Source organism: Castor canadensis, chromosome 8, assembly GCF_047511655.1.
Source record: "Castor canadensis chromosome 8, mCasCan1.hap1v2, whole genome shotgun sequence".
NCBI classification, from domain to species: domain Eukaryota; kingdom Metazoa; phylum Chordata; class Mammalia; order Rodentia; family Castoridae; genus Castor; species Castor canadensis.
In genome coordinates this window covers 116,520,404-116,664,582 of record NC_133393.1, presented here as the reverse complement: position 1 = coordinate 116,664,582, position 144,179 = coordinate 116,520,404, and the positions used below count along the sequence as shown (strand labels likewise).

At 37.5% G+C, this 144,179-nt stretch overlaps 1 protein-coding gene and 1 long non-coding RNA gene across 2 annotated transcripts; one reads left to right on the top strand and one right to left on the bottom strand.

Annotated features, from left to right (window-relative positions):
* Positions 1-58,245: 58,245 nt before the first annotated feature.
* On the bottom strand, positions 58,246-77,422 carry LOC141425803 (uncharacterized). The gene is made up of 3 exons (XR_012450909.1): positions 77,322-77,422; positions 59,695-59,794; positions 58,246-58,503 (listed from the first exon to the last, which is right to left on the bottom strand). It is a non-coding gene; the product is annotated as an uncharacterized lncRNA (long non-coding RNA).
* Positions 77,423-77,570: 148 nt separating this feature from the next.
* Positions 77,571-121,898, top strand: E2f7 (E2F transcription factor 7). The gene is made up of 13 exons (XM_074083982.1): positions 77,571-77,812; positions 78,509-78,601; positions 83,352-83,627; positions 91,570-91,738; positions 95,813-96,103; positions 97,251-97,409; positions 98,765-98,899; positions 110,855-111,040; positions 111,512-111,584; positions 113,999-114,497; positions 116,124-116,355; positions 117,868-118,289; positions 119,586-121,898. Exons 2-13 carry the CDS (start codon positions 78,509-78,511, stop codon positions 119,754-119,756), a joined length of 2,706 nt encoding a protein of 901 aa, XP_073940083.1. The 5' UTR covers positions 77,571-77,812; the 3' UTR covers positions 119,757-121,898.
* Positions 121,899-144,179: the final 22,281 nt, after the last annotated feature.

The window sequence follows — 144,179 nt, the reverse complement described above, 5'->3', positions numbered from 1 at the left end:
TGAATCTGTTCATAAATTTAAAGAAACCAAAAATTCACTTAATCCACAAAACCTACCAGACATGATAACTTAGCCTAACCTTCAGAATACTTATATTAACATATTTGTGGAGGAAATAATCTAACACAAAGCCTATTTTACAATAAATGTGAAATATCTCATGTAATTTGTTAAATACTGAACTTTTGATGAAACAGAATGATTATAAGGGTACAGGAGACAGACAGCTCTTTGTGGACATGATGGGATGCAAAACACAAAACACAATATCCCAAAGCCCTGGACACATGGTGCTCCGTGGAGAATTGAGTGCTTATCCTCAGAACAGGTGGATGATGAGGACCTGCAGCTCACTACTACTGACCAACATCACAAGAGAATCCAAGAGAGTGTTGTACTGCATATGCCCACCCAGGAAAAAAGTCAAAATTCAAACTACATCTTCTTCTGAATTCATATTGTTTTCTCACACCATCATAAAGTTGAAATAGTGTAAATCAAACCATCCAAAATTAGGGACAGGCCACATATTGTTTTATAGAAACTACACGCTCACCTTTTTCTTTATGTATTCACGCTGAAACAGCTGACATCATTTCAGTTTAGAGTGCTAATGTTTTCTAACATTCTGTAGTCCACATTGGTCTTGAATTTGAATAATCCTGCTCCATAGTGCTGGGATTACACGTATTTATGACAAACCTGATAGTTGTCTTTCCTCTTTCTTTCTTTCTTTTCTTTTTTAGAGTATTTTGACTATTAGTAGTTTCGGAGCTTATACCAAATCAATCAATTGATCCATAAAAATTCTGTAAAGTTAATACCTATGCTTCCACCTTATCTTCTTGCAATAAAAATGGAGCTGGTTTTGGCTCTGTCTTCAATCCATAATTAGGAAATCTGCCCTACCCACTCTTGTTAGATTAAAGTCTTTTTATTTTATTTACTTATTTATTTGGTGGTACTGGGTTTTGAACACAGGGCCTCATGCTTGCCAGGCAGGCACTTTACCACTTGAGCCACTCCACTAGCCCTAGATTAAAGTCTTAAACAAGGTATAATGTTAGCTGAGACATCCATTTTGGGAGAATAGAGAGCAATAATTCACATACCACATAATTCAACCATTCAAGGTGTAATGCTCTAATCAGAGAAGAGGAGGGGAATCAGGACAAAGGGGAAGGGAGGGTAAAGGTGGACAATGGAGGAGTAGGCATGATCAAAATATGCTATGTAATGTGTGATATTGTCACAATGAAATCCATTATTCTGTTTAATTAATATATCCTAATAATAAAAATAGCTTTTAGTATATTCACAGAGCTGTGTATTCATCATCACAATTAATTTTAAACAATTTTCATCACTCCCAAAAGAAGCCACATATCCTTTAGCTATCAGTTTAATTTCAGGTTAAACTTAAATATTTCCAAGCCAAAATAATTTTAACACTAGTAACTTTCAGGAGAAGAAAACGATGGCCCCCCTCAGAGATATTCTTAGACCAATTTATTTTTATTTAAGTCCATTTAGTGAACTTCCTAAGTCTAAACTAGGAAGTTAGATATCACATTCTTTCAGTGTTTGCTACTTCTGGTTTGAAGATTTATCTCTGTTTCCATTACAATTCAGTAGTTTGTACATGTGTATGTACTGTTTAACATTCAGAGTTTTCTGCAATGTTTCTTCCAAGTAGAAAAAATGAATCTACTATCTGATTTCTTAAATGTTAGGAAATCCAAACAAAAGCAACAATCAGATATCACTATACACCTATTAGTATAGCCAAAACTTCAAACAAACACTGACAACACCAAATGTTGGCAAGGATGTGGCAAATTAGGAACTTTCTCCATTAGTGGGAACGCAAAATGGTGTAGTCACTTTGGATGACAACTTGGTGGTTTCTTACAAGCTGAACATATTATCAGGTTGCACTCCTTATTATTTACCCAATGCACTTGGAAACTATGTCCACACAAAAACCTGCACACAGATGTTTATAGCTGTTTTACTTCTGATTGCCAAAACTTGGAAGCAACCAAGGTGTCTTTAAATAGGTGATTTAATAAACTATGGTACGTCCATAAAATGGGAAGTTATTAAGTGGGGAAAAATGAGCTATTAAGTCAAGAAAAGACAAGCACCAAACTTAAATATATATTACTAAGTGAGATAAGCCAATCTAAAGAGTGTAAAGGCTGTATGATTCCAACCAAATGACATTCTGGAACATACAAAACTAAAGAGATGATTAAAAAAAAAAGATCAGTGATTGACAGGGTTAGCATGGAGGAGGTGAACAAGCAGAGCACAGAAGATTTAGGGCAGTAAAACTGCTCTGTATGACAGTGTAACAGTGAATTTCTCTGACCAAAATACACGTGTTCATTTATTTTGGTGGAAACAACCAAGAGTGAACCCAGTATAAACTATCAACTCTAGGTGAAATGATGCATCTTGCAGTTTCATTAGTTATAACAAAGGTACTGCTGTTGTGGGGAATATTAATATGGGAAAGACTATGCATTGTGGGTACAAGGGATACATGGAAAATCTCTTCACCTTCCATTCAGTTTTGCTGCGAACCAAATACTGCTCTAAAAATAAAGTCTAATAAAGATGTTATTATCTTTATAAGTACTGGTAACAATGTGCTTGATATAAATTGTATCATGCCAAACTAGAATATAATTTCTATAAATATGTTCTATTTATGTGACAACCAATCCCAGGAAATGTATAGCCCTTTCCAGATACAGTTTCAAGGCAGCACAGCAGAGTGAGAATTACCGTTGCTTTCAGACTTTCCCAAGTCAATAACAGTACCTCAGTTCACCAGTTACTCAAATCAGCAACCTAGGAGCCACCCTAATACCGCCTTCTCTTTCATCCTCATCTTTTATTTATTAATGAATTCTTTTCATTCTGCCCCCATAATGCATTCTGGATCTTTTCCATTCTATCCATTTGCACTGCATTCCTATAGAAAAAAATCCACTACCATCGTCTACCTCCTAGGCAATGAATTAAGTCTTTTTCTCTTAGTTATTCTCCCTGCTTCCTTTTGACTCCCTTCAATCCACTTTTGACACAACAACCTTAAGGCTCAAGCTGCTTTTCAGCTAGCACTTAATGGTTTCCTGTGTGCTTAAAATCAGAAATTTAATCCCCTGAATGTAATTAAGGTTTGGGAAGTTCTGCACTGACCTAGCTTTCCAAATCTCATCCCAACCAATGACTATTTTGTTTTTTTTAACAATATGGACTTTGAATTCAGGGCCTTGCACTTGCTAGGCAGGTGCTATACTACTTGGGTATTACATTAATAATATCAATTATTATATTAGTTATTTTTCAAATAGGGTCTCGTGTGTATGCTTAGAATGGCTGGTACACCATTCTCCTATTTTTGCTTTCCATGTAGATGGGATGACAGGCACACACCACCATTCACAGTCTTTTATTGGTCTCCTTAATGAGCTGACCTCAAACTGCAGTCTTCCCAATCTCTGCCTCTTAAGTAGCCAGGGTTACAGGACTAAGCAACCATGTCTGGTTGCTCTTTGTTTATTAAGCCCAACCACATCTCCTCTTAGCTTTCTCAAAAATGCCACATCTTTTCTCAGTAGGGTTCTCTATCTGTGTTGCTTCCTAGACCTAACACAGCCTTCCTTTTTCTTCTCTTAAAGTTGCCAGCTTTTGCAATTAGCCACCTCAAGCCTCTGCTCAAATATCATTTCCTCACAGAGACCTTCCTAACTAGCCAAACTATAAGTGGTTCAACATCCAATCCCTGGTTTTCTCTCATAACATCATGTTATTTTCCCGCAAAATATTTCACAATCTAGGGCTGGTGAAGTGGCTCAAGTGGTAGAGTGCCTGTATAGCAAGCATGAGGCCCTGAGTTCAAATTCTAGTATTTCCAAAAAAAAAATCTTTCAAAATCTGAATTTTCATTCTTATTTATGTTTACTTTTTCCCCATTATATAAATTCTAATAATACAAGAACTATTTCTTCTTTGATCACCTAGCACCTTACATCATTCATAAAAAATTGTTGAATGAACGAAAGTACAAATTAAAAAAAAATCAACACTCAAAGATATATATTTGTTCACAGTAAGAGCTAATAATTTTCTAAGCTGGAAATAGAACCATATTTCCTCCTGTTTTCATCTACCACTTGAGTTATTATACCATACTTTTCCTCAGCATCAAATATTGCTTTTCCATTCATATGTGGAGTGGAACCATAAAAATGAAATACTTTTGGAATTCATCATTCCTATTCCAAAGCTGCTATATTTCATGACTTTCATATACCACCACTATTATAGATTCAGCTATTTTGAATGTGACTATTAATTCTTAATTAGTACTTATTCACAGCTACACTCAAAATTGGAAAAGATCCAGAGAATAGCTGCTTCAATGTATTTGCCACTGAAGCCCAGCATCAGTACAATGCTTGATTTTACTGTTAAATTAAAAATGAATGTTCTGAGGAATTCATATGAGCAACTTTTATCATAATCTCATAAATATTTGTTCCAATTACTTTGTGCACCATTTCATATTCCTTTAGTTGCCTTCAAGTTATCACTTTCTATTTGAGTAACTCTGGAAAAGAATGAAGTTTATAAGCATTATGAAAATGTCAATGATTGCATGCTAAATTGGTTTAAATTGAAGCTTTTCTATTTTATATCACTTATTTATTATGGATTATACAACTTGGGAAAAAACAAAAGTCACAAGGCTTATAAGAAACCATAAAAACATCTAATAAGCATTTGAACTCTATGACCTTCTTTGATCTCCCAATTTTATAGTTTCCTTAAAACCTTTCTTAGAATTGACTATGTTACCAAATTCAATCTATGAATAACACTCCTACTTAATTCTGGCCATTCTTATAATCTCTAGCAAGGCTCTATCACTGTTAGGGAGTCATCATTATCTTATAATAATGCATACATTATCTCATGTCATAGAGTTTTAGTTATATATGTGCTAATGTTCTCTATTTTCATATATTTTCCCATCTCCTTCATTAGATCATACCTCTCTTGGGATGGAAATCATGTCTACAACCAGTCCTTTGAAACTTTCCACAGAGGCTCAAAAAGCACTCTGCTCATGGTAGCTATTTAACAAATCAACTGGCTCATTGCCTTAAGGAAGCAATGGACAATTCAGTCATAAATAACACACAGTGGTACATAAATTTATGAATTTAACTTTTTATGTTCTTGTGAGAGGTGATGCACCAAAATATTTCTTAATCTTAGATAAGATCAACTTCTGTTAAAATGACACTGTTAAAAAACAGTGTCATTTATATTCATGGTTGCCTAATTTCATGATAGCAGTCTTGTTGGCGTGTAAAAGTTATACTTGCATGACCAAAATTAGGAAAAGGTATGAGTTTTGTTGGTGTATATTTCTTTACTTTGCTCCTTTTGTTACAGCCCAGATTTGGGATATATGATATCCAACTTGAGAGATCTATATCAATAATTACATTTCATAAGAACATTTTCCAAAATAATACAAAAATGTAAAGCAATATGATGGATTTGTTGGAGGGAGAATGGCCATTGAACCTGGCTGTTCCTGGGTTCAGGTCTTGCCACTTACCCATTATTTAACCTTGCAAGAGTTACGTATCCTCCAAAAGTTCTGTTATTTCATCTGTAAAAAAGGAACAAAATTCTACTACCTAGTGTCATTATGAAGATAGAATGAGTTATAATTTGTAAAACTGTTAAATACAGTAAGGATGAACATATGCCCAGTTCATATTTTCTTCTGAAATACCTACCCCATAGTTTCAGGTTTTGGTTTCCAGAATGGGAGGTGGGCAAAGGGAAGAAATTATGCAAATCTTTTGGATAATCTGATAGATGTTGCAACCGGTAGTAATATGCCTTGATTATTACTGTTCTTTACCCAAGATGCCACATTTCCATTTATAACTATTAAAGCTCTATCCTTCCTTTGAAATACAATTAATATATCTTACTTTCTTTGGCTTAATCTACCTGCAACTCACTCCTATCCTTTATTCATTACCTGATCGCTTACCATTTAAATTCCAAGTATTTGAGAGCTATTTCCTCTGTGAAGTCTCCGAAAACTGAGTAATCCCCCAAATCCCTAGCTTCAGGTAAAATTGATAACTGAACTAAATTATCTGGTACATATGTTTTTAAAGCTTTTTTTGTGGCAGTTCTAGGGTTTGAACTCAGGGCCTCACTCTTACTAGGCAAGCGCTCTACCACTTGAGTCACTCCACCAGCCCAAGTATATATTTTCCTTATACTCCTTCTCTATCACATTTTCCTGGTCTCATTTCTCCCCTTACATAACCCACGTCCTTAAAGGGAAGGTTTTGTGTGCCTAGCACACGCTACCAATTTCCCTAGTTAGTGTCCATAAACGTATTCATTGAATGAATGAACCCCTTCATGAAGCCTGCACTGCCATCTCTCAGATCCCATCTGTATAAATCCCTTTTCTCTACTACCCCAAAGCCTCTGTATCTCTATTGCTGGACTAACAAATTACATCATTCCCAAATGCATGACTACATATGTATTCATCTTTCCTTCTTACAGGACAGTGTGCTCCCTGAAAGCAAGAACAGGGTCTTTTCCAAAGGGTGCTCATTCCTACCACAGATTCTCAGATAGTAAGGTTTTAGTGAGTAGTAGCTGCTTTTTATAACTCTTTAAATGATATCAGAAAGGCCATCCAAAGAGTGTAATTCATGTTAGTTATTTGAAGAGACACTCTAAAAATAGTGTAATCGCAATACAGTCTTTAAATTCCAAAACAAAAGGATGGTTCCACCAATTCCCCCTAGACCAGGTGGCAAAAACCAACTAGTAGTGAAGACTTAATATATCTTTGAAGCAATATATAGTAGTAACTAGGAAAGTTTGAATGAGGTTTTGACCACTGTTATGTATTATCACCACATTTTCCAATCTTAAAAAATAAACCTGAAGCAAGTATTTTATATAATATCTTTCAAATTTTTAAATATTGGGAAATTTATATAAAAAAGATGAAAATGCAAACCAAACTTAATTCATCTCCGAGTCAAGTAAGGCCTATAACCTATCAGGTTTCTAAAGTATATTCAGAGGAGAATCCAAGATTGCAGTTATGGTAGGGAATCAGAAATGCTAAGCTCTGTGACTCCAGAAACCATCTTGAGACATTGGAGTTACAATTGGGTAATTCTGGTTGCTTCTAGCCAAAATAACAACCACCATCACATTAGGTGCAGATAAATTCAAAGACTGACCCTTAATTGCACCTAACAGCCATGAAAATCTCACACTGCAAGGCATGTCTGGCCCACGGGAAAAAAAAGCCCCATGATCATTTCTCTTTTTTTTTTTTTCTTTCTCCCAATAAGCAAAATACAGAGCATCAATCAGAATCAAACTCTGCGACACCCTGGACCTTTACCCAGTGGAAAGCCTCCTATGCCACACTGCACTGAGAAAAGCAGCACCATTTCTTCCTACTGGCTGGCTCCAAGGCTGCTTGACTGAATCTGCAGAACAGGTGAGCATCACACACCATGCGTGACTCCCCTACCCATCCCTCCAGAACATAACCCAGCACAGACCCTGGACAAACTGAACCCCCCCCAAACAAAACTGAACAACATAAATGGAAAATGGTAATCTAACACCAACAGAGGAGGTAAGGATGGAATGCTGAACCTGCCCTGGAGAATGGGGGTGGGGCAAGGAGCCAAACTCTCAGCACTGAATTCTTAGTGAATGAACGTGGGTAAAGCAACAAAGGCTGAGAGCAGGAGTGGGATAACAAGCCAACCTCCCAGAGGAGGCGAACTAACACCCAGTAGAGGTTGGGAGAGGCACAAAGACTGAGAGTGGAGGTGGGGAAACAGGCCAACCTCCCAAAGCAGAGCAAGCGGTAGATCCTGGAGCTGATCTCCTGGGACAGAGGGCAGCATTCAAAACTGAATTGCCCCACCTTGCTGGGGGAGGACCTGACCAAACAGAATTGCAGCTGAAGGGCAACACAGTTGTCACCTAGTGAAAACAATTCTGACCACTCTGCACAAACTGGCAGACTCATGTCACTTCCCAATTGAACTAAATACTACTCACAAGCCAGTCACCTGATGAGACCACATCAGAGTTCCTACATGTACACCAATACCAGAATTGGACACCTAAGGAATAACTCCAGAAATTTTACTGAAAAATTGAACTTTTTCTTGTTCCTGTACCTGGTGTTTTTTGCTATGTTTCTTGTGTGTGTGTGTAGATTTCTTTTTCTGTATTATTAACTTCACCAGCACTATTTTCTTATCCCTATTCTTACCCCCTTATTTTTTTTCCTTTTCCAGTGCTACAATCCATTGTTCTCCCACCCAACTACTCTTCCTGCCCCTTCTCATCCACTCTCTCTCCTTGTCTTCACCTCCCCCTCCTATCCACCACAACCTGTCACCACACTACCCCTCCCTCCTACACATTCACCACCCGCTGACTAGCCTACTGTACCAACTATACACACACCAGTCCCCTGAAATCCCTGACACAAGCACCTTCCACTACAACAACAGAAATATACCCAAATACCCACAAGGGCCACAAACCCCAGCAGTCCCCATATCAATTCCCCCACCCACTCACCCCTTTTCCCACCCCTCCTTTTAGTTCCAGCTTTACCAATTTCCTAAATTTCTGTATCTAGCCTAATAACCATTACCTTCCCCCACTCCCACTGTTTATAGATAGTACCACCAAAGGGTTCTGTATATAATATGCAAACAACTGTTCTGGCATTGAACTTGTGAATTTGTTATTGCTAAATTATACCTCCAGGCCAGGGACAGAAAGAGCACATCAACCTAGCTAACAACCAAGTCAGTCACACACAAAAATGAAATCAAGGGAAAGAAAACAGGCAATTAAAACCACCAATTAGCCTATCAAGAACAAGTTGCACAGCACCAAGTGGAGTGATGGGAAGAAGAAGGAGAAGGGATGGAAACCACTCTCCTCAAAAATATAATTCAATAGATAATTCAGTGGCAAATGAAGAAAATGGATACCCAGTCCCTGACTCCAACAAAACAGTGATAAATGTCACTAAGGAGCTCAGTGATGCCCACAAAAAGAATCCTTAAAGAAGAAATCTTGTGAAAAATTCGTGGAGAAGATACTGGACATGGTTAACAAGAATGTGCAAGATGCACTCAAAAAATTTCAAGACACCAAAAATAAAGAACATGAGAAGACACGAGAAGAAATAAATGAACTCAGAGAGGATTTTAACATACACCAAAGTGAAACAATGGACACTATAAAAAGAGAGATATAGGACTTAAAAATGACAACACAAAATATAAAAGAGGAGTTGAACAAAGATATGGAAAACCTCAGAAAAAAGAATCAAACAAAATCCTGGAAATAAAAAGTCCTTTTAGTCAAACAAAAAAACACAGTAGAAGCCACTCCAGCAGACTAGAACAAGTGGAAGACAGAATCTTAGAGCTCAAAGATAAAATAGAAATTAAAGAAAAAACAGAAGAAATCTTAGTCAAACAACTCAAGAGCCATGAAAGGCATATCCAAAAATTCAGAGATGCCATCAAAAGACCAAACTTGAGAATCATGGGCATTGAAGAAGAGGTTCAAGCCAAAGGGATATATAATATATTCAATAAAATAATAACACAAAATTTCCCAAATATCAAGAAAGTTTTGTCCATTTATGTACAGGAAGCCTCCAGGACACCAAACAGACTTGACCAAAGTAGAACTTCCCCATAGCATATTATCATTAAAACAACAAGCACAGAGAACAAAGAAAGAATACTGAAGACTGTAAGAGAGAAAAAACAAATAACATATAAAGGTAAACCCATCAAAATAACAGCAGATTTCTAACAGAAACTTTAAAAGCAAGAAGGGCATGGAGTAAGGTATTTGGGGGCACTGAATGAAAATAATTTCCCTACCCAACAAAATTATCACTAAAACTTGATAGAGCAATAAAAATGTCATGATAAATAGAAATTAAAACAATATATGACCACCAAGCCAACACTACAGAAGATTCTACAAGGAATTCTGCACACTGAAGATGAAAGCAAACAAAATCAAGAGAGGACATGAAATATCAAACCACAGGAGAAGAAAAGACAAGTAATCAGAGAATAGCATTGATTTGGATGCACACAATCAAATCCTTAAACAACAAAAACAACTAAATGTCAGGAATCACCACAAACTTGTCAATATTAACACTGAATGTCAATGGACTCAACTCCTACATCAAAAGACACCATTTGGCAAACTGGATTAAAAGGAAGATCTGACAATCTATTGTTTACAAGAGACCCATCTTATTGACAGAAATAAACACTGGCTTAGGGTGAAAGTCTGGAAGAAGATTTACCAAGCCAATGGCTCCTGAAAACAGGCAGGAGTAACAATACTTATATCAGACAAAGTAGACTTCAAACTTACATTAGTCAAACAAGATAAAGAAGGACACTTCACACTAATAAAAGTGGCAATACATCAAAGGGAAATAATAATTATCAATTTATATGCACCCAATGTCAGTGCACTCAATTTTATCAAACATACACTAAAGGGCTTAAAAGCACATATAGACTCCAACACAGTGGTAGTGGGAGGCTTTAATACCACTCTATCACCAATAGATAGGTCATCCAAACAAAAAGTCAACAAAGAAATCCTAGAATTAAATTACACCATAGATCAATTGGAACTAACTGACGTCTACCGAATATTTCATCCAAAAACAACACAATATGCATTCTTCTCAGCAGCCCATGGAACTTTCTCCAAAATAAATCATATCTTAGGGCACTAAGCAAGCCTCAGCAAATATAAGAAAATAGAAATAAACCCCTACATTCTATCTGATCATAATGCATTGAAACTAGACCTCAAAAACAACAGCAGAAAATACATAAATAATTGGAGGCTGAATAACACATTGCTCAATGATCAGTGGGTCATAGAAGAAATAATAGAGGAAATCAAGTTTCCTGAAAGTTAATGAAAATGAAAATACCACCTACCAGAACTTATGGGACATAGCAAAGGCAGTCCTAAGAGGAAAGTTTATAGCCATGAGTGCATATATTAAAAAGACAGAAAGATCTCAAATAAATGACCTAAGCCTGCATCTCAAACTCCTAGAAAAACAAGAACAAGCAAAACCCAAAACAAGCAGGAGAGAAATAATAAAAATATGGGCCAACAATACTCAGTCAAAAGAACAATGCAGGAGGTATCACAATACCTGACTTCAAACTATATTACAAAGCAATAACAATAAAAACAGCATGGTACTGGCACAAAAACAGACATGAAGACCAGTGGAACAGAATAGAGGATCCAGATATGAAGCCACACAACTATAAGCAACTTATCTTTGACAAAGGAGCTAAAAATATACGATGGAGAAATAGTAGCCTCTTCAACAAAAACTGCTGGGAAAACTGGTTAGCAGTCTGCAAAAAACTGAAACTAGGTCCATGTATATCACCCTATACCAAGATTAACTCAAAATGGATCAAGGATCTTAATATCAGACCACAAACTCTTAAGTTGATACAAGAAAGAGTAGGAAATACTCTGAGTTAGTAGGTATAGGTAAGAACTTTCTCAATGAAATCCCAGCAGCACAGCAACTAAGAGATAGCATAGATAAATAGGACCTCATAAAACTAAAAAGCTTCTGTTCATCAAAAGAAATGGTCTCTAAACTGAAGAGAACACTGACAGAGTGGGAGAAAATATTTGCCAACTATACATCAGACAAAGGACTGATAACCAGAATATACAGGGAACTTAAAAAACTAAATTCTCCCAAAACTAATGAACCAATAAAGAAATGGGCAAGTGAACTAAACAGAACTTTCTCAAAAGAAGAAATACAAATGGCCAGAAAACACATGAAAAAGTGCTCAGCATCTCTAGCAATAAAGGAAATGCAAATTAAAACCACACTGAGATTCCACCTCACTCCTGTTAGAATAGCCATCATCAGCAACACCACCAACAACAGGTGTTGGCGAGGATGTGAGGAAAAAGGAGCCCTCTTACACTGTTGGTGGGAATGTAGACTAGTACAACCACTCTGGAAAAAAATTTGGAGGCTACTTAAAAAGCTGGACATCGATCTACCATTTGATCCAGCAATACCACTCTTGGGGATATACCCAAAAGACTGTTACTCCAGAGGCACCTGCACATCCATGTTTATTGTGGCACTATTCACAATAGCCAAGTTATGGAAACAGCCAAGATGCCCCAGCACTGACGAATGGATTAAGAAAATGTGGTATCTATACACAATGGAATTTTATGCAGCCATGAAGAAGAACGAAATGTTATCATTCGCTGGTAAATGGATGAAATTGGAGATCATCATTCTGAGTGAGGTTAGCCTGACTCAAAAAACCAAAAATCGTATGTTCTCCCTCATATGTGGACATTAGATCAAGGGCAAACACAACAAGGGGATTGGACTATGAGCACATGATGAAAGCGAGAGCACACAAGGGAGGGGTGAGGATAGATAAGACACCTAAAAAACTAGCTAGCATTTGTTGCCCTTAACGCAGAGAAACTAAAGCAGATACCTTAAAGCAACTGAGGCCAATAGGAAAAGGGGAACAGGTACTAGAGAAAAGGTTAGATCAAAAAGAATTAACCTAGAAGGTAACACACACGCACAGGAAATCAATGTGAGTCAATGCCCTGTATAGCTATCCTTATCTCAACCAGCAAAAAACCCTTGTTCCTTCCTATTATTGCTTATACTCTCTCTACAACAAAATTAGAAATAAGGGCAAAATAGTTTCTGCTGGGTATTGGGGGGGGAGAGTGAGGGGACGGAGTGGGTGGTAAGAGAGGGGGTGGGGGCAGGGGGGAGAAATGAACCAAGCCTTGTATGCACATATGAATAATAAAAGAAAAATGGAAAAAAAAAAAAGAAAAAAAATGGGCCAAAATTAATGAAATAGAGACCAAATAAACCCAAAAAACAAAAACAAACAAACAAAAAAACCAAAGACTCAATGAAAAAAAAGTTGGCTCTTTGAAAAAATAAGATTGACAAGCTCCTAGTAAATCTGACTAAAATGAGGAGGGAAAAGTCACAAGTTAGTCAAATAAGAAATGAAAAAGGGGCAATAACAACAAAAACCAAGGAAATCCAGGGAATCATCAGAGACTACTTTGAGAATCTATATTCCAATAAGTTGGAAAATCTTGAAGAAATGGACTAATTTCTAGATTCTTATGACCATCCAAAACTGAGCCAAGAGGATATTAACCACATAAACAGATTGAAGCACAATAAAGAGTCTCCCAAGAAAGAAAAATTGAGGACCTGACAGATTCTCTGCTGAATTCTAACAGACCTTTAAAGAAGAACCAATACCAACACTCCTTAAACTTTTCCACAAAATATAAAGGGAAGGAGCACTGCCTAACTCATTCTATGAAGCCAGCACTATACTCATCCCAAAACCAGACAAGGACACATCCAAAAAAAGAAAACTACAGTCTAATCTCCTTAATGAACATCAATGCAAATATCCTCAATAAAATAATGGCAAGCCAAATCCAACAACATCAAAAAGATAATTCACCATGACCAAGCCAGCTTCATCTCAGGGATGCAGAGATGGTTCAACATACACAAATCAATAAATGTAATACAGAACATTAATAGAAGTGGGTGGTAAGGGAGGGGGTGGGGGCAGGGGGGAGAAATGAACCAAGCCTTGTATGCACATATGAATAATAAAAAAAAAAAGAAAGTAGTTAACTCTACTTTACTTTTAAGACAAAAAAAACAAAACAAAACAAATATTGCTGGGAAAAGTGGTTATCCGTCTGCAAGAAACTGAAACTAGATCCATGTCTATCACTCTGTACTAGTATCAACTCAAAATGGATCAAGGACCTAAATATCAGACCTGAATCTCTGAAGTTACTAAAGGAAGGAGCAGAAAACACTCTGGAACTAATAGGTATAGGCAAGAACTTCCTCAATAGAACCCCAGCAGGCTAGCAACTAAGAGAAAGGATAAATAAATGGGACTTCATAAAATTAAAAAGTTTCTGCACAACAAAAGAAATGGTCTCTAAACTGAAGAGACCACCCACAGAGTGGGAGAAAATATTCTCCAGCTATACATCAGACAAGGGACTGATAACCAAATTATACAGGGAACTTAAGAAACTAAACTCTCCTAGAATCAATGAACCAATTAAAAAATGGGCAACTGAACTTAACAGAACTTTCTCAAAAGAAGAAATTCAAATGGTAAAAAAGCACATGAAAAAATGCTCACCATCTCTAGCCATAAATTTGATTGGCATAAATGCAAATCAAAACCACACTAAGATTCCACCTCACCCCTGTTAGAATAGCCATCATCAAAAACACCACCAACAACAAATGTTGGCAAGGATGGGGGGAAAAAGGAACCCTAATCCACTGCTGGTGAGAATGCAAACTGGTACAACCACTCTGGAAAAAAATTTGGAGAATTCTTAAAAATCTAAACATAGACCTGCCATATGATCCAGCAATCCCACTCCTGGGGATATACCCAAAGGAATGTGACACAGGTTACTCCAGAGGCACCTGTACACCCATGTTTATTGCAGCACTATTCACAATAGCCAAGTTATGGAAACAACCAAGATGCCCCACTATTGATGAATGGATCAAGAAAATTTGGTAGAAATGACCCAAATATTGTATGCACATATGAATAAAATAAATTTTAAAAAAGGAAAACAGAAAATGACTTAAAAAAAAAAAGAAAGAAAAAGAAAATGTGGTACTTGTACACAATGGAATTTTACTCAGCCTTGAAGAAGAATGAAATCTTATCATTTGCAGGTAAATGGATGGAACTAGAGAACATCATTCTGAGCCAAGCTCAGAGGATCAAAAATCATATGCTCTCCCTCATATGTGGACTTTAGATCTAGGGCAAATGCAGCAATGTGGTTGGTCTGGGATCACATGACAATGGGAGAGCACATATGGGTGATTTAGAAATAGGAAGAAAACCCAAAACATGAAAGTGTTTGATGTCCCCACTCCAGAGGAGCTAATACAGAAACCTTAAAGCAACAGAGGTTATCATGAGAAGGGGATCAGTAACCAGGGTAAAGATCAGTTAGAGATGAATCAACATGGGTCATAACACTTGTACATGAAAGCAATGCTAGAAATATTTCTGGATAGCTATCCTTAACTCAACTAGCAAAAACACTTTGTCTTCCTTATTATGCTTGTGTCTTTTCTTCAACAAAACTAGTGATAAAGGCAGAACAGGACCTGCCTGGAACTGAGGGGGACAGGGGGGAGAAATGACCCAAACAATGTATGCACATGTGAATAAATGAATAAGAAATAAAATAAAATAAAATTTAATTATAAGACAAGCTAAAAAAACCCAAAAAACTATGTACAGAGCCATAACAGTAAAAACAGCATGGTACTGGCACAAAAACAGATATGAAGACCAGTGGAATATAATAGAGGACCTGGATATGAATTCACACAGCTATGCCCACCTTATTTTTAACAAAGGCACCAAATATATACCATGGTGAAAAAACAGTCTCTTCAACAAATGTTGCTGGCAAAACTGGTTATCTGCTTTCAGAAAACTGAAACTAGATCTGTGCCTATCACCTGGTACTAGTATCAGATCAAAGTGGATGAGGAACTTTACTATCAGACCTGAAACTTGCAGTTAGTACAGGAAAGAGCAGGGAATATTCTGGAAGCAATAGGTATAGGCAAGGAATTCCTCAGTAGAACTCAAGAGGCCCAGCAACTAAGAGAAAGGATGGACAAATGAGACTACATGAAATTAAAAAGCTTCTGCACAACAAAAGAAATTGAAGAGATCACACACAGATTGGGAGAAAATACTTGCTATCTATACCTCAGACAAAGGACTGATAACCAGAATATACAAGGAGCTCAAAAAACTAAAATCCCCCAAACTCAATGAACTAATAAAGAAGTGTGCAACTAACTAAACAGAAACTTTTCAAAGGAAGAAGCCCAAATGGCCACAAAAAAAAAACCACATGAAAAAATGCTCACCATCCCTGACCATAAAGGAAATGCCAATCAAAACCATACTAAGATTCCACCTCACTCCTGTTAGAATAGCTATCATCAAGAACACCAACAAAAAATGCTGGCAAGGATGGGGGGAAAAAGGAACACTCATACACTGCTGGTGGGAATATAAGCTAATACAATCACTTTGGAAAACAATATGGACACTTCTTAAAAAAAATAAATAAAGATCTGCCATATGATCCAGCAATACCACTCCTAGGGATATACTTGAAGGAATACGACTCAGGTTATTCCAAAGGCAACTGCACACCCATGTTTATTGCAGCACTATTCACAACAGACAAGCTATAAAAAGAGCCAAGATGCCCCATTACTGAAGAATGGATTAAGAAAATGTGGTATTTTATGGAGTAAAATGGAATTTTATCCAGCCACAAAAAAGAATGAAATTTTGTCATTCACGAGTAAATGAGTCAAAATGGAGAACATCATCTTAAATGAAGTTAGCCAGGCTTAGAAGGACAAAACTCCCTCATATGTGGATTATAGACCTAAAACAAATGCAGTAATATTATTGTACATGGGTCATACACTAAGGGGAGAATGCAAATGGGAGGAATAGGGAAAGGGAAGGAAATCTAAAACTTGAATGTGTTTGATGTGCTCACTGTAGAGGAGCAAATAAAGTAATCTTAAACTGGCAGAGGCCACTATGGGAAGGAAAGAGGAAGTGGTGAAGAGGTCAGATAGAGATGAACCAATGTGGGTTGCAATACAGAAGCACATGGAAGCAAAGCTAGGAATCTCTCTGTATAGCTGTCTTTACCTCAAACTAGCAAAAGTGATATGCCTTTCTTATTATCTCTTAAGTTTTCTCTTCAACAAAATCAGAGAACAGATTCTTCCTGGTAGTGGTGGGGGGAGGTGGCCCAAACAATGTTTACACATGTGAAAATGTAAAAACAATAAAATAAAATGTCTTCTCTGGTTTGCTAATAACTCTCCCTAGTTTTTAAAGTTTTATCATATTTTTGAATTAGCGTACATCACCAATATGGGGGAGTTTCATTTTGATAAGTCCATACATGTATACAGTGTACTTTAAACAAACTTCCTAGTTCTTAAGGGCTTACTTGTGGCAACATCCTGTGCTAGGAATTTTGCATTAATTATGGCTCTATTTGCATTACCATGATCTGGGTACCATTGATCTGAGTAACATTAAGACACACACTTTACAGATTAGAAAACTGAGACACTTGGCAGCCAGGTTGTGCACATCAGATGACATGTTTGCTCCCATGTAGAAACCTAGATTTTTTTACTTAGGACAGTATAAAAATGGCTTTCTTGAGTGATTCACAATTCCTAGTTAATGTTATTTCAATTCTTTCTCTCCTACTGATCTCTGAAATACCTGATCAAAACAAAATCAAGGTTGAGAGTGGCTTCTCTTTAAAACAACATTGAAAAAAATGAGTTAAATTGCTAAAGTTTTCTATTTACTATATGAAAACCCTACCTTAAGTTTACAACTATTATTCTTTCAAAACACATCTCACCATAAATATTATATACAAAACATTTAAATATCTTCATCCAAATACCAGATTAAAATCTGAAAGCATATAAAATGGTGGAGGGGAGGCAATAAAGATTGCACAGACATTTGGAAAAGATTAGAACTAATATGTACTGCATTCAGCAAACTTTTTGAGTATAGTCTATATTTGCTATATTCAATCTTTGTGCAAGAGGTCAGTAGCCTAGAAGAGAAGATGCTGCCACATTTGAGAAGCATTTTAGACTTAGAATCACTAAAAATTGGTGAGTAATTTGAAGTAGAGTGTACATGAGCTAGAGTAATGGAGATGATGACTTAGAGAACAAAGGGAGGATAGTGGTGTCATTAACCAAGATAAAGGAACATAGGAGAGAGAGCAGATCTGGGGGAGATTATATAATGGATAATATTGGCAGTAAAAGAGGGGCACAGTGAAGTAGCTATGTGGGTATTTGGGAAGAAAAGAGTCAGGTAGGTGAGGCTGTGTGGGGTAGAGAGGGCTGTGAGTATTTAGGAGTGAACAACAAGTTCAACATTGTCTTCTGGGCTGTGATAATGAATAACAAAGAGAAGAGTAAGAAAATTACCAAATAGCCTGGATGGACTTGGTAATAATGAACCAGGGCAGTGCATAAAAGTCCAGACCAACATCCCAAATTGTATATGCTACCATAGTCGTTGGTTTCAAATACATGCAATCATTGTTTGCAGTTAAAGATATGATCAAGAGATTCCAAGATGGCAACTAGAGGGAGGAAGCAGAAAGCATGCTTCCTAAAGTAAAATCTTGGAGAGACACTGGAGACACACCTTACAGGAAAAACCACCAAGAAGAGGCAAAACTCCAACTCCTCCACACCTCCAGCCCACACATAGCATCCCCACTCCATGTTAAACAGAGAAACCAGGAGGGCTCCCGTGCCACCAGATGCCAGCTCCTACCAGCTCAAGAGACATAGACCACCAGGTGAGCTAAGTGGCACACAGTACTCCCACAAACAACCCTGGGCCAGATCAGCATACCCCCCTGTACAGACTGATCCCCACCCAGGGAGAAAAGAGAAAAAAAACTGAATAATAAACAATAAAAATAAAAAAAGACACATAGCAAAGAGGGTGGGGTGCCCTGAGTGCCGAAGAGGTGGGGAGGGGCAATCCCTCATGGAACTGTAAATAAACAAGCTGGCCAGAGAAGGCAGGAGCAGCAGCACACGCCCAGCAACCTTGGAGCAGGAAAGCTTGTAACAGTGACCATTCTGAGGAAAGCTCTGCTGGAGAAGGGGGAAGGGGCACTTCCCAATTGAACTGTAAATAAACACGCCAGCTGGAGAAGGCGGGTGCAGCGCCACCTTCCCCAGTGTGCTTGAAAAAGGGAAAGCTTGAAATGGTTGCGGTTGTGCCCAGAAGAACTCTAAGTAAATAAAGCCTGCAGGGCTAGGTGAGTGTTAAGCTCATTCCTGAAATCTGCAATCAATAAAGCCTCCAGCAAAGGCTGGCTGACAGTAGCAGGCAGGTGAGCCGTAGCCTCTGATAGACATTCACAGATCTGTCTCCAGACCCTTTTTTTTTTTCTTTTTTCTTTTTCTCTTCCTTTGATGAGACAATGATGGAACTACAACTGCATGCTGAAAGACTTACTGCAACTGTACTGCATTTGAACTTGGGATATTTTGTTGTGTTTTGTTTTGGTTGTTTGGGTTTTTTTCTTTTGATTTTTTTCCCCTTTGATGAGTCAACGACAGAACTACTTCTGAGACACCATCTCCAGGATTGGAGGCTGAGGGACTAACACCAAAATTATTAAGACTGAAACTTTACTGCATTTGAACTTGGGGAAATTTTTTCATCCTCACTCTGTCTCTCTAATGCCTGTTTAGCTTACTGTTGATTGCGACACTATCTCTCCCTATTTATTTCTTTGACACTGGTTTTATTTTGTTGTTGTTGTTTTTTCTTGTTTGTTTGTTTTTCCCTTTTTCTTTACCTTCTTTGCTTTCCCTCTCCTCTCACCCTTCCATTCTAGATATCACCATTGTTATTACTCAAGCTAGAAAATACTTAATTGCACACAGTATAGGGACAGTAACAATAGCAAGAAGAATAATGGGAAGATGGAAAAAAGAGGGAAACCAGTTTCCCCCCAGCAATAAATTAGTACAGGAATGAGAGGGAAATGAAGAAAACAGATATTCAGATCCAGACTCCAACAAAATGAAGATAAACTATGCCAAGAACCCAATGAAGCCCACAAGAACAATCTAAAAGAAGAAATTCTGCAAATAATCAATGAAAATTTTATAGAGATGATACTGGATATGGTCAACCAACATGTGTAGGAGACACTCAAGAAATTCCAAGACAACAAAACTAGAGAATCTGAGAAAGCACAAGAACAAATAAAAGAAACCATAGAAGCACTGTATAAACACCAAAGAGAAACAAAGAACACAATAAAGAGATAAATGAACTCAGGATGAAAATAGACAATATTAAAGAGAAGAATGAAGTGTTATCATTTGCAGGTAAATGGATGGAACTGGAGAACATCATTCTGAGTGAGGTTAGCCTGGCCCAAAAGACCAAAAATCATATGTTCTCCCTCGTATGCGGACATTAGATCAAGGGCAAACACAACAAGGGGATTGGACTTTGATTACATGATAAATAAAGCAAGAACACACAAGGAAGGTATGAGGATAGGTAAGACACCCAAAAAACTAGGTAGCATTTGTTGCCCTCAACGCAGAGAAACTAAAACAGATACTTTAAAGCAACTGAGGCCAATAGGAGAAGGGGACCAGGAACTAGAGAAAAGGTTAGGTCGAGAAGAATTAACTTAGAAGGTAACACACATGTACAGGAAAGCAATGCGAGTCAACTCCCTGTATAGCTATCCTTATCTCAACTATCAAAAACCTTGGTCCTTCCTATTACTGCTTATACTCTCTTCAACATAATTAGAGATAAGGGAAAAATAGTTTCTGCCTGGTAGCTAGGGGGTGGGGGGTAAGGGAGGGAGTGAGGGGGGCGGGTAAGGGAAGGGGCGGGATGAAGGGGGGAGAAATGACCCAAACATTGTATGTTTATATGAATAAACAAAAAAAGATACAATCAAGATCACTGAGCTTTCAATTTGTGCTATGCAGAGCCCTGTGGATTGTATGGCAATGCTTTAAGGTCTAAAAACCACTAAAGGGATTGGTTTTGGGGCCTCTAATCTAATCCAGTCAGTGAAATTCCCTTTAATTTTTCTTGGTTTTTTTTGTTTTTTTGTACTTTTTTTGGTTGTTTTATTTATTTTTTTAATTATTTTATTATTCATATGTGCATACAAAGCTTGGGTCATTTCTCCCCCCTGCCCCCACCCCCTCCCTTACCACCCACTCTGCCCCCTCCCTCTCCCCCCACCCCCTTAATACCCAGCAGAAACTATTTTGCCCTTATTTCTAATTTTGTTGTAGAGAGAGAGAGTATAAGCCATAATAGGAAGGAACAAGGGTTTTTGCTGGTTGAGATAAGGATAGCTATACAGGGCATTGACTCACATTAATTTTCTGTGCGTGTGTGTTACCTTCTAGGTTAATTCTTTTTGATCTCACCTTTTCTCTAGTTCCTGGTCCCCTTTTCCTATTGGCCTCAGTTGCTTTAAGGTATCTGCTTTAGTTTCTCTGCGTTAAGGGCAACAAATGCTAGCTAACTTTTTAGGTGTCTTACCTATCCTCACCCCTCCCTTGTGTGTTCTTGCTTTTATCAGGTGCTCAAAGTCCAATCCCATTGTGTGTTTGCCCTTGATCTAATGTCCACATATGAGGGAGAACATACGATTTTTGGTCTTTTGGGCCAGGCTAACCTCACTCAGAATGATGTTCTCCAATTCCATCCACTTGCCAGTGAATGATAACATTTTGTTCTTCTTCATGGCTGCATAAAATTCCATTGTGTATAGATACCACATTTTCTTAATCCATTCGTCAGTGGTGGGGCATTTTGTCTGTTTCCATAACTTGGCTATTGTGAATAGTACCACAATAAACATGGGTGTGCAGGTGCCTCTGGAGTAACCTGTGTCACAGTCTTTTGGGTATATCCCCAAGAGTGGTATTGCTGGATCAAATGGTAGATCAATGTCTAGCTTTTTAAGTAGGCTCCAAATTTTTTTCCAGAGTGGTTGTACTAGTTTACATTCCCACAACAGTGTAAGAGGGTTCTTTATTCCCTGAATCCTCGCCAACACCTATTGTTGGTGGTGTTGCTAATGATGGCTATTCTAACAGGGGTGAGGTGGAATCTTAGTGTGGTTTTAATTTGCATTTTCTTTATTGCTAGAGATGGTGAGCATTTTTTCATGTGTTTTTTGGCCATTTGAATTTCTTCTTTTGAGAAAGTTCTGTTTAGTTCACTTGCCCATTTCTTTATTGGTTCATTAGTTTTGGGAGAATTTAGTTTTTTAAGTTCCCTGTATATTCTGGTTATCAGTCCTTTGTCTGATGTGTAGCTGGCAAATATTTTCTCCCACTCTGTGGGTGTTCTCTTCAGTTTAGAGACCATTTCTTTTGATGAACAGAAGCTTTTTAAAAGTTTTATGAAATCCCATTTATCTATGCTATCTCTTAGTTGCTGTGCTGCTGGGGTTTCATTGAGAAAGTTCTTACCTATACCTACTAACTCCAGAGTGTTTCCTACTCTTTCCTGTATCAACTTTAGAGTTTGTGGTCTGATATTAAGATCCTTGATCCATTTTGAGTTAATCTTGGTATAGGGTGATATACATGGATCTAGTTTCAGTTTTTTGCAGACTGCTAACCAGTTTTCCCAGCAGTTTTTGTTGAAGAGGCTGCTATTTCTCCATCATATGTTTTTAGCTCCTTTGTCAAAGACAAGTTGGTTATAGTTGTGTGGCTTCATATCTGGGTCCTCTATTCTGTTCCACTGGTCTTCATATCTGTTTTTGTGCCAGTACCATGCTGTTTTTATTGTTATTGCTTTGTAATATAGTTTGAAGTCAGGTATTGTGATACCTCCAGCATTGTTCTTTTCACTGAGTATTACCTTGGCTGTTCGTGGCCTCTTGTGTTTCCATATAAATTTCACAGTAGATTTACCAATCGCTTTAATGAATGTTATTGAAATTTTGATGGGAATTGCATTAAACATGTAGATTACTTTTGGGAGTATCAACATTTTTACTATGTTGATTCTACCAATCCATGAGCATGGGAGATCTCTCCACTTTCTATAGTATTCCTCAATCTCTTTCTTCAGAAGTTTATAGTTTTCCTTGTAGAGGTCATTCACATCCTTTGTTAGGTTTACACCTAGGTATTTGATTTTTTTGGAGGCTATTGTAAATGGAATTGTTTTCATACATTCTTCTTCAGTTTGCTCATTGTTAGTGTATAGAAATGCTAATGATTTTTCTATGTTGATTTTATATCCTGCTACCTTGCTTATAGCTATTGATGATGTCTAGAAGCTTCTAAGTAGAGTTTTTAGGGTCTTTAAGGTATAGCATCATGTCATGTGCAAATAGGGATATTTTGACAGTTTCTTTACCTATTTGTATTCCTTTTATTCCTTCTTCTTGCCTAATTGCTCTGGTTTTTTTGGTTTCTATTTCATTGATTTCAGCTCTTATTTTTATTATTTCTCTCCTTCTCTTTTGGGATTTGCTTGTTCTCATTTTTCTAGCAGTTTGAGATGTATCATTATGTCATTGATTTGGGATCTTTCAGTCTTTTTAATATATGCACTCATGGCTTATAGCAGTCCTCTCAGGACTGCCTTAGCTGTGTCCCATAGGTTCTGGTAGGATGTGTTTTCATTTTCATTGACTTCCAGGAACTTTTTAATTTCCTCTTTTATTTCATCGATGATCCATTCTTCATTAAGTAATGAGTTATTTAGTTTCCAGCTGTTTGCATGGTTTTTGTCTTTACTTTTGTTGTTGAGTTCTACTTTTACTGCATTGTGATCAGATAGTGTGCATGATATAATTTCTACTTTCTTATATTTGCTGAGGCTTGCTTTGTGCCCTAGGATATGATCTATTTTGGAGAAGGTTCCATGGGCTGCTGAGAAGAATGTATATTGTGTAGAAGTTAGATGAAATGTTCTGTAGACATCAAGTAGGTCCATTTGATCCATTGTATATTTTAGATCTTGGATTTCTTTATTGATTTTTTGTTTGGATGGCCAATCTATTGATGATAATGGGGTGTTAAAGTCTCCCACAACCACTGTGTTGGCGTTTATATATGCTTTTAGGTCTTTCTTGGTATGTTTGATGAAATTGGGTGCGTTGACATTGGGTGCATACAGGTTGATAATTATTATTTCCTTTTGGTCTATTTCCCCTTTTATTAGTATGGAATGTCCTTCTTTATCTCATTTGATCAATGTAGGTTTGAAGTCTATTTTGTCAGAGATAAGTATTGTTACTCCTGCCTGTTTTGGGGGGCCATTGGCTTGGTAAATCTTCTTCCAGCCTTTCATCCTAAGCCTATGCTTATTTCTGTCGGTGAGATGGGTCTCCTGTAAGCAACAGATTGTTGGATCTTCCCTTTTGATCCATTTCATCAAGCAGTGCCTTTTGATGGGTGAATTAAGTCTGTTAACATTAAGTGTTAGTACTGATAGGTATGTGGTGATTCCTGTCATTTAGTTGTCTTAGTTGTTTGAAGGTTTGTTTGTGTGTACCTAAGTTGAGGTTACTCTCTACTTTCTTGCTTTTTCTTTTCCTGTGGTTTGGTGCTGCCTGCCTTTTCATGGTTAAGTTGGGTTTCACTTTCTGTGTGCAGAATCCCTTGAAGAATCTTTTGTAGTGGTGGCTTTGTGGTCACATATTGTTTTAGTTTCTGCTTGTCATGGAAGACTTTTATTGCTCCATCTATTTTTAATGATAGTTTTGCTGGGTAGAGTATCCTGGGGTTGAAGTTATTTTCATTCAGTGCCCAGAAGATCTCACCCCACGCTCTTCTTGCTTTTAATGTTTCTGTTGAGAAGTCTGCTGTGATTTTGGGTTTACCTTTGTATGTTACTTGTTTTTTTCTCTCTTATAGCCTTCAATAGTCTTTCCCTAGTTTCTGAACTTGTTGTTTTAATGATTATATGTTGTGGGGTAGTTCTATTTTGATCTGGTCTGTTTGGTGTCCTGGAGGCCTCTTGCATCTGAATAGGAATATCTTTCTCTAGATTTGGGAAATTTTCCGTTATTATTTTGTTGAATATATTACACATTCCCTTTGCTTGCATCTCTTCTCCTTCTTCAATGCCCATGATTCTCAAGTTTGGTCTTTTGATTGAGTCATTGAGTTCTTGCATTTTCTTTTCACAGGTCTTGAGTTGTTTAATTAATAGTTCTTTGATTTTTCCTTTAATTACCATTTCATCTTCAAGTTCTGAGATTCTGCCTTCTGTTTGTTCTATTCTGCTGGATTGGCCTTCTGTTTTGTTTTGCAGTTCTGTTTCATTCTTTTTTCTGAGGTTTTCCATATCCTGGGTGGTTTCCTCTTTAATGTTGTCTATTCTCTTCTTGTCCTGAGTTCATTTATCTGTTTATTAATCATGTTCTCTGTTTCACTTTGGTGTTTATACAGTGCTTCTATGGTTTCCTTTATTTCTTCTTTTGCTTTTTCAAATTCTCTATTTTTGTTGTCTTGGAATTTCTTGAGTGTCTCCTGTACATTTTGGTTGACCCTATCCAGTATCATCTCTATAAAATTCTCACTGAGTACCTGTAGTATGTCTTCTTTTAAATTATTCTTGTGGGCTTCATTGGGTCCTTTGGCATAGTTAATCTAATCTTCATTTTTTTGGCATCTGGATCTGAGTATCTGTTTTCTTCATTCCCCTCTGATTCCTGTACTACTTTTTTGCTGTGGGGAAACTGGTTTCCCTGTTTTTTCTGTCTTCCCATCATTGTCTTTGGTGTTGTTACTGTCCCTGTACTGTGTGCAATTAAGTATTTTCTAGCTTGTAATAATAATAATGGTAATATTTAGAATGGAAGGGTGAGTGGAGATGGCAAGCAAGAAGTTAAAGAAAAGGGAAAAACAAATAAACAGACAAGAAGGAGAAAACAGAACAAGGTATCAGACAAGAAAGTTTCAAAGGTATAAACAGGGAGTGTTAGTGTACCAATCGATAGTAAGCTGAACAGGCATTAGAGAGACAGAGAGAGGATTGAAAATAATAAATAAAAAAAATATAAGAATAAAAATAAAAAATAAGTAAATGAAAGAAATATCTATATATAAAAATAAAATAAAATAAAATGAAAAATAGAAAATTTAAAAAAAAAAACCAAAAAACCTCCAAGTTCAAATGCAATGAAGTTTCAGTCTTAATAATTTGTTAATAATTTGGGTGTCCGTCTCAGTCTCCAATCCTGGAGATGGTGCCTCAGATGTTGTTCTGTAGTTGTCTCATCAAAGGGGACACATAAAGTAGAACTAAACTACACACACACACAAAAAAAAAAACCCACCATGTGTCCCAAGTTCAAGTGCAATACAGTTTCAGTAAGTTTTTCAGCATGTGTAATTTGGTTGTTCTTTCATCAAAGGTAGAGAGAAAAAGAGAAAAAAAAAAAGAGTCTGGAGACAGTTCTGAGAATGGTATCTGTGGCTGTGTCTTGCCTGCCCACTGCTGTCAGCCTGCTGTTGCTGGAGGCATTATTTATGCAGATCTCTGGGGTGAGCTTAGCACTCACCTGGCCCTGCAGGCTTTATTTACTCAGAGTTATCCTGTGCGTGAGCCTCTGCCACAAGCTTTCCCCTTTCCAAGCACACTGGGGAAGGTGAAACTGCACCCACATTCTCAGGCCTGCATGTTTATTTACAGTTCATGTGGGAGGTGGGTCTTCCCCCCTCTCCTGTGCAGTTTTCCTCCCACCGCCACTTTTACAAGCTTTCCTGCTCCTGATTACTGGGCGGTGCTGCTGCTCCTGCCAGCCACCATGTTTGTTTACAGCTCACGTGGGAAGTGGGCCTTCCCTCCTCTCCTGTGCAGTTTTCCTCCCACCGCCACTTTTACAAGCTTTCCTGCTCCTGATTACTGGGCGGTGCTGCTGCTCCTGCCAGCCACCATGTTTGTTTACAGCTCACGTGGGAAGTGGGCCTTCCCTCCTCTCCTGTGGAGTTGTCCTCCCTCCGCCACTCTCACAAGCTTTCCCACTCCTGGTTGCTGGGCGTGCGCCCCCCGCTCCCACCGGAGCCTCTCCTGCCCTCCCAGTTTGTTTATTTACAGTTCCAGGAAGGATTCCCTTCTCCCAATCTTCGGCACTTAGTGCGCCCCACCCTCTTTCCTGCGTGTCTTTATTGTTCTTATTGCTTATTACTCAGTTTCTCTTTTTTCTTCATGTGGAGGTCAGTCTGTCCAGGGGCTATGCTGCTCTGGCCCAGGGTTGTCTGTGGGAGTATCGCGGTACCGCGAAGCTCACCTTTTCCGCATCTTCCCAAGCCATCTGTGTGCTGGCATCTGGTGGCCCGGGGGCCCTCCTTGTTTCTCCATTTAACATGAAGTGGACATTCTCTGCGCCGGCTGGAGGTGTGGAGGGGTCAAAGTTTTGCCTTTTCTCAGTGATTTTGCCTGCAAAGTGTGTCTCCAACGTCTCTCCAAGATTTCACTATAGGAGGCTCACTTTCTGCTTCCTCTCTCTAGCTGCCATCTTGGAATCCCCCTAACTTTTCTTATATGCTGGGCTTCTCAGTTATAATCCCCCAATAAGAAAGAATTCTATTGCTTTTTGTTAAAAGGCCTTAAAAATTCAGTGAAGTGTTTTAGTCAATTTCATTGACTGGATTTAAAGATATCACACTAATTATCTCATTTTCAGTAAAGTTTCTATTGCATTCTTGAAAATAATAAGGGCATTTCTAGTATGGTAAGAATTTCACATAAACTGGTCACATCCATGGGATTGTGTTGTTTATGTGAAAGTTATCTTTCATAAGTGTTGATAAAAGCAAATGTTGAGAGTTGGTGAGCTCCATGATAGCCAAAATCTTTAATATTTGGAAAACATCAAGTTTCCAACGCAGGACCAGGACAGGATGGAAGGCTTACTGAAGGGCCAAAAGGGAAGTCCTGTCTAACCTGTAGACACACTTGTACGAAGGAGTAATCTGTCAGGCCTTCATGGAGATAGAAGGACAAACCTATTCAGAAAATCCACACCAAAGCAATACCAAATTTAGCAAAAAAAAAAAAGTCAGGAACTAAATGGAAGTAAGGGTAGTGAGCAAAGCAATTACTGAAAGCAAATCTAGGCCTGCAAGGATGTGCATGTGAGTGTGAAGCTATTTTAAATAGCTGGAGAAGGCATTAGATGCCACAGTTCTGTCCTAATGAGCACTCATTCTTTAAGCCTCAGCCACAGTGGTTTTTAAAACTATATCTCAACCTACATGATAATTCATGAGAAGTTTTTAGTGAGCAATAATAAGAACAATATGTTTTTGTGAGATTTTATTAATAATACAATTTCATGACACCTTCAGCCACAGATGGTTGTGAAGAAAATAGTAAACTGTCTAATGTTGTGACCACATTCAGAGCTGACTCCATGTGTATCTCAGCCCCATCATGTAGACGTCATCCTATATGATGTCTTGGCCCCATCATATAGGCATAATGAGATTTGCAAAGCAAATAAAAACTTGATGCAGGACACAGGGTAAAAATACGATGCTTAGCGGCTGGGAATTGAAAGTGAACTTTGCTGACAGGATGAAATTGTATAAGTCACCAGAAACATCTTTGAGGAGTAATACAAAGATCATCCCCTAGAAATGCAATTGTAAGAGAACTTCACACAGTAATCGAGCAAGACCCAGTGAGCAGACAGCTTCAGCCACAGGCAATAACTACAGAACAGAAGTTCTCTAGAAAACTGAAGAGATAGGATTTGCTACCACAAACAGACCAACACTCAGTCACAGGTTTGTAGTAGAGGTTTATTAAGTGTGTGAGTAAGAACCAAAATAGAGACACTAGGACCTGCTTCTCTCTAGCATTTCCAGAAATTCTTTCTCCTTCCTGTTCTATCTTATTCATCTGCTGACAATAAAAATATTAGGATAACTTAATATAATCATTAATAAAATACAGAATACTTATATAAAATACAGATTACTAAGCATTATGTTAAAATTCTCACATACATTGTTTAATTTAGTCCTCAAAGAAACCAATACTATTATTGTGATGTCTTTAACACACATATATCCACACAAATAATCACCATCACCCATTTCCGCTCCTTTGATAGGGACAATTGACTTAATGAAAAGTGCTGTGGAAAGTCAGTGTAAAGCTCTTCTTCTAACTGGATTTTAAGCAAGAGCCTCTTCTAAATAGAAATTCTGGAACTACAGTTGATTATTGTCTTTGAAAATGAGGAAATAAAGCTCAAAGTTTAGTAAAAACCCAAGGTCAGACAACCAAGATTCAAATCCAGGTACTGCAACCACAGAATACATACTCCTAGTGTCTACATGCCTTCCTGGCACTCAAAGAGAAAGATTTTGTGAAACTGTAGTCTGAAATGCAGATTTTGTACTTTATGCTAATTATGTCTGCAAATTAACTCTTCTGTTATGTGTGTAGGCTGTGGCCTATGAGGCTACAACATGTAAGCACTGTAGTTCAGCTATGAGAATAGGGATTGGCCGTATGGATGGATGCACAGAAAGTGGGAGACACAGAAAATGGTTTCAGTAGTCACTCAGTTTGAGTTTATGAGCTTAATAAGTCATTTATCCTCAGTCAGAAAACAACTGATATCAACATTCCCATAAACCCAGTAGCAGTCCTGTTTGTAATCCCCTGAGATATAGTCATAGTCGTTGACTCATTCCTGTGGTTCAGCATCCCTTTCTCTCAGCACCTCTTCAATTTTTTCCCCTCTTCCTCTGTTGCTAATTGTCCCCTTGCTGTGCGTGTTAGCTTTCTGAAACTAAAAACTTTAAAAGTCTGAGATAATTAACATTTAAGGAGGAAAGGCTTATTCTGCCTCAAAATTTTAGAGGTTTCAGTCCATGGTCAGTTGGCTCTGTTGCCTTTGGGACTGTTGCAAGGAAGAACATCATGGTGGGAACACAGTGGAGGAAGCTGCTCACTTCATGGTAGCTGAGAAGCAAAAGAAAGAAAGAAGAAGGGCCAAGGACTCGATATCCCCTTCAAGGTAATGTTCCCAATGATCTACCTTTCTTCCACTAGGCCCAACTTCCTAAAAATTCCACTATTTCCAACAGAGCCAGGGCTGCAGTCTGAACCTTTAACACAAGCACCGTATGTCACCTTATAAATTCACAAAGAAAGATGGTCCAATTAGGTTGGTAAGTCAGTATCCAAACTAGAAACCGTCTATAGAATGTCATGAAACATTTGAGTTTCCTTTCAAACACATATTTAAAAATTGAATAAAAACTCCATACAGAGCATGTCAAAGAGATATCTGCATTCCCATGTTCATTGCCAACATTTTTCACAGTAGCCAAAATGTGGAATCCACTTAAATGAAAGCAAATGAATACAGAAAATGTGTACATATACACAATGGAATGTTATTCTGGCTTTAAAAAGAAGAAATCCTGTTATGTGCAACAACATGAACCTGGAGAACCTTGTATTAAATGAAATGACCCAGAACAGAAAGACAAATGCCGCATAATCTCACTTATATGTGGAATTTTAAAGTCTTGAAAAATTAAAAGATGATAGCAGAATTATAGCAAATAAGCTAAGAGTGAAAATAAAATGGAATGCTAAAAATATTCAATTAATCCAAAAAGACAGAAAAATATGAAAAATGAACAAATAAATGGAACAAATAGAAAACTTTCCAGCACAAGTGGTAGATTTAAACTCAACCAGTTAGATATCTACATTCAACAGAATATCCAAACCCTCTAATTAAAAGGTAAAAATTGTCAGTCTATATGGAAAAAAGAAAAAGAAAAGACACAACTATATGCTATGCACAAGAAGCCACTTCAAATGCAAAAGTAGGCATATTAAGAGAAAAATAATGAGATGGGCACTAATGACTCATGTCTGTAGTCCGAGCTCTTAGGAGGCTGATATCAGGAAGATTATGGTTCAAGGTGAGCCCAGGCAAATAGTTCACAAGACCCTCTCTCCACAATAATCAGAGAAAAATAGACTGGAGATGGGGTGGTTTAAGCAGTAGAGCCCCTGTGTTCAAACCGTAGTCCCATCAAGAAAAAAAAATAAAACAAAACAATGAAATCCTCAAAGAAGCACAAAGAAACATTTTGTTATACTTGAAATGGTTCAGAAATTAACTGACTATCCATTATCAAATGTACCAAATTGTTCTGTGTGTTGGGGCTGAAGTATGTTTTACTACTCAGAGGTGGATAACAGAAGGATCACACTTCAAGATCAGCCCAGGCAAAAAGTTCACAAGACCCCATGAACATGGGGAAACATGAATAGGAGGATTGTGATCCATTCTGGCCTGGGCATGAAAGGAGACCCTATCTTAAAAATAACCAAAGCAAAAAGAACTGGTAGAGTAGCTCAAGTGCTAGAATGAATGCCTAGAAAGAACATGAACTGAGTTCAAACTCCAGTACCACCAACTACAACAAAAAGTACCAAACTCTACCTTTAAGCGTATTTTGTTGTATGCCAGGTGTACCTCCACAAAGAAAATGTTTAAAAACTGAAAAGGCAATTGTTGAAAATAAAAATAACATCATATCAGAAAGTAGAGAAATAGCAGAGATAGTAAATAGTGGACTAAAATTGAGAAAATTAGAGGATTAATTCAAGGGATTAAATTGTGGTATTATAGGGATGTTCCAAGATAGAACATGGAGGGGAAAAATCAAAATCAAGTTCAAAAAATGTTAGCAGAGCTAAGGAGACAGGTTTCTAGAGTGAATGACCAGAACAATGGACAAAAACAGATTTGCAATGTATTATGGAATGCTAAGGAAATAAAAACAGACACACACACACACACACACAAATCTTCCATAGACAATGGGTTTTATACACAATTAAAAATAATGACAGTAGTTTGGCTTCTCATTAACAATAGAAGCTATTAAACAACAAAACAATGACTAAAATTGTGAGGGTAGATGGTCTGCTCCCTAGAAATCTATATTCAATGAAATTATTAATCAAGTATGAAGGTGAGATAAATATATTTTAGAATATGCAAATCACAAAAAAATGTACCTCCCATCCTTTTATTCTCCAGAAGCTACTGAAGGATGTGATCTGTTAAAATGGAGAGTAAATGTAGAAAAGTATTCAGAACTGAAGAGACAGAAACCTCAACACAGTAGGGAAGGGAAAGAACTCACAGGATGAGATCCCGGAGGGCATCTGTGCATCTGGTCTTGAAAGCCACCATCAGAGTCTGAGTGAGTAAGAAGTTCCTGGGAAAGGTATTTCCTCAAGATGACAAATTATCTGTTGTGTTTATTAAAGATTTTGACAACTAGTGAAAAACACAGGAATAAATTTGTAATAAATACATTAACAATTATTAGCAACTAGGTATATAGCATCTCACAATTGTAATCTCAGCAATTCGGGAGTCTGATGCTAGAGGACCACAAGTGTGAGCCAGCATGGTCAGCATCATAAGACTCCAACACCAAATAATAATTATCAGCAAAGAAGATAAACTCAATGACAAAAGAAACTGCAAAAAATATTCAAACATATTGAACAATATATTGTTTAATGAACAATATATTGTTGAATGGATCAGGGGGTCACTGAAGAAATAAAGGAGGAAATAAAAAAGTTCCTAGAATCTAATGAAAATGAAAATACAGTTTACCAGAATCTTTGGGATCTAGCCAGCAAAGACAGTGCAGAGAGGCATTTGTAATTTTGAGCATATATATATAAAACAAAGAAATGGCAAATAAAAAACCTATTGCTACACCTTAAACTCTTAGAAAAACAAAACAAGCCAAACCCAAAACTAGCAGATGGAAAGAAATAATAAAATTAGGGCCAAAATTAATGAAATAGAGTCCAAAAAGCCTACACAAAAAATCAATGAAACAAAAAGTTGGTTCTTCAAAAAGATAAATAAGATTAATAAATGGTTAGGCAATCTGACTAGGAGGAGAAAAAAGACCAAAATTAATAAAATTAGAGATGAAAAATGGAATATCACAACAAATACCAATGAAATCCAGAGGGACGTGAGGAATTCTTTGAAAACCCATATTCAAATAAACTGGAAAATTTAGAAGAAATAGATAATTTCTAGATGCCTTTGACATACCTAAATTAAATGAAGAGGGTATAAACCACCTGAATAAATCGATATCAAACAATGAGATTGAAACAGTAATAAACAGTCCCCAACAAAAACATGCCAAGACCTGATGGATCCATTGCTGAATTATACCACACCTTTAAAGAAGAACTAATACCAATACTCCTCAAAGATGTTTATGAAATAGAAAAGGAAGGAACTTACCAAACTCATTATATGAATTCAATATTAACCTAAGACAAAAATCAGGTAAGGACACATCAAAAAAGACAGTTATAGGCCAATTTCCCTGATAAACATACATGCAAAAATCCTCAATAAAATACTTGCTAACAGATTCCAACAGGACATTAAAGATTATACACCATGATCAGGGAGGTTTCATTTCATGGTCACAAGGATGTTTTAACATATGCAAATCAATAAATGTAATATAACACATAAGCAGAAACAAGGACAAAAAACATACAATCATCTCAATAGATGCAGAAGAAGCCTTTAATAAAATTCACCATTCTGTCATGATAAAGCTCTGAAGAAACTAGGAATAGGAGGAACATTTCTCAATGTTATAAATGCTACATGTGACAAACTTACAGTCAACATCATGCTAAATGGAGAAAAACTGAGACCATTTCCTCTAAAGTCAGGAACAAGATAAAGGTGTCTATTCTCCCCACTTTTATTTGATATAGTACTGGAGTTCCTAGCCAGAGCAATAAGATACCCTTGAGAAAGAAGTAAAAGGGATCCAAATAGGGAAGGAAGAAGTCAAATTATCTCTATTTGCAGGTGAAATGATCTTATACCTAAAAGATCCTAAAAATTCCACCAAAACACTCTTAGATCTTATAAACATATTCAGAAAAATAGCAGGATACAAAATCAACATGTAAAAATAAGTAGCTTTTCTATACACCAACAATGAACAGACTAAGACTATCAAGAAAACAAAGCCATTCACAATAGCCTCAAAACAATAAAATACTTAGGAATAAATTTAACAAAGGAAGTGAAAAACTTCCACAACAAAAATTGTAAATCACTGAAAAAAGAAATCAGACAGAATATCAGAAGATGGAAGGAGCTCCCATGTTCATGAATCAGCAGAATCAATATTATAAAAATGACTCTATTACCTAAAGCAGTCTATATGAGCAATGCAATCCCCATCAAAATTCCAATGATATTCCCCAGAGATAAAAAAAAAAAAAAAAAAGAATCCTAAATATGGAAGCATAAAAGCCAAAGCAACCCTCAGCAAAAAAGAGCAATACTGGAAATATCACAATACTTGCCTTCAAAATACATAGTAATAAAAACAGCATGGTACTGGCACAAAACAGACACTAAGACTAATGGAACTGAATAGAAGACACAGAGATAAATCCTTGCAGTTACAGTTATCTGATATTTGAAAAAGAAGCTCCAAACATATGTTGGGGAAATGATAGCCTCTTCAACAAATGGTGCTGGGAAAACTGGATATCCACATGTAGAAAACTGAAACTAGATTCCAGTCTCTCACCCTGTAGTAGTATCAATCAAAGATCTTCAAACCGTGAAACTATTACAGGAGTAAATAGGGAAAACACTAGAACATGTAGGAATAGGCAATGTCTTCCTGAATAGAACTCCAATAACTCAGTATTTAAAAGAAATAAATGAGAAATGGGATTGCATCAAACTGAAAAGCTTCTATACAGCAAGGAAACAGTCACTAGACTAAAGAGAGCCTACAAAATGGGAGGAAATCTTTTCCAGCTATACATCTGATAAAGGATTAATAATCAGAATATATAGGTAGCTCAAAAAGCTAATCTCCCAAAGAATCATCAAGCCCAATGAATAAATGGGCAAATGAACTGGCCAATAAATACGTGAAGAAATGTTCAACATCCCTGACCATAAAAGAAATGGCAGATCAAAATGACATTGAAATTTTATCTCACTCAAGTCAGAATGGCTATCATTAAGAACAGAAACAACAACAACAACAACAACAAAAGAACAGAAACAACACCAAATGGTGAGGATTTGGGGGGAAAGGAGCCTTTAATGTTGGTGGGATATAAATTAGTGCAACCACTATGGAAAGCAATATGAAGGTTCCTCGAAAAACTAAAAACAGAAATACCATATGGTCCAGTTATACCACTCCAAAAGAATGTAAGCCAGGATTCTATAGAGACACTTGCACATCCATGCTTATTACAGCACAAGCTATGGAAACAGCCCAGATGCCTTACAAGTAATGAATGGATTGAGAAAATGTGATACCTATACACTGTAGAGTATTATTCAGGCAAAAAGATGAATGAAATTATGTTGCTGGTAAATGGATGGAACTGGAGATCACATGTTAAATGAAGTAAACCAGGTTTAGAAGGACAAAGGTTGCATGTTTACTCTTATATGTGGAAGCTAGACCTAAAAGATAAATGTATACATAAATACATATGTGACCTTATATACATATATACATGTATATATATATATATATATATATATATATAGAGAGAGAGAGAGAGAGAGAGAGAGAGAGAATGAACATATTTGTAATAGGGGGACTGTTTGAAGGGACTAAGAGGGGGCCAGAGAGGAAAGGAGAATGTTAGTGAGTAATGTTGAAATACATTGAATTGCGTATGAAGATAACATAATGAAATTCTCAGAAAGCACTTGAATAATAGGGGAGAGGGTAATTAAAGATAGAGTAATAGAGGGGATTAATTTAAAGTACAATATATGCGTGTGTGAAATACCATGGCAAAATCCCTTTGAACAACTAATATGTACTTTAAAAATGAAGAACAAGAATGTAAAGCAGCCTTGATGAACAGACAGGTGAAGGTGGGTGAATATAATTGTTGCACTCTATACTTTTATGAAAATAAAATAATGAGACTTGTTGAAATTGTTTTAAGAAGAGGGAGAAGGAATGGTAGAGAATGATGGAAGGGTGAATCTAACCAAGATACATTGTAAGCACATATAGAAATGGCACAAGGACCCTCCACCTTGTACAAATAACACATTAATTAAAATCATTACACAACAAAGAAGATAATTGTTAATCCCAGGAAAAAACTGGTGCACCTGTGAAGAAAAAAATCATATAATGCTGTATTACTCCATGCAACAGCATTTATATAGTGGCAGTTATTTAAATGTTGAGTATGGATCTGACCATGTATTAAAGCATTGTAAAAATATATTGAGAGGATGAAACAACAATACATTCAAGTTATTTAGAGATATCCTGTTATAAGCAAAAATATTTTAAAATAGGTTAAAGTTGATGAGAAATAAGGAGGTGAAGGAGCGTCACTGGCAGGGACCAGTGTTTTCATAAGAAGCCTTATATAACTACTGAACTTAAACAATGAGAACATGGCATTTTGATAAAAGGAAAGATTTAATATTAAAATAACTTAAAAGCCTAAAAAGACATCGGTAACAAAGCATAAACAAGTTAAGGGAGCAGTAGTAGGGTAGTTAGAGAAGTGAATACCATATTGCTCCTCTCCGTGCCCCTTTGTCATTCTTTTCAATGAGGACAGGCAGCACATAAAAATGCCAGCAGCAAATACCAGGTCCCTCATAACTCATTATATTACTTGTGTGATTAGCTTCGTACTTCCTTTGAAGAGCTCAGCTGCTGAGCTGAGAATATTAAGCCTGGAACATTTTAACACTATGAAATTAAAAAATAAGGCAAGTGTATGGAAAAACTAAGAATGAGAAAAAAACAACAAGCAAATTAAATCAAATCTTCATTAGAAGATAATTAAGACCAAGCCCCTGAATAATTCTGTAGCTTCCCCAGTATGCTAATGATATAAATTGGTGATGTTATTAGTTTTCCATGAGCATTTCCACCATATGTTACTGTTCACCACTTCTGCCTTTGTTTTCCTAAAAGCACTCAAATACATCTTGACCATGTGAAGTTATTACAAACCAACCTACACTTCATTCAGTAAAGATCACCTGAGTCTACTATTGTACACATAAAATTAGGACTGCCTGTGGCTTGATCTCTCATCGATGTGTGCTTTTCCCTGGTCTTTGGAAGGTCAAATATTAACTTAATCTGGCCTGTTTAGTCCTGGATTCCTGGAACTTATCTTCTTGATTCTGTCTCTACTGAAAATGCAGGTATGGGGCTTGTGGAAAACTAGGAATCTGTTTTTAATATTAACTCTTTGTGCTCAAAACTTGGTAATTGTTTCAACGGAAATGTCTAAAAATCATTAGCTAGAGCAAAGAACATCTCTCATTTTCATTAAGACTTGGTCTATAGATCTTTTGCTTCAATTCCCTCTTCTATAGACATTTTTTAAAAGCAAGTGTGGAGGAGGATGGTTAATAGTGAGAATTAGTTTTATTTTGACTTTAAAATATGGGAGCAGAAAAGAGCTTAATGACAGGTGCCTGACATTATTATGCATTTTCTCTGCATTAGCTACTGTGCTAGACCTTTTTTATACAATATTATCTCTAATCCTCCAGATGAATCTTCAAGGTAGCTATAATAACTGCAGTTTAACTGTACACCAACACCCTAAGTACTGTAGTCCTCTCTAGATCACCCAACAAGTCACATAAACTGTGTAACACAGTTAAGTCTCATCATTCCGGAGCTAATATGAATGATCTTCCACTACCTTGAAAGGAAAAATGTCCTGGCAATGGTAAATTATACCTACTTCATGGGGTTGTTGCAAGGATTAAATAAATAAGATAATGCAACTAAAGCACTGAGACAAGCGTCCAAATATACCGAGTATTTGATACTTGTTAGCTCTTAACGTGATTATTACCGTTATTAAATATTCAATAAGATAGCTATGTTCTTCCTCTTCATTGGCCAAAGGAAAAGGAATGTGATGTGCTTTGAAGTAGATATGGGCAGCTCTGTGACTTGGGAGAATTACTTAAGTAAATGCCATCACTCACCTCTTCTCTGCTAATTGGAGTATAGTGCATACAGTAAAGATCCTGTTCTGTAATTTGCAGCCTAGGTATTTAACAGGAATTAATACCCAAACCTATTTTTCTGGCTAGTTTAGTTCTCTGGCAAGTTGTGGTGCTGAAAGGCTTGCACTGAAACTGCTTCTTTGAGTTGCCAGGACCAGTGTCATAAACAAGGGCTGCTTATGAAAATAATTGATTCTTGTTCATTCCTTTCTCTCAGATTGGGCTGAAAAATATAAATCCTTGATGCAGTTTGCTTGGATTTCTAAAACTCTTCCATTAGCTTACAAAAAGCACTGTTCTATTTGAATGTACCACACAATGATTCTACTTCTATCCAACGATGGGTTTTAGCTATTAGCTATTTTAACATTATTATTCCCATCAAGAGCCTCCACAATATACTTTATACCCTCAACCAATCATCACTTCATGTGCTTATCTTATCATTTTCCCCATGGCTTCCCTCACATATTCCCACATGATATTCTTAAGTTTCCTTTAAATTCCCTCCCTTCATCCTCTCCTAACAAATATCACCAATTTATAGGTGAGTTTTCATCTCTTTTTCTTCTCACCTTAGCATCTCCATGCCTGGGTCTTAATCCTGACTACTTTTCTGATTCCCTTCCTTATCTCCTGGCCCTGGGCTATTGGTTGCTACACAGATGCTGTAAGGCTGCTTGCTCATCTCCTACTCCTCCTTCTCCTCCTCATTAACCCTCTCTTGGAGTTTCCTCTAACAATAACATGAAAAAGAAGTTCTTTAGTCTCCTTCTCCTCAATTGTTTCATCTTTCACCCATGAAAGATAAAGGATTAACTCTGGGAAAGAATACTTTGTTACCACTCAGTGCAACTCTTTTCTATAATGCTGACTGACACCAGAGGAATGAGTATAATTCTTCAGATATTACAAAGCAGGATTACAATAGTATTCCTCATAAGACGCACATGTGTATACAGTCATTCATCCATATATGAATACATCCAATAAAAACAACTTTCTTGCCTGCTGTGTGCTAATCACTATTATAAATACAAAAACATATAAAGGTGAAGTAGATGGAACCTATGTAAGAGGAAGAAGGCCCAGACAAGGAGCAAGGAAGCCAACTGAGACAATGGGGCAGTTCCAGTAAGAAATAAAGCCCTGGAACTCAAACAGTAGAAGTCAAGCTAGGAAGAAGGGTCAGCCCCCGCCCCCGCCCCCCAGGATGAAAGAAGACTATAGTGGAAGGATTTATATATTTATTGTGTGTGAGAAATGAAGGAAACAAATAACTGATGTCCAGGATGACACCAAGTTTTGATGAGACTTAATACATGGTAAGTCATTTCCTGTCAGAGGGGTAGATGAAACAGGTTTGCAGGGAAGAAAATAGGTCCAGTTTTAGAAACTGAGATACCTGTGGGAGATCAAGATATAAACACTACTAGGTTTTTTAGACTAATCTTAGAAATACAAGTGTGTGGAGTTGAATACTGGCCACAGACTAGAATTCTGTACTGTGTCATCAGTCAGCATCAAAGGATATTTTAAGAGAATATTTAGGGACAATTGCTTACAAGACAATAAACTATCTACACTTCAAGATATTCTAAAACATTTCCATAGGATCATAAACCATATTTTATTGACCTGTAACAGAATTGCTTTAACTAAATTGGGTCTTGCTCTTAGCCATTGCATAAATGATATTGTTTATAAGATAACAATCCTGGAGCCTCATGAGTGCATCTTCTGAAAAGATGGCATTGAGGAGTTGATTTACATATTTGGAGGTAATCCTGAGGAAAGCTTTTTCATCCCAGTAGCAGGAATGGCCATCTTTCTAAACAATTGAATGATGTATGTCATAGACAATTTGGATTGTGTAATGGTAATGACATTTCACTCTCTTCTCTCTGGATTCTCAAAAGCTTAGAACCAAATTTCACTTTGATTTTTCTTTATTATAGGGTGGTACTAAAGAAAATACCTATTAACAGTTATAGTCACTTTGGTGTTCTTTTTTTTTGGTGGTACTGGAGGTTAAACTCAGGGCCTTGCACTTGGTAGGCAGATGCTCTACACTTGAACCACTCCATGTTGGTTATTTTTGAGATAAGATATTACTTTATGTTCAGAACAGCCTGGACCCAAGGTCCCTCTATCTGTGCTTCCTGGCATAGCTGGGATAACAGATACACACCATTCACCCAGTGATTGATTGAGATGGCGGCTTGTGAACTTTTTTGGTTTTGTCCATAGCTGGCCTTGAATCATGATCCTCCAGATCTCTGCCTCCCCAGTAGCTAGGATTATAGGCTTTATCCATCATGCCTGGTGGGCTTTAATGTTCTGATAATTCTCAGAGAACATTTTAAGTGAAGTATAAAAGTCCATTGATGTTATACCTAGGACTCAAATTCTTGGGCTTTTGGGAAGCAAAGAAAATCCAAGTAATCTGATTTTTCAATAATGATCACTTTGTGTTGTCTGTTACCACGCTTGCATCTTACAGAGTTTGAACTCAGAGTTTTGAATATTGCACAATCTGGATAGTAGCCAGCTTGACAATAAATCTTAATGTGTCTAAATTTAAAAGTTAGTAGCTATTTGCTAAATAAATTTCTGAACTGCTACATCGATTTTTGTATAAAAGCCATATCCCCTAGTCTCTACATTTTACAGTTCTCATTCTCATAGTGAGTACATAGGCAGTGCAATATCAAACTCTGTCTTTGTGCCATCATTTTTATATTTATCTAATTTCCTAAGTATATAATTGTCTATAAAGCTGAAAAAGAAAGATTTGCAATGCCCTTCTCCATCAGATTAAATGAGCACTACAAAAACAACTATGAGACCCTGTACAATGGCTCATGTCTATTACTCCAGCTACTTGAAAGGTGGAGGTTCAGAGGACTGCAGTTCAAACCAGCCTCAGCAAGGAGTTAGTGAGATCCCATCTCAACCCCTAAGCTGGGTGTTGTGGCACACTCCTGTTATCCCAGCTTAATAGGTGGCATAAATAGGAAGATCACAGTCTGAAGCCAAAACAGGCAAAAATGTGAGACCCTATTCAAAACATAAGAGAAAAAAAGGCTGAAGGTGTGGCTCAAGTGGAAAACACCTGACTAGTAAGCTTGAGGCCCTGAGTTCAATGTCCAATACTGCCCCCCCACCAAAAGCTATCTTCCTTTCACCAAACAGCCTACTTCTTATTTAGAAGCTGGAACAGTCAAGTTTCTGTAATACTGTTGCTTATACATTTGGCTTAAAATAGTTACATTTTCCCCACGGTTATCATTCTAACTTTAAAGTTATAAGCATCTGTTAAAACACATTGCTCAGAGTAGAAGCAATATTTTTAAACTGATTTGGTTAGCGTAAATATTCCTAAAAATTAAAACACAAGCTATTATCTTTATTAACATTTTATGCTGCCAAAAAGCAGTATTTTAGAATAGAAACCTCAGCCATATGTATGGTACATCATAAAAAGAAATTAGACATAAAATGTTTATTGTGTTTAAATAAACTTTCCCTGATCCCCTATCTCTCACATGCCTGACTGGTCTTACACCACCACTACCACACCCTTAGTTACTTTTAATTCTTCACCTCCTTTTTTATTGTTTATTCATTTATTCATATGTACATACATTGTTTGGGCCACCTCTCCCCCTGTCCCCCTCCTCCCTCCACCCCCATCACTTCCAGACAGAACCTGTTCTGCCCTCTTCTCCAATTTTGTTGAAGAGCAAACATAAGAGATAATATGAAAGACACAGCATTTTTGCTAGCTTGAGATAAAGAGACCTATGCAGAGAGATTCCTAGCATTGCTTCTGCACATGTGTATTACAACCCAAATTGGTTCATCTCTACCGGACGTCTTCACTACTTCCTGGTCACCTTCCCAAAATGGCCTCTATCAGTTTAAAATTACTTTATTATCTCCTCTATGGTGGACACATCAAACACTTTTAAGTTTTGGGTTTCCTTCCCTTTCCCTATTCCTCCTGTATGCATTCTCCCCTTAGTGTGTAACCCATATCCCATAATATTACTACAATTATTAAACAATATAATTATTTTAGGTCTAAAGTCTTCATATGAGGGAGAACATACGATTTTTGGCCTTCTAAGTCTGGTTAACTTCACTTAAGTTGATGTTCTCCAGTTCCATCCATTTACTTGCAAATGACAAAATTTCATTCTTCTCTGTAGCTGAGTAAAATTCCATTGCATATAAATACCACATTTTCTTAATCCATTTGTCAGTAGTGGGGCATCTTGGCTGTTTCCATAACTTGGCTGTTGTGAATAGCGCTGCAATAAACATGGGTGTGCAGGTGCCTGTGGAGTAACCCGTGTCGCATTCCTTTGGGAATATCCCCAAGAGTGGGATTACTGGATCATATGGCAGATCTATGTTTAAATTTTTAAGTAGCCTCCAAATTTTTTTCCAGAGTGGTTGTATTAGCTTGCATTCCCACCAGCAGCATATGAGGGTTCCTTTTTCCCCCTGTATCCTTGCCAACATTTGTTGTTGGTGGTGTTTTTGATGGTAGCTATTCTAACAGGGGTGATCCACATCCTTTTTTATTGAAAGTAAAACCTGATGATGTTTTCTTTTATGACCTGTCATGTTGGTATTATGATAAAAATAAGAATAATATATTAAAAGACCTTCCACATACCAAGAATACTTTTTAAATTATTCTTCATTTTTATACTACTTTAGGAACATTTTCATGGTTAAATATTTAATGTATACATTTAATTTATAATGAATGTGACTAGAATGCTAATATTTCCTTCCTTTCTTCTTTTTGTCCTCCTCTCCTTATCTCCTTTTTTCTTTCGTCTTTCCTTCCTTTCTTCCTCCTACCTTTCCTCTTCCTTTCTTCTTTTCTTCCTTCCTTCCCTTTTTTGTTCTTTCAAAAGATAAGACAGTTGCTCCAACACCATGTATCAATTTCTTCTTTGCCCACTGACTTTATTGGCATCTTTTCAATATATTAAGTTCTAGCATCAATAATAGTTTTCATAGTGTTTACCAAAGGACAGCTATTGTTCTAAATTTTAGCCTTCATAAAAATATACATTGCCTTTATAGAAATATATTGCCTTCACAGAAATTCTATACAGTACTGACAACTTTATCCCCATTTAATAAATAAGAACTTTGAGATACAGAGGGCTTAATAGTTTGCCCAAAGCCACAAGCTGTAAGAGGCAAGGCTATGATTTGTATCTTGGCAGTGTGGTTCCAGAATCTATGCATTTTTATCACACACTACTCTGCTCTCATATACCTCATATATCTCTCCTGTCTCATTATCAATATCTCAAACTAGTATCACACTTTTAATTACTATAGCTTTATAGTTCACTTTGACATTTGCTAGAAAACATACCCTTCAATATTCTCTTTCATTTTCTTGCTAGTTTAAGACAGTCAATCATTAACATAAATTTTTTCATTAACTTATCAAGTGAAATATATACATTTTAAAGATTATATTAAATTTGAAGGTTTGGGGTGAAATTGATGCCTTTGTAAGACTGAATCACCCCATCTAGGAACATGCTAGGAGTCTTCATTTACGTGAATCTTCTTGGTATGCCCTTGAATATAAAGTTAAGATTTTCATCATGTAAGTTGCATACATTTTCTGCTAAATTTATCCATAAGCATTATATTTTTATTTCCATATATTTTAATTATATTTCCCATATCTTATAAACTAAAACATCAATTGAAAAGCTCTTGATTTTTCTATCTTATTTTCCACATATTACTGAATTCTCTTACACATTTCTAATGAGCTTTCAGTTGATTCGATTGCATTTGAGGGCATTTAATTATATCTCCTGAAGGAAAAAATGACTGTGTTCATTACTTTTCAGTGTTTGGGCTTCTTTGTATTCCCATTTTATTGTTCTGATTAAACCTCCAGAACACTATTAAGTAAGATGACAGGGCAGAAAATATCAGAAGTCCCCAGCATCCATTCCTTTTTTCACTCACAGAAAATCCTAGTTTTAGAAGAGCACATGGCTACTCAGAATAAAGGCTATAATTTCCAGCATTCCTTGAACAAAATGTGCCCATGTGACCAATTACTGTCTAATGTCTGCAGAAGTATCATGTGGCAACTTCCAGAAGCAATCTTTTTAGAACAGTAGACACCACACTGGCTTCCTTTCTTCTTTGCCCATGGTGTTTTCTTCCACCCTTGTGTCTTAACTATGGACATCTTAAAATATGAGAACAGACCTTAGGTCACTGAGGAATGATAGAATAAACCTAGGTCCCTAAAGATGCCATGGATTAGATCTACTTTACTAACTGAACTGGCCTTTCTCTACCTTTCTTTTTATTTAATTTTACAGAGGGAGGAGTTTCATACATGTATATAATATGCTTTGATCAAATTTGAGAGAGGAACTTGTTTTAAACTAAAGCCAAAACTAATCTTAATGAAAAAAAATGATAGTAATGTTTACCCTTTTTCCTGAATATAATGGAAATGCCACTTGTTTTTCATTATTTATTCAATGTATTGTTGGTTTCTTATATATACTGTTTCTCAAATTAAGAAAGTTTTCTTCTAATTTGCTAAAAATTTTTAATCCAGAATGACTATTACTTTTGTTCATAAATATTTATTCATTGATCCTTCTATTCACTATAAATAAAAGACATTCCAGCACTTATTTACATCAAATCTGTCCAATAGAATTTTTTTTCAATGACAGGAATGTTGACTATTTGTATACTATAGCCACTAGCCGTATGTGGCTACTGAACACTTGAAATGTGGCTGATAAAAATGAGGCGTCAAATGTTTTAAATAACTTATTTAAACTATTTAAATTTTATATGAAATAGCCACATGTGGTTAGTGCCTTCCATGTTGAACAGAGCAGATCAGATGATCATACAAGTATTCCTTTTGAAGATATTATTATATGATATTGAAATAATACATTATGCCAAACCACCTTTCATTTCTGGAACAAAACCTACTTGCTAATGCTAGATTTGACTTGCTAATATATTATTAATGGAATAGGATGAAGAAAATTGCATTCACTAGAATTCTTATTAGAGAAAGCACTATATTTATTCAGAAGAAATGCTTCATAAATCTCTTGGGGGGGTATATAAGACTTTGAGGGAATGTGCAAATAGCAAGGATATGAAATTTGCTCCCCATAATAAAGGAGTATGGAATTTTAAGCCCCAAATAGAAACCTGAGAGGAATGAAGTAGAGCCAATGATGCTAAGTGCTACATGAGAGAAGAAGACAGAACTGAAGCATGTGCAACACCATTGGAAAGGAAATTGTGGGGAGAGGGCAGGTTGTGCTGCAGGCATGGTTAAAGTGCAGAGCACTTGCTTAGTAAGCCTGTACCTGTGAGCCAGAGTTCAAAGACCAGCTCCACCAAAGGAAAAAAAAATGTTGAGAAAATGAAATTGGGAGAAAAGAATTTTCAGATGAGGGTCTTTCTAACAAAATTCTAAGCATCATGTAATATAATTTTTCCTTTGATTCCCCACAGATTTTCAGTAAAATCCACAAAGATCATTAATGTTGGTGTGTTTTTGTATTAACAGATATTCTTTTAACTTGTCCTTCCAGACATGTGGCAGAATTTGTTTTTCTTATCGTCTTAAAATTGTGCCTTGCATTGACAAACAAATGTAGACATGGTACATCCCTAGACAGAGCTTTAAGCACCCACACATTGTTTCCTACTCTCCCCTTTCCCTGTCGTGGCTATTGGTCATGTTAATGACCACAGAATCTCTGACAGCCAATGTCCCTCAGTGAGGACAATATAGAACAGAGCCAGTATCACCCTGTGGGGGACCTAGTGTGAGTGGAAAATGATTCTTTGCTGTTTTAAGCCATCAAAATTTGTATATTGTTACTACAGCATAACCAAACTATACTAACTGATATGGAAATTGATAACTTGTAGTAGAGTGCTGCTGTATTTGAAACAACTATTTGACATTGAATTAAGAAACAGAGGGTGACTGGTGAAGAAAATATTGCCAGATCATGAGAAGATGAAAATCCATTGCTTTTAGTACATTTTATGTTTCTGAACAGAATAACCCAAGTTGGGTAATTTATAAACATTACAAAATCATTTGGCTCACAGTTCTGAAGGTTGGGAAGTCAAAGAACATGGTGCCAGAATCTATGAGAGATTCTGTTTCATCCTGTCATGGCAGAAGGTGGAAAGGCAAGAGAGCAAGCAAGCAAGAGGAAACCAAACTCACTTTTTTTCCTCCCATAACTAACCTACTGCCCCATAACAACATTAACCCATTGGTGTGGGCAGAGCCCTCATGACCTAATCACCTCTCATTAGATCCAACCTCCCAACAGTGTTGTCCTGGGAATTACGTTTCTAACAGATAAACTTTGAGAGACATGTTCAAACAACAGGGCTTATGATACACAATGAAAAATTCAGCACAAGTTCAAGAAAACAAAGTCTTACAGCTATTGTGAGAAAAGAACTGTGGTTATACCTATTAGCACATGGAGCTGACTGAAATATAATTATAGAAAGAAGCCATCAATGTTGTTTTGTGTTTTTATTTTGTTTTGTTTTATTCTTTATGTACCCCGGCTTGCCTCAGACTCTCAATTCTCCTTCCTCAGCCTCCCAAGTGCTGGGATTACAGCAGATGTGTGCCACCATGCTGGACTGACATCAATGTTTTTGACAGATTTGTTCTTCATCAACACCACCATCCTGGATTGAAAATGCCTATGACTGTGCTGTATTTAAGATAATAATAGACCTCAATCATCTACTGACAGGAAGTGGCTAACAAAAACTTACCTCAATAAAGGATGTGGTCCCTGATGCCCATTTTAAATGTGGTCGAAGAGAAAAATAGAAAGGGAAGAGTTTCTTAGAGGTAAATACTAGGAACGATGAAGAATAAAGGTCAAGAGAGCCAAATCAAGACTTGATCAAGAAAAACTCCCCACATTAGTAAGAGACTCTTTTCCTGTCCATATGAAATTGTTTATTAAAGGGCTAGAGATGCAGCCCAGTGGTAAAGTGGGTTCAAGTCTTAGCACCAATATTCATCAATAAATAAGAAATTGTTATGGCTATGCCCCATCCCTTTGTATAGTGAGTATGTGAAAGGTAAATAGCCTTGTAAATCACAAATCCCTAGATTAAAAGAAGCCACACCCAGGTCTGATAGAGACAATTAAGCAATACAATTTCCTTGATAAAAAAACTTTGGCACTGGTCTTGCTGTATGAGAGAAATTTTGATTAGTCTCCCATAGAAAGGAGATAGCATATTTTGAATGTAGAAAGGAGAGTGAAGCAAATAATTCATGACCAGAGAATAGTTTTCTTTTTTTTTTATTTTATTTTATTTATTTTTTTCTTTTATTATTCATATGTGCATACAAGGCTTGGTTCATTTCTCCCCCCTGCCCCCACCCCCTCCCTTACCACCCACTCCACCCCCTCCCTCTCCCCCGCCCCTCAATACCCAGCAGAAACTATTTTGCCCTTATCTCTAATTTTGTTGTAGAGAGAGTATAAGCAATAATAGGAAGGAACAAGGGGTTTTGCTGGTTGAGATAAGGATAGCTATACAGGGCATTGACTCACATTGATTTCCTGTGCGTGGGTGTTACCTTCTAGGTTAATTCTTTTTGATCTAACCTTTTCTCTAGTTCCTGGTCCCCTTTTCCTATTGGCCTCAGTTGCTTTAAGGTATCTGCTTTAGTTTCTCTGCATTAAGGGCAACAAATGCTAGCTAGTTTTTTAAGTGTCTTACCTATCCTCACCCCTCCCTTGTGTGCTCTCGCTTTTATCATGTGCTCATAGTCCAATCCCCTTGTTGTGTTTGCCTTTGATCTAATGTCCACATATGAGGGAGAACATACGATTTTTGGTCTTTTGGGCCAGGCTAACCTCACTCAGAATGATGTTCTCCAATTCCATCCATTTACCAGCGAATGATAACATTTCGTTCTTCTTCATGGCTGCATAAAATTCCATTGTGTATAGATACCACATTTTCTTAATCCATTCGTCAGTGCTGGGGCATCTTGGCTGTTTCCATAACTTGGCTATTGTGAATAGTGCCGCAATAAACATGGATGTGCAGGTGCCTCTGGAGTAACAGTCTTTTGGGTATATCCCCAAGAGTGGTATTGCTGGATCAAATGGTAGATCGATGTCCAGCTTTTTAAGTAGCCTCCAAATTTTTTTCCAGAGTGGTTGTAGTCTACATTCCCACCAACAGTGTAAGAGGGTTCCTTTTTCCCCGCATCCTCGCCAACACCTGTTGTTGGTGGTGTTGCTGATGATGGCTATTCTAACAGGGGTGAGGTGGAATCTTAGTGTGGTTTTAATTTGCATTTCCTTTATTGCTAGAGATGGTGAGCATTTTTTCATGTGTTTTCTGGCCATTTGAATTTCTTCTTTTCAGAAAGTTCTGTTTAGTTCACATGCCCATTTCTTTATTGGTTCATTAGTTTTGGGAGAATTTAGTTTTTTAAGTTCCCTGTATATTCTGGTTATCAGTCCTTTGTCTGATGTGTAGCTGGCAAATATTTTCTCCCACTCTGTGGGTGTTCTCTTCAGTTTAGAGACCATTTCTTTTGATGAACAGAAGCTTTTTAGTTTTATGAGGTCCCATTTATCTATGCTATCTCTTAGTTGCTGTGCTGCTGGGGTTTCATTGAGAAAGTTCTTACCTATACCTACTAACTCCAGAGTATTTCCTACTCTTTCTTGTATCAACTTTAGAGTTTCTGGTCTGATATTAAGATTCTTGATCCATTTTGAGTTAATCTTGGTATAGGGTGATATACATGGATCTAGTTTCAGTTTTTTGCAGACTGCTAACCAGTTTTCCCAGCAGTTTTTGTTGAAGAGGCTACTATTTCTCCATCGTATATTTTTAGCTCCTTTGTCAAAGATAAGTTGCTCATAGTTGTGTGGCTTCATATCTGGATCCTCTATTCTGTTCCACTGGTCTTCATGTCTGTTTTTCTGCCAGTACCATGCTGTTTTTATTGTTATTGCTTTGTAATATAGTTTGAAGTCAGGTATTGTGATACCTCCTGCATTGTTCTTTTGACTGAGTATTGCCTTGGCTATTTGTGGCCTCTTGTGTTTCCATATAAATTTAATGGTAGATTTTTCAATCTCTTTAATGAATGTCATTGGAATTTTGATGGGAATTGCATTAAACATGTAGATTACTTTTGGAACTATAGACATTTTTACTATGTTGATTCTACCAATCCATGAGCATGGGAGATCTCTCCACTTTCTATAGTCTTCCTCAATCTCTTTCTTCAGAAGTGTATAGTTTTCCTCGTAGAGGTCTTTCACATCTTTTGTTAGGTTTACACCTAGGTATTTGATTTTTTTTGAGGCTATTGTAAATGGAATCGTTTTCATACATTCTTTTTCAGTTTGTTCATTATTAGTGTATAGAAATGCTAATGATTTTTTTATGTTGATTTTATATCCTGCTACCTTGCTATAGCTATTGATGGTTTCTAGGAGCTTTTGAGTAGAGTTTTTTGGGTCTTTAAGGTATAGGATCATGTCGTCTGCAAATAGGGATATTTTGACAGTTTCTTTACCTATTTGTATTCCTTTTATTCCTTCTTCTTGCCTAATTGCTCTGGCTAGGAATTCCAGTACTATGTTGAATAGGAGTGGAGATAGTGGGCATCCTTGTCTGGTTCCTGATTTTAGAGGGAATGGTTTTAATTTTTCTCTGTTAAGTATAATGCTGGCTGTAGGTTTGTCATACATAGCTTTTATAATGTTGAGGAACTTTCCTTCTATTCCTAGTTTTCTTAGAGCTTTTATCATGAAATGATGTTGGATCTTATCAAAGGCTTTTTCTGCATCTATTGAGATGATCAAGTGGTTTTTGTCTTTGCTTCTGTTAATGTGGTTTATTACGTTTATTGATTTTCATATGTTGAACCACCCCTGCATCCCTGGGATGAAGCCTACCTGGTCGTGGTGAATAATCTTTTTGATGTGTTGTTGAATTCGATTTGCCATTATTTTGTTGAGGATTTTTGCATCAATGTTCATTAAGGAGATTGGCCTATAGTTCTCCTTTTTGGAGGTGTCTTTGCCTGGTTTTGGGATAAGTGTAATAGTGGCTTCGTAAAATGTGTTTGGCAGTTTTCCTTCCCTTTCTATTTCATGGAACAGTTTAAGGAGGGTTGGTATCAGTTCTTCTTTAAAGGTCTGATAGAATTCAGCAGAGAATCCATCAGGTCCTGGACTTTTCTTTTTGGGGAGACTCTTGATTGCTGCTTCAATTTCATTTTGTGTTATAGGTCTATTCAGGTGATTAATTTCCTCTTGGTTCAGTTTTGGATGATCATATGTATCTAGAAATCTGTCCATTTCTTTTAGATTTTCAAATTTATTTGAATATAGGTTCTCAAAGTAGTCTCTGATGATTTCCTGGACTTCCATGGTGTTTGTTGTTATCTCCCCTTTTGCATTCCTGATTCTACTAATTTGGGTTTTTTCTCTCCTCATTTTAGTCAGGTTTGCCAGGGGTCTATCGATCTTGTTTATTTTTTCAAAGAACCAACTTTTTGTTTCATTAATTCTTTGTATGGTTTTTTTGATTTCTATTTCGTTGATTTCAGCTCTTATTTTTATTATTTCTCTCCTTCTATTTGTTTTGGGATTTGCTTGTTCTTGTTTTTCTAGGAGTTTGAGATGTATCATTAGGTCATTGATTTGGGATCTTTCAATCTTTTTAATATATGCACTCATGGCTATAAACTTTCCTCTCAAGACTGCCTTAGCTGTGTCCCATAGGTTCCGGTAGGTTGTGTTTTCATTTTCATTGACTTCTAGGAACTTTTTAATTTCCTCTTTTATTGCATTGATGATCCATTCTTCATTAAGTAATGAGTTATTTAGTTTCCAGCTGTTTGCATGTTTTTTGTCTTTACTTTTGTTGTTGAGTTCTACTTTTACTGCATTGTGGTCAGATAGTATGCATGGTATTATTTCTATTTTCTTATATTTGCTGAGGCTTGCTTTGTGCCCTAGGATATGATCTATTTTGGAGAAGGTTCCATGGGCTGCTGAGAAGAATGTATATTGTGTAGAGGTTGGATGAAATGTTCTGTAGACATCTACTAGGTCCACTTGATCTATTGCATATTTTAGATCTTGGATTTCTTTATTGAGTTTTTGTTTGGATGACCTATCTATTGATGATAATGGAGTGTTAAAGTCTCCCACAACCACTGTGTTGGCGTTTATATATGCTTTTAGGTCTTTCAGGGTATGTTTGATGAAATTGGGTGCGTTGACATTGGGTGTGTACAGATTGATGATTATTATTTCCTTTTGGTCTATTTCCCCTTTTATTAGTATGGAATGTCCTTCTTTATCTCGTTTGATCAATGTAGGTTTGAAGTCTACTTTGTCAGAGATAAGTATTGCTACTCCTGCTTGTTTTCGGGGGCCATTGGCTTGGTAAATCTTCTTCCAGCCTTTCATCCTAAGCCTATGCTTATTTCTGTCGGTGAGATGAGTCTCCTGTAAGCAACAAATTGTTGGATCTTCTTTTTTAATCCATTTTGTCAAACGGTGTCTTTTGATGGGTGAATTAAGTCCATTAACATTAGTGTTAGTACTGATAGGTATGTGGTGATTCCTGCCATTTAGTTATCTTAGTTGTTTGAAGGTTTGATTGTGTGTACCTAACTTGATGTTACTCTCTACTGTCTTGCTTTTTCTTATCCTGTGGTTTGGTGCTGCCTGCCTTTTCATGGTTAAGTTGGGTGTCACTTTCTGTGTGCAGGATCCCTTGCAGAATCTTTTGTAATGGTGGCTTTGTGGTCACATATTGTTTTAGTTTCTGCTTGTCATGGAAGACTTTTATTGCTCCATCTATTTTGAATGATAGCTTTGCTGGGTAGAGTATCCTGGGGTTGAAATTATTTTCATTCAGTACCCGGAAGATCTCACCCCACGCTCTTCTTGCTTTTAATGTTTCTGTTGAGAAGTCTGCTGTTATTTTGATGGGTTTACCTTTGTATGTTACTTGTTTTTTCTCTCTTACAGCCTTCAATATTCTTTCCTTAGTTTCTGAACTTGTTGTTTTAATGATGATATGTTGTGGAGTAGTTCTATTTTGATCTGGTCTGTTTGGTGTCCTGGAGGCCTCTTGCATTTGTATGGGAATATCTTTCTCTAGATTTGGGAAATTTTCCGTTATTATTTTGTTGAATATATTACGCATTCCCTTCGCTTGCACCTCTTCTCCTTCTTCGATGCCCATGATTCTCAAGTTTGGTCTTTTGATGGAGTCAGTGAGTTCTTGCATTTTCTTTTCACAGGTCTTGAGTTGTTTAATTAATAGTTCTTCAGTTTTTCCTTTAATTACCATTTCATCTTCAAGTTCTGAGATTCTGTCTTCTGTTTGTTCTATTCTGCTGGATTGGCCTTCCGTTTTGTTTTGCAGTTCTGTTTCGTTCTTTTTTCTGAGGTTTTCCATATCCTGGCTGTTTTCTTCTTTATTGTTGTCTATTTTTGTCCTGAGTTCATTTATCCATTTATTCATTGTGTTCTCTCTTTCACTTTGGTGTTTATACAGTGCTTCTATGGTTTCCTTTATTTCTTCTTTTGCTTTTTCAAATTCTCTATTTTTATTGTCTTGGAATTTCTTGAGTTTCTCCTGTACATTTTGGTTGACCCTATCCAGTATCATCTCTATAAAATTCTCATTGAATACTTGTAGTATGTCTTCTTTTAAATTATTCTTGTGGGCTTCATTGGGTCCTTTGGCATAGTTTATCTTCATTTTGTTGGAGTCTGGATCTGAGTTTCTGTTCTCTTCATTCCCCTCTGGTTCCTGTACTAATTTTTTGCTGTGGGGAAACTGGTTTCCTTGTTTTTTCTGTCTTCCTGTCATTGTCCTTGGTGTTGTTACTGTCCCTGTACTGTGTGTAATTAAGTATTTTCTAGCTTGTAATAATAACAATGGTAATATTGAGAATGGAAGAGTGAGCTGAGATGGAAAGCAATAAGTTAAAGAAAAGGGGAAAACAAATATACAGACAAGAGGGAGAAAGCAGAACAAGGTGTCAGACAAGAGAGTTTCAAAGGTATAAACAGGGAGTGTTAGTGTACTAATCGACAGTAAGCTGAACAGACAATAGAGAGACAGAGAGAGGATTGAAAATCAAAGATAAAAAAAATAAAAAATAAGTATATGAAAGTAATATCTATATACAAAAATGAATTAAAATAAAATGGAAAATAGAAAATTAAAAAAAAAAAAAACAAAAAACCAAAAAACTTCCAAGTTTATATGCAATGCAATTTCAGTCTTAATAATTTGGATGTCCGTCTCAATCTCCAGTCCTGGAGTTGGTGCCTCAGATGTTGTTCTGTAGTTGTCTCATCAAAGGGGATGCATAAAGTAGAACAAAACTACACTCACACACACACAGAAGGAAAAAAAAAAAAAAGCCCCACCAAGTGTCCCCAGTTCAAATGCAATACAGTTTCAGTAAGTTTTTCGGCTTGCAGGTGTAATTCGGTTGTTCTCTCATCAAAGGTAGGGAGAAAAAGAAAAAAAAGCGTCTGGAGGCAGTTCTGAGAGTGGTATCTGCAACTGTGGCTTGGCTGCCTGCTGCTCTCAGCCTGTAGCTGGCTGCGTTATTTATGCAGATCTCTGAGGTGAGCTAGCACTCACCTGGTCCCACAGGCTTTGTTTGCTCAGAGTTCTCCTGTGCGGGGACCTCTGCCACAGGCTTTCCCCTTTCCAAGCACTGGGAAAGGTGCCACTGCCCCGCGTTGTCAGGCCTGCGTGTTTATTTACAGTTCACGTGGGAATTGGGTCTTCCCTCCTCTCACAAGCGTCCCCACTCCTGGTTGCTGGGCGCGCACCCCGCTCCCACCAGAGTCTCTCCGGCCCGCCTGGCTTGTTTATTTACAGTCCCGGAAGGATTCCCTTCCCCCAGTCTTCAGCGCTCAGGGCGCCCCACCCTCTTTCCAGCGTGTCTTAACTGTTCTTATTGCTTAGTACTCAGTTTCTCTTTTTTTTTCCCCGGGTGGAGGTCAGTCTGTCCAGGGGGCTATGCTGCTCTGGCCCAGGCTTGTCTGTGGGGCTACCGTGGTACCGCGAAGCTCACCTGGTCCGCGTCTTCCCAAGCTGTATGGGCGCCAGTGACTGGCGGCCCCGGGGGCCCTCCTCGGTTCTCCGTTTAACGTGAAATGGAGATTCTCTGCGCCGGCTGGAGATGTGGAGGAGTCAAAGTTATGCCTTTTCTCAGTGATTATGCCTGCAAAGTGTGTCTCCAGCGTCTCTCCAAGATTTCACTATAGGAGGGTCGCTTTCTGCTTCCTACCTCTAGCCGCCATCTTGGAATCAGAGAATAGTTTTCTGATAATCATTAGATTGTCCAGAGTAAAGGTAGGATTATTCTTTATCAGCCTTTAAAAGTTAGATGCAGCCATGTGACTTTGCAAATGATATGTAGGTGGAAGTTATTTATATCATCTCTGTGACAATGCTTTAAGAATCAGAATGTGGGGTCAAGTGTAGTGGCACATGCTTGTAAATCCCAGCACTTGCGAGGCTAAAGTGGGAGAATCGTAAGTTCATGGCCAGCCTGTACTAAATAGTGAGACTCTGTCTCAAAACACAACAAGAGCAAAAGTATCAGAACATAATTTCCCATATTTCCTTCCTTTTGTATCAGTCACTAAACAATATTCTGTATGTCTGACATTCTGAAATCCTATATCCCAGAGTAAGGAAATCCCAAGCTAATTCTCAGTAGTATATGCAAGAAATAAGTATTTAATGAAACACTGAGACTCTGAGCTCATTCTCACAGCAAAATCGTGTCTAATCTGACAGATGCAATGTGATTAGATTTTCTGTGTGGTCAGGGAAAAGAGTAAGTTCTGCACTGAACAGCACAGGGTGAAATGGAGTCAGCCCATGAGGACAAGAGACAGATGGATCCTAGGTCGTACTTAGGGTATATGTATCTGTATTTGTTAAATCTTCACATTCTTTTTGAGCTACAATTTTTCAGTTTTCATAGTATTGTTATGCTAACCTTATAAAGTGAGTATAGAGAAATTATATGCTTTTCCTGTGCTTTAGAATGGTGAAACAATCAAAGGAATTATGTTCTTCTTAAGTATTAGGGTTTTTTTAATTTAATACCTGGTTTATTTTTAAAACTTCCTTATGTTTATGCTGACTTTTGTCCAAAGGTAAAAAAACTATTATTCGATCATTTTATTTTTTATTCAAACAAGTTTTATTTTCATGTTTTAGGTAATTATTCTGTCATTTGGGTATTTTTCATACCCCTGTTACTCTCTCTTAGACAATGGTAAGAGGAATAAAAAATAAAAGCATAAAAGATTTTTTAAGTAAAATAAAAACAGTACTAACAATATTCTTGAACCTGTGGGCTGTTTCCTACTTTTCTCTGTGTAGTCTGTTTCTCTACGCTTTTTGTGGGAAATTTTTTGATGCTGCGGGGTGGTAAAAGAATTTGCCAAGACAAACAAGAAGGAGAAGAAAGAAGTTTATTAGGACACAGAGAAGCAGCAGGCAGCTGAGCACAAGGGAGTGCTGCTGCTGTGCTGATATTAGAGTTGGGGTAGGTTTTTTTATGTAAAGTAAAGCAAAAGCAAACCAAAGGTGCGCCCTCTGGTGGAAGGGTGGAGTGCTGCACTGAGATTCCAAGCCCTCACATTGCAGACATGGGTGTGATCAGTCCTGGAAAAACTGGGCTATGCGTCATTAACTCCTAGAGACTGGGCTAAGTGTCATCAACTCCTCCACATAGGGTGGGACAAGTTATGGGCCTTGGATGGTCAACTGGGGCTGTTATTTTCTGTAGGCTCTGGAGACCACAGGTCAGCAAGACTGCTGTACGTCACAAGTCATTCTGTTAGTGTCAGTTTAGGATGTGATTCCTTATCAACCTCCAAGTCATGGTTCTCAGCCATCAGGTTTCCTAACTCCCTGCTTAATCCTCATCACTTCAGCTGTCCTGTCACGTTCCACACTATTCCCAATGCTCTTTTTCACTTAGGAAAATAGTCTTTCCTTTGTTACTCTGACTATTCTCATTCACTGCTAGCTAGCTGCTAATCTGCCATCTTACCCTGGAAGTCATCTCCTTATGTGTAATTTTAATTAACCTATAAAACCATTTGGGTCAGAAGTATTTCACTTGCAAGTGAAAAATACCTAAATAAAATTAGTATTAGCAAAAAAATTTTTGACTGGCTGAGTATGGTATTACATGCCTGTAATCCCAGCTACTTGAGAGGCTGAAGCAGAGGTTCATCATTTGAATTCAACCTGAGTAAAATTAGTGAGGCTCTATCATAAAAACAAAATACAAACAAAATGGCTGTGAGTGTGGCCCAAGTGGTAGAATATTGCCTATCCTAGCATGCATGAGATCCTGGGTTCAATCACCAGTACCAAAAAATAAAAACAAAAACTAAAAAATTATTGTCTCACATGCAGGAAGGACAGAAATGGCACTAGGAACTCAGACAATGTTGTTGGAATTCTTCTCATTTTTTTTTATTTTTCTATGTCCATATCTGAGTTCTTTGTTTCCCACCTGTCTCAGTCTCTATCTCTTGGTCAGAGTTTTTGACTGTGTCTATCTGTCTCTTTGTTACCATACCCCTGAGTGTGCTCTCTGTCTCTCTAAAATCCTGTCTCTCTCTCTTTCTCTCTCCCATTGCAGATGGGCTCAATTTCTAACAGTACTCAGTTCTAGGATTCCAAGATCTCCATTCAGAAAATACAGAAGAGAACTTTTACCACAGATAGAATATATAATTGCTAAAGGACTTTGGTTAACTTTATTTGGGTCATATGTCCCACCTTGAATCAATATATACAGGCATATATGTGCATATGGTCAAACACATGTTTAATTCCAAAGTCCAAGAGTCAGTGTAGTGTGAATTTCTGCTATCACAGTGTGATAGAATTGGAGTGGGGCATAATTCATCCCCAAAGGATGGAGTGTTAATGATGAGAGAGAGAGAGAGAGAGAGAGAGAGAGAGAGAGAGAGAGAGAGATTCCTAGGTAAATAAAGATGATAGATAATACTAAAAAAATTGGCTTAGCTCTGAAAAGGATAAATCTTTGGAATCTTTACAATTCCCCTAGTGGTCATTGGTCTATTCAGGTTTTCCTCACTCTGCTTGAGTCAACTTTGATAATTTATCATTTTTTGAAAGCTATTTCATCTAGATTTTCAATTTTATTGGCCAAAAGTTGAACTTGGTTTTCTTAATCATGTCCATAAAAATGAAAGCCAACAGCATAATGCTGAAGGACATTCTGTTAAGGCAGTTCCCTGGAGAACTAAAACAAAAATATTTCAGGCTGCACTTCTCTTTCAGTTTAGCTTAATCCAGGAATAAAATTGAATATGTCTAGAGAAAGGATGGACTGAATATCCTTTAGGCATGTATCCATACATATTACTCTTTACAACTGAGTTTTTGATAGGTTCTGGGCAGCAGAGCTTTCTAGGTTATACTGTCTGATAGCAAATTGGAGTATTTTTTTTTACAATGCTCAATTTCATGTTTCATTGGTCAGTCTAAATGCAGAAAGTCAGTATTTTCCTGTGAAAGTCAAGACAACTAAATAGGACATGTGCCTGAGAAAAGACCACACCAAGACCATACTAAGGCATTTCTTAGAATAGGTATACATGATTAGAGCCAAGCCTTTCTCAAAACAACTGAACAGTAGAAAACACAAGACAATGAGGGGCAGGATGACAAACAACATTCTGAGACAGTGCAGAAGTTGCTGATGCACACCCAGCAGAAGGTATGTATACATCAAGTGGAAAAGTAAAACATCATTCAAGTTCCATTGAGAACGTGGCCACTGAAATGGGCACTGTGACATGAGGATGATTTTGATGGGCAGAAAGGTAGGGAGAGGGGCAAGAGAACCAAATGTCTTGTGAAAGATGGTTCTTTAGTTTAAGGAAGACTAGAGGAACAAAGCAAATGTTGGGTGGAAAGAAGATCCAAACTATTGTCCAGCCACCACGAGATAAGGAAATCCAGGCTAAATACTGAATGATGTGGAAAGTAGTCCTGATAGGTAAAAAGGCCTTACATGTTGCATCTCCTGTTGAGCTACTACTTGAAGTCAGTATCACAAATGATCCCAGATATAATCTCAGGAAGCAAAGGAAACGTGCAACTTCACCCAGCCTGAATCCAAACCAATATTGAGAAATAATAGACTGTTCTGGGTTGAAGCCACTAAGCTTGGGTGTGGCTTGCTCTCTTGTGTATATGCTCAGGTCTAGAACAGCTTGTCCAGTCTTGTGCTGCTTGCATTGCACAGTGAGTAATGCGGTGGTCAGTATTCTGAATCTTATCCATCCATCGTAAAGGAACCATGATCTTTTTCTTCTGTGGGAAGGAAGTACAAAAAGATGTGAGTATTGAAGAATAAAAGTAAATCCAATCCAGACTTGTTAATTATATTGTGACTATTAACAATTTATTTCATGTGTGCTTTCTATTTCTTCATATTATAAAACATTTCTATTTATTATGATTTTAACAATGCTTTGAATTACTATTTAGATACTCTAAACTGAAGGCAATACATTTTTCCCACTAAGATGCCCTTGAGTAATGGTCATTTATATGAGTGTCAAACTCACATGATTTAGAGGCTCAAGCCTACTACACTAGGTATGAAGTCCTCTTGAGTCCATTCTTCAGTACTGCCCAGTTGAAAGTAATGATTTTTGTAAGTATTTATGATAATTTAGAGTACAATTCAAATATCATGGAAAGTTTGTTGAACAGTTTGTCCCTCCATTCAACTTACCTAGAAAACTAGAACACAAAATCCTGTTTTTCGCTTCTGTCATTCCCTTCTGTATAAGCTGTTCTGCCTTCTCTTTCACTGCTAAGTACTTTGAGCTTTAATAGCCACTCTAATTCTCTATCAAAAAGTAGAATCAATAGTTCTTTCAATTGGCCTCACAATCTTTTATATGTAATTGTATGATGGGGTGCTATTTCATTAAATTTCTTTGTCTCTCCCCTATGAGGATTATGAGTTCAGGTAGGGAAGATCCAGTTATTTGTTTTTATACTCTTCCACTTCTAGTATCAATGTACAGAAAATAACAAGTACTTGGTAACTTTTGGTGGAATTGGAATTAAATGTGAAAGCTACAAATGTTATCTATTTAGCAAAAGGTAAACAAATTTAAGTGGAAGGAAATATTACATGATTACCTTGGCAAGGCCACTGAACTAATTATAAATTAATTTTAAAAGCAATAGTGGTAATAAAAGAAAAAACTGAAAAGCTAAACAGTTCAAATAACAATAGTAAAAAAATACATAAAAATGGTGCTTAACTGTAGAAATGGTTAATAATGCAGTGATAAATTGATGTTATCTTCTAACATCCCCTATTCTTTCTAGAACCTGAAACCTAGTTTAGAATTTAACCCTAAAAGCAATTATCTGTTTTTTTAAGTCAGTGTTTTATCTAAGACAGTGGCATTTCCTTTTCATTACTAGTTTCAAGGCAAGGTCTTGAATAGTATGAGAATGAAGAAAGGAAAAAAATGAACTTACAAGTCTTTACTACTTTTTTATCCTTTTGGAAATAGAACATATCAACATTTACAAAATTTCGACCAGAATCTTTTGGACAATTTAGAAGCCATTGCATCCACTGAAAGAAAAACAGACAGCAACAAAAAAGAGCAATTTCAGGAAGGGAATAACTCTAGCAGTAATTTTGAAGGCCCCCCCTCCCCAATTTAACACCCAAATTCATAGCTATATACTTAGTTATGCACTATCCACTTGTGGTGCAGAATACCAGTATAAACTAAGTCAAGAAGCTCTGACCTGGACTTTTGCCATCCCCATTTTATTAGCAACTTCACTGAGGCATAATGTACATATGATAAACTACACTTATTTAAAATATACTATTAAAATATTCTGACAATTTGTAATGACCACAACTTGTAACCAGTATTGCAAAAAAAAAAAAATAGACCATTTCTTCACCTGAAATATTCATTGTGTTTCTTTACAATCAATGTTACCTCATTTCTGGCTGTAGGAAACTTATCTGCTTTTGGTTCCCATATGCTAGCTTTGTACTTTTTAGAATTTCAAGTAAATGGAATTACACAGTACATGCTCTTCTGACTGGCTTCATGGCTGCACATAAAATTGTTGAGATCCTACCATCTTGTGCATTCCTCTCTCTGCATTAATGAGAAATAGTTAATTATATTCCTATACCATCACTTGTTCATTCATTCATTTGCTGATGGACATTGGGCTGCTGCCAGATTGTCCCTATTATGAATAAGGTTATTATGAGCTCTTAAAATTTGTGTGGACATATACTTTCATTTATCTCAGGTGAATACCTATGTGTGCGCTCACAACATAACATGCTAAACTTTACACAAAACTGCAAACAGTTTTCCAAAGTGTGTCTACCATTTTGCTGTTTCTCTAGTGATTTAAGAGAGTTAAGATGCTCCATACTTTTGGTAATAGATAGTAGTATTTGATATTACTACTATTACTATTATTTTGGTAATAGCAGTATTTGATATTACTAGTATTTTCATTTTTCAGGGCATTCTGGTGGTTGTGTAATGGTATAATACTATAGTTTTAGTTTGCATTTTCCTGATGACTGATACTGAGCATCTTTTCACATGCTAAATGACCACTTATGTGTCCTTTTTTTTTTGAAAAGGATTTGTTTGAATCATTTTCTTGTTCATCATTTACTGTCTGCCTTATTTTCAAAATGTGAGAGATTTTTATGTATTCTAGATGTGAGTACATTTTTCATTTTTTTCAGAGAACAAATATTTTAATTTTGGTAGTTTAGTTTATTCTGTTTGTATTATTTGTACTTGTTTCTTCTAGAATTTTTATTAGTTTGGCTTTTACATTTAGTACTATGATCCATTTCAAGAAAATTTTTTTGTGTGGTGTAAGCCAAGAGCTGAGATTTCATTTTATTCCATGTGGATATCCAACTATTCCAGTACTATTTGTTGAAAATATTATCATTTGACCCACTGACTTATTTTGAACTTTTGTCAAAAATCAGATAACTGTGTATGTTTATATAGTCTATTTCTGGACTCTATTTAATCCATTGATCTATATGTCTACTCTTTTTCTTCTGTGTGTGTGGTACCAGAGTTTGAACTCCGGGCCTACACTTGAGCCACTCCACCAGGCCTTTTTGTGTTAGGTATTTTCGAGATAGGGTCTCATTGAACTATTTGCCCAGGCTGACTTCGAACTGTGATCCTCCTGAGTTGCTAGGATTACAGGCATGAGCCACCAGCACCTAGCTATATGTCTATTCTTACGGAAATTTTATCTGGAGTTGTTACTTTATGGCATCTTGAAGCTAGATAGTGTATACTCTCAACTCAGTTCTTAATTTTCAAAATCATATTGGTTATTCTAGGCCCTCTGAACTTCCATATAAATTGGACAATAAATTTTTCCAAGATCTACAAAAGAAGGTTATGGAAATTTTTACTAAGGTAACCAAATGTTGAATCTATAAATATATATCTCCATTTATTTACATCTTTAATTTTCCTCACCAATGTTTGGTACTGCTCTATGTGCAAGCATTACATATATTTTGCTAAGTTAATTTTTAGGTATTTTACTTTATGATCTGTAATAGCATTTTTAACTTGATTTTCCAAGTGTTCATTGCTAGTCTAAAAAATGCAAAGAGTTTTGCATATTGAACTTGATTGGGCAATGTGGCTAAGTTTACTAATTAATTCTATTAGATTTTTTTACAGATTCATTAGGATTTTCATATACTTTCATATTTCAGCCAATAGAAAGTTTTACTTCTTCCTTTTGAATCTACATGCTTGCTGCTAGGAGCACATGGTCCCAGGCCCCATGGAGGTGAAATGGCTGAGGTAAAAAATGAAGAACATTTATTAGAAATGTTTTGGGAAACTGGATATACATAAGTAGAAAAATGAAACATGATCCCACTTCCCATCATATAAAAAAATAAACTCAAAATATAAAGATCTGAAACTATAAAACCACTAGAAGAAAACACAGAGGAAATACCTCAAGACATTGGTATAGACAAAAATCTTTTGGATAAGACTTCAAAAGGGCAATGAAAAAAGCAAAAATGGACAAATGTGATTATATCAAACTAAGAAGCTTCTGAACAGCAAAAGAAACAATGAACAGAGTGAAAAAACAACCTGCAAAACAAAAGAAAATATTTTCAAACTATTTATCCAACAAGAGACTCATGTCCAGAAGGAACTTGTTTTAGTCATCTGTCCCTTAACTATAACAAAATACCTGAAAATGTCAACTTGTAAATAGGAAAGGTTTATTTTGGCTGAAAGTTTTGGAGCTTTCAGTCCTTGGCCATTTGACCAGGTGCTTTTTGGTCATAGTGGGAGAATGTGGCAGGGCAAACCATTCCCCCAATGAGATGCAAAAGAGAGAGAGGGAAGATGCTGGGCGTCCTAATATTCCTTTTGACCCCCAGTGGCCTAACTTCTAAGTCATATACGAAAGCGATATCTGCACTCACAGGTTTATTGCAGCACTATTCACAATAGCCAAGATAGGGAATCAATCTCAGTGTCCATGATAGATGAACGGATGGAGAGAATGTGGTATATATTATTCAACCATAAAAAGGAATAAAATTCTGTTATTTATGGCAACATGGGATGGAACTGGAGGATATTATGTCAAATGAAACAAGTCAGGCACAGAAAGACAAATATCACATATTCTTACTCATTTTGGATGCTAAAACATATGATTTTATAGAAAAAGAAAGTAGAGTAGTAATTACTAGGGATTAGGAAGGGTAGGGGAAAGGGCGATAGAGATTGGGTAACAGGTACCAAAATACAGTTTGATGGGAGGAATTGGCTCTATTATCTTATACCTCAATAGATTAACTATAGACTACAATAATTTATGACATATTTCAAAACCAGAAAAAAGGAGTCCACAGTTTCCCAACACATAGAAATGATGAATGCTGGAGGAGATGGAAAAACTGATTACTGTAATTTGATCATTACATATTTATATACGAGTTGAATTATCATACTGTACCCTATAAATACATGCAAACATTATGTGTCAATTACAATTTTTAATTAAATCATTTCATACACCTATGAAGATGATAATATAGTTTTATCTTTTATTCTTTTAATATGATGAATTACATTAATTGATTATTGAATATTAACCCATCTTGCATTTCTCAGACAACTGCAGTATAGTTATGGGGTGTTATTTGTATAGTTCTAAATCTTACTTGCTAATATTTTTCAATAATTTTTCTATGTTCCTGATGGATATTAGGTCTTTCCTTTTGACATTGTTACTATCAGGGGGATACTGGCTTAAAAGTATTAAACTAACTTGAGAAGTGTTCTGGAAATTACATATGACTGCTAACATTCTTAAATTTTTGGTAGAATTCACTACCATTGAGATTAAACTTTTCTTTGTGAGAAGGCTTTTTTAGTTATAAATGCAAATTACTTAAAAGTATTGTTTTTTAAAGAGGTTCTCTTTTAGTCAGTTTTGATTATTTATAAATTTCACTTTTGTCCACTTTTAAGTTTGATAACATAATTATTGTTGTTTTATCTATTTTATCTGATGTACATGTATAAGAATTTCTCTGGGATATAAATGTATGTGTGATAATTAAGGTTTTGTTTATTTCTCCATTACATTTTGTTTTCTTTTACATAAATTTCTGGTCTTATATTTGTATTTTATTTTCTTTGACCATCCTTGGGTTTTTTATTTTTTCTAACTAGGTCTTGCCTGTTGATTTTCAATATTCCTTCCTTTGCTAAAAAATTGCCTTTAAATACATTTCTTGCCCATTCTTAAACTTTTGATCTTTAGTATTTTTATCATGAAATTCTAACTGTATTTTAACCTATATTAGCATTCCTTTTTCAGAGTTACTTAGAAATTTATATTTCAAATTTTTGAAATATATGGGATTTTTATGGATTTTATACCTAGAGAGTATTGTAGACAGAAAACATGAGATACATGATACTCTTTGAAGTTTATTAAGGGTTGCTTTATGGCCTAGCACATGATAAGGTTTGTCTGTTTTAATGTTCCTTATTTTCTTGAAAAGAATATGGATTCTTTAGCCATCAAGTATATGGTTTTACAAACATCTGTTGTCTCAAGTTTGTTCAGTCTGTGATTGAAGACTTCTGTATATAGTCATAAAGTTTTTGGTCTACATGGCCATCAATTATGAGAGATGTGTTGAAATTTTTCATTTGAATATTGAATCTATCCACTTTTACAATTATATCAATTTTCCATACATATTTTGAGGCTTTTTGCATTTTATACTGTATTTTATTAAGTTCTGAAAATTTAGAATTATTAGAAATTTCTGTTAAATAGTTTATTTTTATATTGTGACTTTATCTTTAGTAGAACTTTTTTGCCTTCAAATCTATTTTAACCAATATTAACATGGAAATCCCAACTTCCTTTAGATATTTTATGAAGGTGCTCTTCCACTTGAGCCATGATCCCAGGCCTTTCTTTTGATTTTTTAAACTCTTTTTTATTCCTTTACTTTCAATCTTCTTTAGTCCTTATTGTTTCAGGTGTATCTTTTTTTTTCAGTAGAGTTTGTATTTTTATATCAATTCCTTTAGCTGTTGAGTTCAGCTGGTTTATGGATATTGTCTCCTTGACTTGTTTCTATCATCTTGTTTGCACTTTATTATGTGTACTTTTCACGTTTATTTTTTCAATTAAATTGTTGATTTGCTTTCTTTCAAGTTTTATGTCAAATATATATAACACATATTTTCCATTTTAATCATTTCTAAGTGTGCAATTCAATGGCATTAATTATCTACACATTATTATGCAAACAATACATATAAGTATATATATATATATATATATACTCATATATGTGTACATATATTTCTCAAACTTTTCATCATGCTAAACAGGAATTCTATAATGATTAAACAGTAATTCTCTCTCCCCTCTCCCACCCCCACTCCTAGCAACTTCTAATCTACTTTTTGAATCTCTGAATTTGCCTGTTTTATATTTCACATAACTAAAATCACACCATCTTTGCCCTTCCATGTCTACTTTATTTCATGTAACATAAAGTCTTCAAGGTTCATCAGTGTTATAACATGTATCATTTCTTTTTATGACTGAATCACATTCCATTGTCTATACATGTCAATTTTATTTATCCATTCATCCATTGATGGACACTTGGGTTGTTTCTTCCTTTAGGTTAATCTGAATAATGAGCATGGGTATACAAATATCATTTGGCATTTCCTAGAAGTAGAATTGTTTGTGCTTTAGTCCTTTGACTTTTTCTTCTACCTACTGGAACACTGCTACTCTAAACAAGAATCTCATTTCAGTACCCTGAACTCTTCCCCAGTGTTTGTGTTCACTTGGTCAGTGTTCAGTCCCTGAGTCTGAGTACATGGCACTGGGGACACAACACTGCAAAAGAATGAGTCTGGGAGCTTATGCATAGGCAGAAGGGCAGAAATGACAAAGTACACAATGTGCCAAGTGGTAGAAGCTTTTCTAGAGAAAGATAAAAATAGAAAACGTAGACAGTGGATGCTGGAGCCAGGAGCAGTTGCGTGATCAGGAAGACTTCACCAAGGTAATGCTTCACAAGAACTTGTGGCAGAGACCAAACTGTCCACAAAATCTCATGCTAAAAGCTGGCCTCTGAGCCAGGAACTACATTTCCCAATCCCTCTTACATCTGGACAAAGCCACATAAGTAATTCTCACCATTGGAATTTGAACAGTTGTGCTTTGTCTTACTTCTGGTCTGGGGTTAAGATTTTATCTGTTAGAATGACTATCCTCAAGAACTCAAACAACAACAAACGTTGGTGAAGATGTGGGGGAGAAGGAATCCTCATACACTGTTGGTGGGAATTAAATTAGTATAATCACTGTGGAGAAGAGTATGGAGGCTCCTCAAAAAACTAAAAACAGAACTGCCATATACCTGAAGGAATGTAAGTCAGGTTACAATAAAAACATCTGCACACCCATGTTTATTGCAGCATTATTCACAATAGCTAAGCTATGGAAACAGCCAAGATGCCCCATTACTGTTGAACGGATTAAGAAAATATGGCATTTATACACAATGGACTTTTATTCAACCATAAAGAAGAATGAAATTTTGTCATTTGCAGGTAAATGAATGGAACTGGAGAACATCATCTTAAGCAAAGTTAGACAGGTTCAGAAAGACAAAGTTCCCATGTTTTCTCCCAATGTTTCCACAGATCCCATACAAGTATAAGCACTATCATATACACATATAAATACGTACAGAATGTATTTCCAAAAGTTGGACTGTTAGAGGAAACTAAGGAAGGTTAAAATGAAGAAAATAATGATAGGGTGAGTAATAATGAAGTATATCACATCTGTATAAAAACTAAAAAATATTCATTAAACTGTTTCGGTTAAGCTGAGGTTTGCAAGGGATCATGATAACTCTATTCTGTTTCCACCAACCAGACAGCTTCAAGGAGCATCAAATTATTCACATTAAATTAACAGAGAGAAGTACAGGGGAAAGCAAATATAAGGAAGCAAATAGAGCAGACCTGGGGACTATGTCTAGGAAAGAACTTTGGATATGGTCACCAGCAGATGGAACTGATTAGGAATTAAGGGAATGTTTCCTAAGAAACCAAGAAAGTGGCAATCTGGGTCTTAAAAAGCCTCTGACTATAAAATGCCTTCCAGGACCACAAACGTCCACCAGGAGGAAGCAGACTATGGAGGTTGTGCCAGCTCCAGGGAGGTCACATTCCTAGTGTCCACCTCAGAAATTGCCAGGACAAATGCTGCACAAAAAAGAATATCCCAGAGGGCAGAGCCCTCTTCCACCTCAAGGGCAGGGAGTCTTCATAGTGCCTGCCCAGTTGGATGCCTCATTGCTATGGCTCAGTCAGTACTATAGGGCTCCTATCCTTCCGCCTTCCAAATGATGGGTTTTGGGGGTTTTTCTACTTGTCATGTTCTTGCTCTATATTTCTTCTATGATGTTACTGGGCATGGAGAGGTGGGCAGACAATTTGTCTCTTAACTCAGAGATCTCTGAACCAAAGGAACACATTAGCCAGAGTTCCTGAACTTTGTCCTGCAAATGGTACTTGGATAGAGCTTTGGTTTGTCTCTTTTAGGCAAGGAGCCACACAGATATTTGGTGGCCAGGGGATAGTCTATGCCAGAAATGGCTAGCTGCCCAAGAACTCTTGCTCCCACCTATAGTGTTCATTTCTTGCTGCAGAGTCCGTGACTATAATCACCACTCCCCTTCAATCCAGTGTGGTCATAAGTTTTATCGAGAGGGTAAGAAGAATGATGTAGCCTTTGTCCACTGTCTTCTCCTTCTATCACCAGAAACAGAGGACTTGAAGACCTGTCTGAGGGCATTGCAGGACACCAAAATAGAAGGAGCCTGGGTCATAGAATCACTAAATACAGGGAAACTACCTGCCATCCAGGAATACTATTGTCACACTACATGAGTGAAAGATAATCTTCTATTATATTTAGCTAATGAAATTTTGAGGGGTTTTGGTATAGAAACTAATATGCTCCCAAAAGAAGAGAGATTCATAGCTCTCTGGAAGAAGTGTTCCAGCAGAGGGATGGAACTAAATGCATGTTCCATGGACAGAAGTATAACCAAGGATTTGCAAGAAGCTGAGTGTAGCTGAATAAAATAAATGGGGAGGGGAATTGAAGGTGTTAAGACCAGGCAGCAAAAAGAAGTCAAGTCCTTAAGACCTTGTAGGCCATGGTAAGGACTTGGCTTTTATCTTGAATGAATGAGAAGAGTCCACGGAATGTGTGGAGCAGAAGGAAAAGTTGATCTGACATTTTAATTGGATCACTGTAGCTGTTGCTGAGAAAAAACTTACAGAGGGATAACAAACAGGAAGATCAATTTTGAGAATAGACAGATGAAGGGGGCTTGGAATCAGGTGGTAAGCCATATTTGGACTCTGGATACATTTTTTTTTTCTTTTTTGCAGTATGGGAGTTTGAACTCAGGGTTTCACACTTGCAAGATAGTTGCTCTAGCACTTGAGCCATGCCCCAGCTCTTTTCTCTCTGATTATTTTTGAGATAATAGTCTCACTTTTGGCTCCCATGAGCCTAGACCACAAACCTCCTATTTAGGCTTCCTGCTATCACTGGAATTACAGACTTGTACCACCACACCCAGCTTTTCTCCATTGAGGTGGGGGATCTCACAAACTTTTTTGCCCATGCTAGCCTGGAATTGTGATCTGCTTGATCTCAGCCTCCCACATAGCTTAGGGTAACAGGCACACACCACTGCGCCCAGCTAGTGGTTGAAATGGGGGTCTCATGAACTATTTGTCTGGGATGGCCTAGAACCCCAATCCTATAATCTCAGCCTCTCCAGTAACTAGGATTTTTTACAGGTGCGACCTACTGACACATGGCACTGGATGCATCTTTATGGTAGCACCAAAGACTTCTTGTCTGAAATTCAAGCATAAATGATATTTAGGCTCCTGGCTGACTCAAATCAGAGAGCAATATATGCATTGCGAGCAGAAATTGGCTCCCAGCAGCTCATAAAGTGCTTGGTATTTTCTGTAGTGAAAAGGGTTTTGCCCACGCATAATATACTACTGTTTCATAATAATTAATGAGTAATAATTATTAATGTGTAAACAATAAATTAAAGTAACTGTAGGTTTTAAGAATGCTTTCTGAGTTACCTAGTCCATAAATACATTTCATTGAGATTTAATGCTATTAATATATATTCATATGAGAGCGGCATTGACCTGAGAGAAAAGATTGTTTGGGGGTTTTTCAAACAGTTCTCTGTGATTATTCTCAAACAAATAAATAATTAGGCTACATGTGTCAGTCAGGGTTCTCCAGAAAGTAGAAGCATCGGGATGTGTATATACAAAGACATTGTCTTCAAGGGGTTGGCTCACATGATTCTGGAGGCTTGGCAAGTCTCTGATGGGAGTAACTGGCACACTAAAAACCAAGGACACAGTGGCAGTTGGAGTCCAGAGATGGTCTTCTGTGTTATCAAGAAGAGGTGATGCTGTAGAGGAAATCTGAAGGCTGTCTGTCAACAGAATTCTCTCTTCTGTGGAAAAGGCCGGCCACCCTTCTGCTCTATTCATGCCTTCAACTGATTGTCCTCCTTCCCCCACATTATGAAAAGCCATCTGCTGAGCCAGACATGGTGGGGTGTATTTGTAATTCCAGCACTTTGGAAGAAGTAGCAGGAAGATAGTGAGTTTGAGGTCAACCTGGACTAAATAACAAAACCCTGTCTACAAAGCAGGCTTAAATAAATAAATTAATTAAGGCAATCTGCTTTTACACAACATCCAATTGAAATGTAAATCTGATCCAACACACCACAGAAATATCCAGAATAATGTTTGATTAAATATCTGAGTATTGTGGTATAGACAAGTTGATATACCAGTTAACCATCAGTCCACCACTTTAAACAGAAAAATATCCACACGCCTAATTTACAGCCATGTAATTCAGTGAAACTTGCCTCTCGTCAGCTCAGACTGTAGAGAAGTTTCCTTCTCTTGCTGTCTAATTATATATTTGACAAAAGGATCATTAGACAATGATAAGAGCCCATTTATATTCTTACTATTGTGCAAACTTTAATTTGACTCTGTTTTTCTTTTTTAATTTTAGCCCTGTAGTTACAACATGTGTTATCTCACACTGGCAAAACTGTCTGCTCTCCTCTCTTTATAATACATTCTCAGTTAACCCTCAGGTGAATTGTAATGTTTAACTCCCTAAAAAGAGTCACTGAAAAAAGACAAACTGTTTATATAACTGTATTGTTCTTCAACTAGCAATTTTGTTTGATTTGCGTTGGCATTGCCTAAGGTGAAATCTTTTTGAAATTTTTCATTATTGAAAAACTCACAAGACTACAGAAAATTTTGGAAAAGAACAAAAACAAATTACTATAAAAGGGCATTTGAGTATTATGGCTGCAAACATCAATAAAATATTTAAACCACCAGAAAAGTAAAGGAACTAGTAAGATGGAAAAACAAATTCCTAGAGCAAATTTCAGTAAGCTTAAGAAAATAGTCAGAATGGTCACATGGGAACATTATCAAACACTAAGAAATCCAGTAAAACTGGATGATGAGAACAGAAAGAAATTTTCCTTGAATTGAAAGTTAGGCAGAATTTAACTTCATCAGAAAAAAAGCTAAGTAACTAAAATATAGAGGAATTATATAGACACACAAAGGATATTAGACCTATTTACTAAAGAGATGTAGGCCTGCAGAAGGAGAAATAAATGCAACAAAATATTAGCTACTAGAGAGATGCTGTGCTAGTAGGACACTGCTGGGGTTGGGGGAGGAAAGGGGACACCCAGGGGAAGGAACCATACCAGCACCAGTGCCAGTCCTAGCAGCAGATCCAGATCCAGCTGCAGCAGCAACTGCTGGCACCCCTGGAGAGGACACAGTGGCATCACAGTGCATCCCAGACCTTCCAAGGGGTGACAGCTTCATTAGCAGAGGGATCCATACTATCCTGAGATGGCTGATAACATGCATCCCCAGTGGAGGCAGAAAGAAGCCAACACATGCCTTGGAGGCCTCAGGTGTCAGGGTCAGAGAAGGTTGGACAGTCTTGTTAGTATGACTAGAGACTAAGAGAATTCCCTTAGAAGGAATTCTAGCCTCTTTGAGAAAGGCTACAAATTCCAGTATAGTTTCTAATTGATGACAGTTTGACTTAAATTTTAAGATTCTTACAATGGTGCAAAGATGATATGCATTCAGTAGAAAGTGTACTTTGAGTTTTGATTATTTTCCAGCTAGTGATACGTGGTCTGATTCCTTCTTGTGACACTGGGCAGCAGCAGGAGCCACAGCTCCCAGTCAGTCTCCTGATCATGAGGGGACACAGATAATACTGTACCATGGACTGTGTTACCAGTGTTTTGGGATACAAGTATTCAATAGGTCACATGAGATCTCCAACTTTTCTTTTTCTTTTCTTTCTTTTTTTTTTTTTTTGTGGTACTGAAGTTTGAATTCAGGGCTTTGTGCTTGCTACCACTTAAGTCATCCTCCTTTTTGCTTTATTTTTTGAGTAGGTCTCATGTTCTGCCTGAGACCAGTCTCAGACCATGATCCTTCTACCTATGCCTCCAGTGTAGCTCAGGTTACAGAACACACAACAATGCCTGGCTTATGGCTGAAATAGGGTCTCACTAACTTTTTGCCCAGGCTGGCCTCAAACTGCAATCCTCCTGATCTCCACCTTCCACATAGCTGGTATTACAGGCATCTACGATCATGCTTAGCCCTTCAACACTTTTTTTAATTAAATGGAATTTGTGTTACATGACTTTGCCCAACTATAAGCTAATGTAAGTGTTCTGAACATGTTAAAGGTAAGTTAGACTAAGCTATGGTGTTCAGTGAATTAGGTATGTTAAATGCATTTTCAGCTCATGGTAGGCTTGTCAGAATGTGACCCCATCGTGAGCAGAGAAATATCACTATGCTATACAAGGTGTTACAGAGAAAACAATGTTTTAAGGCTAGCCCTGTTTTTCCCCCAGGAATGGTTTGAGGAAAGACATTTTATTATGCTATAGGACTGATGATAGTTTCATGAGTCCTCTTTCCAGGAACAGTTCGAATTTAACACAGACTGCATGGAGACAACACCTTAACCTTTGTCCATTAACATTTCCCCCTGATTAGTTGGAATAACCTTGGCTATTGCATGGCCACTTGGTCTCAACACCCCACTAGTCTAGTTATTCCAACATAGAAAAGTCCTACACATAACAGGGGTGGCTCTGGGTTATGCAAAGGCATTATCTGTACTATTTCAACTTAGTTTTGACTGCCTAAGCCACAAACCTCAAATTTTCTCTACCTACTCACCCTAGACTCCTTTTACACAACACAATGAACATATTTTCACTTGGTCTTAGAAAGTATTAGAATAAATAAATGCTATTAAAATAATGTTATTTGGTAGGTATAAAAGGTTAAAATCAGCCATTTAATTCTAAACTGAGACAAACAGAGGTCAAAAAGGTTAGTCATTAGCTGATCCTTTTTTATTTTTGCAGTACTTGGGTTTGAACTCAGGACCTCGTGCTTATTAGGCAGGTACTTTACCACTTAAGCCATGCACCAGACCTTTTTCCTTTAGTTTTTGTTCAGATAAGTTCCCAGGGCTAGCCTCCAACCACAATCCTCCTACCTCTACTGAGCTGGGTTTATAGGCATGTGCCTCCACTCCTGACTGTGGTCTGATATTTTTTAACATTCTTTTCATTAAAATATATATACACATACATGGATATACATAATGAAATTTAATGAGTAGGAATGTGTTCAGTTTCACCAAACATAGAAATAAAAATATGATTCCAGAAATATTCTTACATGTCTCATACAAGTAATTAGGAGTAAGTAGGAAATAGTTTTAAGAGACAGCAACACGTTTTAAAAAGATATACTAACTGTCCTATAAATATTTAGAATAAAAATATGTAGGATTTTTCAGATGTCTTCCAAATTCTCCCTGACCCTTACAAAGAAAACCAAGGCCTACGTAGACAATACCTTTCTGTTCTATATCACCAGCAAGTTTATGGCCAAGTTTGATCTAGAATCTTTATCTCTCTGCTTCTCAAAGTTAATTCCTTCCTCTCTGGATAAGACCCTATGGATTCAGAGGAAGCCTGTGTTACCCGTTTTCTCCAGAATCTCAGTTCCAGGGCAACAGCTGGTCCGTTCTTGCTGTCTCACCACTCTAGTGCCTCCAAACACCACATTCAAGCTTGCAGCTTAAGTGCTGCACCAAAAAGGAATGCCCCGCCATCTGCTCCATTCCCACACCAGTCCCAGAAACACCAACTCAAAATGTATCCAGCCTGCTATGATCTAGAACGCTTGTATCAGCACAACCTCCTTCCCATCCTTGCCTTTAGCACACACATGGAAATACACACACATATACACACATGTGAACCAAGTACGGTATGTTTGCATTTAGTGAGAATAAAAGTCACATGACTATTAAAAAAACTGACCTTTCATTATGCCATCTTCATGTAATGGAGGAAGAGGACGAATCTAATCAAGGTACCTTATAAGCACATATGGAAATATCACAATCAAATCCCCCTATTCAGCTAAAATATGCTAATAAAAACATGAAGGAAAACAGAAAAAGAAAATTGACCTCGTTCCATAGTGCTAAGGATTATGAAGAGTCCACAGATGATAACAAATGAATTCCTCTGTCCCCTGTGGACACAAAATCACATACACCTCCCACAGCTGGACATCTGGTTATCATTTGAGATGAAAGCCATAACTGCTCGTTGGTATTATTTTCTTTTTATTGTTGCTAAGGTTATGAGCAGAAGACATTCATGGACTCATCCTCTTTTTCGCATTGCTTGTGGTCAGTCAAAATTAAATGCTCTGCCTTCTCTGACCTTGTTAACAGTTAAGAGAAGCAAATTCACCAGATTCTCTAACCAATGAATGGTTGAAGACAAAGACCATTTTATGTGTATCTTTTCATTTAATTTATTGTGCTGGGTGGGGGTACGTTGTGGCATTTATGAAAGTTCTTACAATATATCAAACATATCACACTTGAATTTACCCCCTCATTCCACAGCCCTCGTTTAAGAACTATTACATTGATCCACTCAAAGAAGCTTGAGAACTGACAGGATATAAAGCCAAGACTGCTGTTACCTGCCCAGGTGATAAATCCATTTCTTATTACCTTCTGCAAGTGAAGTTTTGAACACAGATGACACACAAAGATCACTTGATTTCCACTGCTTGCAGTAGTTAAAGAAAATATATGAGGAACCTGATACACTAACTGGACAAGCCAGACTGTCCTGCTCTACGTTGACTGAATTCTATTTCACTACAGTGTATTCTTTCTGTAAAGTGTGATCGATCTCTTGTTTCTGTAAATCTTGGGGTTTGGAAGCTCAAAACAGTAAAAGACTATTTGCAGGTTTGAGGAGTGGTAGAATATGTTGTTTGCAGAGGAATGTCAGATATTATCTGCATATTCTCCTGCTCACAGCCCTGTTACTCGCTCTTCTATTATACCTTCACCTTCACTCATCAAATTTGTAACCATGACTCTTTACAAAAACCAGAGACATAGCAAGACTTCTGAACTGACTCTAGAGGGTAGCACACCTACCTAACTCTTCCTGTTCTCATTGATGAGATCTGAGGTTCCATTTCTGAATCCACTGAATCAGAAGCATCCAAGGAAAGCATTGAAGAAACACACAACTAGCATGATGCAAAGGAACAGACATTAAGCATTTAAAAATACTTAGTAACTAAGTCAAATTCCAGGTCAAACAAATTGGAAATATCCAGGTGGGGGATTCAAGTATTAGAATTTTTAAAAAATCTCCCCAGGTGATTCTAAAACCTAGACAGTGGTGAAAACTGTAAGCTTAGCATGATAAATAGCCTGGGAACTGTTGCCATACAAGTAGTACCAGACTATTCCAAAGTCAATGACAGTTCAGGAAGAAATTATTGAGGTAGAACAGTAAAATACGTCAGTTGGAATGAATCCTGGAGGGGCAGTTTTAAAATATGTCCCCAAAGTCTTTGCTACTTTTCCCATTGTGAGGTGGAGTAATGTCCTCTCTCCTTGAGAGAGGGTGAACATTTGACTAATCTCATTCAAAAAAATATTGCAGATTTGATGCTCACTATGTCACAAGAGGCTACCCATTTTGTAGTAGGGACACTCATTTTGGATCTCTAGAGCTACCTGAAAGACGTCCAACTACCATGAACTACCAGGCTGCATGGAAAACCCAAACTTGGAGATGGTCCCAGCCTACTTCCCAGCCAACATCAGACATAAACTGAATATCCAAGGGATCCACAGATTGTTTTTGAATGCTGGGACTTACAAGCATTGATTTTAATAAATGTGTTGGAATAATGTCCCTAAATTTGTCCATCAAACATTCATTTTTCAGTCTTTCTCCAAATGTAAGATGATTCTTACTTTAACAATCAGTAAAATTACAAGTGTCTTAGTATTTCTTGACTGATAGAGAAGTACACTTGAAATAAAGTACTTTTACTCTGAAAAAGCTAAGAAAAGACCTATCACATAAAACTGTCTAACTTCAAAGAAACAACCACAAGCATTTTGAAACACCAGAGAAATAAATGGGCTTTGATACTTTGAATGTTGGTCTATAAGGCTGAATGGTGGCCCCCACCAAAAGTCATATCCATGTCATAAACTATGGAACTCATGAACACTATCTTATTTGAGGAAAAGAGTCTTTGCAAATATAATTAAAGATCATGAGATGAGATCATCCTGGTTTATCCATGTAAGACCTAAATCCGATGACAAATGTCCTTATAAGATACACATGGGAGAGATATAATAGACAAAAGAGGCAATGTGACCAAGCAGGCAGAGACTGCAGTGAGGCAGCTACATGTCAAGGACTACTGACAGCCACCAGAAGCTGGAAGAGTAAATGACAGATTCTTCTCTAGATTACCAAAGGTTGTGTGACCCTATCAGTATCTTGATTTTTCTTTTACAACTTATGGCCTCCAGAACAATGAAAGAAGTTTCTGTTTTTTCCAGCCAGATTGTGGTCATTTGTTTCAGCAGCCATAGGAAATTAATACAACTTGAAAATACTTCCTCATCTTAATTTTCTGCTCCCACGTAAGAGAAAAATTTAATAAATTCCAACTTTACTTTTTTTATTTCTCTATGTTTCTACCTACAAGATAGATTTCAGCTCAAATTGTTATTTCTATTATAGAAATGTCAATTTTTGCTATTATTGTTGCTTTTCTTCATGTCGAAATGTTGTGGATGCCTTTAATGTCATTCTAATGTATGGCCTGGTGGCGACTTTTAGGCTGTATTTACCAACAATCTAGGGTAAAAAAATGAAGGACTTGAGCATTCAGAATTCTGCTGATGGCTCATTATGCATATTTGAGATCTGAGGTGAAGACTGGAGCCTTGGTACAGAAAAGAAGATGAGAATGATAGATCTGCAGTAAAGTTATTGTAGGGAAATGTTTATAGACATTTAAAGAAGTCTCATTCAAATCCTGGTGGAAGGTCACCCTTCAAAATACCTGCCCAGTGCTTCTGGGATCTGTGGAAATGGTCAAAAATGAGGAAAGAAGACATGGGACCAAAAGCAATGTATCCTGGAAAGGGGGGAGGGGTGGGGAGAAGACATTAGGTAAAAATTAAGGAAGTCTGAATAATGACTTTAGTTAAGAATAACATACCAATTCTGGTTCACTAATTTTAACAAATCAAATGTCCTCTACTAATCCATTTGCAGTGGATGAAACTGGGTGCTGGATACGAGAACCCTTGGAGCTATCTTTACAATTTTCTCTATAAATCTAAAACCTGTCATAAACAACGACAAAGTCTAAGGGGAAAAACACAGCTCGCTCTATCTACACTCACACGTTAAATAAGAAACTAAAGTAGAAGGAAGTGAAACATTGAACACAAATCAGCAACGTTGAGGAAATTTTGTTTCGCAGAAAGCTAGTGCATACTGTAAAGAATGTTTGGATAAGTCCCGCCCCCAATTAACTGCGAGGTTCTAACACCAAGAGCCTTCCCAGATTAAAAGTAAAATAAAATGAAAAAAGGAAGAAGGGATTTGTTGCGCCCAGCCTGGTTTCCAGGGCTAACGGGCGCGCCATCTGCTCGCAGGCGCGGCGGTAACCACGGCTCACGTGTCACAGCGCGCTCGGTGCGGGAGCTTTGCCCCGGCAAGCCTGGGCGACCTGGCTTCCGCACAGGTTGCCGGAGGCGGGGGAGAGAGGGGGGGAAAGGTGGCGGCCACCGCATCCCCAGCGTGGGGATCGGTTTTCCAGACTCCATCTGCTTTCCCCTCCCGGGCTGTGCCGCCAGCCGCGGGGATGTGCGCGGGTCTTTTCTGCATAACAAAAGAGCCCGCCTGTTCCTCCTCCTCCTCCTCCTCCCGCCGCCCCGCGCCGCCCCACCTCGCTTTCCCGCGGCCCGCCGTCCGCGTCCCCAGCAGGAATTGGCTCCCCGGCCGAGGTTTCCAGGTACCCGGAAGGGGGAGGGGGCCGAGGCGGCAACAATTGGGCGGGTGCGGGCGAAACGCGCGGCTCAGAGCGCCAAGACCGCGAGGGGGCGGTGAGCCCAGGCCGTGCCGCCCTGCCATTGGCCAGGACCGCCCCGCCGGCCGCCGCTGATTGGCGGATGCTCAAATTCGGTCTCAAGGCGCCAGAGGAGGTGTTTTAGCGGGGACTGCGGTCCATCCTGGAGAAGTCGCGCTAGGCGGGCAGGAGCGCTGGCGCTTCCCGGACGTCGCGGGGTCACCTCCAGCGCAGGGCACTCGGAGTAGGGTCTGCTGGCCTCGCTTGACCCGCCTGATGTCTCCGCCCTGCTGCTGATACCTGCACTCCCCGCATCAGTGTGGGGCTGAGGCGGTCCCCGTGGAGGCAGAAAGTCTCCTTCGCACAGCGGGGTAAGTAAGCGTGCGGCCCCCGCGCAGCCCGGGAGGCGGGAATTGGGGAGAAGGGGATCCCTCCCGCTGGCTGCCGGCCTGCCACCCCTCTCCTTCCCGGCTGGCGGGGATTGAGAGATTCTGCTGCGGGACCCGCGGGGCTGCGCCGGCTCCAGCTTTCTCAATGAAGGGGACTTGCCTTTCCCCATGATTTGGGGGTTTCATTGGAAGAACTTGTCTTTGGGGTCGGCTCGGATGCCTGGGAAGGGGCTGCGCTAAGCCCAAGTGGGTTTGGTCTAGCGATCAGGTTTCCTTCCCCCATGATTCAAACCCCCTCAAAGCCGAATTCCTCCCAGTTCTTTGCGCCAAAATTAACTGATCTGGGAGACCCTGCACTTTCTGACAGATTTGCCCAACACCCACCTGACTTGGGAACTATGTTTGCCCTGTTGCTTTTCATAGGTAATTGCTATCTTGTCGACTTTTCTTCTTTCCAGATTTTCAGTAATTACTAAGCATATTTTAAGTGTTGGCGATTGTTCATGTGAGTTTGAGAGAATTGAAGGGTGTCTACATCCGTGGAAATTCCCAGGACTTGGTTAGGGAAGGGGAAGTTCATATTCATGAATAAATAATAAATAAATAAATAAATATGTTTGTTAGAAGAAAAAGTATCCTAAGTATAAAATCGTTTTCTAATATAATTGTGCATTGCAGATGGATGTAAATTGCTTAACACTAAAAGACCTGATCAACCCCAGGCAGGCCAGACTGGAGTTTGCAATTGAAGATGGGGGAAATGCACAAAAGGTAAGCACACAGAAATAACTTAATCTTTAACATACTGAAGGTGGTGATGCCTAATCCAGTTAAGTGTTCCAATGTGTACCAGTTGTATTTGTACCAAAAGCATCTTGATTAATTTTAATGAACATTACAGAAACATCCTTTTTCAAAAACAAAAGAAAAATGGAGCCATCCAGACTATTATTGTTTTACTTTATTCCCAGTCATTGTGGAGCGGAAAGAGAGGCCAGGTTAGATGTAGTTTTGGAGTCAGCTTATATAAATCAAAGATATGGTGGACACAGTAATCTGAAGTTTGTAATGCTTAGAATTGTCAAGGTGGTTTACCTAATACTTTGTAGGAATGTTAGCCTCCGTTCCTAGGAAAGTAGACTTTGGCAGTTATAAAGGCTGAATTATCAAAATGTCAAGAAATGTTATCTTCATATCATGGGACCAGCTGTAGAGACTGTCCCATTCATCCAATAATACCTACCATATAGGGAGACAAAGTGACTGACCGCCACCAGTCCACTCCTTGAATATTTGACAGTGCTGCAGCTAGTTTTGTACTGAGCCCTTCTCTTCCTTTTTGTAAGACTTGGAATTTGAAAGACTGTATCTTCAAGAAACATTTCAAAGCAAACTGGCCACAGCATTATCTAAACTAACCGTCTTGCCCACATCAGCACTGTTGCACAAACCAGCAGATGCCCTGCCAAACAGGTGCTCATTATCCCTGAGCATCTTCAGGCAGAGGCTAATAGACAGACATAACAAACTCAGTTTTAAAAACTTTGAATGTAATCCTGTGATTAGTAGTTTCCTTAGACATGGAACCTCTCTGTCTTCTGATCTTATTTTTAGGCTTAGCATCAACCATGAACCTGGATGATTGCAAGTTACCTGTTATGTGGGCCTTTAAAGAATACTTGACAGTTACCTAGGAAATATGAGGGTGGAAATGTCTAGACTTTACATATATATATTGAGAGCTTTGGCTTTGGGAATTTCAGAGAAAAACTTTTTGTTTTCCTTTATGATTTAGGTGGCTCACCCTTGAAAGAATATGCATACATTTATATAAAATCTATAAGTCAGTGTTCCACTTTCAGTGACTTATCAAGTGCCTTCAACAAGGGCCCTTCTACCCCAGGCTTTAGTCTTGGAAACCAAACTTGGGAATTGCCAGCATGCAGGTTGACTGTAAAGCCCCTCTACCTGAGATTGGGTGAGTCATTCCAGAGAGTAAAGAGGACTGAGTGTGAACTCCTGCAGGTTGTAAAAGAGGAAAAAGAGGAACTAAGGAAGGGCCTGAAAAAGCACAGTCTGGAGAGAACTAGGAGAGACAGAGTGGTATCTCAGAAGCTAAAGCCTGAGACAGAACAGATAATCGTCCACAATCTCAACTGCAACAGCAAGGTCAGAAAAGGTATTTTGCCACTAGTTTGGTTTGGCAACTGATACATGACATAATTGAAAACCATGGATCAGAACTGACTGTGGTGGTTTGGGAACCCCTGAGAGGAAGCCCTCTGTGGATTACACCTTCTAGAAAGTATGCTGTGGCAGGAAGGAGAGTTGTTGATCAAGAGCCAGAAGGAGGTACTTCCTAACATATAGTCTTTATGATGAGCCTTCAGTGACATGTAGGATTTCAACAGGCAAAGCTCCACTGATGGCCTTAAAGAGAAAGTGATGATGTGAGCAGCTGCTTACGTGCAATACAGTGGAGGGCAGGTTGGAAGAAAATCAAGGGAGTTGTTAGGGCAAAATGTGAGCTATGAATGAGCAGGAACTGGTCAGATATTGTCAAGGGTCCCAGTAAGGCTGATAGCTGCAAATATTATTTGAGGTTACATGATCAAAGCTGTGTTGAGACAGAACCAGAATCCTTTAGCTACTGAGCCCTTTCTATGGTAATGTACAGCCTGTTTGCCATGTGGCTATCACAGCAGAGGTACTATATGATGAATAAGGGTGAACATTTGCCAGCACTTCACAGATAACAGTGTTTTTGCCTGCCTTATCTGAACTGATTCACAGCAACTTTGTGACAGGTAAGCCAAGGTTCGTTCCCTCCTTTACAGTTGAGAATTGGAGGGCAGTTTCATGACTTACATTTCTCCAGGCTCCTGAATCAAGGGAGTGATTTCAAGATGTTACTGGTTAGGTTCCTAGCAAGTAGATCTCACCTGAGTTCACTGTGCAGGAGATTTTTGAGGGAGTGTTGTTGGGGTGATGGCCTGGGGAAGGGAAGGAAGCAGAATTGAACAGAAGAAGAAGTGGAGCTGCAATTCAGTTATGATGGAAGTCAGAGATTACCCTATAGGGAGTTCTAGGATGATCACTTAAAAGTGGTCATGAGCCAAGGCAAGAGAGCCAGACCTTTACATGTTGGTGTTACTTCTAGCCATTGATTCAGTATAGACCTCTCATCTTCAAAGGAGTGTGGTCATCCCTCTTCTACCAAGGCAGTCCAGCTAAGGGCTTACCCTTGACAAGACTTCCAACAGCTGGGAAAATAAGTCATTCATACCTGAAGAGATCTGGGTGCACTGGTGTGTCCATCATGCAGTGAGGTAGCCTTGGTAGAAAGCTTGACTATTAGTCTAAACTCCTTATCTTATGCATAGGAGAACTTGGGATCAGATTGAATGAGTGACACTGAGCTGAAATAAACCAGGTTTCTAAATTCCCATTCTAATCCCCTTTCCTCTGCTCAACCTCGTAAGGATGACAGGATAAACAGGTAAAACCAGGTAACTAGATTGCATTTGACTTTCTTGCCCACCTGAGAGCTTAGAACACAATTTGCTTGGCATTTTTTAGTTTTTATATAGAGTTGTAACAATCCTAACCTATCATATGACCTAACTGCCCTTTTACTTTAACTATCATTTAAACTGTAGTGAAAATATACCAAAGTATATGAAGAAATAATCCATTCTGATTAGTCCCTTGCTAGGGAGAAAGTTTGAACTCATGAGGACAAGTACCGTGGAAGCAGTCAAGATGGAGAGTAAATCTGTCCACTCAGCAAGCATGGACCACACCCTATACCTTGAGGATACCTTTTAGCATGGCATGGTGTTCTCTGAGCACCTATAATATTCATTGTGCCAAAAACTGTGAAGAGTAAAACATGTGGAACTGTTTTAAAACTGTCCACAAGTGCACAGTCTTAGAGATAAGCCTCACACCCAGGAATTAAACAGCAATATGATGTGCTATGTTATTAGGTTAGCTCTAAGTGCCAGAATGAATGGTAATAAAGAATGGGAAAGGGGAGAAATGATAATGCCGAAGCTTTATTAAATGTTCACTATATACCAGGAACTATTTTCATAATCCATGAGGTTGGTATTTTTAAGAACTTCATTTTCAGTAGAAAGAATGGAAATACAGTGAGTTGAGGGGTCTTGGTAAGGCTCACACCACTGACTAGATCAGGAGTTACTACAGGTAGAGCACATGAAATAGTAAACAATCATTTCCCTTGAGAGTTCACTTGTAGAATCCTCTGTCAGAATGGCACACTTGCAAGGACTTATAGAAGAGCCAAATAGATGCCATGCTGTAGGTTGGATGCTTAACTGCTGCTATGCCTTGAGAAATTGTCACCCATCCGCTCCCTTCCTGCCTGTTAGCTAAGACAGAACATCACCATGGATAGCTAACAGCTTCTGCTGATCCGTGGAACAAAAGTTGGCCTTGGAACACAAGGTTCTGCCAATGTTGCTCACTTGTAGGAAAGCACTTTTTAAACCACTGATGAGCCAAAATTCAAGCATGCAATAGCTATAGATATATGTATAATAAAAGAGTGACATCTTTAACCCAACCACATTCATGATTATAGAAGTCACTGTTGATGGGAAGAGAATTCTATCACAGGAAGAGAAGAATCATTCTGGTTTTAAATGGCAGAAATATTTTAGAAGGAATTTGTTTTTAATTACTTGATAGCTCCAAATATGGACTCTGTATACATAGTCCTTTTCATAATGAGCCCATCTTTAATCTTTACTTATGATTATCTGGAACAATCTACCTAAAGTATGGTCTGGAAGCAGGTGCTATTCCATAAATTATTACCAGGTTGAAAAAGATTAACAAAACTTGGCCATTGAACACTTAGAAATTCTGATAGAAATACAATACTGCCTCTGTGGCATCACAGGTTACAGTCAGTGGCCTTTTCTTGTTGAACAGGTTGTAGATTGAGTTGAGTGACAAAGTCAAATGACACATCAAGTATTGTAGGAACTGCACATCAGTCCTATGAAGTAAATCGACTGTTGATTGTAGGAGTTTAGAAATTTGGTATGTGGTATTAGTTGCTATGCTACCACTGGTGCACACTGAGCTACGAAAGCATAATTGGTCTTCACTAGTTAATGCAAACTGGTAAGTAGGTTTGAAAGAATATGGTCCATAAAAGCAATGTGAACTCAACCTATATTAGCCTTTATCATCCCAACTATACAAACATCCATCAGTACCAGATAGACAGATCTTGCAGAGATACCATGAAACATGATACATATTGAAAAGGAATAGCAGATAATAATCCATTACTCATTGGAGCCACTGTTCAATTCTCATGCAGGTTTCTGTCTAATCCTGATTCATCCAACATTGATACTTTGCAGCCTTGAGCATACACTCATATTTATATTTCCAAGTCTATTGAATGGTGGGAACAAGCTGTACTCTTAGCTGATACCTGCCCTTTCTCATCCTTTCTAAAATGTCTCTTTTTAAAAAATAGGAAAATATATTTGTTGATCGATCAAGGATGGCTCCAAAGACTCCAATAAAAAATGAACCAATCGATCTGTCGAAGCAAAAAATCTTCACTCCAGAAAGAAATCCCATTACTCCAGTTAAGCTTATTGACAGACAGCAGACAGAACCATGGACACCCACAGCCAACCTGAAGATGCTCATTAGTGCTGCCAGCCCTGACATCAGGGACCGGGAAAAAAAGAAGGAACTGTTCAGACCCATCGAAAACAAGGATGATGCACTCACAGACTCTCTGCAGGTAACAGGCTGTGCTCCCAAGGACTTTTGTAGAACTTAGAAAATCTTACTTGATTTTTTTTTTTTTTTGGCAGCACTGGGGTTTGAACTCAGGGCCTCACAATTGCTAGGCAGGCACTATTACTGCTTGAGCCACTCCTCCCCAGCTCCTTATTATTAAAAAGTCATACAATTCTCAGTTTTCCTGATGAGCCAAAAGCAATTATTAAATGTAGTTATCTTTTTATTTATTCTCACTCTGAATCTTATTTTTCATCACAAATGCTTTCTGTTTATATGATACTCACTTGACCAGAGCCCATTTTAAAATAATAAATTTTGAAAAATTTAATGAAGAAATGTAGTTTTGTTTTGTTTTTGCAGTACCGGAACTTCAACTTAGGGCCTGCACCTGAGCCAATCTACCAATCCCTTTTTTGTGATGGGTTTTTTCAAGACAGGGTCTCGGGAACTATTTGCCCCACTTGGCTTCAGTCACTGCAATAAAGATTATTTCAGTGATTCTTTCATGTGATCCTCCTGATCTCTGCCTCCTGAGTAGCTAGGATTACAAGCGTAAGCCATAGGTGCTTGGCGGAATTTGCATTTGTTAATGCTGTTACCAATTTTAATTTTTCTCAGGTTTTACAGGTACTAGTCATTGAAAAGAAAATTGACTTGGGAAAGTCCATTATCCTTACAGATGTTCTGTTGGCTGTCTTGGGTTTTATTAAAGTCAAGTCATCTTTAGATTACATGGTCTGTGAGGAACCAGAGCTATTAAATAAGCAGCTATTAAATAAGCAGTTATACTTCTTTAAAAAAAACTCAGTGGTCAGTCATTTTAACTCTCCTGTCGGACTTCTTCCCACATGTCCTTATTTTTTTTTTTCATTTTTCTTTTATTATTCATATGTGCATACAAGGCTTGGTTCATTTCTCCCCCCTACCCCCACCCACTCCCTTACCACCCACTCCACCCCCTCCCTCTCCCCCGCCCCTCAATACCCAGCAGAAACTCTTTTGCCCTTATTTCTAATTTTGTTGTAGAGAGTATAAGCCATAATAGGAAGGAACAAGGGTTTTTGCTGGTTGAGATAAGGATAGCTATACAGGGCATTGACTCACATTGATTTCCTGTGCGTGGGTGTTACCTTCTAGGTTAATTCTTTTTGATCTCACCTTTTCTCTAGTTCCTGGTCCCCTTTTCCTATTGGCCTCAGTTGCTTTAAGGTATCTGCTTTAGTTTCTCTGCGTTAAGGGCAACAAATGCTAGCTAGTTTTTTAGGTGTCTTACCTATCCTCACCTCTCCCTTGTGTGCTCTCGCTTTTATCATGTGCTCATAGTCCAATCCCCTTGTTGTGTTTGCCCTTGATCTAATGTCCACATATGAGGGAGAACATATGATTTTTGGTCTTTTGGGCCAGGCTAACCTCACTCAGAATGATGTTCTCCAATTCCATCCATTTACCAGCGAATGATAACATTTCGTTCTTCTTCATGGCTGCATAAAATTCCATTGTGTATAGATACCACATTTTCTTAATCCATTCGTCAGTGCTGGGGCATCTTGGCTGTTTCCATAACTTGGCTATTGTGAATAGTGCCGCAGTAAACATGGATGTGCAGGTGCCTCTGGAGTAACAGTCTTTTGGGTATATCCCCAAGAGTGGTATTGCTGGATCAAATGGTAGATCGATGTCCAGCTTTTTAAGTAGCCTCCAAATTTTTTTCCAGAGTGGTTGTATTAGTCTACATTCCCACCAACAGTGTAAGAGGGTTCCTTTTTCCCGCATCCTCAGCAACACCTGTTGTTGGTGGTGTTGCTGATGATGGCTATTCTAACAGGGGTGAGGTGGAATCTTAGCGTGGTTTTAATTTGCATTTCCTTTATTGCTAGAGATGGTAAGCATTTTTTCATGTGTTTTCTGGCCATTTGAATTTCTTCTTTTGAGAAAGTTCTGTTTAGTTCACGTGCCCATTTCTTTATTGGTTCATTAGTTTTGGGAGAATTTAGTTTTTTAAGTTCTATTCTGGTTATCAGTCCTTTGTCTGATGTGTAGCTGGCAAATATTTTCTCCCACTCTGTGGATGTTCTCTTCAGTTTAGAGACCATTTCTTTTGATGAACAGAAGCTTTTTAGTTTTATGAGATCCCATTTATCTATGCTATCTCTTAGGTGCTGTGCTGCTGGGGTTTCGTTGAGAAAGTTCTTACCTATACCTACTAACTCCAGAGTATTTCCTACTCTTTCCTGTATGAACTTTAGAGTTTGTGGTCTGATATTAAGATCCTTGATCCATTTTGAGTTAATCTTGGTATAGGGTGATATACATGGATCTAGTTTCAGTTTTTTGCAGACTGCTAACCAGTTTTCCCAGCAGTTTTTGTTGAAGAGGCTGCTATTCCTCCATCGTATATTTTTAGCTCCTTTGTCAAAGATAAGTTGCTTATAGTTGTGTGGCTTCATATCTGGGTCCTCTATTCTGTTCCACTGGTCTTCATGTCTGTTTTTGTGCCAGTACCATGCTGTTTTTATTGTTATTGCTTTGTAATATAGTTTGAAGTCAGGTATTGTGATACCTCCTGCATTGTTTTTTTGACTGAGTATTGCCTTGGCTATTCGTGGCCTCTTGTGTTTCCATATAAATTTAACAGTAGATTTTTCAATCTCTTTATTGAATGTCATTGGAATTTTGATGGGAATTGCATTAAACATGTAGATTACTTTGGGGAGTATCGACATTTTTACTATGTTGATTCTACCAATCCATGAGCATGGGAGATCTCTCTACTTTCTATAGTCTTCCTCAATCTCTTTCTTCAGAAGTGTATAGTTTTCCTTGTAGAGGTCTTTCACATCTTTTGTTAGGTTTACACCTAGGTATTTGATTTTGTTTGAGGCTATTGTAAATGGAATTGTTTTCATACATTCTTTTTCAATTTGCTCATTGTTAGTGTATAGAAATGCTAATGATTTTTCTATGTTGATTTTATATCCTGCTACCTTGCTATAGCTATTGCCCACGTGTCCTTAAAAAAAGAAAAATTACAGTTGACTGGTCTTAGCTATTTGTACTCCTTTCAATGGATCTGTTAAGGAGCAAAATTTGCCAAAATGAAGAAACTGGGAAAGGAGAAGAGAAAAAGATGTCCCAAATAACAACTTGAAATGGACAGAACAAAATGAATTTAATCTACTATACATATCAGTGCAGTGATTCTTTTCATGTAATGAGATTAAATCATACAGATCTGCGAGTTATATACATGAAGCCAGAAAATTTCAAAACTTCTCTTTTAAGTCTGGATAGTTCTTTGGCTTCATTTCTGTTTTGTGTTTGATATGGAAAGCACAAGGAACTTGGTTTCAGAAGCCTTGGGGATCACAGTACCTGCCCTGATGTTACTAGAATTTTAAGAATTAAGTAAAATTGTGTGCTTTTTGCTGTTAAAGATATACAAATACTAGTTTTTTTATTGTCAAAATATAGCGAAGTGAGGAATTATCAATAATCTCTTTGACAAGGTAACATTGTTGATATTTTACTTTGATAGAACTAGTTGTTTAATATGCCCTTAAAATAATTCAGTTGCTGGAGCCAGTGGCCCATCCCTATCATCCTAGCTACTCAGGAGGCAGAGATCAGGAGGATCACAGTTCAAAGCCACCCCAGGCAAATAGTTCTCGAGCCCCTATCTCAAAAAACCCTTCACAAAAATAGGGCTGGTGGAGTGGCTCAAGGTGAAGGCCCTGAGTTCAAGCCCCAGTACCACTAAGGTTATAGGCAAATACCACCATGCCCAGCTTGTTGGTTGAGATGAGGTCTTGATAACTTTTGCCCAGACTGATCTTGAACTGCATTCCTCCCAGTCTCTACCTCCTGAGTAGCCAGAATTACAGGAGTTTACCACCACTCCTCAATCTCTGCATAAGTTTTTATATGAAGATTTTAATTGATCAATAACTAGAAGTGTTCACAACTGTTAGTGTCTAAAATTTGAGTGGCTTTAAAATAGGGTAGTAATATCTTTCTTAAACTGGTCCTTTATTACCTTTTGATACACTATTTGATCATAGAAAGTATACTTCTTTCATACAAAAGAAGATTCTCATGCTTGCTTTTATGTTCAGTGTGTTGCAATGTCCACATCTTGTAGTCAATAGAAGATTTCAGTGTACACCCAGGAGAGAATGATAGTTTAAATGGCTTAGTATTACTATGAAAATAATATTAATCTCCTCAACCCTCTGAAAGATTCTTTGGGAACACTGAGGTTCCAGATCACACTTGAGAATGATTGCCTTACGAAAATGCTAGTGTATGTACACCAGGAGTCACAAAACAAGCGTATCATAGCAGCATTGTTTGTATTAGCCCCAAACTGCAAACAATCCCAAGTAGCTACAAAGTAAAGAATAGATAAATTGTGGTGTATTTATGCAATGGAATGTTACATAGCATTGAAAATGAGAACACTATAGCTTTGTGCAAAAATATGGAAGAATCCTGAAAATGTTTGTTGGTTGAAGAACCAAGTCCCAGAAGATTCTATACTGTGTACATTTGCAATTTTTTAAAACCTAAAGTCCAAATGAAACAACCTAAGCAATATAATAAAAGAATACACATGTATGTGATAGTGAGAGTGATTTTAAAATGTCAAGAAAATGATAAACACAAATTCAGGAGATTGGTTATTCCATATGAACTAATACTACTGTTCTGGGTTTTCACCTTTTCTCACTAAACAGTTTTAAATGTCTCAGCTTTAATTTCTAATATAGTAAATATCGATAGATAAAGCTGTTATAATCAGAAAGCTCTATAGGCTCTTCAGTAATTTTTAGAAATGCAAAGGAATCCCGTGAGCAAAAAATCTGCAAAGTACTGTTCCAAGGTATACAACTAGTGGTGGAAGACCTAGGTCATTAGATATGCAAATGTACATAAGATAATGCCAAATTGCTCCCCAAAATAAAATTTGCTTCCACCAGTAATGTGTGAGCATTTGGTGACACATATCCTCTCTGACACTTGAAATTGTCAGTGTTACTCATTTCTGTCAAGCTTGTGGGTATGAGGGTTGTGACTTGCTATGGTGTTCATTTGTCTGTACTCAGTTACTTATGAAGTTAAGCTTCCTTACACACAATTACTAAACACTGTTTTTTCCTCTGCTCTGCAGTGCCCATTTGTGTTCTTTGCTAATTTTTATTGGGGTTTTCTTTTTTCATACTTATTTGTAGGAGTTGATTGTATAGTCTCAACACTAAACCATTATCAATTAATGTATTACAAATACATTCTTTTAGTTCGGTCATTGTCTTTTCACTTTCTGCTGTTTCTTTTTTTTTTTTTTCTCACCTCGTCCTCCCATGGGGAGGAATATAATTTTATCTAAAAAACATGTACCATATATAAATACATAATCATCCACAAGTATAAAACAAGCTTTTCAGGAAATGTATCCTTATTATTTACTTTACTCTGACATCTCCTTGCTTCTCTTTTCTCTTTTTCTTTTTTTATTCATTTATTCATATGTACATACATTGTTCGGGCCATTCTTGCTGTTTCTTGATTGACAAAAGCTCTTACGTTTAAAATTGACCAGTGTATAAATCCATTTTTTTTCTTTTTTTTGTAGTACTGGGGTTTGAACTCAGGGCCTATACCTTGAACCACTCCACCAGCCCTTTTTTGTGATAGGTTTTTTTCAAGATAGGGTCTCATAAACTGTTTATGTGGACCAGCTTCGAACTCAGTCCTCCTGATCTCTGCCTCTTGAGTAGCTAGGATTATAGGAGTGAGCTACTGGTGCCCAGTTTAAATCCTTTAAAGGTGGTGTTTTGTGTCTGTTTAAAAAAATCTCAAGGTTGGAAAAGTAGCCTCCCTTTTTATTTATAGTTTTCTTTCTATGTTTAAATCCTTAATCCATTTAGAATTGCTTTCTATAAATGATATTAAGTCAAAACTCAAACTTTATGTTTCTTTGTGTATAATCTGTTGTCTCTGCACATGTATTCATAGTTCCTTCTCTTCCCTACGTGGCAGTGCTGTTCATGTCATATGTGAAGGTTCCTATTACGTGTCTGTTTCTGGACTCTTTTCTGTTCCATTGGCAAGTTTGTCTGTTTCCATGCTAATACCATAGTGAGGTGAGCCTTGATATCAGGTAAAGCAGGACCTCCACTTACTTTTCAGGAGTATACCATGGCTATTTTTGGCTCTTTGTTTTTCCATATATACTTTAGATTTGGTCTTTATTGGAATTGCATTGAATCTGTGTTAATTTGAGAAGAGTTAACCTCTTTATGGTATGAGCCTTCCTATCCCTGAAGATAGTATACTTCTTCACATTTTAAATATACATTTTAATTATACATTTTTAAATTTAAAAATGCTAATATCTTAGCATTTTATGCAAATAGATTTGCTAAATGTATTCCTAAAAACCTTATCATTTTTCTTATTGTTGTAAATTATGTCTTTGCAATTCATTTTCTGTTGCTATTGTGTAGACATGCAGCTGATTTTTTTTTTTATTGTTTTATTATCATACAAGGCTTGGGTCATTTCTACCCCCTGCCCCCACCCCCTCCCTTACCACCGACTCCACCCCCTCCCTCTCCCCCCACCCCCTCGATACCCTGCAGAAACTATTTTGCCCTTATTTCTAATTTTGTTGAAGAGAGAATATACGCAATAATAGGAAGGAACAAGTGTTTTTGCTGGTTGAGATAAGGATAGCCAAACAGGAAGTTGACTCACATTAATTTCCTGTGCATGTGTGTTACCTTCTAGGTTAATTCTTTTTTATCTAACTATATTTTTTAAAAATATATTGTCTTATATTCAAGTGTCTTCCCAAATTCTCTTATTTTTTGTGATTTGTCTGAAATTCTTTTGAATGAACAATAGTATCTTCTACAGAATGAAAGTTTGACTTATTCTTTCCAGTATCTGTGGCTCAATTTCATTTTCTTGTCCTTAAGCACTGACTAGGACCTCCATTATGGTGTAGAAGAGCAGTGATGATTGGCATCCTTCTCATTTTCCTGATTTTAAGGGAATGTTTTCAAGGTTTTCCCATTAAGGCAGATGTTTGCTTTTGAGTTTTTGTGAATAGTTTTCATTGAAGAAGCTCTCTCCTATTCCTAGTTCTCTAAGTGCATTTTTTTTAAGTCATGAATATTAAATTTATCAAATGTTTTTTGAATCTATTAAAATAATCACTTTTCTCCTGGAATCAGTTTATTAGAAACCTTTTCATTTTCTTGGGGCTTGAATGAAGCCTTTCTCAAGTGTAGGTTGATGAGACAAAGATGCTTTTAGTGTACTTACAATAAGAAAGAGTAAGAAAGATTATGACTTAATGGCCCTTGTGCAGTTTCATCAACCTTTGGTCAATTGTAAAATATAAGACAGGCAACACAATGCAGGTCAATTCATCTCAAACTTTCACATTAGGAGCAATCACCAAAACTTTTATGAAACTATAAATTCTGATGAAACTGATCTTGGATGAGGCTGGAGACTCCACATCTCCAACAAGCTCCTAGTGAGGTTGACCCCACTGGTTCACAGTCACACTGGTAGCAAGGGCATAGCAACCTACACATTACTGCATTGTTCATTTTTTAAAATTTTAACCAATAAATTCAGCCTCATGTTGCATAAGAAAAGAAAAAAAACCCAATAGGTAACATATTAAGAAAATTATATGTATTTTAACCAGAATCTTGAAGGGCTTGAGGTGTGCCTTAAGTGGTAGAGTTGTCTGCCTAGTAAGTGTGAGGCCCTGAGTTGAAACCTATTGGAAAAAAAAAAAAAAAAAGAATCTTATGTGTATTGGGATGTTCCCCTCATCCCCAACTTGCCAGTACCCACCATAACAATTTCTCCATTAGAATGTTAACCATGCCATCTTCCCCTTCCCTTCTGTCTGCCCTCTGTAGCTTGATGTTGTTGGGGACAGTGCTGTGGATGAATTTGAAAAGCAAAGGCCAAGCAGAAAACAGAAAAGTTTAGGACTGCTGTGCCAGAAGTTTCTAGCTCGCTATCCAAGTTATCCCTTGTCAACTGAGAAAACTACCATCTCCCTAGATGAAGTTGCTGTCAGTCTTGGTATGTATCACCAGATTACCTGGAGTTACAGTGGGAAACTGGTTTCCTTGGGCAGGCCAAAGGCTTCAGGGGGCTTCCTTTGTTAACAAAGAATGGGCCCTCCAACAGGGTGAGGATAGTAGAATAGGCAGAGCCACCTTCATCATCACTGCATTTATCTTCACTATGTATAGAATTCCAGGAAGCTTCCTAGATCTGAAGGCCAAAGTCAGGGCTTTTTAACCTTAAAAAATATTTTTGTGAGAGGCAATATTTTTGAGACTTTAATTATATTCAGTTACATTAATTGATCATATATTAATGTCTCATTTTAAATTCATCTTTGGACAGACAAAAAAACACAGGCTGGGTCTGATGCCTATAATCCCAGAACTTATGTGGCTGAGGCAGGAGAAATGTGAGTTCAAGGCCAGCCTAGGCTACATAATAAGACTCTCATTTTTAAAGAAACTTATAAATAAATATTCTGTCTTTTATTTTTAATAATACTTCTAAGAGTTCGGGGCTAGTATTATTTTCTTCATGAAGTAAGATTTCAAAGCAAGAACATTGTGTTTGAAACCCTATACCATCCCGCTCACAGAAAATCTGTCAAACTAAAAAAGCACATCTGGACATAACTCAAACAGCTAAACCTCTAACAAAGAAGAACACATGTGTTCACATGTCATGAACATGTGTAATATGCAATGGGTGTATGTACTCAGCTGCTTCAGAATAGAGACCCCTAGTGGTCATGGATTACAGCTGGTTTCAAGATGATTGTATTGTTGATAATCACTAAATAAGTAGAAATCACAATAATTTGAAGGTGTGAGATTATTCCCTTTAAAAATAAGGTTTTCTATATATGGGAAAAGTTTTGAAGAGATCAGTTAAATAAATAAATGATAAGTATGTTTTTGTTTCTTGGTTCTCGTTCTTCCACATCCCAGAAAAATGAGCCCCAGTAGGTGATTATCAGTCTTAATTACTCAAGCTGATAGCTAAGAAGAAGATTGTGATTGTTAGAAACAGAGAAACAGATAGTTGGAGTTGTGATAGGAAGACCATGGCCTGGGCTTTGGGTCAGATACGGCTGGATTATTTCAAACCCAAATCTCAAATTTATAGTCTGTAAGAGCTTTAAAAAGTTACTTAGCCCTTTATTATCTACAAAATAGAGACACAGCACCTACCTTATAGAGACATGGCAAAGTTAGAGATAATGGGACTAATAAGCCTAACTTAGTACCCACTGTGGGTAACTTTTATTATGTGGAATAGTTTCTACCTAGTTCTTATTATTTGTTTCCCTTCCCCCAAATCCCCAGCTGTCCTTTCAGCTTCTATATTTAGGAAGAGGAAGTAGAGGCTAAGGTTGGGGAGCCATTTTGGAACCCAGAAGTATATAATATGATATTCTAGGATTGCTAGCAGTCAAACAAAAAAGGGAAGGTTAGTCAGCGGGACAGGCATGGTGGAGAGCGCCAGTTCACGTGCAGTGGCCTGGAAAATGAGGATAAAATGACAAACCATCCAGTGTCCTTTTCATTGGGGTTTATGAAACCTATCTTCTCCATGTATCCAACTTCCATCCAGAGGTCTAGCACTGATGTCACTGCAGAAGACAAGTTTAGCTGTTACAGATGTTGTAGAAGGTTTAGGTTACCCATCCCAGGGAGGACAGAAAAGTGAACTCCTGCTCTCATCTAGGCTTCAGACCATTCTGCAAAGCTCCATGTTACAGTGCCTGAAGCAGAATTCCAGAGATTTTTATAACAGCTTCCCAATGTCCCATGATGACTGAGACCTGCTAAGTCAGCATGCCATCTCTCTTGATTTGAACTTGAAAAACAAGGTCCCTTTTGAGAAGCTATTTCATTGGTAACCATCTCCTGGGCTTGAGTCTAAACTCCCTAGGTTATAAACTACAAGACCATAGTTTAACCAAGCATGTGCAGAGCTTCAAATTGCATTGTTTCCAAGATTCTGGTGTCACATATGTTTGACATTGATACTGTGGATAAGAATTTAAAGAACTGGAAGTGGGTTTAGTAAATGGAAAATAGCACTAGCCCGTGAAACTATTTTTTAATTCCATAGGGAATTACACTAAGGAAAACGTAGCAATAACTGGTAAATCCTTAAGTGTAAACTAATACTATGACTAGGGTCAGTAGGATACCTTGGTACAAAAGAAAAAGAAGGTGAATTCCGGGAAAACCTTTCTGACAGAGCAAGCCTCCAGAGTAATCTATAAGTCTTGAGATTTGTAAAATGGAACTTTTAGGAGCACCAGCCCCTGGACAGGTAAACTCTTGCAAGATTGAAATGAGTGTTTAAGCAGGCAAGCAGCTGCCATTTTGGTTCTCACTGAAACCATCTATTTGAGCACCCATTGTGCATATTAAACATCATCTTACTCTCTAAGTAGTTAAATGTGTTATACCACTAGATGAAGTCTTAACAGCTTGCTATCAAATACAAAATAAAACAGCTTGGCATATCGCTGGCCGTGGAGGGTCTTGGTTGCCTTTATGTGACGTTTCTAATGGGAAGGTTTATAGAATGTTTCACTCTAAACAAGATGTGTTAGGTAAAACAGACTGGGATAAAGAGCCAGGCAATTGTAGACAAGGGGCTGCTGAGTGCTCCTGCCAGCACCTTCCAGCAGGCAGCTGCCACAGAAGCCTGAGCTTTAGGGTGTGAGGAGCCTTTTGGGGTCATGGGCCAAAATGTTGTGATTGACCCTGAAATGTCTCAATGCATGTGATCCAACTTCCTTTCCCCTCCAGAGTATTCCTTGTAATTTGGGTTCTTTATTACAATAAATCTTTGAGAGCCAAAAACTATATTCACTGAGTATGCCCACCTACTAGCAAGTAAAAAGAAAATGGACATCTTTGTGGCCAGGCTGGTTTTCTGCTAGGTGTCTGAGACTTTTGTTATGGATACTTAAGAGCAAAGCGAACAGCAGGAGGCCTGAGGACATGTTGCACAACAGAATGAGTCACAGCTGGGAGATTTTTAAAAACCAGTTACTGCAGTGACCTCTTATGTTAGCAGGGATTTTAGGTATCTCTAGCACTGTGTAAAATATTTAGATAAAATTAAAACCTTTGGGGGACCCTTAGCATTTAGGAATGCATTTAATCCTCATCATTTTATAAGATGAGTACTAAGGCATGGAAGTGTTAGTAACTTTCCAGGATCACCCAACTTATAAAGGATAGATCAATGATTCAAATCCAGGCAGCCTGACCTCAGAGCCCTTCACACTTAGTCACCATAAACGTGTTTTATTATTTGATAGACAGTTCATAATCCTAGCCACTTGGGGAAGGAAATGATGAATTTCATGACCAGCCTGAACTAGACTTTGTGCTTTACCATTGGTCTATTTGTCAACATATGGGGATTGAGAACACAGAGAGCATTGTCAGTAGCTGTGATGAACAAAAGGAGACTCATTCTTCCAACTGTGGCTGTAGCTTCCTCCAGCAACTTCAGAAGGGTGTCCAAGCCTTTGAAACATGACTTTCCAATTCATAATCAGAAAGCAAAATTTACCATCCATATTTCTTACCAGACTACTAGGAGATTTAACAGAGTAATTTGTTTTTTCCCATTTCTCAAAGCCCAAGAAAGAACAGTATTATCTAATGATAAAGTGCCAGTTATTAGTTTATCTTATAGGCATACAAGTCACACTCAGCCACCCATTCATTTATCGGGTGTTCAGTAGGGATACTATTACGCATATTGCTCAATACCACCAGTTTTAACATGCTGAATTGTCTGTGTGGTTTGTTCAAAAGCGCTAAAGAACAGATGCTATACGGTTAATGTCATACAGGTAGAACTATGTCCAGCTGTCTCAAGAGGTTATTTTTATCGTAGGTGTGTTTAGGGCTGGATCCCAAGAAGAAAAAAGACAAATAATTTCTGCTCGAATCCTTACAGATTGAATTTATTGAGTATTACATTAGGCATCTTACACAGTAGTTCACAGAAACAGTCCTGACCTTCAAGGAATTTATACCCAATGGTGTTCATGTACATGATATCTGTTGGCTTCTGTTTTTCAAACAGGTGTGGAAAGGAGACGCATCTATGACATTGTAAATGTGCTGGAGTCACTGCATCTAGTCAGCCGGGTGGCCAAGAATCAGTATGGCTGGCATGGTCGGCACAGCCTGCCCAAAACCCTAAAGACCCTCCAGAGACTAGGAGAGGAGCAGAAATATGAAGAGCAGATGGCCTATCTCCAACAGAAGGAGCTGGACCTGATAGATTATAAATTTGGAGAACGTAGAAAAGACGGCTATCCAGATTCTCAAGATCAACAGTTACTGGATTTCTCTGAACCTGACTACCCCTCTTGTGAGTCTTTCTAACCTCATGAGTAATGGCAAAGAGAGTGATGGTCTCTTCTGAAGAGATTCACCACTAAGATGTGAAATGCCAGATTGACAGCCCTGGAGGGTGATGTCCTCTTCTGTCTACTGAAGACGGGGCTACCCACTCAACCTCACTTAAAACTTATGTAGTTGCAATTCTTTTGGTGTTTAACAGGTTTGGACCAAAGATCACTAACTCACTAGCACTACTCTTATCATAGACTGATAGCCCTATGCTTTTTTTTTGTGTGTGAGACTTCTCAAAGAATTTTATTTAGTTATATGTTGGAGTTGATTACCAAGAAAAAAGCTCCAGGAGCAGAAAGTGTTGATAAGACAGACAACCCCTGCTTTGATTTTGTGCAGAATTTTTCTTGCTTTATATCTGAATTGTTCTTCCCTCCCCCAACTAATATTTTTCCTTCCTCCATTTTAACTATTGATCATCATTCCCACCCTCCTCCCTGTTGCTTAGATGACTCACATTTTAACTGCAAATACCTGAAATGGAAATGGTTTTCATTAGATTCATGGCCTCATGTCTTTTAGCTCTACCCTGCAAGACCATCTGTTGGGGATGGTTCACCTCCCATTCAAAGGAGCTCACATCTAATCAGTCTTCTATTTATGTAGCACTTACTTATTCACCTATTTTTAAAAAGAATTTGGAGGGGTGGGAATGTACTGTATTAGGGTATAATGTAGATACTGTGAGCAAAGAGAAATAAAAATGGAGTTTTTGCCTTTGAGGGGAGAGTTGATGTTCTGAAAACAATTCTGGATCCCTACCCTCTCTTTTTATGTCCACATTAATCTTTTCAAAAAGTTGCTCCAGGAAAACTACCGTGTGGATTCTATTATATGATATGTAAGTATAAAGTGTTAGAAGCAGCTTAAAATGCACATAGAAAAGTTTATGCCTACTTCAGAGAAATTTTATGAGCCACAGGAAAATCCTTGTTATTTCTTTATGAGCCAGTTTTTGTGATGTGTGTCCCATAGGTTTCTTCCTATAACCAGAGTGATCCTTCCATATGCTGGTGGAGTTAGATAGTTCTTGCAAGCTGTAAGCACAGTCTCTCTTGTGGTAAATCCCATGTTTTGATGCTTTTGTTTCTTTCCCTTGTTAGCATCTGCAAACAGTAGAAAAGATAAGTCTCTGAGGATTATGAGCCAGAAGTTTGTCATGCTGTTCCTGGTCTCCAAAACCAAGATTGTTACTCTGGATGTGGCTGCCAAGATACTGATAGAAGAAAGCCAAGATACTCCAGACCATAGTAAATTTAAAAGTAAGAATCCTTATCTAAATCTTATTTATCAGCACAAAAAGGGTGGGATTTCAGATGTTGTTATTTTCTGCCTCTGAGATTTAAAAAAATATATATGTTATTTTTGAGGAATATCCTCCTTCCTGTGCTCATAAAGGCTGTCAGTGCTGTGAGAAGTCAGTCAGTCACCTAATAGGATTCCCATCAGACACCCTCTCCTCCACTGTCACAGTGGATAGTGAGACTCAGAATGCCACCCAAAAATGGTAGTCAGGGAGGGTGTGGATTACTTTGCATTTCTCTTTAGTAATGCTGCATCCAAGACAGAATGCTGAGTTTTCTTTCCCCTTTTTTCCCCACCCCCTGCCTACTCTTCTGAAGGGTGGAGATGAAAATTGTCAACAGGTAAGAGCCAGAGGAACGGCCAGGGTCGGGGTGGTGGGACTTGGCTGCTGGACAGGGAAAGAGTCTCTGAGTGTTACACCCAGTGTACTTTCCTGCCTTGAGCTTATTTCCAGCTATAATGATAGCCACCTTGTTGTTGAAATGGCCAGATGAAATAGAGCCCTGGCAGGATGAGAGAGAATACTTGATGTGTCTGTACAATATCCAAATTCCTTTGCTTAATCTGAGCCCTGAGTCTAAATGGGTTTTCTACCTGTCAATCAATATCATGGATAGAAATTTCTTAAATAGAAAATAGGTAGGTCATTGTCCTGCCTGTTTAATGTATTAACTTTTGAGTTTTCCCTCTCTGTACATGCATTTTTCAAAGAACTCTCCCAAAACCTCTTAGGATTCAGGGAATGCCCATCCCATCCCTCCCCTGCTGGGTGGCCAGAAGGCCAGGATTTAGGATGAGGAGCTGCTGTCATTAGCACAGTTTTACCTCATGACCTTGAATCCTGGGCATCTTTTTTGTCTGGGAGTGTAGCCTTGCAGGAAGCCCTGGGGAATCCCTGTCATTTTTCACAGTCTAGCTGCCTGTGAGGCAGATGTCATGATCTCCTGCCTGTAAAAAGCTCAGGGTGAGTTTTTGATATACCACATATGCGAATTACATTTACTAAGCCTTTAATCACCACCCATTTCCTCCCTTTGTGTTCTTGCAATCACAGTGCTCCCTGCTTATCACCAGATGCTTCTTGCAAGAGGTGTGAAGTTGTGGAAAGGGAAGGACAAACTGACCTCCCCTTGATATGTGTCTTCGGATAAATCAGACACATAAATTTTGGGTATTTTTGTGACAGAGCCATTGGTCTCATCCCACCCCATTGGCAGTTTTTGTGGTAGATGAGAAATGTTACTTGTTACATAATTTAAAATGTAATGGTGTCACAGATAGCATGACCATAATTATGTTTTATATCTTCAAGCAAAGGTACGACGCCTCTATGACATAGCCAATGTTCTGACAAGCTTGGCTCTGATAAAGAAAGTGCATGTAACAGAAGAGCGAGGCCGTAAACCAGCCTTCAAATGGATCGGGCCGGTGGACTTCAGCTCCAGTGGTAAGGAGGTGTGGTTTTGCTAGGGACCTATTTTATTTATAATCCCTAATTCGTTTTCCAAATTACCTGTCTACTACACAAGATTGATATTCTTTTCACATAATCATGTCACATGCAAAATTAGATCTTAAAACAATGATCATTATCCTAAGGTATTTGCTAGTTAGCTTATACACAGTAGAAAGGGAAATAATAGGATCATGTAACATGGGGATTTCTGTAACTATTAAATTATAGCTACTTAAGAATTTTTATTTTGTTCAGGAGATTTTTCCTGAAAGTTTGGGACCAAGAATTAAAAATGACACTTTAAACTCTGATGGTTTCTATGTTAGCAAATAAAACATTGTTTTTCAGTGAAATCACAAATAATAAAAACATTACACCAATTATTTTCATAAAATGAATATGTGATAAGATTGCTTCTCAATACACATGGATATAATGAACACCTTTTTTGTAATTTACTTAAATTTTACTAAACTGGAGTGAAAGAAGATACATATCATCTCATACTTATTTCACAAGTGGTATATTAGCAAGCAGGGACTAGATTCTTTTGCACCAAACACTTCAAATATAGCTGGACTGCTTGGGAAAAAAGCCATTAAAGTTATTTTTAAATTACCCTTTCAATTTTAGCATTAGTAGTATAAATTCATGCTGCTTAATTCAGTATTAGAAAAGATATAACTATCTACCTCACTTGTAACCCATTTTTCACTTAGGATCTAGATGAGACCATTTAAAATCAAGTATAACTAATTGAACATAGCAAGTATTTACTGAGTGTGGACTGTGTACTGATTACTGTACAAAATGCCATGAGAGATTTAAGATGTGTGTGACATAGACCCTGTCTGCATGAAATATACAACTTTGCCATTTTCTGTTTCTCTGCTTTTGGTTCCTCTTGTTATTTTCACCTGTGATGCCATCTCCTTTTCAACATTGAAAATATAGTCATGCATCACTTATGCATGACTATATGCATAAGTGTCATGTCTAAATCATGACATTTCAGAATGTAGTCATACATTCTGAAAAATGCGTAGTTAGGTAATTTTTTCATTGTGCAAACATCGAATGTTCTTAACACAAACAAAGACTACCACAAAGTCACTAGACAGTATAATCTTCTGGGACTCTTGTTGTATAATGTCTTTATGTAGCATATGATTATGCTACTCAGCCTTCACGTTCTGAAGGTTCAGATCAACTACTGATCGTTCATAGTGTCTCAACTGCCTGCAGTGTAATACTTTTTGTTCTACTTGATGAAGTTGATGTTGTAGGATTGCCCTTGCCCTACACATTTGAGACCAACCATTGTTTTTCATCTTTCATTGCCTCATAGAACCTAAAACAGTACCCTACTCACTTTTCCTTGGCTAATGAACTTCTATGAAGGTATAGAATTAACATGTTTGAAAGTGTAGAGAGAAATCAAGTGCTTAGGGTGCCATTGGCTCAATAGGAATGCAGAGAAAACTCAGATTAAAGTTCTGATGGACTGCTAGGTTTTGGAGGATGAAGGACCAGCATATGTAAGAACAGTATAGTCTATGCTGGAGAGATCAGCACCCTGACTTAAGTGGAGAGCATAGGATAAAGAATAACAAATAAGATGTAATGCTGGGACCATATGTTTGGAAGGCCTCAAAAGCTGAACCAAGAAGTTTATACAAGATGTAGTAGACAAAAGTGACAAGGAGTGTTTGAACATAGAGATGAAAAGGGAGGACTCAGCTGTGATGATGTCATTGAAAAAAAATAAGATCTCTAGGAAACTGAGCTGGTATTAAGAAGTCAAGGATTTCATGTATTTGCAGTCAGTGGGTCAGCAGCTGGGAGAACTCTGTGATCCAATGTAGGAAAGAGGGTTTAGTGCCAGGCCAAGAACCTCAAATTGAGCCTATTTTCTCTACTTTTCAGAAACCTGGCAATCTTTTTATATTTTCTAATTATATTACTGATAATATCATCAACCTGGCAACCATGTTTGGAACATTAAGGTTTTTGATTCCTTGATTCACCTTGACCCTTGAGTAGAAGTTCCTGTAAACTTTAAACACTCACGGGTGCACTAGCCCACTGGTAAGGCCTAGCCCTATGCAACTCTCAGACACTCACAGGCTCCTTGCTATCAGGCATGTTGTACTACAAAGGTGGACCCTCAAAGCTAGCACTCCCTCTTTGTTACCTGAGGAAACTGATGGGCAGCGCACACCCAAAACTGCCAGCAAACCTGCCCCATCTGAAACAGCTGCATTCCAGCTGATGGTACAATACCATAGCCTCCGCAGCCTAGACCTCTAGGATACCAATAGATGTTGCTAAGGTGGATCATAGCTGAAGAAGCTGCACAGAGTCTGCACTAAAGCACCTACCTAGAGCCAAAAACCAACACAGCCTATCCATCCATCACCTTAGGAGGTATCAGCAGGAGAAAGTCTTCTACTATTAAAAGCACACTATAAAATTGATAGTCAAGTGATCCTCCAGGTACACAAATATAAAGACACAAGAAGCATGGATAAACAAGGTAATATGGTGACTGTAGGGATTGTAGTAACTCTGGCAACAGACTCCATAGAAAAGGAAATTGATGAATTGCCTGGCAAAGAACTCAAAAGAGTGATTTCAAGAAACTTGTTGAGATACAAAAATATGCAGACAATTCAATGAAATTAGCAAAGTAGTTAATTATGTGAATGAAAACTTTAACAAAGACGTAGAGGTCATAAATAAACCAAACAAAAATCTTGGAGCTAAATAAAAATTCAAAATGCAGTTAAGAGGCTCAATAGCAGAATAGAATGGACAGATTAAAGGATGTCTGAGCTTGAACACAAGTCTTTTGAACAGGTCAGGAGAGAAGCAAAAAAATATGGGAAGCCCATTCAGTGTAGACATTATTAAAAGCTTTGCAAATTTTGGGAAAAAATTACAGATGTCCAGTTCCAGAAAGCTCACAGAATCCCTAATAGATTCAACCTAACAATTAAAAAAAAAATCCTCTCTGAGAAGACAGTAGTCAAACTCAAAAGTGTAAGACAAAAAGAGAATTCTAAAAACAAGAGAAAAGTGTCAGGTGACATTGAAGAGAATACCTATTGAACTAGCAGACTTCTCAACAGAAACCTTCCTGGCCAGAAAACATATATATGTGTACACACACATGTACACATACTTATATAAAATAGTGAAAGAAAAAAAAATGCCAACTAAGAATTCTATACCAGCAAGCAAAGTTATCCCTCAGAAATGAAGGGAAAATAAAGATTTTCCAAGACAAGCAAAAACAACAAATTCATCACCACTAGACCAGCCTTCCAGCCTTCTAAGAAATCCCTGACAATGTCCACCCCTACAAGCAAAAGTATAACTACCATCATGGAAACCCATGGAAGTATAAAACTACTAATATAGCAGATTCACAAAAGAAAAAGAGACTCAAACTGTATCAATGTGGAAAACCACAAAGCCACAAAGATGAACAACAAGAAAGGAAGAAAGAAACAAAAAAACATACAAAAAAACCCGGAAAGCTAACAAAATGACTTACCAATAATAACATTGAATGTACACAGATTACATTCCCCAAATAAAAGATATAGATTCCTTGAATGTATACAAAAATTAGGCATATCATCAATGGGTGATATGCTGCCTATAAGAAAGTCACTTCACCAGTAAAGACACACGTAGACTGAAGGTTAAGGGAAAGAAAAAAATATACCATGCAAGTGAAAACCAAAGTGAGCAGGAGTAACTATATCAGATAAAGTGGCTTTAAGTCAGAAAACGTAAAAAGACAAAGAACGTCATTATTTAATAACAAAAGAATCTAAAAGAATCAATTCAGTAAGAATTAAAACTAAATATATATGCACCTAACACTGGAGCTCCCAAATATATAAAGCCAACAATATTTGTTCTAAGAGGAGAGGTGGATTCTAATATAATAATAGTGGGAGATTTCAACATCCCCTTTGATCAGTGACCATGTTCCAGATTTTAAAAAATCAAAGGGAATCTTTACTATTAGTGTAAATGGACCTACCAGACATTTATAGAACATTTCATCCAACAACTTCAGAATATACATTCTCATCAATAAATAAAACATTCTCCAAGATAGATCATGCATTAGGCCACAAAACAAGTCTCCGCAGTTTCAAAAAAATTGAAATCATAGCATGTATCTTTTCTGGCCATGACAGAATAACAATAGAAATCAACAAGCAGAACTTTATAAATTGTGCAAATACATGGAAACTAAACAATATTCCCAAACAACCAGTGGGTCAATGAAGAAATAAAAAGGGATATTTGAAAGTTTCTAGAAACATGAAAATGAAATATAATATACAAAAACCTATGGTTTTATTGCAATTAAGTACCTACATCAAAAAAAGATTTCAAATAACCTACTGATGCAACTGAAGGAACTAGAAAAGAACAAATCAATTAGTAAAAAAAAAATCAAATATCAGAGTAGACAAATGAAATAGAGATTAAAATAAAATATAAAACAATAAAATGAGTTAGTTCTGTTTTTTAAAGATAAACACAGTTGAGAAAACTTTACTTAGACTAACCAAGAAAAAAGAAGATGTAAAGAAACAAAATCAGATGAAAAAGCTATTATATCTGATATCACAAAGGAATCACATAGGACTGTTGTGAACAACTATATGCCAACAAGTTGGAACACTTAGAAGAAATGCACAGATTTCTACACAAATATGTCAACCAAACTTGAGCAAGGAGTATATAAAGAAATTTGAGCAGACCAAAAATAAAAATACTGAATCAATAATAAAAATCTCCCAACAAAGAAAGGCTCAGGATTGGATGATTTTAGTTCTAGATTTTACGAAAGTTTTAAAGAAGTGATGCCAATTCTTCTCTAACTATTCCAAGGTATCGACAGAAAAGAAACTTTAAAAAACCTTCTATTAGGCCAACATCACCTTGACACCAAAATGAGACAACCCAACAAAATAAAACTATAGACCAATGTTCCTGATGGACATAAATACAAAAACCATCCATAAAACATTAGCAAGGTAAATTCAGCAGCACATTTTTTTAAAGTACACAGTGTAATCAAAGAGATTTTTGTAATCAAAGAGATCCTTTTATATCAGGATATTTTTCTTTTTTCTTTTTTTTTTTTTTTTAGTGGTACTGGGATTTAAACTCAGAGCCTCAATCTTGCTTGGGTACACTGCCACTTTTGAGCCACTCGCCAGCCATCAGGATATTTCAATATGAGAATTAACTAACTTAATACATCACATCAACACAATGAAGGACAAAAAAATGATCATCTCAATAGATGCAGAAAATGTATTTAATAAAATTCAGCATCACTTTGTGATCTTAGAAAAAAAAAAACCCTGAAAAAGTTAGGTGTAGAAGGAAAGTACCCCAACACAATAAGTATTATATATGACCAACATCCTGGTGAGTGGAGGAAAGCTGAAATGACTTCTTCCAAGGTCAGGAGCATGACAAGGATGGCTTTCACTACTTTCTTTCCCCAGTACTGAAGATTGATCTCTCACTACTTTCTTTCACCACTCTTACTCAGTGTGCTTTTGGAGGTCTTAACCAGAGCAGAAAGGCAAGAGAAAGAAAGAAAGGGCATCCAAAAATAGGAGAGGAAAAATAGTCAAATTACCAGTTTCTGGATAACATGATATTTATACAAAGAAAAATCAAGATGCCACCAAAAAGAAAAAAAAAAAAAAACTGTTAGAAGTGATAAGTGAATAAACTTCCAGAGCAAAACAATCCACATATAAAAATTAGTAACTTTGTTACACAAAAATGACAAAATTTTTGAGAAAAATCAAGAAAGCAATCTCATTCACATAGGTAAATAAAATACCCAGAAATAAATTTAATAAAGGAAGTAAGTGACCAATGTCCAATGAAAACTGCAAAACACTAATGAAAGAAATTGAAGAGGACTCAAAAAATAAAAAGAACTTGTATGTTCATGAATTGGAAGAATTAATATTGCTAAAATATCCATATTGCCACTCAATTCCTATCAAAATACCAATGACATTTTCCACAGAAATAGGGGAGGAAAAAAAAAAAACACTCCTAAAATTTGTATGGAACCACAAGAAGCCTTTTACTGAGCATATTTGTTTTGAGATTTTCATGTAGCATATCATTCATTGGTGGACATTTGGATTCTTTCCATTTTGAGCTGTATTGTAAGTACAGCTGCTGTAAATATTTGTGTACATGTCTTTGTTTGGTCATATACTTTCATTTCTCTTGAATAAATACCTAAAAGTACAATTGTATTATACTGATGGGTGTTTCTATTTGGGGGAAACTTTGAAACTGTTTTCCAAAGAAGTTATGACATTTTACATTCCTGCTAACAGTCTGTGAAAGTTCTAGTTCAACCATATCCTTTCCAAAACTTGACATGATCAGGTGGGTTTTTGTTTTTAACCTATTCTAATAGGTGTGTACTGATACCTCATTTTGGTTTTAATTTGCATTTCCCTAATGACTAGTGGTGTTAAGCATCTATTCATGTTCTCGTTTTGCCATCCATATATTTTCCTTGGTAGACTTCTTCCCCTTTTTGTTGTCACTGCTGAGTTGTTTGCTTCTTACCATTGAATTGTGAGAATTCTATATCCAAACCTTCAAGGTAGGTGATTTTCAGGTATTTCCTCCCAATCTGTGGCTGTGTTTTTTTATTCTCTTAAGTGACTTAAAAATCAGAAGGTCTTAATTTGAGGAGGTCCAGTTATTTTCTTTTGTGGATCATGTTTTCAGCTTGCATCTAAGAAATCTTTGCCTAACATAAGATCACAAGTATTATATATGGGGTATAGGCTGATTGGGTTTTTAAGTTTTATTTTGTTTAGTTTTAGGGTGGGTTGTTTGGAATACAGATATCTATTTGTACCAGCACCATTTAATGAAAAGATTATCCTTTCTCAACCAAATTTCCTTTGTGCTTCTATTTAAAATAGATTATATAGGTATAGTACTATTGCTGGATTCCCCAAACTGTTGCATTAGTCTGTCTCTGTGTGGTGTCATGGCAATACTGGCCACTTAGAATGTTTTGGGAAGTAGTCCCTCCCAAGTAGTAATAGTGTTTTTATAGAATTGGTGAGTTTTTTTTTTTATAGAATTGCTTGCTAAAAGTTATTATTGAAGCCATAATAGCTTTAGAGCTACTCAGGTTATCTTTGTACTAGTTTCTTTATCCTACTTTGGCTTAAATTTTTTCTTATTCTAGTATTGTAAGGTAATACCTAAAGTCATTAATTGGAGAACTTCCTTCTTTCTTAATATGCATTTTAATACTGTGGTTTCCAGTACTTCTTTAGTTGTGTCTCACAAACTTTGATGCGTGTTTTCACTGTCTCCTGATTCAAAAGATTTTTTTATTTTCCCTTTTAATTTCATTAACCCATGCATTATTTAGACATATAGTTTCAAAATATTCTGTAATTTTCCAGATAGTTTTCTCTTATTGATTTCATTCCTGAGAGCATACTTTGGTCAGGGATCACACTTTGAATCCTTTGAAATTTCAGGCTTTTGTTGTGCTTTGGATATGAAGTGTCCTCAAAATGTTCATGTGTTCAAGGTTTGGTCCACAGCTGTTGGTGCCATTGGAAGGTAATTGGATTATGAAATGCTAACTCCATGCCGTAGGTGAATTTATAGATGAATGGGCTATTAGGAAGTGGGGAGGAAGTAGATCACTGGAGGCATACCTCTGAAGAGTGTAACTCATCCCCAATGTCTCCCTCACTCTGCTTCCGGATCTTCTGCTTCCCAGCTGCCATGAAGTGAGCAGGTCCACTGCTCCCTCTCCACTATGGTCCTCTCCCTTACCAGACGCCAATAGCAATGGAACCAGCTGACCTTAGGTATCAGGTATTTTATCACAGTGACATATGAAAGTGGCTAACGCAGATTTATTTTATGATATAAATATAATCATGGTAAATATCCTTTCCTTTTCTTCTTGTGGTGCTAGGGAATGAACCCATGTCCTTGCAAATGCTAGGCAAGCACTCTACCACTGAGCTATAGCCCCAGCTCTTTTTTTTTTTTTTAATTCAGTTAGTTTTTATTTTATTTTGCACACAATGTTGGGGGGGATGACTGGCTGGTGGTGGTTGGTGGTGACTGCTTGGCTTGTTTTGCTTGCTTCTTTTATTTTTATTTATTTATTATGATTTTCTTTCTGTGGCGGCAGCGACTGCTTTCTTTCTTTCTTTTTTTTTTTGTAATTTTTCACACGGGTTGGGAGGATGAAGGAGGAATTCCCTGAATATCCATCTATATCTAACTAAAACCTCTCTCTTTCTCTCTGTCCCTCTCTCCCTTTTCCTCTCCCTCTTCCTCTTTCCCTCTCTCTCCAGCTACCACAGACCCTCCTAACCCCAGCTCTTCATCTTGGTAAATACTCTGTGCACTTAAAAAGCATGTATAATCTGTTGTTTGGTGGAATGTTCCACAAATGACAGCTAGACCAAGTTGACTAATTGTGTTGTCCAATTCTTTTATATCCTTTCCAATACTATGTTTGTTCTCTTGATTTTTAATAGATGGATATTGAAATCTTTGATTATAATTGCAGATTTGTCTGCTTCTTACAGTTCTATCAAGCTTTGTTCCATGCACTTTAAAACTGTCATTAGCTCCATTAGCATAAACATGTAGGATTCTTATAGCTTCTTGATGAATTGACTCTTTTTCAATCTTTGTGAAATGCCCCTCTTCGTTCCTCATGATACATTCTGAGCTCTAGGTGCTCCATGATAGTCACTTCATCTTTCTTTTGAATGGTGTATATTCTCCCTCCTTTTACTCTTAAACAATTTGTATCTATATTTAAGGTGTTTCTGGTGTGTGGTATATAGTTGAGTTTATGTTTTATCTAATAATTTCTGCTTTTTATTTGGGTTGTTTAGACTGTTTACATGTAATATGATTCTTGATTTGTTTGTATATTAATCTCTTTTGCTATTTGTGTTCAATTTGTTCCGTCTGTTCATTATTTCTTCTTCCTTTCTTTCTTTTGAATTTGAGTATTTTTATGCTTGTTTTTATTTTCCTTGTTGGCTTATTAGCTACAACTCTTTGTTGTACTATTAATGGTTGCTTAAGGTCCATATAATCTGCCTTGAAGTGATATTATACTACATGTATTATATAAGAACTTTACAATAACTATACTTTTACTTTTCCCTTCATGGTCTTTGTGTTATTGTCAAACACTTGACTGTTATATATATTATATAGCCCATAGTGCATTACTGGTCTTGGTTTGGATAATTGATTCTCTTTTAAAGCAGTTATAATAAGAAAAAAAAAAAAACTACCCATGTAGTTACCATTTCCAGTGAACAAATATTTTCCCTTTTTATAGCTGTAGGTTTCCATCTGGTATCATTTTTCTCTGCTTGATGGACTTCAACATTTCTTACAGTGTAGGTCTCTAGGATAAAGTGGTTTTTTTTGTTTTTGTTTTGTTTTTTGTTTTCTCCCAGTGCTGGGGATGGAATCTAGGGCCTTATACATGCTAGACAAGTGCCATCCCAGTGAGCTATACCCCCAGCCCAAAGCTGTTTTTTGTTGTTTTGTTTTTTCTTTCATTGCTTTAAAGAAAGCATTCCACTGTTTGCATAGCTTGCCTTATTTCTGACAAGGAATCTGCTGCCATCCTCTTCTATATGTAATGTGCAGGTTTCCCTGGTTGCTTTTAAATTTATCTCTGTGACTGGTGTTAAGCAATCTGATGATGTGTGACTTGGTATAGTTGTGTTCATGTTTCTTAATCTTGGGTTTGTTGAGCTCCTTGAATCTTTGAGTTTTCATTATTTAGCAAATTATCAGCTATTATTTGTTCAAATGTTTTTTTGTCCTGCCCATTCTTTGCCCTTTACAATTATGTTTAGCTGCTTGAAATTGTCTCATAATTCACTGATACATTATTCAATGTTTTTTCCAGTCTTTTCTCTCTGTGTGTTTCATTGTGGATAATTTATCTTGCTATTTATTCATGTTCACTGTTCTTTTATTCTTTCATGTCTGATCTGCCATTAATCTCATATTTCACACCCACTATTTTGGGTTTTCTTTTTTAACCTCCAGAAGTTTGACTTAGGCTTTTATATTTTTCATATCTCCACTTAATATATTTAATCTTTCCTCTAGCTTCTTGAAATTACATCATTTTAATATGTTGGTCTGTTAAACTGTCCTCTGTATCACTTCTGAGTTTCCATTGATCTTTCTCATTACAGATTGTATTTACCTAGTTCTTTGTGTAATTGGTAATTTTCAATTGTATGCCAGATGCTGGAAATTGCACATTGTCAGGTGTGGACATTTCTGTATTATCATTGTTCTTGGGCTTTGTTCTGTGATACAATGAACCTTCTTGTAAATAGTGATCCTTTGGGTATTGGTTTTATGCTTTGGTGGGCAGAACCCTATCAGCCGTGAATCTTGATACATTTTCCCACAACCAAGGCACCACCATTTTTCCTACTGTAAACAGTGCCCCCTGAATTACGAGTTTTTTTTTTTACTCTGGCTTCAGCAACAGACACTAGCCCTAGCCCTGCATGAGCTGGGGACTCTGTTCTCTCTACTCCTTTTGAGTGGTTCTTGCCTTGATCCTGGGTGGCTTTCTAACTTGTATCAGTACTCCACTGAATGTTCAAGGGGACCCTCTGCAGACCCCCAGCATTCTGTCTGTATTCTGTCCTGTAAACTCTAGTCACTGTAGCTTTCCATGTTCCCCTAGGGGTTCCGTTTTCCACCTAGGGGGATCTCTAGGTTCCTGAACCCCAACCTGGCAACATTCTCCAGACAGTAGGCTAGGACAGTCATAGAGCTCACTTCATTTTATTCTTATTGCTAACGAATCACTTCATGTTCTGATGTCCCATGTCTAGAGAGCCATTGTTTTACACATTTTGTCAATGTTTCATTTGATTTTGGAGGGAGGGCAAATACAGCCCCCAATGCTGGCTTGACCTATTTTCTTTGGGGTTTTGTAATTTCTGATTTTCTGAAAGGAACTTTATTGGCCTTTTCTTATGTAAAAATGAAAAGCATAAAATTTATTTCAGTTTTAAAGATACATTAACACAAAAGTGTGCATTTTATAAAATGTGAGTCTAGCTGAACTTTTCAGTGTTCTAAATCAGTTTTATAATTAAAATATGCATGCTTTCAACTTAGGAAAAAAATAGCACAAACAAGCAAGGCAGGAATGACCATCTGGACTGTAGTTATAGCTGACTTAGTCTATATGGAAAGTTCTGTCTTGACTTCACACAGGCACCTTTATGCAAAAAATGGCTTCCAAGGCCCACCCTTTTATTGACCTCACCATTCTGTAGCGTTTCAGCTACAAAGTCTGCTGGTCTCATTCCTTTAGTCACTTAGTAACTGCATAAGAAAGAAATAATAAAGCATAGTAGAAAATAGATTCTTCTACTCATTGCCCTACAGCTTTGAGGGAAATAAGAGACTGATCTCAATTAAACTTGAAAGTGAATCTCAAACTATGCATGTTTGGCTGAGCATGGTCAGGTTTTCCTTTGATACGCTGTGCCCCGACAGACCATTAAAATGTCAGGCCTGTTCTAATTCAGGTTGAAGAACATCTTGCTCTACTTTTGTTGTAGTTCAGATAATTTTAGAATATAGATGGATTCATTTTCACTTTATCGTCATCCACTAACTTTAAAAAAATAATGAGTACATCGAAAGAAATTGGGGTTTGAGATAAGGCTCATAAAATTCCTTTAGTTGTCTTAGGTTTTGACTTAGAAGGTAACTCCATTCCAATTAAAGGTTCAAAGCCACCTCTTAAAAACTGTCCTGAATTACAGCTATATAATAACACTATCAATTCTCTCATTTATTTAGATGAAGAACTAGTGGATGTCTCTGCATCTGTCTTACCAGAATTGAAAAGAGAAACATATGGCAAGATTCAAGTCTGTACAAAGCAGAGGCTGGCTCGTTACAGTTCCTTTAACACAATTCAGACTTCTGAGAGGGTTCAGAGGAAAGTGAACTCTGAGCCTAGCAGCCCGTACAGAGAAAACCAAGGTATCCACAAAATCCATTAGTTGAGATAGCAGCCCTAGTCATACGCTGTCCTTTTTAAATGATCTCACTCCCTAGACCCCACTTGTGTTTTTTTTAAGGTCTCCTTTTCACTTGGTCTGAGTGTAAAACGGTTATTGGCAGCAACAGAAATGCTGACTTCACAGTGTGTGAACATGGCCCCACACTTGAAACTGATCCAGCCAGCCTTGATCAATTGGTTTGCCATGGTTGGCTTGTTTGATGTATCTCAGAAATTCATCAGACTTACTTGTTTTATTTTCTTACTGATTCTTGATGAGACCTGAATTTACCATAACAACTAGACTCTAGAAATTTCTCTCTTTGAATCAAAACCAGAACAGATCTGAGATAGTTTTATAATCTTCGGCTATGAGTAATGAATTCTGCTATATATAGCTGGCATGTATAATTCTCCTGCTATATTTGTTAAACCTTCATTTTCCTTTTCAGGATCAGGTGGCTATTCCTTAGAAATTGGAAGTCTGGCAGCTGTCTACAGACAGAAAATAGAAGACAATTCACAGTAAGTAGTCTTTAATAACTCAGAGTATGTTCTTTTCTATTTTCTAATGCTACTTTTGTTAAGTTGAAATGCTACCCATCACAAGATGAAAATAAATGCCCAACACTGCCAGAAAATAACATCAGGGACACAAAAATATGAAAAGTTTATCCCCTGAACTAGCTTTCAGGGAGCAAAATAAAAGACAATATACCGGGGGGAAAAAAGTCACTATAAAAATGACAGAAATGATGCAGCTTAATCCCATGGGTCACTTTGCCATCTTTCTGACTAACTTTATGTACTATCAGATAGTATTCCAGCATCTTTAATGTTTTTAACCCATCTGATCATAGCAATCTTTTTTGAGGCTGCTACAATTATCCTCATTTTACAGAGAGGAAACTGAAATCCAAATAGGTTAAGTAACTTGCCGGAAGTCACATTGTCAGTAAGCAACAGAGCTGGGACTCAAACCCAGCTGGCCTAAATTTGGCATTTAGTTTTGAAGGAAAACATTTATTGTCAGAGAATGCAAAAAAAAATACTTAGGAGAGAATGAGAGGTTTTATTTTTGTTTGTTTTTTTTCCTGGTACTAGGGTTTGAACTCGGGGCCTCCCGCTTGATCACTCTACTACTTGAGACACACTCCTCCCAACCCTTTTTGCTTTAGTTTTTTTTTAATAGAATCTTGTGTTTTTCCCAGGCCAGCCTGGACTGGGATCCTCCTGTTTATGCTTCTCACATAGCTGGGATGATAAGTGCCCACTACCGTACCCAGCTTTGAGATGGGGAGTCCCACTAACTTTCTGCTTGGGCTAGCCTGGAACCATAATTTTCCTGATCTACACCTCTCAAGTAGCTGCAGTTACAGTTGTTAGTCACAGCATTTGGCCCAAAAAGGGTTTTTAATGACAGATAGGAACAGATTGTGAGGCAGGATCAGGGAGGAGAGGGACAAAAGACTGATTAGTTTAGCTGTCATGATTTGTCCAAATAAAATAGTAAGGGGAAATATTATTCATAAGAAGAGCTTGGATACAGCTCAACTTGGCAAAAGCATTGAAAACCAGGTAGAAGCATTTGGATTCACTAGACAGTAAAGAACTAGGTTCACTGAAAAAGATCTTGCTGACTGAGCTGGGAGCAGGTAAAACTGGAAGCACAGAAGGGCTCCTGATAAGCAGATCACAGAATAGGGCATTGGTGGTGGTTCTGGTTTGCTGTAGTACAGATCTGACTCATGACAGCTGGAGTTGTAAAGAAAGGGAAATCAGTGTAAGACAGTGAGTCAGCAAGACATTCTCAAGTAGACAGGCGTGAGAAGAACATGGCAGGTCGGGTGATGGCGATATTTCGGGTGGACATATGGTAAGTTTGAAAGTGAATGTCTGGGGTTAGGCGGTGGTTGATATACTCCATGTGGCCTGCTGAGTTTCATAGAGTTGACTAATACCGATTCCTCACTTAGGGAGGGCATGGCTGGAGATGTGCTCATTTCTGCAGCCCTGTGCACTCCATTTGGTTCATAATGCACCATGAGAAAGTGGGCCAAGTGGGTTTCAATGATTCCGTCAGAAAGGACAAAGGAATCCCTGTCCTCCCATTTACCAGCTCTTAAAAGATTTTCCTTATTTATTTCTAAAATTGTACTAAAAACATAAACATGTTTTTACTATTTTTTTTTAGTATAAAAATCCCAAACATTGTTTTTAATCTCATCTATTAATGGGACTTAATTTCAAATGTGAACTGCATAAGCATTCTGTGTTAATACTTAGCAGAATGGAACAAGAATGACAGAAAGTATTAATTTAATAGATGAATGAGCTTATTTCCTTATTTACTGCCCACTTCCTTTACTTCACACTAGTCTTTCTCTAACTCAGAGTCTGGTCCAGTCTCCATTTTCCACACAAGACCTCTCCCAGGGACAGAGAGCATGGGCATTGCCCTCGTATGTATGGGACCCCTGGCTTCACTGGTTTACAGTGGGGTCACCTGAGACAGGTGGACTAACCTCTGAGCTTCATTTTTCTTCACTAGTAAACTGGGGGTAAATCAGAGAAGCTATTGCTATAATAATTGCCCAGAATTACTACAATGTTATGCTGATCATAAAAGTGTCTATGTGCCTGGCAAGTGGGTACGCACTTGACCATAACTATTAGATGTGAAAGAGAAGGGAGTCATTGCTTGCTATCATCTGAGAGCCCCAACAGTGCTTCCAGCACCACCGGTCCTCCCTTTCCGTACCCATCTGCCCAAGGTATACCTGTCTGAGGTTAACTGCTGCGTGCCCAGGGAGAACATTTGAACATCAGCCCGAGCAACTTTGCCTCACTCCTGATTTGGTGATTCCTTTAAGAAAAGCAAAGATTAGCTGTAGAATGTGGTGACTTGATGGTACTCACTATGTTTGTTTTTATTTCAGGGGAAAAGCCTTTGCCAGTAAAAGAGTGGTACCTCAAGCAAGCAGCTTGGATCCTGTCCTCTCTGCTGACTCAGAATATTGTGTCAATCCTTTAGCCCACCAAGTATTTTCAGTTGCTCAAACAGATTTGCAAGCATTCTCTGTACAGAATGGTCTGAATGGACAAGTAGGCACCCCCCTCCTTTCTGCAACCTGTGATGGAGAGATCTTGAAGCCAGCTCTCCTTGCTGGCCAGCCCCTAGTGTACGTGCCCTCGACCTCACTGTTCATGCTGTATGGGAACCTACAGGAGGGACCGACCCCAGGGCTAGGGTCAGAGAGAGCTGGCAAGAGCTCAGAAGTCCTGGCCAGAGCAGAGCTATTGTTGGCACCTACATTAGTACCTCCGACTCAGAAGCGCCTCTGTGAAGAAAGGCAGGCCCAGGAAGAGGATGAGCCTGCCAGTAAAAGACACAGTCAGGAATTTGAAGACAGCCCCTTATCCCTTGTTATGCCTAAGGTAGGGGAGTGTGGTTGGATGAGTCTGGTGACATGCTATCTTCTTTTATGTTTGTTTTTTGAGATAGATAAGAGCCCCATAATACAAGCTGACCTGAAACTCGCGATGAAGCCCAGGCTGGCCTTGGCCTAGCAATCCTCTTGCCTCAGCTTCCTGAGTGCCAGGGTTATAAGTATTACCACCATGCCCAGCTCAGCCCTGAGCTTAATGAAGGTGCACAGGTATATTACTAAGTGACAGAGTCTAAAATACAAGGATATTTCATGTGTTATTTGTATAATTAATTAAGCACTGGACTGGCTCTCTCAAAAATCTTGCCATAAAATAGTACTATAAGAAAAATGATTTTATAAAAATCATATTTATAAAATGCCAAAATGTATAAAAAAGAAAAAAACTTATCCATTAACTCGACACACAGTGGCAATCACTGCTAACATGTTTATATGTTTCTTCCCAATCTCTGTGGTGTGTGTGTGTGTGTGTGTATGTGTTTTGGTGGGGAAAAGGTGGATAGAGTGTGGGGGTTTGAACTCAGGGCTTCACAATTGCTACGCAGGCAATCTACCACTTGAACCATGCTTCCAGCCCATTTTGCTCTGGTTATTTTTGAGATAAGGTCTTGCTTTTTGTCCAATCCAACTTGGACCATGATCCTCCTGATCTCAGCCTTCTATGTAATTTGGGTGACAGGCACATGCCACCATGTGAGCTGTTAGTTGAGATAAGGTCTCTCAAACTTTTTGCCCAGACTGGCCTTGGACCATGATCCTCCTGACCTCAGCCTCCAAAGGAGTTAGGATTACAGATGTGAGCCACTGCACCAGGCTTCTTTTTGTAAAAAAATAAAAAATAAAAAATGAATAAATAAAAATAAAATGCAAGTTGGTAATCACTGCAGTGATTATCTTAACCCAGGATGCAGCTGAGTTCCAGAGTCAGGAACATGGATGCTGGTGGCTGGCAAGGCCCTCAGCCAGCCAGCTACAAAATGAAAGAACAGAAATATGAGCTGTCCACATCTTCCACTTAGTAGCAGTGCAGAGGTTAATGAGATGTGACCAGTAGAACTCTCAGAAAGCAGAAGCACCATCATTATAGCAGTTTGCAGTGGGTCATTGAGGTGCCCTGCATGAGAATCATTCCATTAATTAAGAACCTTTCTCCTCGATGCCTTTCTCTTGCCAGAATGAGTTCTTCTAATTTTGTATATAGCCTGGGGTTGCAGATCAGAAGGAAAGACTGACAGACACATGTCTTACCCACCTAGATGGCTTTGGGCCAGCTCACAGTTCTGAGAAGGTCCCAAAAGACTGCAGTGTCCTTTCTGTATAATAAGCTAAGGAATTTATTTCATAGTCTAAACAGCATAGCCAGATTTCCATTACTAAAATCTCTATCCTGTGTAAATTCAGGAACCACAAGTCTACAGATACACGTGGCATAACATTCATTTTCGTGCTATACCTAGAGACAGGATGGAAACAACTGACATACACGAATCAGTGTGGCACACAGCTGTGTTTTACCTTTTTGTTTATACGTTAAGTATTTTGAGAAAGCTGTTCTAAGACTGATTACTGGAATTTTTTGTGTTTTCCTGCTTTCTGGTTTGGTTTTGCTTAGAAACTCTCAGATTCCACAGAGTTTTCCTCTCCCTACACCATGGGGAGCAGGGGATCTACACCCCTGGAAGACATTTGCGTGAATGGTCAGCTCACTACTGAAGAAGAGGTTTCAGGAAAGGCTGTCGCCTCTGAGTACAGAAATCCTTCAAGAAACACAGACACTGAACAGCCTTCCAAAGAAAATGAAGGCGCTTCTCTGCTGCAGTATCTTTATGTGCAGTCACCAGCGGGTAAGGATTGCCATCGTATCTTAGCGTCCCTCCTAGTACTTAGATCATACTTTTTGGGTTGTACATTTTGTCTGTGTCACCTGACCAAAGAAAGCAGTTCACTGACATGCTGCTCTCTGTTATGTCTGCATCATTTTCCTCTTAGCTCCTTGTGTTCTCCATCTATAAAATGAAGACAACTGCAGGACAACTGGAGAAATAATTAGGGCAGATCTTTTTTTAATACATTAAACTTTATTTGGTGGAAAAGCACAGCATATTAAACAGGTAGTTTTATTTTTATAATTTAGCTGACTACAGCCACAGTTCGGAATAATCAGATGAACTTGTTAGCCACTATGTGCAGCTAGCATTCTGATTTCTTGAGTGTCTGTAATTACCAGGTAAGTCATAGTGATCTAGAGTAAGAGGACTGGATATTTAAAAGCACTTATTATCTGTATGAAGGCAAGTATTCAGCCATCCTCATAGGTACAGCAGCAATAATAATAGCACCTGCTTCAGGAAAGCTGTGAAGTTGAATTGGGCTTAATAATAAGTCTGAAGAGCTTAGAATAATAGTGGCTCACACTTAGTAAATGCCATTATTTTGAATTAAAGCTGAGTTCCAATAGAAACCTCATTTTAAAGGTGTGTTCTATGTACATAAAGCTCTTGAAGTGAACCTACTTAAATTGATTTCCTTCAATTCCTTGTGGACTTATGCCTGACCTGCCAAGCAGATTAGGTAGTATTTGTTACTATTCACTTACCATGTCTTTAGCTCTGAGTGTTTACTCTAAGCATGATACTTGATGTTGGAGATACTTTGGTGAGCAAAGACACACTCAGCCACTTCTGAATGAATTCCCAGCACAGGAATTCTTTGACTTTTTCTCAGCCATAGGCCATTAGACAGTCTGGGGAAGTCTGGAGTCCTCTTCAAAATACTTAAAGATGGAGAAAGTTGAACACATAGGATTATAAAGAGCTATTTATATTGAAAAGGTAGAAAAAATAATTTTTGAAATTATTTATAGCAATAAAAAGACCTGACATGTCCAGAAGTACCATCATTTCAAACAATGTATTAAGAAATCTGTAATATATAAAGTAATATGAACTTGTCTGTACTTTTTAATAGTGACAGTCATGACATTATTAATACCATTGTGGGTTTTTTGCCTGTGATCATTGAGGGAAGTAGAAATTTTTAGTTAGAAGAAAATAGAAAATAAAAACATTTTTGCCCACTGAAGCTCTACTCTATTTTGGGTTCAGTGGAACTCACATTAAGATCCCTCCACCGGCATTGAACACATGATCTGCAGATAAATGTCAGGGCACCATCTTGGCCACAGATGTGAAGGGGCTATATTAGCTAGAAGAGTGCAGAAAGAGCTTTGACATGGTCATGTGGGAGAAGGTTCCACTATTCATTGACTCCCGTTTGAAAGGGCCCTGAGAAACGTGAATGTGAATAGAATCTTTATGTTGTGTTGATTTTCACTTTTTTTTCTACTTTTGTTTTAGGATTAAATGGATTCAGTGTGCTCCTACCCGGCAATCAAACCCCACATACTGTGGTGCCATCCTCAGGTCAGCTGCCATCCTTCAGCGTTCCTTGTATGGTCCTTCCATCTCCAACTCTGGGCCCTCTTCCTGTTCTCTATGCCCCTGCAATGCCTGGGCCCGTGTCTTCTGCTCCTGGCACTCTCCCCAACACAGGACCCGTGAATTTTGGCTTGCCTGGCCTTGGATCTACACCTCATCTTCTCATCGGCCCTGCAGCCATGGTTAATCCGAAGTCATCCACACTCCCTTCTGCAGACCCTCAGCTTCAAGGTCAGCCCTCCCTGAACCTGAGTCCTGTGATGTCAAGATCACACAACGTCATCCAACCTGAGTCCCCGGCTTACACGGGACATCCAGTCTCAGTAGTAAAATTACAACAGGTGAGTCCTGAAAGTTTCCTCCTCTGTGATAGGGGTACACCAACATTTAATTAGCTTTCATTTTATACATGGTAACTCAGAACTGGGATTATGTACTTATTTTGCAAAACACTGAGATACAAGGTGAGAAAGTCTGTGCTTTAATGACAAAAGTAACTTTTGCAGTTTTCAATCTGTATCCTAGATTTAGAAGGAACCTATTTTAAGAAGAGTTAAAGGAGATTTTTGAAAAATGCAACATATTTGGATGATTTCAACGATCTTGAAGCTTTAATTTCATTAAGTCATTAGGGAGACCATCCTAAAGTTTACTTGTGTAGCTGTATAAACAATCAAGAGAAACAAAAGCCTCAATTCTAACGCAGATTCTTCTCAACATCAGTCATTTCATAAATGTGATGTCTAGGAGGTGATAAAGACATAAATATATAGACATATATATCATATAAAATACATATGTAAATGACCGTAATCCATATAAATTAATCAGTACTATATTTGTCCCTTAAACTCCTTTTGCAGTTCAGTCAGTAAATATTTGTTCAGTTCTTATTATACATAAGGCATTGCTCAAGTAAGTATTTAACAATGTATTTGACCAAAAATATTTTAAACAAGTTATTCAGAGGCTCAAAAGTTTGATATTAAAATAATCATGTTAGTCTGTAATTCATATTTTTTATTTTTTGCCATGTTGGGATTGAACCCAGGCCCCTCATATATGCTGGGCAAGTGCCTCTACCCTCAGCTATATTCCTAACTTCAGCATAAGCTTTGTGGTCACCATTTGTGATCTAGAAACAGAGTAATGGTCCCTACTATTTTAAAGTAAATGAAAAGGAAAAATATTAACATAAGAAGATAAGCATTAACAAATAAACATACAGTTCTGTTTGCTTTACTTGCTCTAAAGGACTTTACATAGATTTTAATTCTTACATCTCTATGAAGTTGATACTTTTGTCATACTGTCACATTGATGAGACAAGATGGGTTAAATGATTTGCACATGATCACCTAGCTAGTGATGGGAAACCCCAGACCCTGTTTCTAGAGCCTGGCCACATTTGTAACCTCTTTGGTTAGTAGACTGCCTCTCTGCACCCCAAGTAAACATGGATTTAGTTTCCAGTTGTGTTAAGCATTGTGAAGAAGACAAAGAGGAGGTGGGTGACAGCAATGCAAAGAAAAGGCAGCACCTGCACAGGGATCACAGTGACACGGGTCAAGAAAAGATCTCCAGCTCAGAGACTGAAAGAGTTTGATTTTATTTCTGCTTTTGCTCTTTTTATCTAGTCACCCGCTCCAGTGACCCCCAAGAGCATCCGATGCACACATCGTGAGACATTTTTCAAGACGCCTGGCAGCCTTGGAGACCCTGTCCTTAGGAAAAGAGAAAGGAATCAATCTCGAAACACCAGCTCAGCCCAGAGGAGACTAGAAATCCCCAGCAGTGGGCCTGACTAACCTGCTGTTCTGGCAGGTGGGCCAGGATCAAACCGCCTGAATTTCCCTGTGTCCCAGGCAATGTGCTAAGTGGAATACAAACCCTACGGTCCTCAGCTTGTGTCCTTGCTCTCTCATCCACCAGTTGTGTTAACTTCCCAACATCATGAATCATCCTGAAAGAAATGATTTTTAATTGTGTATTTAATACCAGCTAGAGTTCAGACTCTGCATGGTATCACAGTGACAGCACTGACTGTGTGGTTTTGATTCAAGAATTGTCTGATTGCTGGAAATAGATCTGAACAGGCTGGAGCCTTGTAGCTTTGCTGAAGGGGGGCTGTCTAGCACTTAACCAGGGTAAACATTTGTGATGTGTATTCCCACTTGCCCTAAGTAAGTCTGTGGTAAGAGAACTTTCTTTCTGCAGTTACAAAGCTACTGCTTCCTTAGGCTTCACCAGAAAGCCACCTTCAGTTTATGAATCCTATGGTATTATTTATTTTATTCCTGAAATGGGATTTCGTGCAAAAAAAGTTTACAACTACAGCCTAACACATTGTTTTTCAGGGTATGACGACTTGAATGTTTATACTTTTTTGTATAATTTGCCCTGCACTTATTCTACAACCTAGTAATAATGTGGATAAATATATATACATGACAAATGTCAAGACCAAAATAACTGTGAATCACACACCTTGCCATCAATGAACTGTGCAAACCCTGTGTGTGGGCATGAGAACTAAGGTGAGCCACTAGGAGCCTAGTGGCTGCTTCTCAAATAACTAGGAACAGTGAGGTTTTACTGTGCATTTCAAGAAAATCCTACTGGGTTCAGTTTCTTTCACTACATGCCCTGTGTTTTCTATTTAAATGTTAAATGTAGAGTTTCAGGTATGGATGCCTTTTAACAATTGCTGTTTGTAAAATGAATCAGGATGGTGGAAAGTAATTCTGTGGAAAATTGGAATCTGGATGAGACCTTCTGCTTGAATTCTGAAGAGTTAACGGTATAGAAACTGATATAGAACTAGTAGGCAATTCTATTTGTCATTTACTTCTTCATGATTGGAAGGGCAAGAGGGAAAATGGACACATAACGTTCCATTAATGAGTATTCAAACCATAGTTATGTGGTACTCCCAAAAAATAAGAACAGTGAGTTTGTGGTTGATTGTTCTAGCACAAATACAAATCTGGAAACTGTTACACTATATCCCACATTACTTTAGGGGCTCATTAAGGAACCTCACTAGTTTTTTTGTATTCTAGATTTATTGATATTTACCTCACTCTTTCTCTTCAGAATCAATTCCCTCCTCTTCTACTTCCTTTTTTTTTCTTCTTTTGTTTCTTCCTTTCTTCATTCTCTCCTTTTTAAATCTCTTAGATTTAGAATCTTAGTATAGGGATATTTTTTATTTTTATTTTTGACCCAATAAGATGTTATATGAAAGAATAAAAATATTAATTTAAGAGACTCTGGGAGTCTGAGTAAAGTAGCTTTATATTAACTACAGTGTACTATTAGCCTTACTACCCCCACAAGATTTTTTGAAAACTTGAGATAGGTAGCCAGATTAAATAAATTTGCTACTTATATCAAATTTTTAAAAACACTAAACTTTTAAAGTTTACATGATGGTATTTTCCCCCTTTTTTGAAATCTCTAGAGTTAGGTTAAAAATGTGGTTCTAACCATCAACAATTGCATGATAATGATTGCTGTGAACTAATACTGATGGGTTCCTTATCAAAATAAATCAAGGTATGCCTTTTCAGGTAGATTACAGGATATGCAGCATATAAAATCTGTGCAGGGTATTTGCATTTTAAATCATGCTTAAGAACTTGCACAAAATATTTTCACTGAGAAGTCTGCATTTAGATGGAAACACAAATTGATTTTCCTTCACTGTTCCTTAATACTTTCTACTTATTTTAACTTTTTACTGTCCTTTTATTATTATTCTGTTTGTAATTTGACCATATTAACCTCAGAGAATTTATGGTTCTTGGAAGGTGTTAAGAAGCAATCCTGTAAATGAGAATGGGGTAACTTTGTGAACACAATTAGCAGTAGAAAACTAAGAGAAAGTACTTCTGTATTCAGTATCCAGTTGATGTGGCTGTATAAGATATAAAAATAAAATAATCAGTGGTTGTTTCTGTCAGGAAATTGAATCTTTCAGAACAGGTGATGACAGTGAAGCCACTGGGCTAGACTTGGATGTTTCAGGTAGTGAAGAAGCAATGGCAATCTAGAGTCTATCGTTGTATAATTTAGTAAAAGGAAAAAATAAGTGTTGGAGATCCTGCTAAGGAAATGCAGCTTTGAGTCAGCACTGAGGGTGTGTGTGCCCTACACTGTCCAGGGTTTCTGAAACCCTTTCATTCTGGTACAAGAGTCGGGGGTATAATTTTATACTTGAATCTACCTACCAAGTTTACATTACTCAATTCCTTTTCGTAAGGTGCTATTTCTGTATTTAAATAACTTTTTAATGTAAAGCTGCTTTCTGCTTATCTTATTGCACTGCTAGATTTACTTAGGTCTTAATTTTATTGCTGCTTACTGCTTTTGTTTTCATATGATTTAGCTCTGCTCTTTTCCTAATGGCTATATTATCTATAGCTATCTACTTGTAACTTTACTACATGTAAACCAAGTTTTTTCTTTTAGGAAAATATTAAGCTTTATAAAATAGTAATAAAAATTAATGCATTTAGTAAGAGATTTTGTTGTACTGATGGGCTTTTATTTTTGGTGGGACTGACATTTTGAGTTCAGAGCTTTGTGCTTGCAAAGCAGGTACTCTGCCACTGGAACCACACCTTCCATTTTGCTCTGGTTATTTTTTGTTGTTGTTGTTCATTTATTCACATGTGCATTGCTGTGGTTATTTTGGAGATGGGGGGTCTCATGAACTATCTTCCCAGACTGACCTTGAACCATGATCCTTCTGATCTCAGCTTCTCAAGTAGCTAGGATTATAAGGCATGAGCCACCAATGCCCAACGTGATGGACTTTCTTTGCTAATGGTTTCAGGAAAATCAATAACAGCTCTCACATAGCAGCCAGACCCTTCTCAACCCATGTCATATCTTTTTGCTGAGACCTTCCAGTTGTTCCCACATGCCAAAACTTATTGCATCAGAAAGACATGGGAACTTAAGAGATTGTGAAACTGTGCTACTGAGCTTCCAATTTCTACTGAGGTCAGTTGCTCTTGTCTGGAGCTTCCAAATGATATCCATGCTTTCTTAATATGGGAATCCTAGTTGAATGCAGACCACCTTCCCAGCTGTTGATATGCTCCCCTTTGATTCAAACTTGATCTCATTCTCCCTCGCTTTGAGTGTATGGAGTCATCTGTATTGCATTGTCAAGTCTCTCCTGCCAGATTGTGAGATGGGACTGACACAAGTCATCTCTGGAACATGTGCCTGAACTTCCTGTGATGCAAGCAATACATTTTCCTCCAGCTGCTGCCCTCCCATAGCCTCCTGCAGTCCACTCTACACAGAATTGGGTAGGACTTGACTCAGACTGACTGTCTCCCATTAGCCTACATCAAGTGCCCTTTGTCCTGATTCTAAGAAAACCCAACCAAATTCAGCAGCCTCTTCCTCTGCTATCAAATCCACCAACCTCACCCAGGCTAGTCCAATTCCAGAACATACTTCCTGTTGTAGGAGAAAGGCTAGAGGCAAGCAGTGCCCAAACACCTTCCCTCATTCCCTATAGGGTGACAGCGGTGAGCAGTCAGCATAATCCCAAAAGAAGCTACCCTAAATCCATTCCTATTTCTGTTTCCTTAATCATTTCATGGCCAGGTTGTGGGTAAAGGTATTGAACAGTTGCATAACTCGTTTTGCAAAACCTCTATCAGTTCTGCAGAGTTCCAAGGACTTTGGAATAGAGCATTTCCTATAACATGGTGCTGCAGCTAGTTCACCACTTAATGTAGTGTTACAGTAATTGTAAACTTCCATGGTCAGGATTTCCATGTTCCTAGATGATGGTTCTGGGACTTATATTTTGTACTTATCACATTCAATTCCAGTTTAATTTCCAACATTAACACTCTTCATTCTTTACTTCATTTTTATCTACATTGTCCAATTCACTCTCTGAATTATACATTTTATTAAATTGAACATGTTTATTTATCACTGGGAAACAAAGCAGTAGCATGACTCCACGCTTTATGTGAATAGACTATGCTCAGAAGACGTTGAAAAAAGTGAAGTGATTGGTCATTGATCACGGGTGTCTGACTTATATAGTGACTTGTGGATTAAAGCAGCAAAATTTGTACTTTATGCAATTACTCATGGATAAAATAGAATATCATAGTAACTAAAATGTGAACTATTAATTGAAGAACTGGCATTTAACTAAACCATGATAACTGACATGCACACCTTTCATAACCAGATCAATTTAACCCCTGCTCCACACAAACACTCCCCCGCTACTCCCTAGAAGTGGTTGGAGCATCTCTAGTGGCATGTATGTGAAAACATAATACAACAAGCGTAACAGCAAGGGGCCTTACATCACTAAAGCTAGACCTAGGACGAGAATTCACACTGATTTTTACTCAGATTCCTTTGGTTCTGCCTTACTCTGTCAGTTTTTATCCACAGGCTGTGGGAATTACAGCCTCAAGCAAAGGTCAAAAAAACAAAAAACTTTGGAAGTTCTTCCAGAAGAGTAAGAATGAACTTTCTCAAAATTCCCCCAGAAAGTCTCAGATCTTGTAAGCCCAAATTGGTGTTCATTTGTTATTATTTAAATATGGATAGTGTGCCCCAAAGTTTCATATGTTAAGAGCTTGATCCCCAGGCAGCACTGTTGGAAGGAGGAATCTGTGAGGTATGGCGTAGGTGGAGAGTCTTAGGTCATTGGGGGCATGCCCTTGAAAAGACTTAGGCCCTACCCATTCTTTCTCTCTTTGCTTCCTGACTCATATTGTGCCTTTTTTTCCCCCAATATATAACCCCACCATTGCCATCTGCAGCTCTCACCAGAAATAAGTTGGTGCAGGTGCCATATCTTTGAACCTCTAAAACCATTACCTAAATAAACCTTTTCTTTTAGAAGTTAATTACCTCCAGTATTTTATAGTAGTAACAAAAAGCCAAGTAATACAGTATTCATTTCTAGACAAGTTAGGTCTAGATAGGATTATCTTTTCCATTTAGACCTTTACATGGAACTGGAGCACATGGGCTCTAGGGAGTGAGAGTAAGAGAGTGACACCTGAACAAAATTCAGAGTCAGAATAGAAAAAGCAGGAAGTAGATGCTGGCTAGCAAAAGCAATTTCACTACAGTCCTACTCCCTTCCCTGAAAAGACGAGACATCATACTATGGGCAAGGGTTAACAGGTTCCCAGTCCTTACCCTCACAAATTGCCATCAGCTGTGATGTACATTTCCCTTCTACTCTTTGGTCCTTGTTATCCCTTTTAATACCACTGTTGCATCCTTGGACACCAGGTCTACCCCCCAATGGAATCCCCATCGGGCCTTCCTCATCCAGACCCAAGGCCTTCCCAGGTCTGCTGTCTCTCACCCTCACATTTCACCACATCACTCACATCCCCTAAGAAAACTTTCTATTGTTTTACACACAGCTCAGTGATCTAGGAGAGCTTGTGAAGCTACCTCTGATTCTGCCAAGAAAACCATGAGACTAGCCCGCAGTCTCATTTTCCGTGAAGTCTGCCCCTTTGGGGCCACCATCAATAAAACTTCAACTGGGTGTGCAAAAGCAATTAGCTTTTTCAACCCTGCAAGACCACTTTGGTGAAATGCTTCACTTTGAGGGCATAAATGTTATGGAAACCCTTATACACAAAGTAATATGTAAAGGTGCTTATTATATCATTGTTTGTTACAATAAAAAGCTATAAACAACCTAAAGTTCCAACAACATGGGTAAATAGTGACCTATTTGTATAATGTACAAATAAATAAATGAAAAAAGTAGATCTATATGCAACAATGTGGATACACCTAATAATCTAATGAGTAGAAAGAGGAAATGCTATAAAGAAAATTACATTTTACATTATACAAATTTTAAAGACACCTTTGCACCAAATATATAAAAGAATATGCACAAAGAATACACACTAGCAAAGAACAGGATTATTTCTACACAGGAAGAGTTCTCAAAAGGGAAGGGGATGAGGTGATTCGGAGTGCTTAAACTGGCTCTATGATATTTCCTTTTTAAACAAAGGGACCTAAGGTCAATATGAAAATGTTAATAGTTGGAAACACTAGGATATAAATACTCGTGTCTTTATTATATTAATCTCTGTGCCTTTCTGTATGTTGGAAATATTTTATAAAAATTAAATCTTTTAATATAATGATTTCAGAAAATGATAACCATTTTTTACATTGGTGGTACTTAAATTTTTTTGAGTTTTTCATGGTGCTACAGGTTATCATATTATATCTGGTATCTACTACCTCTTTGTAGAGGAAGTTTGTGCATCCTCACCATGCCAAACTCTGCAGAGATCAGAACTTGCTTATTCTAAAGAAACATAAGTTGAAGTAATGTGTATCCCTTTGGAGCAGAAGTTTTGAGATGATGTACATGCTTTTCTAGGTTTCTCCCCATCTTCCAGGACACCAGTTATCCCAGCTAGGGACTCCTCTAGTTTCCATACTGAAAAGCAAAGTAAATAGAGGGGTCAACATAGCCTGGCTGGTGTGATTTTAGAAAATCAGGGCTTTCAAAATTCAAATTAACATCTCCTAACATCTTTTTAAATGCAGAAGACATAGAAAATTAAATAAGGACTACTTAAACTCATTAAGCTCAACAGTGAACACTTAACTACTCCCCCTGCCACCTCAGTCCTGTTGGCGTCAGCCACAAAGAAAGTTTTCTCATAGGCTTTCAAGATAAACCAAGGACTGCAAACTGAGATGAGCAAAGACTTATAAACAGACAGGTATTGTCAAATAAGTTTAAGGGAATGCATTTTCTTACATCTTCAAATTCCATTTGTATTCATTTCTAAAATCTATTTACATAGATAATCTCTGGTCAGCTGTTCCTCTTCTTTTCACCTCCCTTTCTCTAAGTCCTTTACCCCAGCACAAAAGAACAGACTACCTCCCATGCAATATAATGGTACAAGGGTGCACTGTCTGGGTGTAGAAATCACTAGAACACCTATCACAGGGCTGATTCGATTTATTGGTGTCTATGCCAAGAGTAAATGATTGTAATGACCAGGTAGAATCAAATGCTTTACAGGTCCAGTGTTTTCTAGTTATTTTGCTGTCAACAACCATGAAGCAAGACCTAATCCAGCTGTCCACTGATCACTAAAAAAGGGAAATTCATTAAAATTATATAGTCATTTTTGGCAAGGAGTTTAGAAATCATTTAAAAAACTGTACTTACATTGCGTAATAAAATTTCTTCTATTCCCATTAGGTATTTCTGTGAGTGGAATTCCCAAGGCTTATGACTAGAAAAGAAATAATAAATAGGGCAATACTGATACTGAACCCTGTCACACACTAGCAATAACAAATATTCATCATGGATATGTAAACAAATCTTTCAAAGCCTCAGACTTCTAAGATCTAGATTTCCAAATAAAGCTTTTTTAATGTTTAAAAATTATTGCTCTAAAAATATAAATAACTAAAGCTTTATAGTCAGAAAAATTATAATTTAACTCATATATTTTGTTACAAAGAGTTATATACTTAGAGTTTTATATACATTATATATATATAACATTAGGCTTCTTAAACACCTATATAAAACATGAGAATATAAGTGCTGGGGAGTGGAATTCAAATACAAGTGCAAGGAAGACAAGGAATTACGGGAAAAATTATTCATTTAAAAGAGTTCACTCCAGTAAGTTAAAAATAGCTGATCAAAGCTCTATGGTATTTCAATTCCATTGCATACATTAAAGGAGTGGCATAGCAGTTTTATTTTTAAATGTCAACATTCACAAATCACAGATTATAGTCCTACAACTATTTAAACTTATAAATAAAATGTGTACATTCCAATTTTTAAAATATGCCCAAATATGCTCAAAATATGCTCAAATTCTAAGAGACACAATGAGCGGCACCATCTGAAAGCCACCTGGAACTCCTGAGAGGGAGCCTCTGCCCACGGACACCCAGCACTGTCCACACGGTGTCAGTAGTGTCTGTGCAGCACGATGGATTTCAGATGACTCCAAACCATTTCTCCCGTGTGTTGTTGCCAACCAACATGTTAAACAAGCAGTTCACATTTTCCTTGCATTAGAACAATAAATGTACACTCTTGGACATTTATTCACTGCTAAATTTCAACATATTTCATTAAATTTTTTAGTCATATAACAAAGTATAGCTATAAATACCAGAGCTATATAAATCTCTTTTCACCCACTTGGGAATGATCTGGACATTAAATTCATTTTTTATATTCCTCTCTGCTTCTCTCTTTCCCAAAGCTTACTGACTGCCCACCCCCCAGCTTCAGTTGCTAAGCAACTGGGAGAGTTTGTTCTTAAACACTAACCCTGAACTGCCCTCATTTTCACTAATGAGGGCATGGCTGCAGCCCACATTACCTCCTTTTTCTAAAAAACAGAGCAAGATGTTTATGACTTATGCTAATAGTAAGGCAAATCACATCCCAGTGACAAATGCAAGAAAAGGAATCTCAGGATGCTTGAGCAGTTCTGAGTATAGCACCCAAACACTATCCTGATAAGGGCCTATTTTGCCTTATTGAAAAGATTGTGATTTTTATTGAGCATGTGTTATATGCTAGGCATCTTCCTATGCTTGACATTTATTATTTCTTCTAATCTTCAAAATATTATTTCTGTTATCACTCTACCGTACTTTTTCAAGACTTTTATACCTTGGAACAGGACAACTTTATAAGATTCAGTAGTTTTGAGAAAGGGAAAATAGAAACAAAATTAGAATAACAACTCACTCCTTAGGCAAATGTACGCTTTTATTTTTTGAGACAGGGTCTCACTATGTGGCCCAGGCTGGGCTCAAACTCACAACCTTCTGTCTCAGCTTCCCAAGGGCTGAAATTACAGGAATGTGCCACCACACTTACTACAAATCTATTCTTTTAATTTTTACTTTAATCTTCCATATTAGAAAGCTGATGCCCACAGAAAAAAAGCTTTGTCTGTCATGGAAACAGTAAGTGGCAACATCTATATTCTGTCAGACCCTAACACCAGTCTGGTACATTGCCTCTTGCTCACATCAGGCTCAGAATGTCATACAAATTGCTATCTTCCTATATCTTTGTCCAACATGCAAAATTAGACTGAGAACCTCTATGCTAAAACTCTGGTAGGCCCTCCTCTACACGAAGGAGTTTTTGTGGTCTCTGTAAGAGTGGACTTGGACTAACTGGAGTTTGGATCTCCTTTTGTCATTTATATAACCTGAGAAAGTCACCTTTTCCCTTTGAGCCTCAGTCTGTTATCTGTAAAAGTAAGTGCTATCTTCCTCCTAAGGTTGATTTGAAGATTAACATTGTGTATGAATTGGAGTACTATCTGTAACAAATGAACCCCAAAATGTATAGTGGCTTAAGCCCTGCTACATTAGTTGTCTTCATACTCACATTGCAGTTCGAAGCAGCCTACCTTACAGAAGTGTGAGGGTGACAGGTCAGTGGCAGTTTTGCCATCTTCAACACATGACTTTCAAGGTCACCCAAAACATCACTTACCCCCAGGTAAGCTGGAAGCAGGGAATAGAAAGAGCATGTTTGGGGGGCTTTGTCAAAACAGATTTAGATGCAGAGCACTTCACTTTTACTCACATTTTATCATCTAGAAGCTCAGGCACACAGATACAGCCATATGCAAAGGCTTGTGACATGCACCATGGCTGAAAGTCCAGGAAGAAATGGGCTCAGAATTTGGAGAACACCTAGCACTCTCAGTCAAGGTCATGTTTCAGAATCATTTCTTACCAAGCACATAGTAAGAGTTCAACCTGTTAGCATCCTTTCTTCCTCTTTCTCACCTTTCTTTCCCACTGCTTTCTCTCTCCTTCTATCACCCATTCCTCTATACAGACATTTCTCATATAAGATCTGACCATTGATCACTGTATGATAGCTCTTCGGTTGAAATCAGCACAGAAAGATAAAGGTGAGATGATTTTGATTGTTAGTCCCACCCAATAAGCATTAGCTGAATTATGATTTTTACTTCCTGCTTTCTAACTTGTCATTGGTTGCAGAATAACTGATTTATTAAACCATCACACTAAAAAATATTCAAAACAATATCAGGTTTTACACACTTTGTAAATATTCTAGAATATCAAAAGTTCTCAGAGTTGGAGGGGCCTCTTAAGGTCAGTTTATCACATTTTCTCAGTTTAGAAATAAGAAAAATGAAGGGAAAAGTAAGGTGGCATTCCTGAAATCACACAACTCATCAGTGGCAGGGCTGAGGCTCTTGACTTCCAGTCGAGATGAGGAGAAATGTATCTAAATCCCTCAGCAGTGCTCAAGAGATAGTTAGGATGATTAAAGAGGTGTGTGCAAAATACTTGGAGAGCACAGGAGAATGTAGAAACATGTGAAAGTGCCCTAAGAAATCTGATTTCCTGAGAAGGCTGACGTTAAAATTCCAGTTTACTACTTGGCACAATCATGGTTCCAGGCCAAACCAGGCCAAAAAAGTAAGTTTGCAAGACCCCATTTCAAGGGAGAAAAGTTGGGTAGAGTAGCACACACCTGTCATCCCAGCTACTGCGGAAGCCTAGAATAGAAGGATAATGGTCTAGGGCAGCCTGAGCAAAATGCAAAAGCAGGACTCTGTCTCCAAAATAACCAGAGCAAAAAACTGGCCGATTGCAATGTTCAAGTGATAGATCACTTACGTAGCAAGCTCAAAGCCTGAATTCAAATCCAGTACTGAAAAACAAAAAAATGCCAGTTTTATCTAGAAACAATATCATTTTGGGTTGAGGTCATTTATCAGATCAGCCAAATAATTTCAAGGAAAGAAGAGAAATTAGGAAGTTTGTTGTTTGAAGGGGGAATCTAGTGAGAATTAGGCAAGGTGTAAACCAAAATTGGGGGGGAACACGGGAAGGTGTCCCAAGTGGAGGAGAAGATACTTGCATGGGGCGGGAATGCAGGTAGTGGTGGTGGTGAGGGAAAACAGCAGACAAGATCCACTTTAAAGACTGTGAAAATCCAAAAAGGAGGGGCTTTGACCTTACTTATTAAATGCATGAGAGTTACATAGCAAAAACTCTCAGAAGCCAGGTAGACAGATGTCATCATGACATTTTAAAGGCAAGCAAATTAATAACTAGTATGCCAAATGAATTGTTTAAGGAAAGAGAGAAGTGGGTTTTGAATCTAGATCTTTTGACTTCAAGTCTACCAATTTTTCCACTACTGTATACTGTAAAAGAGAGAATAGTGAGTTAGCAGCGAAAAACTCCACTCCATGATTTTACAGTTACTGGTGATGGTACTTTTCCGCCTACCTCACTCATCCCTTCCATGTGGCTTCACAGTTCTTCCCATAAGCTGGTAGAGACTATTTCCCTTAAATCTGGCTGGTCTTGTGACTTGCACTGGCTAATAGAATGCAGCAGAAATGATAGCATAACACCCTGAAGCCAGACTACAAGAGATCTCATGTGCTTCTTCTTTATTTAGTTTGGGCTCCTGGATGTTTTCTCCACCATGAGAAAACATCTGGGACAGCCAACTGGGAGATAAGATGCCACTTAGAGTAGATTTGTGCCTGCAGTGACCTTCCCAAACCAACCAGCTCCCAACCAACCCACCAGCTAACAGAAGACTTAACAATTCCAGCAAAATCGGTCAAGCACAACCCAGATGAGCAGACCCACTCAGTAGGCTAGTGAGTAATAATAATTATTGTTGTGTTAAGCCGTTACATTTGGTGATGGTGCATTATTCAGCAATTGCTAACTGGTACCAGGATAACTTTGCATTTAAAGCAAGACAGAGGATTAGACTACCCCAATAATCCACAAAGGTTCACATAAACATCACCAGACTATACAGTCCTGTTCTGGTGTCTCTGAGGAATTGATTCCAGAGCCCCTGCTGATACCAAAATCCTAAGATGCTCAAGTCCCTAATATACAATGGTAGAATATTTGCATATAACCTATGCATAGCCTTCCATATATGTTAAATCATCTCCATATTACCTATAATACCTAATATAAGGTAAGCACTAAATGAATAGTTGTTATGCTATATAGTTTAGGGAATAATGGTAAGAAAAACAATACATGTTCAGTACAGAGGCAATTTTTCCCAAATATTTTTATATAAGGCTGGTTGAATCTATAGCTATGGAGCGCATAGAAGTGGAGGGATGAATGTGTATGTACTGCAAATGCATACACAGTGGTGTCAACTAGGCCTAGTTTCCATGGCTTTCTTAAATAAACATATACTGCTCCTGCCAAAGCAAAATACATTCTTCAGCAAAAAACAAAAACCATCCTCTCATTAAATTATTGTTGAATAAATATCTGAAACAGATTAAACCACAGGCATCAAATAATTAGAATGGCCAAAGAGCCCCAGTGTTTTCATTCAATCGCTTTTGTGTATAGATCATGGCATCAGTATGTGTACTAGCTATCTTCATTTCCTTGGAAACCCTCAAAAGCAAAAGACAAGAAGAGTGTTTTCTACTCCAGAAATAGAAAGTTTTTAGTGCTTTGAGAGGTAATATTGGGACAAAATGTGATAGCCAAAAAGACGGCTCCTGCCTCCCAATCTACATATCTCCTTTCCTTCCTGAATAGCTCGTCCTTGGTGAAAGGCTGGCCTTCACAATATCAGTTCCAGACACCAACTCATCTTCAGACTCTGCTGAGTTTGGAGTTTGAAGGGTCAGGTTTCAAGAAAACCAGGCAAAGTCATTTATGAACTATGTGGGAGTGGAAATTCCATATGGTTTCTGACTTATAAAAAGTAAAATAATATTTTTTAAAAACTCTATCTTCTGTACTCAAACTTGTTTTCTTAAAGTATAACCTCGTCTTGTGGTTACTCGCTAAAGGGAAGTATTTTAAAAGGTCTCCTTTGGAAATAAAAAGGTTATGCAAGCTCAGACTTTTGGTCTATGTCAGCAAGAATTCGCACACACTGTTTGCCAGCAGGCCGTTGGTGCCGTACAATTTACTGAAGGCAGCCTGCCTTCCTTCAGGCCTGCTTTGGATGGAAAATGGAGAGTGATTTTCACAGTTCTATTTTAGATCTGATTAATATTGAAAGCATTTAAATGGAATATAAATAACTCACTTTTCTTATGCCAGATGACACCAACTATTATAATTCTCATAATTATTAACATATGTGATAGTATTGTTCTGTAGTTAGAATGTAGGGGTTTGGAGGGGGGAGCTGGTCCAAATAATACATACACATGTAAGTAAATATAAAAATGATAAAATAAAATTTTTTTAAAAGAATGTATGGGTTTGGAATTCTGATGCTACATCTGCCATTTACTTGCTGTGCGACCTCAGGTTCCTCCTCTGTACAATGAAGATATTATATGTCACAGAGTTGTTTCTAGGAAAATGTATCAAGTCCATCATAGTAGTCAATATTTATTGAGCAGGGAACAGCACTGAACACATGACAGCTTTCTATTGTTTTTGAGCCATTACACTTTGGGGCCTACTTGTTACAGCAGTTAGGTCTACCCCAGCCAACAGTCAATAAGAACAGAATTAAAGCCAAAAATGCCCACTGAGTAATGTTATCTGTGATGGACTAATATCTCTATCTCAGGGAGGAAAACAGAGAGAGGAAAGAGAACAAGGAATTAAGAGCATGGTCTTCCATTTCAATAGCAGACAAATCATTCAACATCCCTGAGCCCTGGTGAACCCAGATAAAGTGGAGCTGATAATAATCACCTAAGGTCTTGTCAGGACTGAATGATCTTCTGACCTACAGTGTTCAGTATAATAGACTTGTAACAGACCTTAAGCCAGAATACCAGCCTATGGGGTAGGAACGCCCTACTAGCTGGGTAGAACGCCCTTGCTAATAAGTTGAGCCGGTATTGGCTGGACGCTTCTAACTCCTTGCGCGCTCTCTTTTGTCCCTGGCTCACCTCTCATCCTTCTTTTCCACAGAGGATTCCTTCAGATGTAACAGTAAGAGTATTAGAGGGTCACTTCCTCTCACATTCCATCTGGATTTGACTAGATTTCTAGACCTTGCCACTCTTTCATTTGAGATAGGACACTGCTCTGTGTGTTTTAAAAGATATTTGTGTTACTTTACTGGTTTAATCGTAACAGCAACATTACTTATCTTTTTCCACGTTGTAACACACACTTCCAAGTTCTAGTACACAAGCAATGACTTTACTCTCAGCCCCAAGTACCAGTCAGAGATACTAAGTTCAGGGCTCACATTGCCCACTTATCTGGGAATGGAAGCCTCGATGAAAAATATGCAGGCTACCTGGGATACTCCATGGAGTGAAAAAAAACTATCAGATACACTTACAGATGAAAGTAGTGTTTGCCGTAGAAAACACCCCATGAGAATTTTCTAAATCAGTAACAGCATTCATATTATGTATACAGCTCTGCAGCCCCTGACAGTGAGGAAGGACGTAACATGGCCATCTTCCCTGTTTTCCTGACAAGGTAAAGGCCTTGGGATCACCTGGACAACAAGGGGGACAACCACAAAGGGCCTATTTCCCCTCTTGGAGGCTGCTGCTGTTCTGAGGAGAATGTGCCTGGGTCTTGAAGACTTCCTGGTCCTAAATTCCACTTTTTTCCTAGACTCCTGGGGTGCAGTTATAGCACCATGCACAGCAGGCAAGGAGGTTAAATCATTTCTTCACTCCCTTCCATTCCATTTCCCCACACACATTAGTCAGGACATTGTTGTTTTATTCTCCAAGGTAAATACCCTCTCTGTAAGTATCACACTCACTGTTTAAGGCCGATAAGGTATTTCTATTTCATTTTGTTTTTATAGCTCATATAATGGACTAGACAGCATAATTAATAGGAGTGCTTATTATTCACAAAGGCAATCTTGCTCTTACTCCATATTTTTAAGTATCAGGTAAAATCCCTTTAGCTTCTCTTGGGTCTAGTCACTATGGTCATAACCAGACTTCCAAGTTCATGAAAATCTTCCGCAACACATTAAATTGCACTCCAGTGCACTATTTTTTACTTGACTAAATTGGCACTACTTGGTTACAGCTGTATTTCCTGGAGTAACTTCAACATTCATTTTATTGAAAAATACTACAAACCACATTGTGTTCACAGTGATATTCAGCTAGCACTTTAACTTCAATATACCTGGCACACCTAAACTTTTTCCTTTTGTTCTAAAGCTTTCCAGTATCTGAGGTAACAGGGAAGATTGGAGTTATTCAAACCACTGGTTATAATTCCTCAGAAAATGTCATTAATTTAATTTTCTTCTGAATCACAACTGAACCAAAGTTTTACTGGAATCGCTACCAAAGTTTATAACTTTAGGTATATATTTTTAGCAACTTTAAATGCTATCAGTAAGGAGTTAGCAAACTATAAACCAAAACTAAATGCAGTTGGCAGGCTTTTTTGTAAACAGAGGATTATTGGAATACAGCTTTGTTTGTGAGCTCCTGTATTTTTTAATGGCTTTTTTCACACTACAACAGCAGAGTTAATGGGCCCCAAAGCTTAAGACATTTACTATCTGTTCCTTTACAGAACAAGTTTGCTGATTCCTGCTAGAGATGAAAGACTTAAGTAAATCAATTTATATGTGAGGGTAGGGATGAGATGGAAGAAATGATTTCTACTTGTTTGAAGAGTAGTTTAAACTTGGATTTCTCCTCTGTATTCAAGGGTTTCACCCATTCTTGTCCACTCAGAACCTGTGAATGTGACCTTATTTAGAAATACGGTCTTTGCAGATCTGATCAAGTTAAGACCTGTCCTTATAGGTTGGGCCCTAATCAAACGATAGGTGTTCTTAAAAGAACAGGAATATTTGGAGACACAAAGGAAACACATAAGAAAAAGTCATGTACTGGCAGGTTTCAAGAAGCCATCATAGCCAAAGAAAGCCCAGAGTTAGAAGAAGACACAGGAAGCTAGCAAAGACACTTTCCCAGAACCTTCTTAAAAGCACAGCCCTGCTGATACCTGGACTTTAGATTTTTGGCCTCAGGAAATTTAAGAGAATAAATTTCTGTTGTTTTAAGCCATGTAGCCAAAACAATCCTGAGGAAAAGACGCAATGCTGGAGGAATCACAATACTGGACTTCAAATTATACTATTGAGTCATAGTAACAGAAATAGAATGGTACTGGCAAAAAACAGGCATGAAGACCAATGGAAAAGAATAGAATACCCAGACATAAATTCATACAGCTACCATCATCTTATTTTTTTACAAAAGAGCCAAAAACATACATTGAAGAAAAAAAAACAGCCTCTTCAACAAATAGTGTCAGGAAAACTAGTTATCTGTTTGTGAAAGACTAAAACTAGACCCCTATCTCTCACCCTGTACAAAAATCAGTTCAAAATGGATCAAAGATCTGAAGGTATTACCTGAAACTTTGAAACTACTTAAGGAAAACATCTCACTGAAAGACATAGACATAAGCAATTTCTTTCTAAGTAGGACTCCAATTGCCCAGGAGGTAAGAGCAAGAATTGACAAGTGGGATTGCATCAAAATAAAAAGCTTCTGCACATCAAAGGAAACAGTTACCAGAATCAAGAGACAACCTACAGAACTGACGAAATCTTTGCCAGCTATTCATTGGATAAAGGGTTGATATCCAGAATATACAAAAGTCTCAAAATATTAAACAGCAAAAGAATCAATAATCTAATTAATAAAGGGCAAATGAATTAAACAGTTCTCAGAAGAAGTACAAATAGCTAATAAATAGGTGAAGAAATGTTCAACATGCTTAGTCATAAAAGAATTGCAAATCAAAGCTACACTAAGATTTCATTTCACCCCAGTCAGATCAGCAATCACCAAAAAAGCAAACAACAACAAATGGTGGCAAGGATTTGGGGGAAAAGGAATCTTCATACACTGTTGGTGGAAATGTAAGCTAATGCAGCCTCTATTGAAAGCAGTATAGAGGTTCATCATAAAACTAAAAATATATCTATCTTATGACCTGCTATACCACACTTGAGCATATATTTTAAGGAGTGTAAATCAACATGCATGCTTATTGCAGCACTATTCACAATAGCCAAACTGGAATAAGTCTAGGTGCCCAACAACCAATGAATGAATAAAGAAAATGTGGGATACAAGCAGAATGGAGTTATTATTCAATCATAAAGAAGAATGAAATTATGTTGTTTTCAGGAAAAATGAATGGAACTGGAGTACCATCATACTGAGCAAAATAAGCTAAGCTCAAAAAACCAAATATCACATGTTTTGTCTCATATGTAAAATTTAGGTCTAAAATGGTAATAACAGTAATGGTAATTGAATGCAAAATGGATGCTATTATGGGGGTTGACAGGAGGAGATGGGGAAATGCAGAGATATTGGGGAGTAAAGAGGGCCAAAGCATATATATAAAAAAAAGACAGCATAATGAAACCAAATACTGTTTGAAAAAGGGGAAAGGAGGGAGGGGATTTAAGAGAATTTTCACAATTAAAGGCCCTTACACTATTAATGATTCCTAATAAAAGCAATAAAAAGACTTTTTAAAAAGAGTCTTTCCCAAAACCTTCTTGGGGAGCGCCATCCTGCCAACACCTTGATCTTTTGGCCTTGAGAACTCTGAGAAAATAAATTTCTGTGTTTCAAGTTATGCATTTGGTGGTTATTTGTTACAGCAACTCTAGGAAATGAATGTATGCTCTATTCAGGTTTTGACTTGAAGTCCTTAGACTGCTTTTCTGTTTTACTGTGAAAGGAAGCCTAAGGAGACAATGCAATTAAGGTCACCGATACCCAGAAAATAAGTGTAAGGAAAGATGACATAAAATATTCTTTCAACTTTGTAAGCTGGGCTTGGTTTAAATAGAAAAAAGAAAGCAAGACAGAATTCCAGAAGAAAGGTGAGAAAACAGACCACTCAGAAGTGGATTTTTTCATAGTGTTCACATGTTTTATCACGGCAAGTAAGATTGTTACTCTTATTGACTCTCAGAACTACACTCGGAGCATTTTCTACCCACGGGGTCTCCTCCTTTTGGTCCAGATATCCACATTGCTTACTCCTTCATTTCCTCCTGGCCTCTGCTCAAGTGATACTTTACTTGAAGCTTTCTCTTGTCACTTTATATAACACATCGCACACACACACACACACACACACACACACACACGCACGCCGCACGCATGTGTGACTTTGCCCAGTTCCTCTGTAGCCTCTTCACCATGATTTTTCTTCCTACACTTATTTCATTTGTTTTCATTTTCTCCCACAAGACTGTAAGCACTACACAGTCAAGGTCTTTAGTCTGTTTTCTATTGAATCCCCCAGTATTTATATTTATGAAGCAGAAACATGAAGAGGCAGTGTTAGTTAATGGCCTGGGTTCAAATTGTGGAACTATCAGTGAGCCTATGTGACCTTAAGGGTTTTGTTTTGTTTTGTTTTGTTTTTTTCTCTCTGCGCCTACTCAATCTCATCTGTAAAGCAGAAATCAGGAGATTGGTAATAAAATAGGCCCAATACATTATGGCTTCAAATAAATATTATTATAGATGTAGAGATATGAGTCTTTAAATGATAGTAATTTCAATGGGCATTCTCCAACTTCCAGATGGCTTAGAGGCAGTGGTGGTTTCACAATTGAAATATATGAAACTGGCCTTTAAAAATAACTTTGCATTCAGAAATATGTAATATGACTAAAATGTCTTCATCAGATTCATAAAAATTTATTCACCCTTTATCTTTGAGGAGATGATAAAGAAACATAAAACTACTTGCAGTAGCTTAAAATTAAAAAGGAGGCATTTTAAAACCAGGTAAGATCAAAGTGGATTAAAGACCTTAATATCATACCTGAAATCTTGAAGCTAGTGCAGGAAAGAACAGGGAATATACTAGAAGTAATAGGTATAGGCAAGGACTTCTCAATAGAACTCAAATGGCTCAGCAGCTAAAAGAAAAGATTGACGAATGGGACAACATGAAATTAAAAAGCTTCTGCACAACAAAAGAAATGGTCTCTAAATTGAAAAGGCCACCAAGAGAATGGGAGAAGATCTTTGCCAACTATACATCTGATGAAGGGTTGATAACCAGAATATACAGGGAGCTCAAAAAACTGAACTCCCCAAAAAATCAATGACCCAATGAAGAAATGGGCAAATGAACTGAACCAGAGCTTTTTCAAAGGAAGAAATCCAAATGGCTAAAAACACATGAAAAAATACTTACTATCCCTGGTCATAAAGGAAATGAAAATCAAAACCAAGTTAAGATTCTTCCTCACTCCTGTTAGAATGGCTGCCATCAAGAACACAAACAACAACAAATACTTAAATGCATTCTGCTATCTTGGTAGTAAACATAAACTAACAGGATTCTTTAATTAAGCTGATCTGTTGTAAAGTCATTGGATGAAGGCACACCATTCAAATATCATCCCAAAGCTTTAAAATATAAATACCCAAGTAAAATTGGTTTAAACACCAACCCTAAATACACCTAGGCAATTCTAGAACCCACTCTAGAATTTGCATGAATTCCGTATGAACTTATGACCATAAAGTCAACTTGACCTTGGTACACTTACTTCTACGTGTGCTCTCTTTTAGAAATCTCTCCACTCCAAATGAGAAATCCAACCCTTAGCTAATTTATACAAGATTCCACTCACAAAACTTTAATAAAGTTAAAAGACTTTATTGACAACAATACAACAGTGTAAACAACATTGAACAATAGGCATTACAGATCTTAAATAGATTCTCTTAATTTTTCACTCCCATGAGTTTTTTTTTTTTTTTTTTTTTTTTTTTTTGCGGTACTGGATCTTGAAATCAGGACCCTCACCTCGAGCCACTTCACCAGCCCTATTTTTGTGAAGGGGTTTTTGAGATAGGATCTCATGAACTATTTGCCCAGGCTGGCTTTGAACCTTGATCCTCCTGATCTCTGCCCCCTGAGTAGCTAGGATTACAGGTGTGAACCACTGGTGCCCAGCTTCCCATGAGTTTTAATGTTCTACTTTCTACTAAATTTCCAACAATTCCTTCCTGACTGCTGAGTCACCTGTTCTCAAAATGTGTTGGGTGGAACTTTTCTTATCTCAACCAGAATGGTTTTGCTTTTATTAATTGATAGTAGTGTATTTGTCTGTCAGCAATATAAATCAAACTAGGGTGACTTAAACAAATTGGGGCTTATTTTTCTGACATAACAAGTTGCACAGAGGCAGTCCAGGGAAAATATAATAGCTCAACACTTCCATCAAGGCCCAAGCCTCTCCCTGTCTTTCTGTTCCATTTTTACTAGATGCTATCTTGTCTGTGGCCTCATAATGTAAAATGCCTGCTTCACTTTCAAGGGTCTGGTCATTTCCTAAGTGAGTCTAAAGCTGAAAATCAGGTAAGTGCCATCGAGGGCATTCATCATATATTTTTAAGTACCAGGAACTGTATTCTGTACAACATTTTAGAAACTAAAACAAATATGATATTCATGTATCTAGTAAGTTTCTAAGTATATGCAAAGTGATATTTTAATGCATAGATAAGATAATAAACACTGAAGAAATTTCAGTAAGAGCTGCTACATTCTGAATTTCTCTGTTATGTGCCTGATACTATAATAAGCATTTTACATATATTATAAGGAAACTGAGATGTTAAATGATTTGCAAAAAGTCACATAAATCCCATTCCTGGTGAGTCTGATTCCAAATTCCACACCGTACCTCCAGAATCATGGAACCTTCCTTCTGTTTCCCAGCAGAATCCAAGCTACAGCCACAGAGCACTTCCAGTGCAAGCGTGTACTCTGCGAGTTTTAGCATACACAATGGAATGAAACACAATGTGTGAATATTCTACTTTAAGAGAGTTAGTGGTGAAGGAAAGGTTGCTGCATTATGAATCTTAACTAGATCGGTTGAGATCTATTTTTAGACTAGATTACTGTGACATTCTACCACATCATAATGCTGCCTCCATTAAAAACTGGATCTAAGAAAATTGGGAAAAAAATAATATGTACGTAAAGTATGCAAAAGAGCTGCCTGTGTTTGCAGCTGTTTGACACCACTACCCTTCTATAGCACTTCTATGGGCACCAGCCCAAGTTAGACACTGGATAGTATTTCATTGTTAGTATTCCTGCTAAAGTATTTCATCTCCCTATTCTGATGGATTTCTGTCCCTTGTTTTAGTCACAGTAAGCCCTCTAGTTCCCTTTACTACTTTGTCTTACCAAAACAAGGAAAGAAGAGAGTAGGATTAATGAAATATAACAGAGAGGGTAAACTTACTCAAAGTTTACCATGAACCCCCTTGTACTATTAATGTATACTAATAAAAATATGATGATAGATTTCTATCAACAAAAACAAAGAAAGATTTATTAAGTATGCATATGCATTTGTTGAATGACTAACTAATGCTACTTTGCCGAAGTAATTCAGACATTACCTTATCTGAAGACTTATATTTTGTATTTAACATTGAACTGTAAAGTGAAAGATTATTTCGAGTAGAAGAAATTGACAAATGCAAGTAAGGAAGGAAATATGAGGAGAGAATGAACAGAGAGACCCTTAAGCTTAGAATGGGCCTAGATGGTTAAACTTAAATTAGGCAAAGCTAACAGCATCATTTTCAGGATTTGGGGATGAGAATGAGAGGAACTGGTAACTTCCCCTATCTTGTCTTTCATATGATATCCATCCCAAATCAGAGGGCACCAGAATACCGATCATCTTCATCACCAACTACTTTCCATATTGTTGTTTTCGTCATCCTAGCATACCGTGCCCCTTTATCTGCAATACTATCTGAGATCTGAGAGCTCTTCCTCTACCCTGACCTAAGCCTGATTCGTAACACTAAAATAGACAAGAGGCGACACTTAGCTCACCAATCCTGTCAGGACCATGCCCAGTGTTTACAGACATGATCTTATCTCTCCTATGGGACACAATTCATCACTTCCCCATTTTCCTTCCCCAAGTCCCTGACAATCACCATTTTTCTCCCCATTTCTGAGTTTGACTCTCTTTGGTACTGCATATAAGTAGAATTATAGTATTTCTCCTCGGCATATTACACTCCAGGTTCATCCCATGTTGTTACATAGTGTAGGACTTCCTTCTTTTTAAAGGTTGAAAAATATCTCATTGTATTTTCTTTATCCATTCATTTATTAATGTATGTCTACAGATAGAAATATCTTGGCTACTAGGAATACTGCTGCAATGAGCACGGGAATGCAAATGCCCATTTGAAATTCTAATTTCAATTCTTTTGGATGAGTGCCCAGAAATAGAATTGCTGGTCATATGGTGTCTCTATTTTTTATTTTTTTAATATTTTTAATTTTTTAATCCATTCTTAAGTTGATTTTGTGAGTGGTATAAGTTAAGGGTCCAATTCTTTTTCATGTGGATATTTAGTATTTCAGCACCGCTGTCGAGGAGAATATCCTTTCTCCTTTGCACATTCTTAGCATCCTTTGTGAAAGATCAGTTGACCAGTTATGTGTGGGTTTATTTGAACTGTTTCCTCTGTTCCATTGGTCTACGTGCCTAAGCCAGTACAATACTGTACTGAAATCAGGAGATTTCTTTTTTCTTTTTGTGGTGGGACTGTGGCTTGAACTCAGGGATTCATGCTTACAAAGCAGGCACTCTACCACTTGAGCCACACCTTCAGTCTATGTAATATATTTTGAAATCAGAAGTATACTCCTTTCAGTTTTGTTTCTCTTTCTTAAGATTATATCAGCTATTTGGGGTCCCTGATGGTCTCATATAAATTTTAGAATTGTTTTCCTATGTCTATAAAAAAAAAAGTCATTGAGGTACCAATAGAGATTGCATTCAATATGGAGATCACTTTGAGTAGTATGGACATTGTAACAACATTAATTCTTCTAATCAATGAACATGGAATTGCTTTTCATTTGTTTGTGTTTTCTTTTATTTCTTTCATTAATGTTTTCTAGTTTTAGGATAAAATTCTTTCAGCTCCTTAAAGTTATTCCTAGATATTCTGTCCTTTTTGATGCTATTACAAATGGAATTATTTGCTCAATATCCTTTTCAAATTTTCATTTTGTTACAAATTTTTACACCTGATTTTGTCTCCTGAAACTTCCCTGAATTCATTTACTACTTCCAACAATTTTCTGTAGGCTTTTCCTATATAACATCATGTCATCTGCAAACAAGGAGAATTGCACTTCTGTCCAATTCAGATCTCTTATTTCTTCTTTTACCTAATTACTCAGGGTCTGACTTGAAATACTAGATTAAATAGAAGTAGTGAGAATGGGTATTCTTGCTTTGCTCCCAATCTTTAAGCAAAAGCTTTCAGTAGCCATTATTGAGTATGGTGTTAGTATAGGCTTGTCATTATGTACTTTGTTATGTTGAGGTAATTTCCTTCTAGTGTTAGTTTGTTGTAAGTTTTCATCATGAAAGAGTTTGAAACATTTGACAAAATTTAATACCTTTTCTTGTCTGATTAAAGTTTGAGCATGAGAAAATGCCCTTTTTGTTAAAGATAAGTGCATTAATTCAATTAGTCAGAAATATTTGAATTTTAAAAAAGAGTTTTGAAGTTCCATTTCAACTAAAAATAATATGGCAGCTTCTAAAGCTGATTTCTTCGATTTAGTAAAAGAACTTTCCTCATGTATGGCATAGTCAATTCCCTACTTCAGAATCCAGTCATTTCTGCTTATAAATTTGCTCATAATTTGCAGTAAAATGCTTTCAAGATTATGCCAACTAAGGAGCAGGAGGTGGACTTTCCAATCTTATGACCAAAATGTCATTTTGTCTTCCTTCCTGACTGACTTCTTCACATGAAATTTTGCTGCGACTAATTTAAGATAAACCTAGGATGAAGGCAAAGTTGATTCTAGCTCGATAAATAAATATCAATTTATCCAAGAGCCCTGGTTTCCCTGCTTGAGGCAGGAGTGCCACAGGATAGAATAGTCATTAACTCCACAGCAACCCAGTATTGTTCAAGGAGGTTCCACAGTAGGAAGGTAGCCTCCAAGATCACTCTCTGTACTTCTTTGTAGACCTCTGTTACTCTTTGAAGTGTCACCTCTCATCCCTTTACCAATGACTAAGCTGATACTCATAATTGTTTCACATAAAGCAAAATGACTTCCACAGCCCCTGCTTACTTTAAACC

Excerpts from the sequence above, each read along its gene's own strand:
- E2f7 (XM_074083982.1), top strand. The coding sequence starts at position 78,509 with ATGGATGTAAATTGCTTAACACTAAAAGACCTGATCAACCCCAGGCAG. Across the intron at positions 91,739-95,812 it reads TGAAGTTGCTGTCAGTCTTG|GTGTGGAAAGGAGACGCATC; the intron begins GTATGTATCACC and ends TTTTTCAAACAG. Across the intron at positions 96,104-97,250 it reads TGAACCTGACTACCCCTCTT|CATCTGCAAACAGTAGAAAA; the intron begins GTGAGTCTTTCT and ends TTCCCTTGTTAG.